The 121,896-nt window shown below is 53.9% G+C and overlaps 7 protein-coding genes across 15 annotated transcripts; 4 read left to right on the forward strand and 3 right to left on the reverse strand.

The window, feature by feature from the left end:
• Positions 1-30,216: 30,216 nt before the first annotated feature.
• On the forward strand, positions 30,217-32,804 carry METTL27 (methyltransferase like 27). The gene is made up of 5 exons (XM_075113086.1): positions 30,217-30,356; positions 30,437-30,565; positions 30,648-30,783; positions 30,855-30,947; positions 31,385-32,804. Exons 1-5 carry the CDS (start codon positions 30,249-30,251, stop codon positions 31,621-31,623), a joined length of 705 nt encoding a protein of 234 aa, XP_074969187.1. The 5' UTR covers positions 30,217-30,248; the 3' UTR covers positions 31,624-32,804.
• Positions 32,805-33,186: 382 nt separating this feature from the next.
• LOC142065997 (claudin-4-like) lies at positions 33,187-40,861 on the reverse strand. The gene is made up of 2 exons (XM_075112903.1): positions 40,590-40,861; positions 33,187-34,033 (listed from the first exon to the last, which is right to left on the reverse strand). Exons 1-2 carry the CDS (start codon positions 40,794-40,796, stop codon positions 33,380-33,382), a joined length of 861 nt encoding a protein of 286 aa, XP_074969004.1. The 5' UTR covers positions 40,797-40,861; the 3' UTR covers positions 33,187-33,379.
• LOC142066005 (claudin-4-like) lies at positions 36,972-37,959 on the reverse strand. The gene has a single exon (XM_075112922.1). It carries the CDS (start codon positions 37,697-37,699, stop codon positions 37,070-37,072), a length of 630 nt encoding a protein of 209 aa, XP_074969023.1. The 5' UTR covers positions 37,700-37,959; the 3' UTR covers positions 36,972-37,069.
• Positions 40,862-44,641: 3,780 nt separating the features above from the next.
• LOC142066067 (claudin-3-like) lies at positions 44,642-45,764 on the forward strand. The gene has a single exon (XM_075113046.1). It carries the CDS (start codon positions 44,736-44,738, stop codon positions 45,378-45,380), a length of 645 nt encoding a protein of 214 aa, XP_074969147.1. The 5' UTR covers positions 44,642-44,735; the 3' UTR covers positions 45,381-45,764.
• Positions 45,765-46,717: 953 nt separating this feature from the next.
• On the forward strand, positions 46,718-49,441 carry ABHD11 (abhydrolase domain containing 11). Of its 2 annotated transcripts, XM_075113044.1 has the most exons (6): positions 46,718-46,851; positions 47,171-47,306; positions 47,390-47,563; positions 47,980-48,150; positions 48,431-48,612; positions 48,915-49,441. In XM_075113044.1, the coding sequence occupies exons 1-6, from the start codon at positions 46,766-46,768 to the stop codon at positions 49,051-49,053; spliced, it is 888 nt and encodes a 295-aa protein (XP_074969145.1). In that variant the 5' UTR covers positions 46,718-46,765; the 3' UTR covers positions 49,054-49,441. The 2 variants fall into 2 exon arrangements, with proteins under 2 accessions (XP_074969145.1, XP_074969146.1); XM_075113045.1 differs by lacking the exon at positions 47,390-47,563 and having other exon boundaries at positions 46,719-46,851.
• A 4,255-nt stretch (positions 49,442-53,696) lies between these two features.
• Positions 53,697-57,967, reverse strand: LOC142066221 (caspase-1-like). 3 transcript variants are annotated; one of them, XR_012663644.1, is made up of 9 exons: positions 57,829-57,967; positions 57,037-57,309; positions 56,580-56,716; positions 56,150-56,326; positions 55,712-55,946; positions 55,431-55,583; positions 54,679-54,788; positions 54,212-54,317; positions 53,697-53,930 (listed from the first exon to the last, which is right to left on the reverse strand). XR_012663644.1 is itself a non-coding variant. In XM_075113424.1 (7 exons), exons 1-7 carry the CDS (start codon positions 57,833-57,835, stop codon positions 54,721-54,723), a joined length of 1,050 nt encoding a protein of 349 aa, XP_074969525.1. In that variant the 5' UTR covers positions 57,836-57,967; the 3' UTR covers positions 54,675-54,720. The 3 variants fall into 3 exon arrangements, 1 of the variants encoding a protein (XP_074969525.1); XR_012663645.1 differs by lacking the exon at positions 55,431-55,583; XM_075113424.1 differs by lacking the exons at positions 53,697-53,930; positions 54,212-54,317 and having other exon boundaries at positions 54,675-54,788.
• A 1,288-nt stretch (positions 57,968-59,255) lies between these two features.
• MTMR4 (myotubularin related protein 4) lies at positions 59,256-121,327 on the forward strand. 6 transcript variants are annotated; one of them, XM_075113421.1, is made up of 20 exons: positions 59,256-59,320; positions 80,140-80,214; positions 82,127-82,176; positions 94,839-94,928; positions 97,416-97,532; positions 98,212-98,294; positions 98,526-98,692; positions 100,101-100,197; positions 106,697-106,810; positions 112,722-112,918; positions 113,155-113,283; positions 113,595-113,706; positions 114,138-114,333; positions 114,809-114,994; positions 115,741-115,911; positions 116,033-116,187; positions 116,550-117,795; positions 118,179-118,289; positions 118,565-118,653; positions 119,063-121,327. In XM_075113421.1, exons 3-20 carry the CDS (start codon positions 82,174-82,176, stop codon positions 119,238-119,240), a joined length of 3,441 nt encoding a protein of 1,146 aa, XP_074969522.1. In that variant the 5' UTR covers positions 59,256-59,320; positions 80,140-80,214; positions 82,127-82,173; the 3' UTR covers positions 119,241-121,327. The 6 variants fall into 6 exon arrangements, with proteins under 6 accessions (XP_074969522.1, XP_074969518.1, XP_074969521.1 ...); XM_075113422.1 differs by lacking the exon at positions 59,256-59,320 and adding an exon at positions 60,040-60,128; XM_075113417.1 differs by lacking the exon at positions 82,127-82,176.
• Positions 121,328-121,896: the final 569 nt, after the last annotated feature.

A 121,896-nucleotide genomic window follows, 5' to 3' on the forward strand; every position in this document is an offset into this window, starting at 1 on the left:
GGACACTTTGTACTTATGGTCATGTCTTATGGCCTCTGTGGGAGGATGAATGATTGATATGGTTGGATGGGATGACCAAGAAATAAGCCATCATGGCCTGAGGGAAGGCCCTTGCAGCACATTTGCACCTGAGCAGCAAATAAAGCACAGAAAAGCACTGAATGCTTCATGTTTAGGGAATCTCAGAGAAGGCACAAGGCTGATCTCAGAGATATCAGAGATAGCAGAAAAGGAGAGGAAACTGAAGGACTTGGAGGTAAAGGCTATCCATCCGCACTCACTCAGCTCCTGGGAGCAGAGAGCCACTCATACCCTGCACAGCCCCCTCTGTGGGTTGCTGTGGATGCTGCTTGAGCCCCCTGTCCCCTGAAAGCTGCTGCTCCAGCAGCTCATGCTCTCCTGGCTCCTGCTCACCATCATTTCAGGTGACCAGAGGAAAGCACGTGCGGTGCAGCCCCAGGGCAGGCTCTTTTCCTTGCTGAGTCACACTCATAATTGTGGGTTTGGTCTGTGGTTTCAACTTCCTTTCTCATCCTGGGCCCTCGTATCTGCAGACAGGCGCTTCCAGCAGCTCTGCGCAGTGAAGAGGGTCCAGCCCCTAGGAGACCCTGACCCAGCTCTTGTTGCCCATGGATCCCCAGAGGAGTGACTGCAGGTTTCTGGAGAAAACCACCATTGAGGTTTGGTCCCTGTGTTGTGGCCTGCACTGAAAGACTCAAACACAGAGGTGAAGACTGCAGTTAGCAAATATTGTGGCTTTTCCTGCGGTGGCTGCAGCTTGGCATTGAGGGAAGAGCTCATCCAACTGGGGACACAGTCTCTCAGCACTAGGACCACGTCTACAGACTCACTGCTCTCCCACTTCCAGCCCATCTCCCAGGGGCCTGGCTCTGATCATGCCCTCTCTAACAGGAATGTAAAGCCCACAGGAACCTTTTCCCATGTTAAAAATACCCGCTTTATGCCTGGGGAGGCAAAGAGAGCACAGAAGATCTGAGATGGCCACCAGTCTGTTTGCTTGACTGCCTGGAGGCAACCAGGCAGCTGATGAGCATCGTTGAGCAGGAGCCAGCAGCACTGTTACCATGCTTGCGGTCTTTCAGATGGACCAAACTTATGGCCATGAGGCCACAAATATGACTTGAACATCAGAAGCCTGACAATGTTGCCCTGTGACCATCGAGACCAGGTACTATCTTTGGGCTTAAGATCCTCTGTCGGAAAGGCAGCCAGTCTGTATGTGACTATATTGAGGAGAATTCAACCTCTGCTCTTCACATCTAGTTCCAGTCATGGTCAGTGTTGAAATATGTGCTAGCCCACATTTGAGCAGGTCTAGCTTTAATTCCCAAGCCTTTGGGTCTTCGTATATTAATTTCTCTGCTAAATAAAAGAGCTCCTGAGTACGTACTTCGTGTTTTGATTTTGCAAGGAAGCAAGCCTTATGCAATCATGTATTGTACCTCATACCTTCCTAATGTGTTAAACAAATTCACGCGAATTTGACAGACAGCTAGTGGTCTTAGGAGGTACCTTTTAAGGATTTTTTAATATCAGGCAAACATGCGGGGAGAAGCTCTGCTGGTTTCTCTCCATCCTCATAAAATTCCTCCAGGGAAGAATGTGGAAAAAGTTTTTGCTGGTGTCCACATCTTTCTAAAGTAGATGACCTGGGAGGGGTTCTGTTACTCAGACCCCCATTATCTCAGTTAAAATATTGACCCACCAGGAGGCAGCCCCTTGGAAAGGCTGTGCATGGAACAGGACATCCACGAGCTCCGTATCACCAGCAACAAGCTATCCTGCAGCCTCCCATCCAGCCCAGCAGCCTGAGCTCCAGCTGCTGGCTCCTGCTCCTCAGTGCACGGTCCCTTGAGCCCTGCTGTCACAGGAGGCACTCGAACCCCAGGGTATCAGTGCCTGGGGATGAGCAGAGACCTCGGAGACAGGCTTTCTGCCTGCACAGCGCTCAGATGCTCCCCCTGCTCTCCAGATCTGTGAATGTATTGCTGGATATTGCAAAGGGGATTTTCCAGGATAAACAGCTGAGATGAACTCATAGAAATCTGTGGCTTGTTAACCCTCGTTAACAGCCACTGGCAGGAGCCCGGGGACTTGGAGTCCCCACGGGGGCAGCCTGGGTGAGGTTTTTAGGGAGAGCTGCTGGGCACGAGGGGCTGCGCAGGTGACTGCAGCAGTGGGGCTGGCAGGGCTGGACGTCCTGTTCTCCAGTCTCTCAGCCCAACTAACATCACCTCAGAGAATGAGGTCATCCTAGCGGCCAGACAGTCTGGGAAAACACTTTCACAGCTCTAGGAGGATTTCCTTTTTCCTCTTTTCAATTGTTCCTCTGTGCTGCCTCCCTCCGCCCCCCCACCCCTCACCCCATCCATGTCCTCAGGCCTCCTTTGCACTTGGGCAGCGGCAGGGTCCTGGATGCTGTGCTCACACTATTTTTCAGGGAGGCAGGAAAGGCAGCCAAAGCCTGCAGAAGGGCTTCATGGGTGCTGGGAGAGACCCCAATTGCTGCAGTGGATTCTGCTCTACCCGTGCTGTTGCATGGCTGTGGGAAGGAGGCAGTTGCAGAGCTGCTCCTGGCTGCCTCTGGTCAGGCCCAACAAGCATGTCCCATCCCTGGGAGTGATGGGGAGTGACAAGGCCATAGCTCTGTCCTTATCGTCCTCTTGGCCACCTATTTAGGACAGTGATGTCTGCTCAGTGTGACAGGCAGGAGGAACTTTATATTTTGTCACCAGTAATATGGAAGTCCTTGAAGATGGAAGCTTTCAGAGCAAATATTTATCCAAAACTTGTCTTGCACCAGCATTTGCCAGGATTGCAATGAGGCTCACTTCACTTCCTCACTGCAGCTCTCAGACCTAGAGATGCAAAAGTCTGGAGATGTCCCCCAAGAGGCCCCTCTGAAGCCGTTCCTGTGGGGCAGAAACCCTGTCACGACAGCTGCTGTTGCCGTCCAGGACCATGCTCAGCCACCAGGCTCTCCACACTTGCTGAGGCTCCCCCTCCTCTGACATCCCTTCCAGCGCACGGCTGCACATCTTCAGGTCTTCCCTAGTTCACCAGAGACTCCTTAGCAGGACCTAAGAGTTACTCTCATGTTTAACAGTGACCACTGGGTGCTGGATTTGCCTGTCACCCACAGTTTTCCTAAAACGTTTGTGCACATCACTGTCTCACCCCTTTAATCACAACCCAGCAGGACCTGAGGATTTAGCAGCTGTCTGCACATTCCTCCAGTTTCCTTGCCTCCAAATACATCCAACCTGTACAGCCATAAGCTTTCTTGGGAAGCAGACAGCATTTTGGGGGCACTCACAGCAGTTTGGCAAGTTTGGCTCGGATACAGCAAGGTTTAACCACGCCAGAGCAGGGATCACTGGTTCACCATCCACAGCAACATCCTCCAAGTGCTCTCCAGTATTCCCATCACTCCTGCCAGCTGCCCAGCTCATCACGCTGCTGACATGCATCCACTCCACTGCTCCTCAGCATCCTCAGGCCTCGCACTGAAGGGGTGTAGGAGCGTGCGGGCAGCAGCTGTCACTGAATCGTGTGGCATTTATTTAGTGGCATCACTCTCCCAACTGCTGATGGTTTGTTTTGTGCACCTTGTTCTGAACTCCTCGGCTTCGCAGCCCCACGACCCTGGTCCCTGAGCTGCTCAGGTGCTGCACGGTCACTGCAGGACCTGAGCACCCAAGCAAATGAAGAAGCGGGGCATGACACAAGGCCCATGCCACACGGAGTGGCTGGTTTGGGGCACAGGAAGGTCAGCGTTTGGAGAGCTTGTGTGCCCATGGCTTTCTGAGGGATCAGACTCTCACTTTGGGGCACCTTTTCATTCAGGTGTTAAGAGGCACATCCAACATGGCCAAGACACCAAGTAAGAGGGACCCTCAGGACCTGGTGTCCTGGCACTCACCTGTGGGCAGAGAAGGTCCTGATGCTCCTTGGCCAGGCTGGCCTTGGAGGGCAGATGTGCCTGCAGAAAAGACCATGTCCCACAGCCATCATCTGATGCTCCACAAAGCATCCAGGGAAAGGAGATCTGCAAATTCACTTTTCCAAAGGAGCTGCCAGACTTGTCTATGGCTCCACCATGGCCCCAGGCTTTTGTACTCACAAGCCACTGCTGTCTTATCCTTTCTGCACCACAATGTTTATTTCCATCAGTGCCCAACACCTCTCCTCACCTCAGAAAGTGCTCCCAAATGCAACATCACTCCCCTCAAGCTCACCGCCTGCCCTCAGCTCAGACCAAGCGTTCCAGCCAGAGTTTGCCAGGCTGCTGTTAGACATGACCTCAGGCCAGTGTGCAGCATGCTCCAGAGGTGCCTGTTTTCCTCTGAGTGGAATCCACAGAACAGCTCAGATACAGGGATACACAAACCCATCTGATATGTTCAAAGAATTACTGAGCATCTGCAAGGAGAGGGAAAGAAAAACAAACACACGGATGAAAGGATTCCTGGAACATGACAAAAAGGAAAGAAGAGAGACAGGGATGAATAAGGCCACCCAGACAGGTCCCAGACTTTCCTGGGAGCCCACCATCCCCTTGAGTAGAGGTACCTCAGCACCTTTTCGGTGGCCAGGCTGTCACCACCTGTCTGTCCCCTCTGTTCATCCTCCCTGAAACATGCAGTCAGACAAGCCATTTGGTGCAACTTCATCAGTGAAGAGCTCCTTTCTGCAGAGACATTGCTCCTTAGGTCCCTGACCTCTGCCCTGACCACTTGGAGCAGCTAATGGTTCTGCAGCTAAAAAATGAGCCTCGTATCTCATCCTGTCCCTTTAGCATCCTCCCCAAGGAACCCTGCTTTGCTTTCTTTGCATGAAACATGCAGCCCAGGGCAGACTTTTCTTACTGTCCTTGGCACCAGTCATGTCAGACACATCCATCTGTCCACCCATTTTCCAGTCTTCCAGAGCTCGCTCCATTGACATTCGGAAGTCCCCCAGATATTGTTCCACAGCTCCTTTTTCCTGCTGCAATATCAAGTGCATGGATTCATCCATTAAAAAAAAAAAAAAAGCAGGCAATCTGTGGTCTTCCCGAATAACCAGAGGAACCGCAGCTCTAGCTGTACTGGAGGAGACCATTGGAGGAGGATGTTGAGAGTAGTTCACATCCCTTAGGAGATGTTAAAGACTGCTCTACAAATTCCACACTGCAGAGCTGAGTTCCCAGGCAGCGATGATCCTCCAGTTCCTGTGCTGTGGAAACCCCCGTGGTCCCCAGCAAGGAGAAGGGATGGGGCTGCAGATCTCAAGGAAAGCGACCTTTGGCAGCCTGAAGTCCTGCCTGCCCTGATGGATCGCCCATCTGCAGCTCTGCCTTTCCACAGAGGCCAAATGCTGCTGAGGCAGGGATGGGTCTACTTGGTGTCACCTACTCTCAGGTGTCCTTAGCCCTGGGATTTGAAGTCACTGCACTGTTTTGAAGCTCAGAGCTGCTGTTCACTGATGTGAGGGTCAGCCCCACAGTGAGAGATGTCTGGCTCACAAAAAAGATGGATGAGGGAGGATTACTCCCTTGGTCCGCATGTGCAGGCAGCACCACTGCAGCAAGGCACTGACCATGGGGACAGAAACAAGTCCACACTGTCCATAGCTAATGGGGAGGAGAGAAGCAGTGCACAGGCACAGCTCACTCACCTGCAATGCACAGACCTCTGCCACATTAAGGATGCTATTTTAGAGCACTGTCAGTGTCTTAATGACACCAAAAATGGGAACTGGAGAAGGGAGGTGAACCAGCAGGCAGCTGTTTGCTATCAGGACTGGTTTTCACCCCGTGCTGTCTCGGTGTGTGATGGACAAGGATGTGCAGGTGGGAAGGATGGGAAACAGATCTCCAGGCAAGGGAGGGAGGGAGACCCTTTCAGTGGCTTTAGCCTTTGGACAGACTTTGCTGGCTCATAAAACAAATCATAACGGGCTTAAGAGAGCTGTCAGTTTGGGACCAGTTCTACCTGAGAGATCCCATGGGAGACTGGCTCATAGGCTCACAGCATCAGCTCTGTGAGGGAAGAGAGACATCGCCAGGTCCCAAGGAGCTGGAGGCTCTGGGGCACATGGAAAGCTCAGAAGTACGTAGGCAGCTCTCCACTGCCCTGTGTGCAACCCCAGGGCTAACACCAGGTCTGGGTCCATGCCCAGGTCCAGCTACAGCTCAGTGCATGGCTGGATAGCAGGTGCCACTCAAAAGAGAGCACAGGGCAGAGCGTGCACTCGGGGGCTGGCTAACATGTGGGCAAGAGCAGGATCCTGGCAAGGAACCTGTCCCCACCACTTCCTGCCCACACGTCCTCTCTACAGGGACCTCTCGGGTGCTCCTGTCCTTATCTGCTCACCCTCTACAGGATCCAGTCCCTGCCGTTTGGCTTTCTCCCACCATGACCGTTTCCCCTCCGATGGGTCCAGCTGGTCTCCGAGGGATGCTGTGTGGTTGCAAAGCCTTTATGCAGCCTTTTTGTTGGGTGCTATTTGAATTCATGAAGCTGAGGCCTCTCCTGGGAGGGACGGGGTGGGGAAGAATCATGCCTCAATGTGATGTGCAATGGCAATATCAGCCAGTGCCAGCACAAGGCACCCTGAGCACACCAGCTTATGGGGTCAGCACTGGGAGAGAGCAGGGCGCAGCTGGCACAAGACACAGACCGAAGCTCAGCGGCTCTTTCTGGGCTGCACAAACATTATTGCGCCTAGGTCCCTGGCTGAGCTCTCGAGTCAGTGAGTGCCAGGACCATTAATAGTGCAGCGACAGTGTTTAAATTGGAGCTGCCACCGCCACAGACACAATAACTCCTCGTGCCCGAGGAACTGATTAGCAATGGCCCCATGCTGCCTTTTCCATCACTCTCTGCTGAGCAAGTGAGGGATGTGGCTGGAGGGGAAAGGGTGCAAAGCGGACCTCTGGGGCTATGGTGCACCCTGCCATCACCAGGTCCTTCCCTGTAGCTGTGCCCTGTACCCTCTCCCTCGTGTCCAGCCACTGGAGCCCCTTCTGCAGAGCTTCAGGACTTGCACTGCGACTTATTGTCGAGTGTTTACTGTCATTGCCGGGGAGACATTAGTTCAAATTATGTCAAAACAAAGTTATTCCAAGCTCAATCCTAGAGAAAAATATTATTGTAAGCAGTGATTGGCGAGGGGCGGTGTGTCCACCGCCAGCAATCCCAAAGCCCAGGGGGTGGGGGGAGATAGGATCTTTGTTTTCAAGCCAGGCTCCCAGCCAAGAGCAGCCAAAGCCGAGGTAGAAGGGAGACTTTGTGAGGCAGCCAGAAATTCAGGTCAAATCTTCATTTTCTGAAAAAAAAAAAAATCCTTTAAACTGTAAAGAGAAAGTTGTGTTCCAGCCCCGGCTTTGGCCAGAGAGCATATGTGCCATATTGTCCAGGAATTGAATGTAAGGAATCCAGATATGCCATGTTATCCAAGAATCACATGTAGGAAATCCAGGAGTGACTTGTTATCTAGGAATCACATGCTGGGAGGCCAGACACAGCCTGTTAGACAGGGATTGTATGCAAGGAATCCAGATGTGGCACATCAGATGGGGGCTGAATGCAAGGAATCCAGATGTGCTGCATTACCCTGGAGCTGCAGGAAGGGATGAGAACAGACAAATGCATGCAGGCTGCACCTAGCCTGGAAGTGCAGGTACCCAGCTGGCTCCAGCCTTAGCTCAGAAACAAATGAAAAGCAAAAAGTAGCCTCAAAACCAGGGGCTGCGAGCAGGGCCAGGCCAGGCACGAGCTAGGCAGGTGGAGGACACAGAGGCTAGCTTGCAGCAGGGCAGGGAGGAAATGGCTGGGGGCAGAGGCAGCTCTGTGGTTTCAGAGACCGACCCTGGAGATGGGGGTCCACAGGGAGAGGTGATGGTCCTTGTCACCAGTGGTGGGCAGTGGCCCCAGGGCCACCAAAAGAGGTTCAGGAGCAAAAGGGGCCTTTAGGGCAGCTGGCAGAGAGAAGGAGATGCACCAAAGAGGAGAGGAGACGATGCAACTGTATAAATGAGCCTAAAGAGGTGCAAATAAGGACAGCAAAATGCAGGCAAAGTCTCAGGAGAAATTCCCAGACAGTGAGATAGAGCAGGCAGTGGACACTTCTCCCCAGGGCTAGAAGGGGATGGATGGGAGTTGTGGAGCTGGCTCCCTGGGGAGGACAAGGGGATGGATCCGAGAGCAGCCTGGCTGGGCAGGGTGCCTGGTGGCAGGAGTCACCTGGCCTGAGCTCCAGGGAGCTGCCTCAGCAGGGTGGTCACTGAGACCACCCCAGGTCCCATCCCAGGCTGAGTGGCATGTCAGGGACAGCACAGCCCCATCAGCCAGGGACATGGGCACGGTGGGAGGCTGCATCTGCGCAGGCAAGCCAGTACAGATGCTACCACCACCCCAGCACCCCGGGAGCCCTTTCACAACCCTGGGAAGCGCTAGGGGAAAGGAGACCTTCCCCAACACATGTACCCTGGGACCACCACCTAGTTCGGCTGGAGCGAGACACCTCTGCAGAGACACAGTCCCACTCCCAGCCCTTCCCGTGCTGCCAGGATTTCTTCCCAGGAGCTGGGCAGAGCTTCAAAGCAGCTGCTACCACCCTCTGGCAGTCAAGACTCATCTGGTCCCATCCCCCAGGGAGACTGGGAATGGGTCCCATTGTCCCAGTGCTTGGGGGATTCAGTGCCAGCTAGCAATCCAGTGCTGTGAGCTTCCCATAACAGTGCCCTACAGGGCTCAGGTGCACTGCTCTGACCACATCCCCTCCCCTTCAGGATGTGGTTTCTCATCTGCTTCTCTCAGCATCTAGTTTTGTTGCTCCCTCCCGCCCATTGAATGAGTGCCACCGAAATAAAGCACTGGGCAGCTCTGGGGACTGGCCAAAGTACAAGCTGTGCAAATGGCACCAGGCAAAATGCCTGCTATTATTCTAGCACTGAAACCGGCTCTTGAGAGACTGGCCAGAGCCCTCCCCTTCCCCAGAGCTCCTGGAGGAAGGGGTACCCGCAAGGTGGAGGTAAATTGTGACCCAGCCACAGCAATGCAGAGAAGCAGGAAATCCTCCCTCGCTCTTTGAGGTCGGGCTGTAGGATGGAGCAGAGGAGGAGGAAGTGAGCAGGGGTGGGACAGCAAGGACGCCCTCAAGCAGATGGGCAAACAGCAGCAAGCCTCCGAGCATGTCAGTGGATGTTCTGGGAAAAGAGCTGCACCCAGAGCCCGATCCTGCCCACGGCATCTTCTGGGCATGGCACTTCTGCTGGGTGATGACAGGCAGATGGGAAACCATTTCTCAGACTAAGCAAGTCCCTTTTGCAGACACAGGGGTGGATGTCAGCACCACAGCTGTACCCTTGTCTTCAGCATTGTCTGCTGCTTGTCTGTATTATCATATTTGGTGGCTTATATCTCTACCCTATAGCATCCTCCATTCCTCTGCACTGTCTTGTCCATCTCCTGTATCGTTTCCAATGTCCACCACCATCCTGGTTTCATGGTCCTCTGTGGGTGTCCTGTGGCCTGAGCAGCTCTTTGCTGCTGGACCTGGACCCACTCTCCTGTGAGCACTCTGACCCTTGCTTAGCTGGATACCCCCTACCAAAGGGTAAAGCCCTTTTCCTCCCATTAAAACTGCTCTGTTCCCTTTCTGTTCCTTCCTCCCCTGTCCTCACCAGGAAGGAAGGGGACACGATCAGGCACTTGTTCCTGCTCTGGGAATCTCCTCCATGCATGGTCTTGCTTGTCCCGTTGGACAGCCTGGAGTGGCTCTGGGTGATGTGACGGTGCTGTGACTTGTGAGCAGACACCATGCCTCCCTCTCCTCTGCAGCTTGTGGCCTTGCACTACCTGGCCAACTCACTCCCATGATCTTCCAGTTCCCTACTCGGGTACCAGAGCTGTCACCCTTTAGCTTATGTGCCTGCACTGCCTTGCATGTGAACCACGACAGCAGAGAGACAACAACCTGTGTCCCATCCTCTCATGGACCTGGGTCACTGCAGGTATCCTACCAGCCTTGGGACCTGCAACATGGTCCCTGAACCTCCAGTTCAGCCACAACATTGTCTCCATATCTTCCACCTGGTGCTGCCTGGACCTCGAGGTTGATCAGAAACCTTCCTTTAACACGAAGCTGTGCACACCATGAGCACACCTGCCGATTCTCCACAAGGGTTGTGAAGGAACAGGGTGAACACCATGATTTGATCCTCCTCAGCAAAGTTTACCTGGAGAATTTCTCCTATAAGCTGGCCCAAAGCCTGTCTTGCAGGAGGACATCGTGCTGCATCACCAAAGCTCCAGGCAGCAGAGAATCCTCCCAGCAACAAAAATCTCCTCCAGTGCCTGATGACCCTCAAGGAGTGGGAAACTGCAGCTTGTTTCAAGTCTGAATTTGTCTAAATTAGCTTTCCAGCCAGTGGACCGTAGCATGCATTTGACAATGCTCCTGAAAGCCTCCTGCACCGGGAAGCATCTTGATATGTAAGTACCTACAAAAATTATCACATCACCTCCCAGGCTCCCCTGAGTGAGCAGGATAAACCAAGACTCACATCCTGCAGTTCATTTCCCAGCCCATGGGAACCGTGGGTCCATGATGAGTGGACACCATGTCTGGCTGTACATTCCCCTTGCTGGGCCATCAAGCCCTGGCTCCTGGCTGGTCTCCAAGCCCTCGGTATTGTCCTGACTTTCCAAGACTTGTTCAGTGTCAGTGTCAGCATTTCAGGGACTCTTCCAGCAGCTCATTCCCAGCTCGAGGGTGTAAGTTAACCGGGTCTGTTGGTCTGCGGTTGCAGTCTCCTCCATTACAGATGTGAATTTCTTAAAACCCCCAGGACTGAGTATGTCTCTATTCTTTGACCCAAGTACGGGCTGGAGTCATCTATTGAATACTTATGGTTTTGCTTGTTACCATTTGACTCCATTTGTTTTGTGAAGGGCTGGGATTGGGGGTTGGCTTGGTTTGGTCATCCTAAATGTATATTTTCAAAGACTTCTCACTGCTATTAGCCAGCGACAGCACATTGATTTCTTTGGCTTCCCCTTCTACCACCTGCACACTTTAACCAGCAGTTCTTTACGTCGCTGCAGCCCTCCCTTTTCCACACCCTCCCTGGAGCACTCCAGCTTCTCCAGCCCATGGGTTGGAGCTTGGTTTTCGACACATCCTAGGCTTTTGGAGGGAAGCCTTCTCCATGCAGGAGGAGATGTCTCCTGCCTGCTCTGCACAAGAGGTGGCAGGACAGATGGGAGCATCCCACAGACCAGACAGCCTCTGCTTGAAATGTTAACCCTGGGTATTTAATTGCTTCACCTACAACCGTCTCCTGGGCTCTGACAGAGCCATGTCCAATTTTCAGGGATCTAGAGAAACTGAATTGCACCATTTTGGTGCTCAGTAAAAAGCAGTGGCAGTGACAGTCCCTTTGCCTCTCCACAGCCATCCTGCCAGAGCCCTTCCCAAGGTGAACAAGAACTTGAGCCACAGACCTCCTTGCCCGATCACACTTTTTCTGGTGGGATGGAGCAGCCCAGCCAGGAGTCTGGTTGCTCTGCTGGGTCTAAGGGCAAACCCTTTCTGAGGTCTTCACCAGCTGCCATCATCCTGCAGTTCCAGAGGTACCACCAAGATCTCTTTTCTCATCTGATGGCCACTCTGCTCCACACCACCAGCCTTCCCATCATCTGACTTTGGCTGCTTAGCATGAGTCACGCCTCCAAAATGCATGGTCAAAGCAGAAGAAAGCAGATAAGGAAGAGGGAAAGGCACACTGCCCTCTCTGAAGCAGCAAAACAGAGTAAACACTTTGGCCTTTGTTCAGCTTTCTTCCTTCTACCCCAGGCACCAGCCAGGCTCCTGCCTGGTCCCCACCTGCTGCATCACACAAGGCAGAGCGGTCCTCCCCCTTCGGCTGTGGGCCACCACACTTACGCATCCAAACCGCCTCTGACAGCTTCTTCCCTGAGAGAATTATTTTGGTCTGTGAAATCGTGGCTTTTGGGGCACTGTTGGGATGTCCTTGAATGAGTCCCAGTTTTTGCTAACACCTCCTGCTCCAAATTTACAGTCCCAGCCAGTCACGCCAGCAATTGTTTCGCATTTTAGCAAACTGACCTTTCAGATGTCCAAATAAACACTCTCTTCAGTGACGTCCAAGGCAAAAGCAGCCACGCTGCGCTCCGGTGCCTACAGATCCCCCGCACCCGAGCCCAGCAATTAGCCTGTCATTAGCAGAGCAGAGCCCACTTGCTCGTTACTCTGACAGTGTCCAGAGCTTTCCGTAATGACCGTCTCTTATCTGTGATTTTTAGAAACTCTCAAGAAGTTACGTTGCTGGCTGCACAAGACATCCGTTAAGCCTCTACCAGGCATCTCCAGGGAAAGAGCTCTTTCCCGCCTCAAGCCTTTCCTGTAAGCTGCAGTCACGTTTCCCCTAAACGACCCCGTCTCTAACGCTCGGCTGCCTGTGGGGCTGCATGCGGATGCTAAAGCTATCAGGGACAGTGTCTGTTCCTCTCCCTCCTGCCCCTGGGTTGAGTCAGTGCATCCCGCCGCTGCCGCTGTGTGCCCAGGGTCATGGTGCTCATCAAGCCTTTTTATCAGCTGTTCCAGTGCATGAACAACCTCTCTTGGCAACAGCACTTCATTCATTCCTCATCCCATTTTTCCCTCCCTGTGAGGCAGTAAAATACTTTACCTTTGGGGGGGTTCATTATTCGCCATGGACAGCTCTGCAAACACCCTGAGATCAGACTAGTCCTTTGCCACGTTTTTGGCAGCCCCGGGAGCAGAGTCCCTCCCAGCTGCCTTCGCTCCTAGGAGCCGGTTTGTCTGCCGTAACTCACACTATTTCTGGCAATAGTTTCACTAGACCGACTGCTGCCACTATATTTGTATTGTGTGTTGGGCAACAGCATGAGGAGACTTCATGTTTCTAAAACCAGCTATTTTTGGGACATGTGTGTAGTAATGCTTCAGCTAAGGTCAGCCATCCAGCCACGTGCACATGCTGACCTCCTGGAGACTCCTCTACCCCGTTCCACCTGGCAGGACATGCTCTGACACCCAGATGCCCCAGACTTGAGCCAAAGGGCTCAGCTTATCAGCACAGGTCACTCACGGTGGGGACTATCCAGTAGCAGCTGATCTAGGGTCCTGCATCCACCAGGCTCCACCACTCACACATACAGTCCACACCAAGCTCCCGGGGCCTCCTTGATTTCCCAGGTGGTGGGGTCACTTGCAGGAGGAAAGTTGGCAAGGTTTGGATGCCAAGTTTATGAGGTGTCCACATGTGGTTGTGTAAGAGAACAACCTCCCTCTTGGAAAGAAGCGGTACTGTCTATGTTTACTTAGCTGCTCCAGAAGGTGCCCATCCAGCACTGGTATTGGGCACAATTTGCTAGGCATTGGAGATGATGTGGGTAGTCCCTGCTTGTTGGTCACACCGAGAACTGCTGCTCCAGAAGGTGCCCATCCAGCGCTGCCTGCTGCCTCTCACCCCCACGTTACCCAACAGCACATGTGACTGATCCAGCAGCAGTGGAGTGAACCTGCCTCCAACCATGTTGCATGGACCATTCCCTCTCAGTGCACTTCCTATGGCATCCAGATGCCTCCGTAGGGATCAGCCAGAGCAGGAGCATAGTCACCTCCTCCCCCACGGAGCTACTTCTCCAGCATGAAGTTCTACATCAGGCCAATCTTTCAGTACCATGTGGGAGAGGACAAGATCCCACCATACCAAAATGGGCACTCAGCAGATGTTCCCACAGGTAGAAGGACAAAGTCCATAGCATCTCTTGGACCTCCTTCCCACACAGCCAGAGGGGATGGAAAAGGCCATTGGCTCCAATGCTGGTCTCCTCCAGGAGACCCCTTGTCCCATGGAACAGACCATTTACCTTGAACATCTGCAGTGTGTCCTGCTGTTAGGCCCCAGAAGGAAGACCCAGGTCCAGAGGACAAGGTGGCAAGGGTGGGTCCCCAGGCAGCAGCCTGGCAGCTGACAGAGATGTCCGGGGGGCTCACCGATCCCAACAGATGCCAGTGCCCACCTGAGCTCCCCAAGGGCATGGAGCAGCTCTTCTGGGTGCCCATGGCACATCTGACACAGAGCAGCCCCTGGGCCACCACGCGGGGTTTCGGAGGCGCCGGCAGCAGCAGCGCAGGCGTCAGTGACTCATGGAGTGAGAACAGGCAGTTCTGCAGGACTGGGGAGACAACAACAGTCTGAGATTTATTCCACAAAGCAGCCTGAAAACAAACCCCAGGAATGTTTATTATTTTTCCTATGTGGCAGGGAAATAAAGCACGATTGTCTCTCGCCTGGAAATGCTGGCATCCCCACACACAGCTCCTCCGCTGAGATAGCGTCCGCAGCTGGACACTCCCAGCCTTGAGTCAGGGCTGCCTCTCCTTGGTCCGCACTGCAGAGGAAGGGAGATTAATGGAGTGACTGAATCCCTGGGACAGAGCCCACTGGGAAAGGTCATCCTGAGCCACAGGAGCACCTGCCATGGGCGCGGCCGCTTGGGTTTTCTTTCCCTCTGGCACAGCCCCCAGGCGGGGAGTGATGGATGAGCATCAGCAAGGGATGCCATTGCCCCTTCCCCCAGAGCTGTTTCCCACCCTCACTGGGGGCAAGCATTGGTGGCACGAGAGAGCTGGGACCTGCTGTGGAGCTGCTACACCAGGATGCTTGTGTCAAGTCCACACCTTGCACACCAGCTGCACCTTCCCTCGGCATCCACCCAGCCCACAGCCCCACTCCTTCCCCTCGCCGCCCCCAACACACCCCTCCTGGCTCCAGCAAAGGCCAAGCAAGGTAACACCTGGGACATCATTGGTCAAACAGCACCCACCCCAGCCCAGATCCTCTGCAACAAGCAGCCAGCAGTGCTGGAACCACTGCGCAAAACCCCAGAGACAGCACAAGAATAGGGCATATCCAGCACTAACACACAGACAGCCCACAGACCACAGAGATTCACCCCAAACCCAGCTGGGCTCACCCTACACCACATCCCATCCGGATGCTCTCTTTTCCTCTGCTAACACACTGCTTCCAAGAGATGCAAGCCTTCCTGGGGTGCCATTCCCCAAAGCTGCACCCTCCCTTTCCTGGGGTCAGGAATAGCAGCACTGAGACTGGTAGGAACAGGGTGTGGGTGAGGATGGGGTGCAAACACCGCGGCCCTGGGAAGGAAAGGTGTTGGTAGCACTTGGATTAGCAGCTAATCAAGTTGTTAACACACCTTAGTGCAGCCTCACCAGGCACCCAGGCTGGGAAAACAAAGGACAGACTGCTCCAAAAGGCAGATTGAAGCCACTAAAAGTCAATGTCAGGAAGACGAGGAACAGACTGGACTTGTAAAACTCCCAGGTGAGGACACAGACAACCATCAGCAGCACTTCCACCTTACGATTTCCAGAGGTGGGCGAGGATGGAGAGAGGAAAGACTGTGGGCACTGCTAGCCCGTGCACAGCGACTGCAGCCTCCCCCAGCTTGTGTTTTCCCCATGCCGCCATCCCCTTGACAGGCCAGCCTGCAAGCCAGGCTCCCGCTGGCTGGGGGCCTTCTCTGCGATGTGGTCCTGCAAGTTTTTCCAGCTTTGACCTCAGTCCTGTTGCAGTACACGCAGCCTCAGCAGGCTTGGGAGGGCTGGAGCCAGTCCCTCTCCCTGCCCTGTCTCGCAGGGCCCAGCCCTTTACAATCAAGAATGTTTATTTAAAATAATTTTAAAAAAAAACTCATGTAGAGCTAGGGAAGCCCTGAGACAACAAACGAACATGAGTGTGATAATAAGCTTCAAAAGGGCAGGCAGAACCAGTCTGTGCCTCATAAAATAATGAGTGAGTATTAGGAAAAGATCCTTAAATACCACAGATAAAAAAAGAAAAAGCATCTGGCACAGACCATTTGCAAAGAACATCTCTTGCCTGAGAAACTTAATTGTTTTGTCCGGAAGAATTACGGGACTAGGCCAATTAGAGCTTGATTTTGGTTCCGTGCCTGGTCTGATGGCCCCAAAGATTGGCACCCGCACACATCTCAGTGTCCCAAGCAGTGTCACACCCGCTCTGGCCCAGCGTATGGAGCAATGCCTGGGAGCTACTGGGAGCACAGAGATGTGTCCTGGTTTACATGGTCACCAGCTGCCCTAGGAGGGAGTGCAGGGTTCGTTCCTGAACCCCGGGGACACCAGGACCAGAGGGGCTGGACTGCTGTTGCACAGAGTGATGCGAGAGCAGCAAAGCCAAGCCCTTGAACCCCAGGACCCTACAGCTGGTCCATGGGGGACATCCTCTGAAGGGTCTGGGAAACCGAACTGTGGAGAATGGCCCTGAGAGCTGGAGAGGGCAGTGAGGAAAGATGAGTTTGCACCATGATGGAGCAGGAGGACTGTCCCCAGGGTGCAGGCTTATGCTCAGAGACACTGTGTCCAGGAGCAGCCCATCACAACAGGCTCTGATACCTGGGAGGGGATGTGCAGCTCCATCAACACAGCAGTGTTGGTGGGTCAGGACCATCCTAGTGTCCAGTGGGGTGCTGGAGCCAGGAGGAGGGTCACGCCCCAGACAAGTACGCTGGAAAATCAGCTTTAACCAGAGGCTGAATGAACAGCCATGGGGTCAGTAACGAGGTCAGGGTCCCCAGACACACTCCAGGACCAACCTCGATCTTGCATCTTCTCCACTCCTTTTCTGTAAACCTCCTTTGTGGTTTGCCCCTTCTCTGTCAGCCCCTGGCGGTGCCGTCTCTCAGTGCCTTCAGCCCCTCAGGAATGACTGTCACTTCACCGGGGAAGTGTCCCTGTCTACTGTTAAAAAATAAATGAGTAACCGAGGTTGGGAGGATCCTGTGGCAGCACCCAGTCAAGCCTTGCTCCCCCCAGCACAGCAGGTCCAACATGATGATGTTGGCTGGGGCCATTCCAGGCAAGTTCTGAACATCTCCAAAAGCAGATGTCCCACCACCTCTCTGGGCTCTCGTTCCCATGTTTGACCACCCTCACAGGGGAAAAAAATTTCCACCAGGAAAAATTTTAACAATGATTCCCCATATTGCAACCGGTACCCATCACCTCTGGTTCTTCTGCAACACCCCAGCAAGCCAAGGGTTCCAGACCTTGCGGGGCAGGGAACAGTGCAGCCCCCAGTGCCCCTTCCCTGCTGCTCCCCTCATCCTCCTCACCCCCATGGTGCTGCTACATCACCCTGGCCAGTCTCCTGGCCAAAATAGACCCATGCCCTGGTGAGCGGATGGGTGGTTGGTGGGATGACTCACCCTCATGGTAGGTCCAGGTCTGCAGGTGCCACGCTTCCTGGGAGACTTTGCCCTGCCTACACTGTATGGGCTTCGGGCTCAGGGCCAAGGGGACTGTGGAAGTCTGCGAGGGCAGCACGGGAAGTGGAAAAGGGCAGAGACAGGGAAAGCTTTGGAACCGCCCTTGTTAAGGGACACATCCATTCACGACAGACAGCGACCCAAAGCATGAGTGAAACCAGACCCTGGCGGAGAGATAACAGAATAATTACAGTGAAACTGGAATTCAAACCAAAGCTTGCTTGCTCTCGGCCGGTAAAAGAGCAGACAAAACAACAAAAGACCTACCACATGCACACAGCCCAGGGCACCAGCCCCTGCCTGTTGGGCACTGCCCCAGAGAGCTAGCCCTTGGCAGGAGCCAAGGCAGGGGGCTGTGGCCACAGTTGGATGGGGCTGGTGGCTCCCAGGGATGCTTTCGTGGTGCTTCTTATGGTATCCAACCTCTGCAGAGCACTGTCAGCCTTGGGGCTGGGTGAGCATCCCACCCCACCCTGGGGGCTATACCCACTGGCCCCCACAGGGTGCGGAAAAGAGGGGTCTGAGATCCCACACACTTTCCCAGCGTTGCCGCTCATGGCAGGGCTGCCCAGGACCTCACTTATTTAATTAACGGTTGGGATTTTTTTTTTGCAAAACTGGCTGTAGTCATGGAATCTGAGCCCTGGTAAGACACATCTCTGGTGTTTCAGAGCTCGGGCCCTGGGGGGTGACCCAAGGCCATTCCCTCTTCTAGGCTGCACCCCGTAATTGTAAAAATTGCAGCTCCTCCTTCTGCACAAGGCAGAGGGTCAGGCAGGGAGAGCCAGGGCACAGAGCCCCATCCACAAGGAGCAAGCAGTCGCAAGGGAGCGACCAGCTGGAGGCTGGCGGCGTGGGAGCTGGAGGCACAGGTAGGAAAGACCCTGTCCTCCACCCTGACCTCAGGGAGGGACACAGCCCTGAGCTCAAGCCTGTCTTGGCCTTCCTGTTGCCTCAGACTGGGATGGATGCCTGACAGGGCCCTGGGGAAACAGGCTGCTCCCACCCAAAGCCCTTCAGAGAGCTCAGAATAGCAGCAAGCCTGGTGGTCTTGGTCCCCACTGCAGTCCCACTGCCATGTCCCCTCACTAACCCATTCCGCCACCAATATCAGTCACCTTTGCAGAGGGCAATCAGGGACACGCCCAGGAGAGCGAATCCACTCACTGACTTTTCTTCAAGAGGAACAGAGCATCTGCTGTGGATGCATTGCCCTGAGCTGTACGTTACCAGTGTTTTTAGGCTCTGATGACGCCATTCAGGACCAAGCATCCTTGCCCACCAGCATCGCGCCCCAGCACAGCACCCCCATAGCAAAGGTACTGCAGCAAAGTGCACCCTTGGCCTGTCGCTGCCATCCCAGCAGTGAGAGACCCCCACAGAAAGCTGCACTTCACTGGTGGTTTTCCGGACCTGGGCAGGTTTCTGAGCTGGGAAGCACCTCCCACACCAGCCTGGGAACAGGGCAGCAAGGCCACTGAAAATTTGGGACTATGGGGTATAATCCTGGGACATCGGACCCCTGGCACTCTCATCATGGGACAGAAAACATAAACTATTCCCTGGGAAAATACATTGAGGAGGGTGCGTGTCTCATCACCACTGACCCCCCACAGGCTCCCAGGGTTGGTAAGGGGCTGCCTCTCTCTTCTTGTGAGCCCCTGCAAGGGGCTAAGGTAGCTCCACGAGGCACTATCAGCCCCAAAAGGCCATGAGCCCCCCTCTCTTCACTCAGAGCAGAAGCACACCGTCCCAGGATGTGCTTGTCAGGAGGAGGAAAGCAGACCATAAATCACTGCAGCTGTAATGGGAGCTGGGTCCGGGCCATGACTGTGGCAGCCCCTTCTGCTCCCCTTGCCAAAGGGAACAAGCAGGGCACAGGGGTGCTGGCTGTGCTGCCGCGAGACGCAATCCGTCTGCAATGCTGCTTGTCCAGCCAGGGGGCTGGGCAGCTGCAGTGTGTATTTATATCAAACGGGGGAAGGGTTTTATTCTCTAATTATTATTTTTTTTCAGTACAGCAGGAAATAGCTGGGATAGTTACATACCTGGCGAGATGGCTGAGGAACCAGGGGCCAAGAAACATAGAAGATCTGGCATCACCCTGAGTATCTGTGCTGCACACAGCTTGCAAGCATCCAGGGCTGTGCGTGTATCTGCACGCCTGACAGGGGGGAATGGGTCACAGCAAGGACCCCCACATATGGCCAACACTTTGGGAACCAGTGGTGAGCATCCAGCATGCACAGGGTGGCTTGAGGTGAAGCACTGAGCTCCATCCACCCAGCAGTGAAGCATGGCTCTCCAGTGAGCTGCAAGCAAGCACTCAGAGCCCAGACACCTTCCCACCTTGGGCCAGGTTCAGACACTGCCTCATATCCCCAACACCTCGTTCATCTGCTGACCCACAGCCCAGGAAGGGACCAGGCTTTTCCGCAGCCCATGGGCACCACAAGAGAGAGGTCCAAAGCAGGAGCTGCTGAGCCCTTGTGCTTCCTCCCATCCCAGCCAGGAGCTGGGACATGGCTGCAGAGCGGTTCACTGCTCCTGTGTTGGTGTGGTGCCCACAGCCCACCAAGCCCCAGCACAGGACTGAGCTGGTCTCTGGTGTTGGTAGTAGTAGAGATTGGACTTGGGACCTCCTGAGGTCTCTTCTACCCAGCTCTGCTGGCATTTGTCTCAGAGCCAAGGCACATTAAGCTCTGCCATTCAACCCAGACATGCTGTGGTGAATCCCAGACCAGGCACCCTCCCTCCAAGGTCTTTTGTGCCAGTCAGAGACTCACTGCTTGCAGACCAGACCTGGTGAAGCTCACCTGGTTGTGGCACCAAGGGGTGACCTCCCTGCTGCAGCCTCATGGCAGGACAGCTCCAGTGGAGAGCAGACATGAGCAAAGCTCAGTCTGGAAGAGGAAGTCGGTCCTCCACTTGACCGAGGACATGATGTCAAGTGGGCTGCAAGACATCAACCCTCAAAGGCAGGGATGGGATGAAGCTGGAGAGACTCTCCTAGGGCTTCGGGCACAGGAGTCTCCTCCAGCATTGGTACTTCACTGCTGCCATCTCAACCCCCGCATCTTAGTCCTACCTGCAGAGCAATTGTCCTTCCCTTGCTGAGGCTGAACAGACCAGGTCCCCCCTGACCCTGGTCTCCACCCCCCACAGTGCTCCTCCAGCCCTGCTCCTTTCCAGCCTGGTCAGCTTGGATGCATCTTCTTGCCCAAGAGTTTCCTTTTATAGCATGTCCCTTAAGGAGGTGGGCTGTGGGGTGTTTTTTCAATAAGGTAATTTCTGCAACATGTCAGGGTGATTTTGAACCCTGAATTGGTCCTTTGAGGCTTCTTACAGGGCTATAGAGCCTGCAGATGAGACTAGCATGGTCTTCATTCAAAGGTGTTGCGGATTGCTTTTTGGGAATCACATTTGCACACAGGTTATAACAGTCCCAGGTGATTCATGCTCCCTGCTGACCAGTGTGAAACAGCATCAAAAGCCTTTCTGCAGTCAAGGATAGGACATGTCCCTTTTCCGCCTGCCTTTTCACTTGCTGCAGAAGGAGGTCCATTGTATTCCCCCTGCGCTGAAAGGTGGGTGCAGTGCCCCGAGGCACCACACATCCCCGTGCATTGCCATCAACAGAGGGAACAGCAGAAACACAGGACCCTCACAGAGTGACACATCCTCAAATACTTTCCCAGCTTACAGCAGTTTGCAGCTCATGGACCTCCCAAGCCAGAGCCGAGCCTTTTTACGTGATAATCCCTGATGGATTTTTCTTCCATGAACTTCAGCTGAACCCACCCTTTGAACCCACGTGAGCTCCTTTTTCTCAAAGATAATTCACAGACGAGATTTCTTCAGCCAGTGTTTGAAGTGCCATAAAACAAAAGCCCATCAGGCTTTTGAAAATGTAGGGTTTATCCAAACACCCTTCACCCAGACCTCCAACCCACCCTAGGCTGAGTTCTCAGCCCTGCCAGGAGGACATCAGCCACGCTCCCTGCCCAACACCAAAGCAGAAAAGGAAAGTAAGCAACCAGCCATCCCAGAGCCAGCCGTGGTCACACCTCCCCAGGACGACTGGGACCACCAGGGACAACCTTCACCTTCCCTGTAGACCCTTGAAAGTATATCAGTCATCTCCACCAGGTCATGCTGCGTCTGCTCGTGCACTCATGTTACCCTGTCTCTAATGATTTAATGCCGTTTCCACTGTCTGGGCCCCTCCTCCTTGTTCTTGAGATAATTGCAGAGATTTCCATTTTGCCAAATTCCTAGACTCTCTCTGGACTTAATCCTTTAAAGCTGTTCCTGAAGGACCAGGCAGCTGCCCTACAGTATCCTCCCTCACACATGCTTCCCGGGAGTTATTACATAGCAGTTCTGAGTCCGTAGTCCTCATTTTGCCTCTCTCCTTCCTTTTCCAAGACATTAATTGCACATCCTCTTCCAGCTACAACTGTGAGTTAGGATAGACCTACCAGTAGACTGCCTAACCAGGTCATTTGGATCAACATGGGCTGGAGAGCATTCAGACAAGCAGCTCAAGCCAGGAAATCCAAAGATGCAATCCTCCGGCAAAATCCTCCAAAGCCGAAATCCTCCGGCAAAGGGAGGGCAAGACGCAACAGCCAGGAGTGCTTGGTTGACATTGTTTCAACCACAAGAGAACACGTCACTGAGCTCTAGGATGGATGAACTCTCATCCATGGACATCACCACCCAAACCGTCATCAGCTTCTCAGCCCACTGCTCTCTGCTGGTCAACCCAGATGCAAAGCCACTTCTTCATCTGCTGTGTGTGCTTTCCCTGAATGTGTTACACGGTACCTGTCTGGTGATTTGGTTCCAGCTGGAACTGGCAAAACTCAGCTCCAGTTCAGCTCAATTAAAGAAAAAAAGAATGGTTTGACCTATTTGGCTCCACTCACTGGGGGAGTCCCACAGTCGTCATTTGGGCCAGATGGGCAGCGGGTGAAGCAGCCGAGGGATCCTCCACCCCTCCTACCAAAGGTGAGCTGCTGGGCTCACAGCAGAGCTGGGATTCACAGATCACAGATGCCCCTGTGAAGGGAAGGCCTGGGCTCCAGGAGGTAATGCAAGAGCCTGAGGATAAAATACGTAGGGGCAACTGGGTGCAGAAGCCCATCATCCTTCCTGAGTATCTGTAGAGCTGGGTGCTGGTGAAGGAAATTACAAATTGCTTTTTAAGATTCAGATATACAAATGCCACCTAAGTCCCAGTGTAGACAGAGATGAGATGGCTTGACCTCACCAAAGGTCCAGAAGTGCTTTAGGGTCATCAAGATGGACCTCAAGAGATAAGGGCTCACCACACTGCCTGCTTGGGCTACACCCAGCCTCACCGAAAGCACTGAGTCATCTCTTACAAGCCACAAGAAATCCTTTGTTTATTTATGGCCACTAATCCACTCATTAATTCCTGCTCCAGTGAAAGTTTGCACCCTGAGCTGAACTTTATTGACTCCAGCTTCCACCCCCTGGATCTCATCCAGCCTGTCCCTGATGCTTCCCAGGAGGTGGCAGTCACTTCCCAGGATACACAAGCAAACCGAAGGGGATTTGACCCGGGGGAGTCACGGCGATGAGGTCTTGGAGTTGGCCTGAGTCTCATGGGTGCAATCTGGGCAGTCAGGCTGATGGCAGGGGAGGTGGCCGGGGGATTTGCACCCAGCTACGGGAATACGGTCTGCAGCCCTACCCGGAGTCTGAGGGACACGCTCCGGCATTTACACAGGGATGTGATCAGAGAGCCTCGCTGCATCTCGGGGCAGGGACCGGGAGCTCCGGGGGTGTGCCTGGGGAGGGAAGCTGAGTCACGAGGATGCTGTCCCACTAGGGACGCTGGGTCACGGGGCTGAGGTCTGCCGAGGTGTTCACCATGTGATGGCACTGCCCGTGGGCATGGAAGCCGGGAGGCAGAGGTGTGGGGTGCTGGGCTGCCGGAAGAGCTGAGAGGGAGGGGAAATCGGTCTGGGATGTGACGGGGCCGTGACAGAGCAGGCAGGGGTTTTATGGCCGTGGGTGGGAGCTGAGCGGAGGGAGCAGGCTCTCAAGGTGTCTTGGGTGTGGCCAGGGTGGGAAATGGAAGTCTCTGGTCAGGGGAAGGGAGCAGATGGCAATGGGGAGCAAGAGGGGAGGGGAAAAGTGCAGTTGAGTCAGGCAAGGGAGTGAGGTCCGTGGCCTGGGGGTGTGGGCATGGTCTGTGTGGGGCTGCTCAGTGGTGAGGAGGTTGAGCCGGGCAGCAGGTGCTCAGATGAGAGCTGCAGAAGGGGGGGTGCACGTTGTGAGTGGAGCTGCTGTTGTTTTGGGATGGGAATGGTGAGAAATGGGAGTGTCACCAGTGTGGGAACACTGTGCCCCCATGATGTACTGAGGTGGGATTGCTGTGCCTAGGGAGTACAGGAGGGATGGGAGCTCCATGCACCGGCAGGGCAGGGGGAATAGAGCCTCACGCATTGTGGGTGCAAGAGGGACGGAGCACCATACACTGGGGATGCAGGAGGAGTGGGAGCACTGCACACTGGGGGTGCAGAAGGGGTGGGATCACCAGGCCTTGTGGGTTCAGGTAGGATGGGATGCAGGTGATACAAGTATGGAGGCTGGAGCTGATGTGGGAGCACCACGGCCTGGGGGTGTGCTCGGCATGGCGGGGAAGCCCTGCTGACCATGGGCCCAGGGGAGCAGCTGTGGTCAGAGCCCTGCAGGGTGGCAGGCCACAGCCAGGGACTATATCAGGTCCCCGGGGGCTCCTCATGGAGTGGGCAGCATGGTTCACTGGTGAGAGGACAACCCTTCCCAGCCATGCGAGCAGTCACGATTCAGCAATGTGAGCTGCTCCCCCAGTCTGCCTGCTCCGCCAGTCTGATCTCCAGCCAGCTCTGCACTGCGCTGTGCTGATTTATATCTCAGCCTCTTCTTGCTACCTGGTCATGAGCCATGCAGGCCTTAGGGGCCAATGCAGGTGGTTTAGTGACAGCAGCCCTGGCCGCCATAAATCACAGCAATGCTTAGATTAACGAACTGAGAAGTGGGGCAGGAGGCCAGCAATCCAGGACTGGGGTGGCTCGTGGTGCCGAGTGGTGTGTGTTAGGGGGCAAAATCCACTTATACCTGAATACCAAAAGGCTGGGTTTTAGGGAAGGACTGGACAGTTCAGGGGCTGATGGGCTCTGGCCACATTTGGCTGCTGAGAAAGGAAAACACTGTGTCCTCCATGCATGCAAGTGTGGAGCCATCCCAGCCCATGGCAGCACTGATGTGTAACACCCCACCAGCCACCCCATCTGTCCTGCTGTCTGCTGCCTCCTCAGTCGCAGGGGGATGCACCCTCCTCCCCACAGGGGCTCTCCAGGTCCCACCTGGCTGGCACCCCATGGGGTTTTCCTGCCCTACCCTACTCATGGCCCAACTCTGCACCATGGGGTGAGCCACAGAACACGCCACTTCAGCAGGGCAAGTCCTGCATCATGTGGGGCTCAAGTGCCCCACGGGATGTACAGCAGAGAGCTCAGAGCATCAGGGGTCCCTTCCCAGACCTGCCTTGTGCCTTGTGCCTGCCTTGGGGTGCCCTGAGGACATTTCCTGGATCTGGCATCCTCCCCACACCACCAAGGAGGCAGAGAAGGGAGGGGTATGGAGATGAAACATGCAGCCCTTGACCCTTTGGTGGCAGTCACCACAACCATGGTGACTGTCACTGAAGTCCCCTGTGCCAGTAGCTGCCAAGTCCCCAGCTGGCACCACCAAGCATCTGTCCCCCTGCCCAACCCCAGGGAACATGTCCACCCCCCGGCTGGACCTAGGGGCTGGAAAACACCCCAAGTGCCAGGCTCTGAGCACCCCTGAGCACAAATATTTGGGACCAGAGAAGCAGGTGCAAAGCCCTGCACCACACGGAGCCACCCACGCAACCCATGCAGCCCACACAGCCCGTGCAGCATGCCCCAGTCCCTGCCAAACATCCTGCCTGCCTGCTGGTCATGTCTGAAGGCTACACAGAGAAGCTGGACTCTCAGCTGCTGCTGAAGGCAGCATTGTGCTGCTCTGGGGGAGTCTTTTGGCCATCATGGTACCCAGGACCTGCAGGGCCCTTGTCCCACAGGGCTGTGCAGCACAGACCACCTCTGGGTCACGGCGATGCACCAGGCTGTGATGCTGGGGTGGAGGAAGCAGAGGGAAGCACCTGGGAAGGCTGGCAAAGTACGAGCTGAAGGGGTTTGATTGCTTCATAAACTGGTGACGGATGAGGGTGTCAAGGCAGCCCTGGCAGGGGAGCAGCTGGGCTCAGGCTGGCATGCCTGCAGCCCCTGCAAGTTCCCAGCAGCCAATGTCAGCCGGAGCCACATAGAGCAGGGCTCTAACAGGGATGGTCACTACAGCCTCCAGCCCGCGTCCCATCCCTCATCCCACAAGCACAGCCATTGTGGCTGCTGGTGGTCCGGGATGCAGGGGCGTGTGTGTGACTGCACTCCCTCTGCTGTAGCAGTCCTTCGCCATCCCTGGGCCCAAACCACCATGCAGGTCCCACCAGCCTCAAGCTCTCAGCTGAGCTCTGACGGATTTAATCTCAAACCACCTGGACCTGTCACGGTACCCACAAAAGCACAAGCCTCACACACACGCTTTCCTCTGTGCTCTTGCCAGGGACTGTCTGTCCGTCACTAATTGATGGCACTGGGTTCGTGCACGGCCGTGTGGGCAACCCTGCGATCCTCTGGGGTATGTGCAGAGATGGCACCAGGCATCCCACAGCTCCACCCCAATGGAGAGGCTTAGAGACATCCCTCCAGCATCAGTTTGTCCAGGGAACAGCACTAGTCCCACGGTGAGGGCCAAGGCCGTGCCAGGGACACCCTGTACTGGTCTTTGGAAATTCAAGCCCGCTTGCCTGGTGCATCAACCCACATTACCCAAGGGTCCAGGACCAACTCAGATGTGGGACCTGCAGGCAGGTTAGGAGCAGATTACATTGCTAGAACTGGAAGAGCACAGCCTGGAGATGCCTGGCCCCACAGAGGATCCAAATCCAGCTCAGACCTGGTCTCTCCCGCCACCTGTCTCAGCTCAGTGGCAGGTTCAAGGGCAAGGGACCTGTCTAAGCTGCCCTTCCACTCCTGCACCTCCCTCTTGGTGAGGGAGGGCAGGCAAGGTCATGCCAGAGTTCTGTGGGCTCAGGGTGGCCAGCCAAGCCCCTGCTGATGGCACACACATGCTCTAGGTGCCCCGTCAAGGGGTGATGGGGACACCCCACCGCAGCACTTGCACTGAGCTGGCCCAGCCCAGCCCAGCCCTGTGTGGGTCCCAGCAGGACAGAGCATGCATCCCATGCAGCCCACAGCCAAGGCACAGCCAGACCCCCTGTCCCCAGGCAGGGGACAAGGACAGCACCGCAAGGAACTGCACCGTGGCAGCAGGACAGCACATGCCCAAGTGAGAGCCCTCCCAGCGCCAGGCCACATGCAGGGACAAAGTCCAGCCTCAGCACTGGCACCAGGCACAAGGAAGCTCCAACCTGCTGCCACCCCTTGCGGGGGTCCCCACGCTCCTGCTGTGCCTCCCTGGGGGACAGCCTGGGTCCTCCCGACATTGGCACTGGGTCCGGTCCAAACGCTGGCTGGCTGGCGCTGGGTCCAAGCCAGCCCAAAGCCGCCGTGACGCGGGGCGCAGAGCAAAGCTGTTTGCACAGCTGTGTGCGGCACAGCGGAGTGAGCCAACCCCAGGAGGATGATGCTTGGAAAAGCACGACTAATATGGGACTGGATCCATGCGAGCCAAGGCTCAGGGAAGGTGCGACCCAGCTGCAGCCCAGAGGGGCTCAGCGAGGGCAGCGGAGCTGGAGGGGGATGCTGGCAGAGTACCCTGCCCCTGGTTTATCTTGTAAATGAAGGTCAGGCTCTAATTAGTGGTGGAAACCATGTTGGGAGTATAACAGCCATTATTAGAGGCCAGGCCGCAAAGCTGAACGGTGGTCACAGCAGTGCCAGGGAAGGAGGTGCAGAGCTCGGGGGCAGGACTGGACCCGTGCCGGCAGCTGCAGAGGGGACGAAGCGCCGGTGCGCGGTGGCAGGAGCTGTCGCCGGGCTGCAGCCCCCGCGGACCCCGTCCAGGAGCCGTCCATGTGTCCCTGCCGTGGGTGGGGACGATCCCCGCTCTCGTGGGTCTGACACCCAGCCCGAGACGTCCCCTCTGCCACCCCACGCTCCCGCCCCGAGGGATGCTCCGAGGTTGTCACCGGTGGTGCCAGCGGGCTGCTGCTCGCCGGGAGCCGGCGCGGCGGCGGGGCCGGCCCCGCGGGGTGCCGGGGGTCCCGGGGCAGTGCCCGGCCGGCGGGGCCGAGCGCGGGCGGAGGGCTCCCTCTCGAGGCCCCCGGCCAGCACTGCCCGGCCGCGGGGCAGAGCGCGGCCCGGCACCGTGGGCAGGTCCCCACGGGGCTCCCGGCCTGGAGCGGCTGCAGGAGGACGCGGGAACAGCGGGGAAGCGTCAGCAAGCTGCCCACGCTGCCCAAGCTGCCGAGCAGGAGGTGACGAGAGCCACCAGTGCGGCCTCGGGGCAGCCACTGGCTCCTTCACAGCACCCTCATTTTCTTTCCATCATTAATTAATTAATGGCATTTGAGCACTTCACTCCTGGAGGAAGTCAGAAGCCAAGCGATCTTGTCAATATCTATAAATACCTGACGGGTGGGTGTCAGGAGGATGGGGCCGGACTCTTTTCAGAGGTGCCCAACGACAGGCCAAGGGGCCACGGGCACAAGTTGGAACACGGGAAGTTCCACGTAAACATGAGAAAAAACTTCTTTACTGTGCGGGTGCCAGAGCAGTGGCACAGGCTGCCCAGAGAGGCTGTGGAGTCTGCTTCTCTGGAAATATTCAAAACCTACCTGGACACTGTCCTGAGCCCCCTGCTCTAGGTGTGCCTGCTCAAGCAGGGGGGGTTGATGAGATGATCTCCAGAGGTCCCTGCCAACCCCTGCCATTCTGTGATGGGTCACAACACTTGAGGGTGGTCCCACAAGCTAGAGCTTGTCCCACCTCCTCCACTACGAACATCAAAGATTGATCTATAGGAAGGCAAAAGACACTCCCAAAGCAGTGCAGATTTACTGAGCAAGGAGCATGTGACATCCCATGGAAAGCATCTCCAGTTGAGGTGCTTTCTACCCAAGAGCTAACGAAAATCACTAGTTAATCTACTGGATATGGTACATTACAAATCCTGGGCACCTGCATCAAGGGAGAAGGCATCTTAACACCTCCCTGTGTATCCTGTCGGCACTCAGTGATGCTTCTTGTCCAGCTTTCCATGAGCAAAACCCAAACTTGATATAGCCAAGATGTTCTGCCTCCTTCACAGCCACGCCCCTGTCCTCTGTCCCCAAGCGCTGCCACGCACAGCTCATCCAGGGGCAGGGGCAGTGCAGAATGGCCACCCCGTGAGGGTAGCTGGGCAGCTGAAGAGGGTCAGGACATAGAATCACTGAATCACAGAATGCTTTGGGTTGGAAGGGACCAAAGTCATCCAGTCCAACCCCCCTGCAGTGAGCAGGGACATCTGCAACTAGATCAGGCTGCTCAGAGCCCCGTCCAGCCTGGCCTTGGGTGTCTCTAGGGACGGGGCCTCCACAGCCTCTCTGGGCAACCTGGGCCAGGGTTTCACCACCCTCACTGTAAAAAATTTTTTCCTTATATCTGATCTAAATCTCCCCTCCTTTAGTTTAAAACCATCACCCCTTGTCCTGTCACAACAGGCCTTGCTAAAGAGGTTGTCCCCATCTTTCCTACAGCCCCCCTTTAAGTACTGAAAGGCCACAATAAGGTCTCCCCGCAGCCTCCCCTTCCCCAGGCTGAACAACCCCAGCTCTCCCAGCCCGGCCTCGCAGCAGAGGGGCTCCAGCCCTCGGAGCATTTCTGTGCCCCCTCTGGCCCCGCTCCAACAGCTCCATGTCCCTCCTGTGTTGGGGGCTCCGGAGCAGGACGCGGCACTGGGGGTGGGGTCTCACCAGAGCGGGGCAGAGGGGCAGGACCCCCTCCCTCGCCCTGCTGCCCGCGCTGCTGGGGATGCGTGAAGGCCCTGCCCTGGCGGTGGGTGCCACGTCCGCCGGGGCTGGGTGTCACCCGTACGGGTGGTGGGACAGGGCGGGTTCAGGAGGCGGCATTGGGGCGCGGTCCCCACCCGCTCGCTCACACAGGCGGTGGGCCCGAGCGCTGCAATAAGATGCAGGTGCAGCTGTGGAGGTGACAACGCAGCGTCAGGGAGAAGGGGCTGGCCGGGAGGTGACCGTCCAGGGAGCAGAGCCACCGTGCCTGGGACATCAGGGACCCCTGCGAGGGCCGGGGCGGCAGCGGCGCGGAGTGGGACAGGGCCCGGGGACACCGCAGGGAGGCAGCGGTGGCCCTGCGGTTCTTGGTGCCAGCTCTCCCCAGACACTTGGTGTCACCCCACCGCGGGGCACCTGAGGTCACCATCCCCGGACGCTTGGTCACCCCCCCGGGGCACTTGGTCCTTCCCCCCCCTCCCGCGGCGCACCTGGTGGCGCCCGGCTCGCCGTTCCCACTGACGGAGCGGGACGGAGGCGGTGGCGGCTCAGGTCCGGCGGCCAATGGTGCGCGGGGGGCGTAGCCAGGGAGGGTGCACGGATCCAATGGTGCGCGGGGGGCGTAGCCAGGGAGGGTGAACGGATCCAATGGTGCGCGGGGGGCGTAGCCAGGGAGGGTGCACTGATCCAATGGAACGCGGGGGGGCGTACCGGGGAGGGTACGCGGAACCAATGGGATGTGGGGGGCCGTGCCGGGGGCGGGTGCGCGGAGCCAATGGGACGCGGAGGCCGTGGCCGGCGCGGCGCGGCGGGGGATGCGGGTGCCGGCGGGGGTGCGGGAGCGCGTGGCGTCGGTGCACGGCGCCGCGGCGCTGCCCGAGCGCTTGCGGCTGTACGATGGCTGGGCCGCTCGCTACGAACAGGTACCGGGGCCGGGAGAGGCGGGAGGAGCGGGGCAGCTCCGCTCCGCTCGCTGGCGCCGCTGAGCGCTGTGTCCCCGCAGGATGTGGCGGCGCTGGAGTACCGGGCACCGCACCTGGCCGCCGCTTCGCTCGCCTTCGCCTTCCCCGCGCCGCCCGCCGGGGCGCGGCTGCTTGACGTGGCCTGCGGCACCGGGCTCGTAGCGCGGGAGGTACCGAGCGGGGCTGGGCGGGGGTCGGCGGGACGGGGGTGCTAACGGTGCCGTGTGTCCGTCGGTCCGTCTGTCTCCGCAGCTCCACCAACGCGGCTTCCGCTGCCTGCACGGCGTGGACGGCAGCGACGGGATGCTGGAGCAGGCGCGGAGCACCGGCCTCTACCGGCAGCTGCGGCGGTGCGTCCTGGGCCGGGAGCCCCTGCCCTCGCCCGCAGGTAACGGGCGGCAGCGGGGAGCGGGCGCTGTCCCGCAGAGACCCCCGGTGGTGCCACGCGTGTCCCCGCAGAGCACTACGACGCCGTGACGCTGGTGGGGGCCCTGGGCGAGGGGCAGGTGCCGAGCGCGGCCCTGCCGGAGCTGCTCCGCGTCACCAGGCCGGGTGAGGGGCGTCCCCGCCGTCCCCTCCCCACCGCGACCCCCGGGGTGGCAGGACGGGGACACCGGGCCCCGGCGGGGCGCTGGCCCTGTGACACAGCAGGACTTGGCCTTGGCCCCGCTGCCAGCGGGGACGGGCAGGGACACCCCGGTCCCTGCCCCTGCGCACCAGCAGGGCTCAGGCAGGGGGACACGGCAGGAGGTGGCGGCACTCCTGATGTGTAACAGCATCCGCTCAGGTGTGACGCCCTGCCCGCCCTGCCCGCTCGCTGGCCTGCCCGCCCCCTGCTCGACCTCTGCCCGTCCTCTGCCCGCCAGCCTGCTGGACGACACCCAGCAGGGTCCCGCTGCCTCCCCTTGCCCCCCTCAGCCTTTCTGAGGGGCTGCCACCCCCAGCGTCATTGATCTGGCCTCAAAGTCACCCGTCCCCTCTCCCAGCAGGAGGCTTCCTCTGCCTGACGACAAGGAGCAACCCCTCGAACCTGCGGTACAAGGCGGAGCTCGAGGCAGCGCTGGAGAGGCTGGAGAGGCAGGGAGCCTGGCGGAAGGTGCTGGCCCAGGAGGTGGAGCGCTGGGAGAGGGCCACCTCCGAGGAGGAGAGCCCCCAGGGCACCGACTACATCTCCGGCGTGGTCTACATCTACCAGAAGTGCCCTGTGCCCCCCCTCGAGGAGGGCTGAGAGCCGACGCAGCTCTGGGGAGGCGGGCAGTGAGCACTTGGCCACTTGTAAAACCCAGCCCAGTGACCCCCTCCCAGAGCAGGGCGGCTACTGGGGGGTGATGACGTCTTTGGGGAGCATCCCCATTCCCTTCCCCAGCTCCTTCCCCCTAAGGTCTGGGCCCTAGGGACCTTCCCTGCTCCTCAGCATGGGGAGGGTCTCCCAGTTTCACCAGGGTCTCCTGGGCAGCACTGTTAGCTCTGACATTCAGGTGCTGTCCCCAACAAGGCCCTCACCGTGACTTCTCACAGACCCACCTGGCTGTTCAGAGCCACCTCCTGTCCGGGATGTCTTCTCCCTACCGTGCGCACCTCTCAGCCCTCATGGTCAAAATCTGGATCCTTCTTCATCTTCCCCACCTCAGACCTCCATGGTCTTTACCTGGGGACTGTTGGAGGTGGGTCCCCATTGCCACGTCCTGAGGCCCCCCCGACCTTGTTCTTACCGGGAGTTAACCCAGTACACCCTGAGGTGCAGGAAACCTCCGCATCCAAACCCAGAGCAGCTGTGCCAACAGGACACCCAGCCAGAGAAGCTTTCCAAGCACCACCTCAGTCTTTCATCCCGCAACACCTGCTTAAGTCTCATTTTCCTACAGCTTTGTAGTTAATGGTCTGGGTGGGAAATGAGGCTGGAAGGGACTTTGGGAGCCAGTGGCTTCTCCTCACCCAGGAGCTGCCTGGCATTGCCTGCCCAGCCAGTTCCCCAAGCCCCTTGCCATGCTGCCTCCACCCCTCCTCCTCCACTGGTCCCTTGGGAAGCTTTTTTACCCAAATCTCTTGCTGGGATATTTCCTTTTTTCCTTTTCTCTTTCCCCAGACCTGTTCCTGCTTGTCCCATTCCCATGACCCTGGGGAACAGGTTACTTCCCTCCCCTCGGGAGCTGTTCCCCAGCAGGAGGTGGTGGCTGTGTCTGTCCCCATCCCCCACTCAGGACATCCCACATCTCCCACATTGACCCTCCCTGTGATTCTTGTCACTCCTCCACATTGCCCTCTCAGGTCTTGGGGTCTCTGCCCCGATCATGAGTAACTGCCCTGCTCCCCTCCTGCTGTTTGTCCCCAGCACTGTCCCCTGAGCAGTTGGGGGTCATGGCTGTCTCCATCCCTGCACTTGGCTGCTGAATAAACCACCTGCCTCCACTGCCTGCCTGCTGTGTGGTGTTCCCAGAGCAGCGGGGCTGCAGACCCTCTGGGGTGGGCAAAGGAGGGTGGTCAGGAACTGGGGAGGGGTGATTTGGCCTTTTGCTGGGGTCACCTCCCAGTCCCTGGGCTCTCAAAGGACCGAGCTCTGGGAGCCTGGTGTCCCCCTGTGCTCCTCCTGGCTCTCAGCACCCTCTCTCTGCTGAGGGATGCGCAGGGAGCATCCCGGCTGGCTACTGCTGCATCCTCACGGGGGCGTGCCAGGTGCTGGGGCAGCAGCCCCAAAGCTGGCAGCAGCCTGGCAGGGCACGACACCCGTGAGACACGTCACCATACTCCCCAAACTGCCGCTTTGCAATGAGCCCAGGCAGCTCTGGTGGCACCAAGATGTTTATAGTCCATCGCGAGCGCAGCCCCAGCATGCCGGGGAAGGGCACATGTGGGAGGACTGTGCTGGGGGTGCAGCCAGTGTGAGGAGAGGCAGGAGGAGGCAGGGTGAGGGCAGGGGGGTGGCACGTGGAGGCAGGATGGGGATGGTGATGCTCTCCCTTGGGCTGGCACCTGGGTGTGGTGGCTCACACATAGTCTTTCATGGGGTAGCTCATCGGGCTGCAGGTTTTCACCGCTTTGTAATTCTTGACATAGGGATCCTGCTGGGATGGGGGTCCCGAGCAGCACAGGATGCCCCCACCAAAAAGCTGGAGGGCACTGGAGGCCCAGCCGATGTAGAGGGCAGCCCCCAGCTCTCTCTTGAGGGCCTCAGGCACCATGGGGTTGTAGAAGTTGCTGACGATGCTGTTAGCAGACCAGGAGACAGGGACAAGCAGCATGATGCTGGCCAGGATGAAGATGACACCTGCCACGATGGAGATCCTGGTCTTGGTGCTCTTGTCATCCACGCAGCGGGTACAATCTGCACCCGAGATAGCAGTGAGGAAGGCAAAGAAGGCCACGAAGATGGAGGTGACCACCAAGGCGCGAGCCGCTTGCAGGTCGGAGGTGAGCTCCAGCAGGGAGTCGTAGACCTTGCACTGCATCTGCCCTGTGCTTTCATACACGCAGTTCATCCACAGCCCTTCCCAGAAGACCTGGGCCACCACGATGTTGGAGCCAATGAAGGCTGTCACCTTCCACATGGGCAGCGCGCAGGTGAGAATGGAGCCCAGCCAGCCCAGCACAGCCAGCATCAGTCCACCCAGCTGCATCGTCATCGTTGCCATCGACAGCACCTGCAGGGACACAGCACAGCCATCACGTACATGGCCACAAGCCAGGGGGCTTTCTGAAGAGCAGGGACTTCATGCTGGGTTTGTCCTGTTCCCCATCTGGGTGGGAAAGGCTGCAGACCAGCACAGGAACGCGTGTGGCATGGGGCATTGCTGCAGGTCAACATGGGGACACCTGTGGCACGGAACACTGATGCAGGGCAGCATGGGGATGTGTGACATGGGGTGTTGCTACCAGTCAATAAGGGGACACGTGTGGCACAGAGCACCCAGGTCCTGAGGAGGCCAACGTGCAGAAGCCCCTGTGTGTCATGTTAGCCCCTACAATGTCCCCACAGCACAGGGCAGTCCTCTGCCACTGCCCCATGCCAGCGGGGCCATGCCCATGGCAAGTGTTAGGGAGGGAATGGCTTTTGGGGAGCAGGATAAGGGGCTTGTTGTGCCCATCCTGGCACACGCCAAACTGCAGACCCCCTCCACCCCACACTCATCCCACATCCTGCCATGGCAGCCACCCCACAGCGCCCACCCCATGCCCTGCTCCATTGCTGGTGCCTCAGCCTCCCTGCCCTCCCCAGCCACAAGCATCACGCCGCAGGGCATGGGCAGGCAAGGCAGTCCCCTGCCCTCACCACACTACTGGCTGCTCCCCAGTCAAGGGCAGGTTTTCTTTGTCCTTGGCAGCCATTCTGCAATGCCCTTTGGACCCGAGATTTCCTCTCTGAGACGCTGGTAATGGGTCAGAGCTCAGGTCTGCCTCCCAACCTGGCTGTGGTGCTCAGCACTTTCGGTGATACCCGCTTTTCCTTCACACCGGGAGCAGCACCGAGAGGGCAAACCTCCGGCAAGGGGCTACGGAGCCCAGGGTCACTGCAGACATCACCCCTGTAAAGAAGGGTGGCCAGTACAGGGGGGCCATGCTCGACACGCCAACGGCTCCGCCGTGGTCATACACGGCTGCCGTGGCCTCAGCCTGAATCACTGCTCAGCCCCAGGCAGAGCACAGCCCCAGTATCACCACAGGGCAGAGTGCACCCATGGCTGCTTGCAGCCACGCTTGGCAGCTGGGACCAGCTGAGTTTTTATGAGACCCAAGCAGCAGCAGGGTATCGGCTGTACAGGAGGTTTCATTGTGGTTTCTCTGGTCCTGGTTTCGATTTCTCTGGCCTCTCTTTCCCCATTGCATCTCCACGCCTTCCCCAGCACGTTTCATCCCTTGGCATCCCGACAGAAAGCCGGTGTTGAGACTTTGCCTTCCCCAGTCCATGAAAACCCCTTTGGGCCAAAAATAAAGTCCTTCTCTCCCAAAGAGAGGCAGACCAGCCTCCCGGGAGATCAGGGGGACGGGACGATGGGAAGCCATCCCGGGCACCCTTCCCCAGCCAGTGGGACCTAGAGTACAGGAGATACCCAAAATGGGTTGCAAGACCACCTGCAGCGGGTCAAGTGATGGCCCCGCTGATCCCGGCAAGGGTGCTCACCGGAGCACTGTGCTCACATTTCCACCCAGCCATGGGCATTATGGGGCTGTGGGAGCATTTTCCAACATTCCCACTCCCAGTGAAGGGATGGGGGAGCTGGAAGCCCTGCACACCCTGAGGCGCAAGGGAAGGGTGTTCCCAAGCTGGTGTAGCGCTGACTGTGCCCCGGCACAGCTTGCCATGCTGGAAGCAAGATAGGCAAAACACCCGCATTTCCCACACCAGCCCCAGGGTGCTCCCAGCCGGGGCTGTCGGGTGACCCCAGGGCCAGCACGCCCCGACACGCCCTTGCCAGTGCCTGTCACCTTCTCCCTGCTCCAGTGGGAAGATCGTGCCGAGAGAGGAGTGGGACAGGCACGACACCTTGTCCAGCACCACCAAGGCATCGTGCCATGGAGGCCACCCATTGCCACCCACTCCAGGGAGTAGGACCCCGGGGTGGCCCGGGGAGGGGACCACTGGGTGATGCCAGGGCTGGAGCAGGGGTCAGGGGGTGCCTGGGATCACAGAAGGCTCTGGAGAGCAGATGTGGGGGATCTCAGGGGGACAGGGGACCACAGCACAGGAGCACCGGGCTGTCCCGCCACTGAGGTGGGTGTTGGAGAGGGTAAAGAAAACAAAGCACAGCGGGGTCTGAGCAGCTGCTATTTAATGTGGGAAGGCTGTGACATGGGAATGGACAGCAGCACAGCTGGGGGAGGCACTGCAAGCCATCCCCTCCTGCCCCTGGCCCAGGCACCCCACTCAGGGGATGCCAAGAGGGGCCGTGGAGCTGGGTGCACCCCACGGGATGGGATCGGGTCCAGGAGTCACCCCGCTCTGTGCAGATGCACAGCCCCATTCCGCGCCCGCTTCCCCGACCGGTTCTCCCAGCCCAGCCGCTGTCTCCCCACTCCCAGGATAATGATGCCCCCGCCCCGGGGAGCTGCTGCGAGAAATCATGCGTCTGTACAGCCACTCTGAGCTCCAAAACTAGGTCAAAGTCAAATTCAGGGTAGGGGCAGGAGAGAGCCCCCGCTGCCCCCCGAGACCCTGCTGGGGTTTGCAGAGCCACCGCAACCCCATGACCCTGTGGGACAGGTTTGCTGTCCCCACCAGCACTGCTGCCCACCCCGAAGGGCACGTCCAGGGGGGTTTTACCAGGTGAGAGCCCTGTGCCACCTGCAGGATGGGCCCCCAGGAGCGCAGGGAGCTGTGTCACCGCATGGCACACCCCAATACCGGGAGCCAGGAGATGCTCCCAGGAGGGGAACAGGTGGTGTCCCAGAGAATTTGCCACGGCTGGGTGCTCTGGGGTGAGCAGGACCCCCGCCAGGGGGGCAGCTAGGACAGGATCTCCCTGTTCCATGTCTCAACTGAGATTAAAGAACCAGCTTCAATTCCCAGGCAAACAAAGGCAGCTCTGTCTGCCCTCCCTCGCACCGCCCCAGCACCTGGCCCTCCCCACCCCGGTGCCTGGCCAGCACCCAGCCCGGCTGGGGGGTCTGCAGGCCAGGGGTCCCCCAGGAGGTCCCGGCTCCCCGGTGAGGCTGGGGGTTGCAGGTGGGTGCAGCAGCTCCTAGACGTAGTTGCTGGCTGGCAGCGAGCGAGCAGCTGTGAACTTGGCAGAGTAGGGCTTCTCGCCCCGGGGGGGGCAGGTGCAGCAGAGGATCCCCCCCCCCAGCAGCAGGAGCGTGGAGGCCGCCCAGCCCACGTAGAGAGACGATCCCAGGTCCCGCTTCTGGGAGTTGGTGACCAGTGGGTTGTAGAAGTCCCGGATGATGGTGTTGGCTGACCAAGAGACAGGGATGAGGGTGAGGATGCCGGAGAGTATGAAGATGACACCGGAGAGGATCATGACCTTGGCTTTTGCAGTGTCGTCCTCCACGCAGTTGGTGCACTTGCCACCTGTGACAGCAAGCAGGGTACCCAGGATGGCCAAGACGATGGCCACCACCACCAAGGCGCGGGCGGCTTGAAGGTCCTGCGGCAGGGCCAGCAGGGAGTCGTAGACCTTGCACTGCATCTGCCCCGTGCTCTGCACCACGCAGTTCATCCACAGCCCTTCCCAGATGATCTGGGCCACCACGATGTTGTTGCCGACGAAGGCCGTCTCCCTCCACATGGGCAGCGCGCAGCAGAGGATGGAGGCCAACCAGCCGATGACAGAGAGGGCAATGCCCAACACCTGCAGCCCCATGGAGGCCATCGCTCACCACCTGCAGCCCTGCCTGCCTACTGCAGCACAGTGCTGGCTGCCGGGACCATGGCAGGCGTTATATGCCTTTGCCGAGGGAGGAGCACCGGTTGCTGCCTCCAGCCTGCCGCCAGCACCGGACAGAGGGGTAAAACCAGTTTCCCAGGATTCCTCCACTTGCATTTCTCCCTGCAGCGATGACACTTAATATCCCAGCTGCTCCCACGGAGGAGGATGCAGGGGACCAGAATCAGGCCACCCAGGAGTGGAATGTGTCCCTCCGCTTCCCGTGGGCAGGCAGGAGATGCCAAGAGCAGCCACTGGGGCTCAGCCTCAGATGCTGAAGGGAAAGAGCTGGTGTCCGGGCATTGTGATATCTCTGCCATCACTGCCAGCGCCTCCTGCTCCATCACCTGAATGGGGTCCCTCCATGTTTTCAAACCTGAGTTTTCCCCCAGCTCGTGGGGCAGCTGTTCTGGTCCAGCCCCATGCCAGGGGAGCAGCACATTGTCCCTGCCCCGCTGCTGGGCTCCATGCCCGGCAGGACACAAGTGGCTCTTGTTTGTTCCTTGGCGTCCGTACCAGCTCTTCCCAGCCCTCCATCAGGCCTCGGGCAGGAGGTGTCACCGCCCAGACCCACAAACCGGTTGGGGCAGCTGCTGGTTCCCCATGGAGGAGAGATGGCGCTGCCTGGGGCAAGCAGGGGCAGACCCCAAAACCCACCCCACCCTCTGCTCCACCGCCAAGCCGGCGTTCATATGGCAGCCCTTGGTCTCAGCTCTGCTGGCCTCCCACTGCCTGTGCTGCCGGCACTGCTGGCCAGGCTCGATGGGACAGGGCTGTAAGGGGCCGAGGTGGCCTTGAGGTGACCCAGTGGGGACCGGGGTGCCAGGCGCAGGCAGGGCAGCGGGGCCAGCAGGGCCACGTGGTGCTGGCAGCATTTTGTCACAAACACCCATACCCACTGGCCATGTGTGCCGATACCAAAGATAATGCCGACGCCAATACTGATGCCAGTCCTTTGGGTGCTGCCTGACGTCACCTTCTTTAATCCATGAGCACCCACACACACATATCCCCTCTCTGCTCCCTCCAAAGTCCCTCCAGCATCCGCACAGGCACAGCAGGACGTCACACACACTGCAAGGATGGACACGTGGTCATTGTATCATTCCCCCACCTCAGCTTAATCTCAGGCTTCTGGAAAAGATAACAGGGCCTGAGGTAATCTCAGTTTTTCCAAACACTGGGGTTACTGTTACGATCCAATCTCTTGTGCTGTTTGGTGCGACAGGCTCTAGAGCTGTCACTGCCCACACCAGGACGTCCCCGGGCATTGCGCCCGAATGCGGTGGGACAAGCTGGGTGGTCCATGCACCATGGTGCTGTGAGGATGCCAGTGGGGCCTGGGTGCCTGAGGGTGCTGATGCCTGGCGTGGCAGGAGTGGGCAGGGCACTCGGGGACTCGGGTCTCACTGCAGACCCTGACCCATGGGGACAAGCCAGGGTCCTTCCTGCCCAACCTGTGCTAGAGAGCCTCCCAGTCCCCCACCCGTCCATCTGTCCTGCTGGAGTGCCCACATTGCTCACATACCAGCATGCCCAGCCCAGGGCTGGAGCCTTGTGGTCAAGGGCTCCCTTTAATCTGCAGGGCTCCAGATCATCGCCGCCGGGGCCAGACTCTGCCTGAGGCTGAGCATGGCTTTCACCTCCCAGCCAGCCGCTGTAACCACCAAGTTATTTGGGGTTGGAGACAGGCATGCACCCACATGTGTGTACCTTGTATGTGCCGTGTCCCCGCAGGGGTTGTGCCCTACTTAAGGCATGCCTCTGGGCTAGGGACAAATGGCAAGGTGGGGACAAATGGCAAGGTGGGGACAGGGACACTCTCCCACGCGTGCAGCATCAAACGCCTGAGCTTCTCACACTCCCCCTTGGAGCTAGAGCAGGCGCCAGCACGGCCCTCTGACAGCCAATTACTGTAATTAAAGTCGGAACGTGACATATATTCAAACTGGTGGCTGCCACCCAGCCCCCATGCCCTTTCCCACATCCCCCAGCACTACCAACCAGAACAACCAGCCCTGCGTCCCCAGCACTGCCAGCCAGCGGGACAGACGGACATGGGCTCAGTAGGGAGCGGAGGAGCAACCACTGACTCTCGAGGCAGCACCCTGTCACCAACACGCACTGAGCCAGAGAATGCTCGTGCAGCACAGGTGGGATCGCGGCACTGCCGAGCGCCTCAGCACATGCCATTCGGGGCCATCCCCACAGGGACACCAACCTCACAGCCCTATCCACGCCCAGATGCATCCCGCAGGACCTCAGCCCTGGCTTTATCCCAGTGCCACCTGCAAGGGGACACGGCACAGGAACATGTCGTGATGGGACCACAGCCCACCCACTCAGCAGGGAGCTCCCCCACCCCAGAACGGAGTGCTCATCCCATCCCAAGCTGTCACCACCTGGCACCTGCCCCAGCACCCAGACAGGTGTGGGAGCCCTGCACCAAATCCAGTGGGATTTGCAGGACGGGGCGACCCATCCCCAATCACCCCCACTTCACTGGGATGAGGATGTGCTGCAGCCCCACAGCTGGGCAGCGAGGCCGTCCCCAGGCAGGGAGGCAGCATTAAACCCAGTGTCACCACGATGCCGGTCACTGCCGGGTACACGGAGGAGGCTGCGCCACCCTGACCTTGCACAGGGCAGAGGACACCCTGCAGGGAGAGGGCTCACAGCACAAACCCTCTGCCAAAGGGCTTGGGGACATCCCCACCCGGGACACAGGTGACATTCCCACCTCACAAACACACCCAGCACGAGCTCAGCCCTGTGCCGCTGAGCCGAGAGCCCCTCATCCCCCAGCACCCACACATGAACTTGCCAACCCAGCTACCTCCAGGTCCCAAAAAGGCGGGTGAGACTTGCCGGCAAGCGGTGATCCCCCAGGATCTCCAACTTCACATCCACCGAGCAAGGCACAGCCACCAGCCCTCCTGCTCAGCCAGCACAGAGCTGGGCAGCCTCTCCCTGCTGGTGGCCGGGGATTAGTTACTGGCAGGCCAGAGACAGAATGTTCCCAAAAAAAGTCCTTGCCCAACATAAAACCCCCCCAACCGGCTCAAATATGCAGAGTCAGGTTGTTTCCTGCAATGGGAAAGCAAAGTCCTATCGGCTCGGCAGGAGAGGAGCCGTGTGACGGCAGCTGCAGCATCCCCAGGGGGATGCAGCTGCTGTGCAGCAAGAGCTGCTGCAAGAAACGGGACCTTTGGCCTGAAGTCGCTCCAAAAATAAAAGCCCTGCCCAATTTGCTGAGCAACAAGCAGCTCTGAATAGGGAAAATATGCCCAAGTGCTGCCGAGGTGGTTGTCACAGGGACAGGGGAGATGATGGCCACGGCACAGGAAGGGGGATGTGAGCGGTACAATGGGGGGGATCCCCCCACGGGCGACGCTCAGAGGAAGCGGGATGCTGCGGCAAAGACCCAGGGAGACATTCTGAAGGCACCAGGGTGGGGACGCCCCAGGCGTGCTGAGATTTTGGGTGACCCACCATCCCCCTGCCAGGTATGATCAGACTGTGTCCCCCGCTGCCCCCCCAGCGCCCCGCAGGCCGACCAGGCGCCGTCACTGCCGGCAGCTCCATCCCCACCCCACCAGCAGACAGAGCTACCATTGATGCTCAGAGCCACCTTACCTGCTCACCGCCGCCGCCGAAGGGGCTTCAACAATGGGCTGCCTGTGTGCCCTGGCCGGGGCAGAGCCAGCAGCCCCGCGCCTGAAATATAAGCAGCCGAGGCAGCATTTACCGCCCCGGCCCAGCTCCCCCGGGGGGGGAAACACGCCGTCACTCCCAAAACCGCAGGGGAGGGGGAACACCCCAAACTCTGCACCAGCTGCCGGGCGCACGTGAGCGGGACGTGGCCCCACGGCACCCGGGGCAGTTTCTGCTGTCACCTCCTGCTCACCACTGGGGTGCTGGGTGCAGGGGACACAGGGGGATGCCGGTGGTAGGTGCCCCCCCCACCAGTACAGGTGTCCTTCCTGCAGCGCAGGCCACCAAATTAGCAATGGTCCCATGACCTTTGGGTCTGACCTTTGTCCAGGGTCACCATATCACAGGGAGGAAAACCTGTCCCCATGTCACCAGTGGCTCCATGTGGTCACCCTGTCGTGTCCCCATCCTGGGGGACCTGCTGCAGGTGATGCTCCCTATCCCTTCCCAGCTGTGGGGGGAGAGCAGAAGGGGACACAGCAGCGGTAGGGATGGGGATGCTCCCAGGGCATGATCCGCAGGGATGCTGGCCCCACTCAGCTGTTTTCAGTAAACACCAGCAAGCCAGTTTGCTTACCACAAGAATGCATCCTGAAGCGTGTGGCAGTGGCCGGCACACCGAAACCCTGGTGATTTGCCCCTTCCTCTGCCGTGAGTCAGGCGGCAGCAGCGCAGCACCGCAAGTAGCCTGTACTTTGGGCAATTTGGGATGACGAAGTGGGGACGCGGCGTGTGGGGTTCTGATTGCAGGGTCGGGGGCTCTGGTGCTTCTCCTGCCCCATCTCACCCCACCCCTGCCCCAGTAGCCCCTACCCCAAGGGTATCCCCACTGCCCCATACACCTGCCTGGCGGATCCCCCTCTTCCCCTGCCCCACACCCCTACCTGGGGTATCCCCATTGCCCCACAGCCTTACCTGGGGTGTCCCCCTGCCCTACACCCCTGTATGAGTTATCCCCCCTGCCCCAAATCCCTACCCAGGGCTACCCCCACCACCCTACACCCCTTCCTGGGGTATCCCCATTGACCCACACACCTGCATGGGGTACCCCCCTGCCCCAAAGTCCTACCTGGCATGTCCCCCCTGCCCCAAACCCCTGTATGGTATATCCCCCCCTTGCCCCACACCTCTATCTGGGGTACCCCCTACCCCACAGCCCCTGCAACCATGTATGCACTGTGGGGTGCGTGCGTGTGCACCCATGCCGCTGTCGTGTGCCTGTTCGCCTCTTGGCTGCGTGTGTCTCTCTGACTGCGTGAGCAGCTGCGTGTCCGGGTGTCCCTGCCAGCAGAGGGGGTGTGAGTTTGTGTGTGTGTGTATCTGTGCGCCTGTGCGCACCTGCACCCAAGGGCCGCCGGCACGGCCCTGCCTGAGCTGTGCGCTGCTGGCACCCCTGCCTGCAGAACTGGGGGGCCCTCAGCCAGCCCAGACCCTGCTCTGCTTGGGGGCGGCAGTGCCGGCGGCACCCTGGCAGGACTGGCCCTGTACCCACCATCACCTGCCGGCAGCACTGGCATCAAAGGCACCCCAAGGTACCCCCGAGGGCCAGGACACCCCAGCAACAAGGGAACAAGGCCCTGGAGTGCTGATTGCATGGGCATATATGAGCAGCATATATGGGGTCACCCCTGGGTACGCCCACAGCCACCAACCCTGGCTGACTGTGGGGGGCTTGGGGTGTCTTTGGCAGGGTGATCAGGGTACAATGGGGTGGCAGAAGCCCACCTGGCCAGATACAGGGTACTTTTGGGATGCCATGGACGGGCAGAGGCTAACCTGGCTGATACAGGGTATTGGGGTGTGACAGGGTGGTGGAGGTGAGAATCAGGGTGCTGCAAGGGGCCAGAGGCCAACCTGGATGGATATGGGGTGCTGGGGTGACATGGGGTAACAACAGCTGACTCAGCCTGATATGGGGTATTGGGGTGCTGTGGGGTGCCAGGGGCTGACCCCACTGGCTATTACGGTTCAGGGTGCTGCAGGACAGCAGAAGCTGACCCAGCCAGATGTAGGGTTTTCGGGGTGCTGTGGGGCATCTGAAGCTGATCCCCCCAGCTATGGGCTTTCAGGGTGCTACAGGGCACAGCCAGGTGGATGCAGGGCTCCCCCCATCGCAGACCTTGGGTGCCTGAGCAGGGAGGGCTCCCTCTGCGGCACCGGCTGCCAGCATCCCGCCGTGCTCTTGAGTAGTTAATAAGTTGTAGGGGAGATTTCAGCGCCAGCAGGGAACAGGCAGCAGCAAGCCCGTGTCCAGCGGGGGCTGGCGACCACATTCCTGGGGGACGAGGCGGGGGCTGGAAACGCCAGCATAGCCACTGGCTTGCAAGGTTGGGGGGATGGCTGATGGGGGACACACATGCACCCCACAGCCATGGGGCTTCTGCTGCCAGGTCTGAGGGTGACTGCCGGCAGCCTGCCTGCACCTGCCTTGGTTTATTTTTTTCCCTTTGCTGGCTGCCTGCTCAGGTTGACCGAGTGACGCTGCCGGGGCGTTTACGTGCGTTATCTGCTTCCTTCAAGGCCAAAATATTTGAGCAGGATGAATAAAGATATTTATCATCCGGCCAGGGGATCCCCGCCGGCACTCCCTGCCCGGCAGGGTGGGAGCACGAGGGGAGCAGGAGGGGGCCGGGGCAGGGGGGAACGGTTCCCCCGGCCCCCTCCTGCACCCACCTTGCTGGGCAGGGACGACCCATGGGTCCCCTGAGACAGTGGTGTCAGAGCAACAAACATCAAGGCATGGTGAAGGGGTTGCACTTTGCACGGCGATGCAAAGGTGCCCGGTGCTTGCCAAACCCAGGTTAAACGTGAGCACTGATAAGATGTTCCAGAAATAAACCAAACTGGACCCGCCAGCACCTCTGGGGGGGGAACGGTAAAGTCAAGGGGGTTCAGTGGGTCCAAATGAGCATGGTGGCCATACTTCCTGGTGTCCATCACCCTGAAACTGAGGGGATGGCGTAGCAGGTGGTGTCTCTCCCCGTCCCGCCCTTCTCCGGTAACCCGGCGCCATCTCTGCAAACAAAGGGGAGGGTGTGGGACGCGGGTGATGGTGACGGAGGAGCGGAGGAGCGGAGAGGAGCGTCCAGTAGCGAAACCCCACCCCGGGCGGGCGCTTGAGCTGGCCCCGCCAGCCCTTATAAGCACAGGTGCACCCAGGTGTAAGCTGATCCCCCAAGGGCTGCAAGCGGTGACGGGTGACGGCAACGGTTTCGGTCCGTAAGTTCTTCTCCGCCATCGTCTGAAGCACGGCAGCAAACCGGCCACCATGTCGATGGGGCTGGAGATCGGCGGGGTGGCATTGTCGGTGCTGGGTTGGTTGTGCAGCATCATCTGTTGCGCGTTGCCCATGTGGAGGGTGACGGCCTTCATCGGCAACAACATCGTGACAGCCCAGATCATCTGGGAAGGGCTGTGGATGAACTGCGTGGTGCAGAGCACGGGGCAGATGCAGTGCAAGGTCTACGACTCCATGCTGGCCCTGCCGCAGGACCTTCAAGCCGCCCGTGCTCTCCTGGTGGTGGCCATTGTCTTGGCCATCCTGGGTTTACTGGTGGCCATCGTGGGCGCCCAGTGTACGCGCTGTGTGGAGGATGAGGGCACCAAAGCCAAGATCACCATCGTCTCCGGCGTTGTCTTCATCCTCTCCGGCATCATGAATCTCATCCCCGTCTCCTGGTCGGCCAACACCATCATCCGGGATTTCTACAACCCACTGGTGCTCGACGCGCAGAAGCGGGAGCTGGGCACCTCACTCTACGTGGGCTGGGCGGCCTCTGCACTCCTGCTGCTGGGGGGGGCCCTGCTCTGCTGCTCCTGCCCCCCCAAAGACGACAGGTATCCCACCGGCAAGGTGGCCTACTCCGCCCCGCGCTCCGCCGTCACCAGCTACGACAAGAGGAACTATGTCTGAGCCCCCCGGGACACCCCTGCACCCCCCGACATCCCACCCCCCCACCCCCCACCCCAGGACCCTCATCACCCTCCACGGGGACCGGGGACGGAGGCACCGGGGCGGGGGGGGGCGCGAAGGAGGGGACGGGACGGCCGCGGGGTCAGGGCCGGGCTGTGTAAATAGAGACAGTTTCGGTTAAACAAGAGGCGGTTTCGGGTCGGCGGGAGAAGCGGCGGCCGGCGTGCCCCTGCCCGGGCCGACGGGACAGGATGGGGACGGAGATGGGGACGGTGCCCCCCACCTCCAGTGCCCCCCCCATCGCTGCCGGCCGGACACCGTCTGTCCCTGTTACGCGTGGTCTGTACCGGTTACATTTGTCAATAAACGTGTCCTGTTTTGGTAGCCTGAGTATCCTTGGCGCGGGGAGGGGGGGGCGGGGGGCAGGATCCCACCCGGTACAGGGAGGGGGGCCGGGGCTACAGCCCCCCCCAGGGAGCCACCCCACTCCCTGCGTGATGGCAGCGCCCCGGCGGCACTGGATTTGGGGGCGGGGGTCTCACGCGCAGCCCCTCTCCCCCCTGAGCCCGGGGGTCTCTGCTCGGACAGGGCCCCTCGCCCCCTCCCCGTTCGGGGGCAGCTTTCCGGCAGCTGGTGGGGCGGGAGGCAGCGGAGCAGCCGCTGAAATCCTGCAGCGGCACTCCCTGCCCGCCCGGTTCAAAGTCTGGCTCCGCAGCGGGGAACACGGGGCGCTCCCCCCGCGCCCCAGAGCGGGGGCTGGGGCGAGGCCGCCTTGCACAACCGCCTCCCCCCCCCCCGGCCTCGGCAGGGCCCGCCGGCCCGGCCCGGCCCGGCTCGGCACCCGCCTTCCCCGCCACGCTCCAGCGGGCAAGGACAAAAGGGGAAGGAGCTGCGGCAGGTGCACGGCCAGACCCAGCGCTGGCCGGGGCCGAGCTGGCGAGCAGGTAGCGGGGCCGAGCAGGCTCCCCAGCTGCCCGCTGCCCGCCCCGCTGCCTGCCCCGCTTTCGGTAAAACGCTGCCCACGGGCAGGCAGCAGCGGGAGGTGCTGATGCCCTCGGCCCTGGATGCACCTGCAGGCAGGAGCAGGCAGCTGAAGCCCACCGGCCCCCCGCGCTCCGTCCCTGCCCGCAGGCACGAGATCGGTCCGATTCGGGTTTCCCCGGCCCGCCCCGGGGCCCCGGCCGGACCGAGGCGGGGGCGGCAGGGCCCCGGGGCGGGCGGGCCGCAGGCCGCCGGTCACCTTGCGGCCGAGGAGCGGGCAGAGCCCGACGTCCTGCGGGAGGAGGCCCCTCCGCCCGCCGCCAGGGGGCGCCTGCCGCCAGTAGCGGGGCGGGGCAGCCCGCCCGCACTGCGTCACGCCCACACGCGCCGCCGCCGCCGCCATCATGCTCCGCCGGCTGCCTCGCGCCCCCGCCCTGCCAGGGCGGCCGCGGCCCCCCCCGCCGCCCACCGCTTCCCGCTCCGTGGTGACGTAAGGGTTCGGCCGCGCGCGGGGCGGGGGCGGTGGGGGGGGAGGGGGTCCCGAGAGGAGGGGCGGGGCCGCTAGCGGGGTCGGACCCCGCCCCCGTCGGTAATCCCGCCCCCCCCACAGGAGGGGCCGGGCTCGCGGGGGGCCGAGAGGCGGGGCCGAGAGGCCGTGGCCCCGCCCCCCGGCACCCCACCCTCCTTGCCAGCAGGGCAGCCCTGGTCACGCCCCCCCCCGCCCCGGCCACGCCCCCACTGTCCCTCACCGCGCCCCCAGCGTCCATGGCCACGTGCCCGGACACGCCCCCACGCCCCTCTCCCCGCAGTGCCGTGCCGCTGGCCCACGCGGAGCTGGGGTCCCGCGGGGACCGGCTGCCCCTGGTGCTGCTCCACGGGCTCTTCGGCAGCCGCGGCAACTTCCAGACGGTGGCCAAGGCGCTGGTGCGCCACGGGAGCGGCAAGGTGAGGCCCGGGGCGGGGGCGGCCGCAGCGCCCCGAGGAGCGGGGCCCGGGCGCGGGGTGACGCGGTGCCCCCGCCCAGGCAGGTGCTGATGCTGGACGCCCGGAACCACGGCGGCAGCCCCCACAGCCCGCTGATGACCTATGAAGCGATGAGCCTGGACGTGCAGCACCTCCTGACCCACCTGGGCATCACCAAATGCATCCTCCTGGGACACAGCATGGGGGGCAAGACGGCCATGACACTGGCCTTGCAGCGGGTCGGCAGGCGCGGGGCTCCGGGGGAGGCGGGCTCCGGGGGCTCCTGCAGCGGGAGGCTGCAGGAAGGGGGGTGGCACCTGTGGGGGCTGTTCACAGGCACCGCCCTTGGCCGCAGCCCCACACGAGGTGGCTTTTCTCCCTCGCGGTTGGGGGTGCTGTCCCACTCAGAGTTGTAAGCCAGGCTGCGGGAGCAGGAGCAAGTCTCTTGTCCACCAGGCCATGCTCTGCCCTGTCCCTCCAGCACGATTGCAGGGGAGCTTGGAGAGCTGTGCCAAGACGCAGGGACTCAGGAGCTCTCTGCTGAGGCAGGAGGGAGCTAAAAGCCTCCAGGGGGTCTGAGCGGGAGTAGAGCCCTGTGCCTGATCTCGCTGGGGAGATCTTGGCTGGCATCCATCTGCCCTGCTTGTGTCCCCAGCCAGACCTGGTGGAGCGCCTCATCTCCGTAGACATTAGTCCCGTCTCAACCGCACCTGTCTCTGAATTCTCTGCCTACATCTCCGCCATGAAGTCGGTGAAGATCCCGGATGGTCTGCCCCGCTCTGCAGCTCGCCAGCTGGCTGACGATCAGCTGTGTCCTGTGGTCCAGGTAGGAAATGCCACTGCTTGCGTGGGGTTTCTGCTCCCACCCTGTCCCTGGGACAGGAGCGCAGGCCTTTAGGGCCACGGTCCCAGCGGGACTCTTTCCACCCCTGCTCACTCACCGCCACCATGGGCAGCTGGAGGACATCTCAGCAGGGCTGCAGGGGCAGTGGGGAGTGTGACGGCACGGGAGACGGGCAGAAGGTGGAGGAGAGGATGGAGGGTGCCAGGACATCTTGAGGGCTTGTCACTCTTACTGAAGAGTGTACGATCCCCTTTTGTTGCAGCTCCCGCAGCTGAGACAGTTCCTCCTTACCAACCTGGTGGAGGTGGAGGGCCGCTACATCTGGCGGGTGAACCTGGAGGCTATTTCCCAGCACTTGGCAGATATCATGAACTTCCCAGTTTTCCACAAGCCATTTCCTGGCCCTGCACTCTTCTTGGGAGGATCCAACTCGCCTTATATCAGGTGGGACTGGAGAGAAGCGGTTCGAAGTCTGTGGTTTGACCCCTTGTGCTCTCCTGTGGCTGTCCAGGGTGGGAGGAAGACCCCAAGATGGGGAATGTCCTGGAGCGAGCTCTGAGCTTCCGGCAGCCAGTGACACCCATGCACTAGAGAGCGAGGGGGAACCTGGGGGCAGCCCTGGGCATTCCCAGCAGGGAAGGGGACGTGGTCAGACCTGGCATCCCCCTTTACCTGGGTAGGGTGAGGGAAGGCACCTGGATGGACCTCTGACCATGCTTCCCATGGTGTATTCTCTTGTCCTGCAGCTCCAAACACTTCCCGGAGATCCAGCGCCTTTTCCCCAAGGCGCATGTCCAGTACATCGAAGGTGCAGGGCACATAGTCCATCAGGATAAATTTGAAGAATTCATCACTGCTGTCCTCAATTTCCTGCCACCACCGTAGCGCTGGGGACCAGGGTTTCTGCAAGCACCATGTGGGACCTGAGGAGCTCTGGGCAGTAACGCAGGGCGCTGGGCTCTGTAAGGAGGGGCCCAGCCTGGACCGGCTGCCCACATTGCAGCCTGATCCTGCTTGCAGGGCCTTCTCCTACCCCGGGTCACTTGGGGATGGGGTGGAGAGGCACCTCCATCTCTCCCAGGGACGCAGGGTGACCCCGGCCCAGGACACTGCCCTTCCTGTGCAGCCTGTCCTGCCTGCACTGGAGTGTCTCGGGTGCAAGGAGGGGGCAGGAGAGCCCTCTTGTTTTCCTGCTGCCAGACCACCTGGTTGTGGATCTGGCTGTGATTTCACAGAACATGCAATAAAGCTGAATCCATGCCAAGGCAGAAAATGGTTTGGATGTGGCTGTGGAAGACTGGAAGGGTGGTGGTGGGCACAGGAAGGGGCTCTTGCTTACTAGCAGGGATGCTGGTGAGAGGTGACAACTGGGCTGGGCCCGTGACGCGTCCAGCTGTGAGAACAGTGTGCATAAGACAGGTCTGAGGATCTTTTTCAGCTCCCAGGGGGGATCACATCCTTCCCCCTCAGGGGCAGCAGGAGGATTGGGGAATGGGGGAAGCTGCCTCCTGAGCAAGTTGATGCTGCGAGCGAGCGTGCGAGGGGGAGGCATGGAAATTCCTCTGGAACGCATCTGCTCAGTCTTCCCTGAAGGTGGGCATCCCCTCGTCCCTGAGCTCCAGTCAATTTCTTGCTTCCCACCTAGTCAGTGTCCCCTGAGAAGGCAACCTAACAGCAGCTACTGCTGGCCGTAAAGACCATCTGCCCACTGCAGGCTAAAGGCAGTGGAGCGGTGCTGTCTGCCGTGAAGGTCCCTTTGTTAGACAATGGTAGAGCCAGAGACAGGTGGAAGCAGCTCTGGGGGTGATGGATCATCTGTGTTGCAACTGTTGAGAGACACTAACCAGCTCTGCATTTGGTGGAACCACGCTCTGACCTGGAAACATGAACAGGGACAGCTACCAGAAAGAGCCTGTGACCAGAGAGATCCAGTATCATCCCCCCACCAGGATGTAGGCAGGGTCTTCCAGGGAAGCAACAAGTGGAAACAAATCCACAATTGGGGCAGCAAAAACACCCCTCCCTTGCCCACCACGTCCCCCCAGGTGCGTCTGCACAATAGGTATGAGGCTATAGATGTGGAGGACCAGTCAGTGGATGATGTAGATGTCGATCCATCTACACCAGAGGAGTCACCAAGATCAGAAAGACCTACGTCCCATATTACAGCCGCCTCCACAAAGAAGAAAAAATGGGTCATAGTTGTAGGAGACTCCCTTCTGAGGGGACCAGAGGGTCCAATATGCCGGGCTGACCCTCCTCATAGGGAAGTCTGCTGCCTCCCAGGAGCCCGGGCTACAGATACCGCTAGGAAACATTCTAGCCTGGTACCACCCTCCGACTGCTACACGTTACTGCTCTTCCACATGGGTGATGGTGAAGTTGCCCAAGGGTGATTAAAAGAGGCTTCAGGGCTTTGGGACAGTTGGTGAGGGAATCTGGGGCACAGGTTATCTTTTCTTCCCTCCTTCCAGTTGTGGGCTGTGACATTGGAAGGCACAGACAGACCCACTCTATCAATGCATGGCTCCGTGGCTGTGGTCACTGTCACAGCTTTGGGGTTTTGGCAATGGGATGGCCTACACGGCACCAGGATTGCTGGTGTCAAATGGGAGCCACCCTTCCCAAAGGGGAAAGAGGGTCTTTGCTCAGGAGCTTGTGGGGCTCATTGGCAGGGCTTTAAACTAGCGGCAAAGGGGAGGGAGAACATACCAGGCTTGCCTGTGACAAGCGGTGGGATGATACCCAGTGGTTAGAGGGACGGGCTGCCGGTATGAGCCCTCAGCCTGTTGCCCAGAGGCGTGCTGGGGACACTGCAGCACAGTCGAAGACATCGATACAGTGTGAAGAGCTGTCCCTGAAGAATAGCCACGGGTGGGTCGGAAGCGTATGGGTAAGAACCAGAGACAGCGGCACAAAGGGAACCTTGTGGCTGGTGTTGACCACAGGCCACCTGATCAAGGGGAGCCTACTGACGAAGCCTTCTTCCTCCAGCTCCAGGAGGCTTCGTGCTTGCAGGCTCTCGTCCTACTGGGGGACTCCAACCACCCCAGTGCGCGCTGGGGAAGTATCATGGCGAGCTGTAGCAATCCAGGAGATTCCTAGAATGCATTAAGGATAACTTCTTAAGCCAGGTAATAGACAGCCCTACCCGAGGGGATGCAATACTGGACCTGATGGTCACCAATGCAAGTGAGCTCATCGGTGCCATCAAGATGAGGCAGCCTGGGCTGCACTGGTCACGCATTGGTGGAGATCACGCTCCTGAGGGATACGGGAAAAGCAAGGAGTACAGTCAGGACCCTACGTTTTAGGAAAGGGGAATTCCATCTCTTCAAGGAGTTAGTCAGAAGGACCCCCTGGAAAATGGTCCTCAGGGGCAAGGGAACAGAAGAGAGCTGGCAGGTCTTTAAGGACACATTCCATACAGTGCAAGAGCTCTCAGTTCCCAGGTGTAAGAAAACAGGCAAGGAAGGGAAGAGGCCAAGGGGAGAGACCAGCATGGCTGAGTCGAGACATGCTGGTCAAACTGAAGAGTAAGAGGGAACTGCACGGGCAGTGGAAGCAGGGACAGGTGTCCTGGGGAGTGTACAGGGACACTGCCCGGCTGCAAAGGGATGGGGTCAGGAGGGCAAAGGCACGGCTGGGGCTGAATTTGGCAAGGGATGCAAAGAATAAAAAGAAAGGCTTCTACAGGTACGTCAGCCAGAAAAGGAAAGTTAAAGAATGTACCGCCTGTGGCGAACAAGAATGGTGACCTAATATCAACAGACGAGGAGAAGGCTGAGGTACTCAACAGCTTTTTTGCCTCAATCTTCATGGGTAACCTCTCTCCTCACCCCTCCCGAGTTGATGGGCCGCAAGATGGGGACCAGGGGGATAAAGCCCCTCCCACTGTAAGAGAAGATCAGGTTTGTGACCACCTGAGGAACCTGGATATACACAAGTCTACAGGACCTGATGAGATGCATCCCTGAGTCCCGAGGGAATTGGCTGATGTAGTTGCCAGGCCACTCGCCATGATATTTGAAAAGTCATGGCAGTCGGGTGAAGTCCCTGGGGTCTGGAGGAAGGGAAACGTTGTGCCCATCTTTAAAAAGGGTGGAAGTGAGGACCCGGGGAGCTACTGTCCTGTCAGCCTCCCTCTGTGCCTGGGAAGGTCATGGAACAGATCCTCCCAGAAACTATACTAAGGCACAGGGAGGACAGGGAGGTGTTCCAAGGCAGCCAGCACGGCTTCACCAAGGGCAAGTCCTGCCTGGCCAACATAGTGGCCTTCTGTGATGGAGTGACTGCAAGGGAAGAGCTATGGATGTCATCTCTCTGGAATTCTGTAGGGCCTTTGACACACCCTTCTCTCTAAACTGGGGAGACACAGATTTGATGAGTGGACTGTTCGGTGGATGAGGAATTGGTTGGATGGTCACATCCAGAGGGTAGTGGTCAACGGCTCGATGTCCAGATGGAGACCGGTGACGAGTTGTGTCCCTCAGGGGTCCGTACTGGGATCAGTGCTGTTCAATATTTTCATCAATGACATAGTGGGATCGAGTGCACCCTCAGCAAGTTTGCAGGTGACACCAAACTGAATGGTGCAGTTGACACACCAAAAGGACGCGATGTCATCCAGGGAGACCTGGACAAGCTGGAGAGGTGGGCCTGTGAGAACCTCATGAGGTTCAATAAGGCCAAGTGCAACATCCTGCACCTGGGTCGGGGCAACCTCCCGGTATCAGCACAGGCTGGGGGACAAAGCGATTGAGAGCAGCCCTGCGGAGAAGGGCTTGGGGGTGCTGGTGGGTGAAAGGCTGGACCTGAGCCAACAACGTGTGCTCACAGCCCAAGAAGGCCAGACGTATCCTGGGCTGCATCCCCAGCAGCGCGGGCAGCAGGGCGAGGGAGGGGGTCCTGCCCCTCTGCCCCGCTCTGGTGAGACCCCACCCCCAGTGCCGCGTCCTGCTCCGGAGCCCCCAACACAGGAGGGACATGGAGCTGTTGGAGCGGGGCCAGAGGGGGCACAGAAATGCTCCGAGGGCTGGAGCCCCTCTGCTACGAGGCCGGGCTGGGAGAGCTGGGGTTGTTCAGCCTGGGGAAGGGGAGGCTGCGGGGAGACCTTATTGTGGCCTTTCAGTACTTAAAGGGGGGCTGTAGGAAAGATGGGGACAACCTCTTTAGCAAGGCCTGTTGTGACAGGACAAGGGGTGATGGTTTTAAACTAAAGGAGGGGAGGTTTAGATCAGATATAAGGAAAAAATGTTTACAGTGAGGGTGGTGAAATGCTGGCCCAGGTTGCCCAGAGAGGCTGTGGAGGCCCCATCCCTAGAGACACCCAAGGCCAGGCTGGACGGGGCTCTGAGCAGCCTGATCTAGTTGCAGATGTCCCTGCTCACTGCAGGGGGGTTGGACTGGATGACTTTGGTCCCTTCCAACCCAAAGCATTCTGTGATTCCATGGTGCTCCAGAGTCAGGTATCTCTGCTGCTCCCTGGAAAGAGTTTGCTGAGTTTGGAGGCCACAAAAGGAAGGGAGGACAGGAGACAAAGGACTATTTTATTGCAGGTCTGTTTGTAAGTGCGTAGCAGAGAGGCCATAAGTAGCAGGTTTAGAGAGTGACTGTGTTTCTGCAGGGCTATTCTTGGCTGTTCCTCTTCTCTGAAGAAGCGCATCTTTCTGGAGCAGGGCTGCATTTGCCTTCAGCTTGAGTTTCCTGCTGTATTACCCTCAAATTCAAACATTTTTGTGGTCCTTGTATTGTTTTTTCACCTGTGAAGAACATTAGACCGAGAAGCTCCTGAGACACAGGCTACTGAAATGAGTTCCTCGATTGCCTGTCTCTCCCATGACCAGCTGGGAGATGGGGATGGAGTCAGGCTGCTGCCTGGCCCCAGCTACCAGTACACACGCCCTTTGGATATCCAGTCTGAACTGCGAGGTCTGGAGCCCAGGAGCAGGGAATTTCTCCCTGTTCCTCCTCGCTGGCCAGGTACCAGGTTTGGGGCACAGGCAAAAAGCCTGCTGCAAAGGTGTGAGGTGAAGAGACTCACTGAGGGCAGGAGATCAGTGGCCGGGGAAGAGGTAGAACTTCCTGAGCATTGTAGTCCGTTCTTGTGACGGCAACTGCCGAGGGAAATTTCCAAAGGAATTTTGTATCTGGGGTGAGAGACACAGTGGGGAGAAATGAGGGCAGCCCTGTTTCTAGCATGGGAAAGTACAGGGAGTCAAGAGGCATTCCCAGGGACATCCCCAGGCACGTGTCTGGCGGCCCAAGGGATGCCATGGGCTGTGTCAACATGCTGGGCACTTGTGTGCCCACCATGTGGCAGGGTGCCGATGCCTCCAGAGATCCAGCTGACTTTCCAGGCCAAACCAGACCCCTTTTTGACAGAGCCTGCTCCCAAGGAGCCTGCTGAGAAATGGCTTGCCCTGGCCCGAGCTCTGCTCTGAGCAGTATTTCTGACTGTTGGTATGGCTGCATTTGCCAGCGCACCCCCAGTTAACTACAAAGCCTCACCTTTCGGAAGATCTCCTGTAAGTCACTGTCACAGGCGTGGTTTCAAAACTGCTGTATCAGGTTCTGGATGAAAATGGAGCCTTTTTCTGGGTCTCTCCAGGAGAGGGTATCTGGAGAGACAGAAGACCCTAAGTGTGATTTCACTGGTGTCCCTCACTGCAACAGTGATTAACATTGGGTGCTGAAGCAGGAGACGGGGGCACCATCTCCAAGATCATTATATTTGGCCCACACAACGCACAGCATGGAAAAGGACAGGGCATCCCAGGGAATGCAAAAGTGATGTGAATATTTTCTTCAAGCTTCTCTGCTCTCCAGTGCTCCCAGCCATGCCAGTTGCCAGGCTGGCATGGCCTGGAGCCATCTGTGACCCAGCAGGAGAAGATAATTTCCGCTGGCCAGCCACTCTGGTGAGATAAATTGCCTGGGGAAGGAGTGCAGGCAGGGCTGGCGGGGAGAGCTGGAGCGGGGGTATGGGAAGGCAGCCAGGCAGGGGCACAAAGCTCTGGCCCCGGTGCCACTAAGAGGGATCTGTGGGTGTCCTGGAGCAGCCTTGCACCCTGGGATCGGGGGACACTGCCTCCTCCAGAGGCTGTTGGAGCAATGCACAAGCCGTCACCAGATGGAGAGGTCCCCCAGCAAACCACCCCCAGGGAGGAAGAGGTGTGGAGGAGACCCATGGCATCAGGAATGGGAGTCCTCTCTCCCTCACCTGTCCTCAGGCAGGGCAACTATCTCCAGGAACTACTTACCAGGCGTGGAAGAATGTAAAGTGGCAAAATCACTCTCCAGGTGGACTTGAAAGATGGCATCATCTTCCAGCCCTTCAGGGATCATGTGAACTGAGCTAGGAGTTGGCATGGCAGGGTCTGTGGAGTCGCTCACCATCACGGACCCTATGTTGCCTAGGAAGGTGGGCCCAGCCATCAGTGATGGTTGGGTGTCCCATCCTCACCTCATGCTTGGGGCTCACGTGCCCTGGAGAGCCTGGCCGGCTCACTCACCTCACTGGCACCTTGTAGTGGGGACTCACCTCCACGGCAGGCCTGGATAATGACCACTTTGGGTTTGCCCAGCAGCGCCTGGCAGTGCTTGTTGTTGAACTTCTTATAGATGGTGTCAAGGGAAAGGATGTCTGTGGTCTCGTTTCTGCTCTTGGTCCCACAGAGCCCAGCCCTGACCCCGTGGGACATGAAGACCAGGAAGGTGCTGTCAGAGGTCCGGTGCTCTCTTAGATCCACAAAATCCTTCATGACCTTAACCATCTCCTACAAACCAGCACAAGGAGGGAACATCAGCCACCCATGACCAGTTGTGTGGAGATGCACCCACCAGCTGTGGGAAGGAGCCACTGCCACTGGGGAAAGAGGTCTCCCTGTTGGTGCCTGAGCTCCCCCATCACCAACACATGCAAGGAGGGTCTCTGTGCCACTTCCAGGGCCAGTGGCAGCTACTTTGTACAATCCTTTACCTGGGAAGTTAGGTTGCAATGGATGTCGACCACGTAGCCCAGCCCTTCGAGCAGCTTTGTCATCCCCTCCACGTCCACTTCAGCCCCATCCCGCCGTTTCAAGTGCTCAAACTTAATGTTGCAGATGAGTAGCGCCCTACGGGTTCGTGTCTCCCGTGGTAGATGGATGGGATAGATCTGTGAGGACGGAAGGAGGCAGTGCTCAGCGGTGGGTTGGGTGCAGTGGGCTTTTCTTGGGAGGCAGCTAAGAGTAGTGAAGGCCCGTGGGTGCAGCAACCACATCTCGCTGTCCCTGGGGCACCTCCCCACATATCCTGCCCTGCTCCTGCGTTAGCAAAGACCCTGGCTCCCCCCAGCAAGCCCCTGCCCACTCTGGCAGGGCAGCCAGCCCACGCTTAAACCCTCCTCTCATCTCCTTTGCTTGCAACACCTGGTTTCCCTCTGTGTCCATGATGTGCTGGTACTCGCTCACAGAGCACTGCCGGATCCACTGCTCGCCCTGGATATCAACAAGAGGCCCAGGGGAGGTCTCAGTGTTGGGGGAGACCAGTTGCATGCCAGCGGACCCTGTGAGCAGAAAGCCTCACAGTTACACTGGGAAGTGCCTGCAGCAAGAGGGGACTCTTGCAGGGCATGGACAGACCAGCTTTGCCCCTTGAGGACCCCTGTTCAGCTCCACAGGGGATGGCCACCCCTGAGATCCCTGTCATCACTGCATGGCAAGGGGGACTCAGTGCCACAGAGCACTGAGTGGCACCAAGGACACCCAACTGCCTTTTGCCTCAGGCTTCCGATACTCGCCAGGGCCAGGCCCCCCTCCAGCACCCCACCGGAGGTGCCAGGAGCCCCAGGATGGCCGGGGCAGACCACGGCCCCACATAGCTCACCCAACTCAGCAGCCAGACCCAGCTGCTCCGCCAAGATGCCATCACGGTTCCTGAGGCTGTCGATGAAGATCTGGCTGGCCCTGCAGCCCTTCAGGCGCACACCATCGATGAGGCAGCGGGCCTTGTCAGTGCGCACTGTGTGTCTGTCGTTCACCTCGTCCACCTCCTCGAGGCTCAGCACCCCTTGGGCCAGCAGCTCGTCCAGCAGCCCAGAGATCACTGCCTTGCTCACACGCTCCACAAATTCCTTCCGCACATTCAGGAGCAGCTTGTCTGCAGAGCAGCCCCATCAGCACCTGGAGCCTCCACACCACAGCTGTTGCTGCCCCACTGCCTGCTCCACATGCTCCCCTTTCCCCATTGCTTCCCCTGGGTGCTGACCCCTTCCCCATCACACCTCTAGCTGCTCCCCCTTCCCCATTGCCTCCCCTGGGTGTTGCCCCCTTTTCTATTGCCCCCCCAGCTACTGATCCCTCCCCCACCAGCCATCCTGGATGCTCCCCCTCCCCCATTGCCCACCCAAGGTGCTGCTCCCTCCTCCACTGCCCACCCCGGGGGCTTCCCCTGCCATTGCGCACCTCCCCCTTTTCCCACAGACCCTCAGAAAGTGCCCCAGGGGACCCATTTGCAAAGAGCAGGGCGCCAGCTACTCGGAGATGCAGGCCCGAGGCCCCAGGCTGCATGCTGCATTGTCTTCCTGTGCATTGGGCCAGCCAGGGCGAGCAGGTCCCAGGCAGAACCTGAGCAGGATCCGTCCCACCACCGACCCCCAGCACCGCTGGTCATACTCACCTGCCATCGCCCCTCAGACCCCAGCCTGCTGAAGAAGCCACGGAGTGTGTAGAAGTGAAACTAAAAGTTCACAAAAACCAACCAATCTCAGCTTCAGCTTCAACTTCCTGCCTCCCTGCTCCCCTGCTCCTGGGCTGTCCCGCGCAAATCCCCATGGCTGCCCAGCGCAACCCTGCAAGCCCTCGGGGCGTGGGACCTTTGTAGCCATGCCTGGATTTCCTGCTGGGGACATTGTGGATCATGTAACTGGCCTCAGCGCCGCAATACCCCATGGGGCAGCTCCACTCGCAGCTCGCAGCCCCGGGGCCAGGCAAAGGTGGCAGTCAAGGACTGACATCCCCTTCATCCCCACACCCCCAAACCTTCCAAACCTCTCTACGGCTGAGCTCGGCACATCCCTTTCTCGAGCTGCCCTGTCCAGGTGCTGGCAGGGAGTCACTGCCTCAGGCAGCAGCATCCTCATCCACCCAAGGGTTCACCAGCCCTGTCTCCATCCCGCAGGCACTGGTGGGAAGGGGAGCCTGCCTGAAATGTAACATCTGGACAGTAAGAAAGCCAGAGGTTGCCCCATAACTACGTCAGCAGGGCTGTTTCGCAGGGCAGGTTGAGTATAGGGTGAGACCTGGGTGGGAATGGCAGAAGTAATGCCAACGACAGAGAAACCCAGGGATGAGCCATGGGGATGAGGAACTTCCAGCCCTTTGGGAGGCAGAGGCAAGCAGCAGCTGGCTGTGGGGCGCGGCAGGGCGATAAAACAGGGAGAACTTAAGGTCTTTTCACTATCCCAAAGGCTCCTGCCGGCTGGTCGGGGAGGCCTGCCCAGCCACACCGCCTCTCCGAGGTGCCCCAGCCCCGCCCTGCCCGGGGAACCGCTGGCGGGAGGCAGCGCTGCCCGTGCGGGGCCCGGGCTCCCCAGGCGCCCGCCCACACCGCGGCCCTCGGCGGGCGGCTGCGGCCTGCGAAGCGGGACGGTGTGGGGCAGCGACCCGGGGCTGTCCGGGGTTGCCTCTGTCCCGGCCGCCTCCCTCCATCGGGCCCCACCGCGGGCTGCGGAGGCTGCGGGCAGGCGGGGTGCGGGGAAGGGGCCCAGCTACCGGGCGGTGACGTAAGGGGGCGCCCCCTCCCCGGTATCGCTCCCCCCGTTGTTTTCCCCCCCCGCTGCGCCCCAGTCACCGAGCGCCATTTTCTGAGGGGAAGGGTTATCTGGTCTCCGATTGGCTGCAATGGGACGCGCTGTGATTTCTCATTGGGCTCCGGGCGCCAGGTCCTGCCCAGCGTCGCGCGCCGCGCCGGGTCACGGGATAGGCTTGCGGGTGAGGAGGAGGGCGTGCTCTGGCGGCCGGTGGCGCTGGGCGGGGACGCGTTCGCTCCGTTCATTGGCCGGCGGTGCCGGCGGCGCCGGGCGTTGATTGGCTGCACCGCGCGGGTCGGTGGGGGGCGCAGGGTGGGGAGCTGCACGCGGCAGAGGCGGGAGTGGCGCGCACGGAGCCAGGTGAGGGCCCGCCGGTTTTCCCCTCCCCTCCCGCTGCCCGCCTCGGCCGCCAGCGCTCCCCAGGCTTATCCCCGCCACCCGGCTGGGCCCCGCTCCTTCTCCTTCTTCCTGGGGCCTGACTGTGAGGGGCGGCCGGCGGCGGTAGCGGGCCCGCGGCCCGGGCCCGGCCCCCGTGAGGCGGGCGGTGGGGGTGGGCCTGGGCCGGCCCGGTCTGCCGTCCGCTGCGGCGCGAGGCGGCCGGTGGCGGCGGGGGGCGGCCCTGGGAGGTAGGGGCTGGTTCACGTTAAGGAGAAGGAAGGAGGCGCGGGGCCTGCGGAGGGTCCGCCCCGGCTCAGGGCGGGGGCAGCCTGCCCGCTGCCGGCCCTGCCGCTCGGCCTGGCGGCTCCGCGGGGCCTCCGTCCCGCCGTGCCGGGAGCGGCTGCCCTTCCCCAGCACCGCCTCGGCGGGAGACCTAGGTTCCGGAGCAGAGGCTGCGGGTCCCGGGAGGGTAGCGCCCTCTTGCCGGGGGCCGTCCCAGCCTCCCACCCGGGCCGGGGCAGCGGTGGTCACACCGGGGAGAACATTGCAGTTGGGAGATCCTTGTGCCGCACCGGCCGTGGTAGCGGCGCAGAGTCGGTTATTCTGCTGGAGACCCCTCCGCCTGCACCCCACCTGCCGGGGTTTGCCGGCGCCCCCGCCTGAGGTCCCACGGTGCTGCTTTGTGGAGAAGGTGCCTCCCCTCCTCGTTGGAGAGAAGCTGTCGAAGCTTTTTGTGCTGGTTTGAAACTGCTGGTGGCTGAAGTTTGGTGCGGAGACACTCTTGTTGCAGGTTTGAGGCTAACTTAAAAAAACCTCAAACACATGTATCTTGTGAACATAGTTTTCCCTAAAGCATTTGATACGATGGAAATGCCCTATATGCTTGATACCCCATGCGCCTTTGGGTTTTCCTGCTGAATTAACTGAAGGGGGATGAGCTTAAAATAACCCATGTTAAATTGGTGGCTCCCAGAACATTATTGGGGACATTATGCTAACTGTCTCATAAGGATCCTACTGCTGATTTTGTCAATGACCTGAAGAAAGTCTGCAGCTAAAAGCTGATGGAGCACACGGGCAACTTGGAGTGCTGAGTGGAAAATAAGAGATTAGGATCCCATACAGTGGTCTAGTTAGTTTGGCACAGTACTTCTGGTGAGGCCACATGTCTATTACCAGAGGAAACAAATGGCTTGGAAATAGTCTGTTACCCCAACAGAGAAGCGAGGGAGGAAGGGCTGCGGCCTGTCCTAGGGAGTGGTAGTTTTGCATGAGTTCATGACCATGTTAAACACAGAGCGGGACTGGAGCCAGGCTGACAGAGGTCTTTGATACCCCAATGCGGCTGTGGAGGAGAAGGAGAGGGTGCATTAGCTCAGCGCTCACTGGTGCAGATGCTTCTGCGCCCAGGTTTGGTGTCCACGTGTGGTGCAAAGGCTGGTGCAAAGCTGGGCAGGGTTCAGAGGTGATGTGTGAGGGTGGGATTAAAGGTGAAAAATGCTGCCATGTGGTGATGAGAACTCCATCTACTTCATTCGATCAGAAAGTTTGGTCAGTCAGTGTCTACTTATGGAGGACGGAAGGATGGAAGTTGGACTGGGAATTCAGTATGTTTGGTGGTGGTATATGAGTGTGCGCATAGAAACCAAAGCATACATTTTTAAGTGGTAGAGAATCAAGCATGAGGACAAACTTCCCATAGTCACTGATGACTTTGTATTTGCTGGAAGCTTTTACATCAAGCCTCAATACTTTTTTTTTTTTTAAATAAAACTAATGGCAAGTATTGCAGCTCGGCTAAAGCCCAGGAAGTTCTGTGGTCTGCTCTGCTCAGGAACTTGTAAGGTGGCCATGATGTCTTTTGGGGTGTTCACTGGAAGATTAATATCTCAGTAAACTAACTGAGATGAAGACTGGGAAATAAATTTAAAAGTTTAACCTACAGCTATTAATTTTTAGGAACATTTGGTTTTGCCTTTCCTTGGCTGTGTCTGCAGAAATCTGCTTACACTGGCAGTGATGGTTACTTGAGTTTTCTGAGAGCCTGAACAGGGAAATTTCCTCATGTGTATCATTGCTGTTGGTTTTGTGGCAATGTCCTTCCTGCCCTTCTGTCTTGCTGCCAGTGTCACTTAGCTGTCAGATTAATCTGTAGCAAGCTAAAAGGAAAAAAAACCCAAATCAAGGAAAGCTTTAGGGCTAGATCTTACCATGTCACGGAGGCTTTGGAGAATACCACTGTGCCAGCTTTTATTATCTCGAACTGCCAAAAAATGCACTGGCTTGCTTTTGTGTTTTGTTCACGTGGGGCTTATCAAAGTCGCCCTTGTCCCAGCTCTGGAGGGAGCGAAGGGGATGATGTGGTCTGCGTCTTGCTGAGCTTTGTTCACCTCAAGGCAGGCACCAGACTTGGATGGCTCTTGTCTGCCCTATTTGTGAGGATTGCTCTGGGAGCCAGGCCTCCTCCTCCAAGAGATGCTGCTTTAATCCACACTTTCTGAGATGAAGCTATTTCCACTCCTATTCTGTATCGTCAGCTTGTCTTCAGAGGCTGCTGTCATCTGAAGGAGAGAGTAGTTCTCAGTAATAAGTTGGTAAGTGAAAAAAACAGGCTAGAGAGAAAATGAGATTGTTTCTCGGGGGGGGGGGGGGGGTGTGTGTGTGTGCGGTTGCATTGAAAGAGTGTGTGCAGTTGCGTTGGAAATGACTGAGCATTGTTTCACAAGAAAATCAAGCAGTATAATCTAAGGCAGATTATTTTTATCAGGGGGTGAACAGGAGAAAAAAAAAAATCAGTGCTGTATACTTGCACATCACACTCAACTTTCCAGGACAGGAATGTTTGCCCAGAAATGAATAACTAGCAAGAAATTACAAAAGTTCATACCTTTCCTCTCCATCCTTGCTTGCCCGCCCTCCCAGGTAGCTCCAGCCAGCCATAGTTTTCGGCTCCTTGGAGTTTTTGGATTTTGATTTGGTCTCTTACTGTGAGGCTCCTCTATCGCTACTTGCAGGAAAAAGTCAACATTTGCAGAACTAGATCAGAGCCCTTTTTAGATAATGGTGAATGGAGAAGAGCTATTTAAAAAATTACTTTGCTCTTAGCAAATTAGCGTAACAGATTAATTCCTGCTCGTAATCCCTGGCTTGCTCTCCAGGAGAACGCCTGCACTGTTACAGAGCGGGGAGGAATTTTGTCCGGGCACTTTAAGTGTGCTCCTTGCTGATATAATTTCTTCCCTTCTGTTCCTCCTCAGCAGTCCTGCGGAGACTGTGCAGTTACGCGCACTCTCAACAGCCCAAAAGGATAGGATTTCCCTTAGGAGGCATCAGATGATTAGCTTATAAATAGTAAATGCCTGTTCAGGCCTCCTTTTAGCATGTGTTGTTTCGTTGCTGTCTTGTTCTCTGCCTTTGTGACAAGTACAATTGCATCTGTACCTTGCAGCCCGGAACCAAATCCAAGGAAATCAGGCATGCTTTCCATTGGAGATGATGGATTTCTGCAAGAAAGGAAACTGCCCTGGTGTGAGGTGGTTCAGCTTTGCAGCCAGAGCTTTAGATGTGGTGGATCTGAAAGGCTCCAGCAGCAGTAATGCGCTGTGCTGCTGTGTACACTGGGGTGGTGCCTGATTCCTTGCCTGTGCAGGAAAATCAGCCTTCTTAACTGGGAACATGAGCTGAAAAAAACCTGAAACTTATTCAGTGGTTGAATCCCATTTGAAATGAGTGTGTTTTCCTGCCGGAGAGCGTGTGCTGGTACTAGGGAGCACTTCTCTCTCAGCCTGAGCTCTTGGAGTCCTTTTTGGGCCACATGCACATGTCCCTTCTACCTGCCATCTATTTCCCTCCAGCTTTGCTTCATTTATCTCTGGTTTGGTCAGTCTTAGGGCTGCTGACAGGGTTTGACGCATGTGGAGGTTTAGGGTCTGTCAAGACTCCTTCCGACACAGCTCCCAACAGCTCTCCCACTATGTCTATGCTCAGCCTTCCTTGCGCTGAGGTTTTGGTGTGGAGCCTCCGTTCACTCTGATGCGTCTGTGTTTGCATCTGAGCTGGACGAGCTCCTTCCCCTTCTCCAGGGTGTTGCAGTTTGCTGTGGATGGGGATCGAATAGGGGGAATAGTGTTGCATGGGATTTGTTTTGCAGCATCTTTCTGCAGACCTGCGTGATCTGTGTACAGTAGATTTGAAAGCAGTGTCTTGCCTTTCCCAGGGGAGATAACATTATGAGACAGAGCAACGCCAAACCTAATAGGATGGTTCCTGCTCTTAGCAGTGGTAATGAGTTATTCGTTATTTTGACTTTGTTGTTCTTTCTCAGTTGAGGGATGCCCTCAAATTTCTTCCTCAAGAGGGACAAGCCTGCCCAGGGCCTATCCTAAAGAGGAGAGTTATGTATCTGTATATTCTGTTTCAACACATATCAAGTTACTGGCCTCAAAGGCTTCCTTTTATGTTGTGTGCATTTGTAGGTGCCTTATTCCTTTTAGTCTCTGATTTAGAGCAATACCAGTCTTCCTCCATGAATCGTATTGCTTATCTCCACCTAGAAGGTGGAGTGTTTGCTCAACAGCATGTCTGATACAGCTGATCTCATGCACTATAAACCCCATGAAGGTCAGCTGCCCTGGGCATGCACAATAGAATTTTGCTTTTGCCAATATTTATTTTCCTGGGGAAAAGAAATATCACACTGTCTCTTGCAAGGGTGCAGATCTGATTGCGCTGTGGAGGACAGGCATGGTATTCACGGGAGGGATGGTGATGAGGACTGAGGTTTACCTAAGCCTTGGGAATGAAGTGGATGGGACTGTTCTGATAGTGAAGTGCAGCTGTATGATGGGCATCTCTGCCTGAGACCGAGCAAGAAGCCAAATCTGGTGACTTTTGCTGGGGCTGCTAACCACAGTCAGCTGCACCTCTCTTTGGAGGAGTCTGTCCTGGCAGCAGAGACATAGGTAGACACGGCTCACGACCTAACTGCTCAGGGGCAAAGTCTTCCACCTGAACTTAAGCCCACATTCATGGCAGGGTATTCGCTAGAGCTCAGCTTTCTTCCATTTCATGGCTCAGGCAGCACTGACTGGAAAGCGGAGTCGTCGTTTCTTTTCCAACCTGACCAGTTAGTTCTCCATTGCAAAATGAAATTGTGGAATTGTTCACTCTGGCAGAACATGCTTGGACATGGTACTGCTTGCAAGTGACAGCTTTATGGTAAGGACCCTCAGAGCATTTCTACTTTACAGTCAGTTCAATTGCTTAGACTCTGCCAGTCTTTCTCTGATGGTCTCTGTTGAAACAGAGGACTGATCCAAGCGAGGGGTGCAGTTTGCATTGTTCCTTCTGAAAGCTTCAGAGGGTTTTGTTGTTTTGGTTTCCTCTAGAAACTTGTTGAAGTAGCCAGCTTTCTCTGAGTGGATGAGTGCCTTGTGGCAATCCAGCATAAATCTATTCAGTTGCCTCTGTTATCTCAACTGTACTGCCTGGATTCATAAGAATTTTTTTAAAATCTTTCAAAGTAGTCGGCGGAAGCACACTTCATTGCTGGAGCATGACTGGCACATAGCACTTGGTATCACCAGCACACGGCATGACAAAGCCAGGTGGAACTCTGTCTCACTATTTTACTGTGAACGAGAGAAGCCGTTGTCCTGTTTAGTATCTTGTTTATGAGGCACCTACACCCAGTTTTGAGAACATTTCATCGAGAGTACTCGGGGAGAGCGTGGCTGGCTGCCAGCCCACAGCTTGGGTTGGTGCCTGTTCTTCCTGCAGCATGTCTTGCCTGCTGGTACCACCTGATGGCATCGTCACCTGATGGGCTGCTTGTGACCTGGGGTGTTCATGTGTAGGTTTAGGAGGATGTAAGGAGCCCCAAAGTCATTGCTTCTCACCCCAGTCAGCATCATTTGGGCTTGTACTTGCTTCTCCTTTCTGGCCAGACTGCACAGCCCCCCTTCCTGCCTCCCACTAGGTCAGGGCTTCAGCTGCCCCTGTGCCAAAGGGACTTCTGCCTTCCTTCCCTAACAGTAGACTGAATTTCCCAAGGGCTAAAATGGTCTAATCTTGGTGAAATCTTTGGAGCAAGCCTGTGGTATCTTGGTGCAAACTAAAAAGCCAGTGCTGCCCTGAAGGTCAGACTTGGGTAGGTGGAAGTCAGTCTCTTCAGGCACAAGGCTCAGGAAGCTAGAAGTCAGACGTGAAGCAGAGTAGCTTGTGTGTGCTGGGGCAGAATGCTGTGTTTGACCGGGGAAGGTACAGCTGTAGTGTCTTTGGGGGGTTGGTGGGAAGATGCACAGTGAAACGGGATGTGGTGAGCTCCCCTGGAAGCATCAGAGAGTTGTTTTAAGATGCTTTATGTACCACTGAAGATGCCATGTCCACTCTGTTACCAGTGACCAGATGAGTGTTACATTTTCTCTCTAGCTGTACTGAAGTACAGTTCTTGTTTTGGAGTCCTGTTGTCAACTTTCCTGTGCCCTTGGGTAGGTCTGGGTCCTTGTCAGGCCCTCATTCCCTCTCCAATGCTTCTCCAGTGTGACAAGTGGTGTGACTCCAGGGTTTGTCACGGCCTGATACTTTTACATCCTCTGTATGTGGGAGTTATATTTTCTTTGATGCTATAGTTCAATGCTGCTTTTTTTTTTTTTAAGCCGAGATCCTCGTGACTCGGGGAACTGCTGCTGAGTTCTGGTGTCATGAGTATCTGCCTGCCTCTGTGTCTGCTGTGCTGCTGGGCAGCCATTTCCCTACGGTCCCAGAGGGTTAGATGGCATAATGGCTGGGATCCCTGCAGGGCGCGGTTAACTTTGTCTCCTCTTTCTGGGGTATCGGCTTTTCTTTCTGTGTATTTGAATCCTTTGTGTTGCTAGACAATGTGCCTGGTTCTTCTCAGTCCTCTGCAAACATCTCTCTCACCTGCACAAGGCTGTTCATCACCTGCCTGGTATGGAGGGGAGACCTGCTTCTAGAGGGTGCCGGCGCCCACTGCTTCTCAGCCAGGGAGCTACTGGCTTGTTTTTTTTTCATATCCACACCCTTTACAAGCAGCTGAAAAGAGGCGACTACTGTAGGAAAGGAAGGCTCAGTGTCCCTGTTTCTGCACACTTTCTCTGGTGACCTGATAATATCCAGAGGCCGTGGGTACCATGCAAACCCAGCAAGTAGCTGTGGATATAAAGAGAGGGGGTCCAGGCAAAGAGAAATCTCATCTTGCTTGCAGCAAGGCAACTCCTCTGTCCATGGACCTGGCTTCCACAAGGTGCCAGGGGCTCTGCATGCTACCTCTTTCCCTTTCACAGGAAGAGGGGATAATACCATGTCCAGGGAGAGGGACAGAGCTGAGGTCAGCAGTGGCTCTTTGCAAAGAAGTTGTAGCCTACCTGAGCTGCTAGTCTGTTAACGAAGTGATTGTCAATTTTGGTACTGATGCCCACTCTGACACTGCTAAGCTTGGATTGGTACAGAAGCTTGTGTGGTACAGTGCCTTTATAAAGTAATTTTATTACTAGATTTAGGGAGTTTTATCATCCCTGGGATAACCCAGGGCTGTGTATCCTTTCCGTTCCTGCTCCAGCTCCTACACTTCTGCCCTGTGCAGGGCCTTGTTGCCTCTGACTCAGGCAGGTGAAAAGTATATTGGGTGCTGAATGTCTGTTGTTGATGTGCGCTGGGCTTTCATGTTTGGGTTTAGCTGATTGTGGGAAGAGAAAGTACCTTGATTTCAAAGGAGAAGTGCTTGTTTAAGCTGTGAAGTCCCTATTTTCCAGGGGGTTTTGAACCTGTGGTGTGTCATCCTAGTGGCAGTAGTAACTAAAGGGCACATAACAAAAACCTTGTCTAGTCTTGCTGTTAGCAGTGCTGCGGTAAGGGAAGGGGCCATGGCGGGAGACTCCCAGGTTTTCGAGGTATGTGCAGAAATCCCCGAGGAGACCTAAGAGCACATCCCAGGCTTTCCCTGTAGCTTTGTCAGATCGTGCTGTCTTACAGGGCCATGTTGAGCGCTCCTCTGCCTGGAGTGGAAACAGTACCTTAAGCAAAGTTGTTGCTGGAGCAGGTTTGCTCTGATCCTCTGCTGATGTTGGCCTGATGTCTCTGACAGCTTTATTTCTGTTTCTCAGCCTGGCAGTTGTGACCCTTCGAGTGGGCATCTGCAGTGCTTGGTAAGAATACTGAGTGGGAGCTTTCGGGAGGCGGCATCTTTGGGAGGTGACCTGGGCAAAATTAATCTTTGCCTTAAATATTAAGCAATGATGATGATGACACTGTGTTCCTGTATAATGTGATACTGTGAGTTATCAGGGTGCCAGCCCTAGAAGAGCAGATGCTTTGGTTTTGTAGCACAGCAGGTTGGTAGCATGAAGAACCACACTGGAGAGGAGCTTTTCTGCTGGCAGGTGAGGGATGAGACTTGGTGCAGGAAGTGATAACTAATGGAGTTGCCTCAGGCTGAGATTTGATGGACTTAGAGAAGAGCAGGGCCTGAGGGGAAGCCCCTGCAGTTTTTTAAGACAAATAAATGATCAGAGGAAATGAACGAATGGGAGTGCTTTTGTCTGAAGAATTGGTAAAGTCCTTGCTTCTGCCTGTGGCTGACTCACACCACTGACCGTTCCTGTTAGGAGAGCCGGTAGCTTCTAGCATCCAAGGTGCTGTGCTCATTATAGGGCAGCCTGGAGACATACTGCAGGCAGCTGCCGGAGGGAATGCCACGTTACCGGCAGGCAGCCAGCACGAACTGGCTGCAGATCCACAGAGGGAGTGGATGCCAGCAAGCAAGCGACTCGTACCCCTCCCTCCTGTCCTCTGCACTTCCTTGGACTGGCACAAGATCACTTCTTACCTATCATTTGGTACCTACCTACCATAATTTCTTACCCTTTCTTTGCTCTTTCCCCTTTCTGTGATTCTAAAAGTTAATATATTCAGTCTGCTAACGCTGCTCTTTGGGGAGTGTCTGCCCTCCTGGCATGCCAGTGGGTGGGTGGATACCCTTCTAGTGCCTGCTCTGCATGTTTCTATCGGGAAGAGGGTAGCCAAGCACCTTTGGATGCTGGATAAGGTGATCCTAGACAGAGCCTGTTTTGTTCAGCAAGGAGAGTAAATCGAGATTTTTTTTTTTTTAACCTAAAACTGTTGAATGCAGAGGTTCTGTGCAGATCTTCTAACTGCCTCATTAGCAAACAGTGTGCAGAGCTTTCATTGCTGTTGCTAAATGAGGCAAAACAGGAAGCAAAAGTGGTTTTGTCCTGTAAAGAGGACTAACAGTTTTATTTTACAATAAAACACAGCTTTGTTGAAAAGTGAAACCCCATCCCTCCCTTTCTCTCTCGTCTACTGCATCTTTCCTCCTTCAATAGGTGTTTCTACTAGAGGAATTTCCAGAAGTATGAAAGAAACTGTTCTGCCTGTGGGCTTGCCTTCGTTTATTGAAATACAAGAGGAAGTTACTTGGACTTCTCAGAAAAGGTTCAATAGGTCTTGCAGCAGCAGAAGGAAAACATTTTCAGCATGTTTTACTAGTGACGAAGCAGTCAGAGTTGAAGCTCAAATGAGCAGCCTGTTCATCTGTTGGAGTTCCCTGGGGAGCAGGGAGCCCAGTGGGCAGGATCCCACTGCACTTGTACCGCTGCTCCTGCTTCCTTCTACACCCCCCCCCCCGCCCCGCCCCCACAAAATTGCAGAGCAAAGGGTTGTTACTGGAGTGGCAGAAGACGGGAAGTGGGACGCCCTCTGAAGTGCTGCGACTCTAACTTCTTTCAAAGACACTCTTCCTGTTCTTCATTCCTGCTGGCACCCAGAGCTGTTGTGCTGCAGCCCTGGGTGCTGGCTTGCGTTGCAGAGCGTGCACTGAAATGAGTGCGCAGTGCTGGGGAAAAATCTGGCTTCAGCTGAAACTGCTGATAGATCTGCTGCTGGTTTCAGCAGCCATGGGATTTCATCTGTGTGTGTCAGTGATGCACTGATGGGAGGGAGGTGACTGTCTCATTTGACCAAAGATGATAAAAATCCCCTTGCCTCCTGAGATTTGTCTTCATGTTTAGATAGACTAAGTCTAATGCACTTCGCTTTTGTCCTAAACTTTTTAGCGGCAGGGATTTGATCCTTAATGAGTTTTAATACAGTCAATTTTTAAAGGTAAGTAATCCCAGGCTCTGTTCCTGTCCTGGCACTAAAAAAAACAATGTGTGAATTGCAGCAGGTGAGTATAAATTCTCAGGCTCCTTTCAGTACTGAGCTTGTCATGCAGCCGTCTTCATACCCTGTCCTGGTGGAAGCTGGCAGTGGGGAAGGGACAGCGCGTGTGAATTTGTGCAGCTCTTACAGCTAGATAAGCAGGGGACTTGCTATATATATCAAATTGCCTTCTCTTTCCTTTTATTGATTGGCTGGGGATTTCCCTTTCTAAGAGTGCCTTTTGAGAGGATGTCATGGACAGGACTGTTTTTAGAAACAGTTAAGCTCATGGTAGAGGACAGAGATGGTAGCAATTAAGCTCACCTGAACTTGCTGTCCTGCCCATGTCGTCTGAGGTGAGTTTATTAATGAAAGCAGGTCAGTGTGCAAGGCAGTCCCTTTATGTGATTTTCCACTGCTGAAGTGCAAAACATCTTTTAAGGTTCCAGATACCTAGAAATTAAAGACCAGAGGCCATGGGTAAACATTCTTAAACCAGAGATTTTGGGGGCTTGGGGTGGGCAAGGGAAATTGTTAAAGGCCACGTTAGGTATTGCTTGGAATTGGGAGGGAGCAGGGTGAGACCAGCCCCAGAGAAAGCCTCCCAAGGTGCAGGTTTCTGAGTTTATTGCTGTACATTTCTGGCTGGCAAGAGCAGCGATGACAACACGAAGCCCTGAGGGGTCTCCTCTCTGCAGTGGCACAGGGAATGAGGATGTCCAGGCTGCTGTCACAACGTACCAGCCGGAGAAGCTGCCTGCCGACCCGGTGCTTCCGCAGAAGTTGGCAGGTTTGACTGTTGGATGACCATGCTCAGCAAAAAGCGAGAGATTTGAAGCTGAACATGTAATCAAAAGTGAGCTCTTAACTTATTAATAACAACTCTCGAGGGTTTTCCTCTCATCTTGTGGTCATCTGTCTTCCTGTAGAAACCCCGAGCAGATGTTCGTCACTCTGGTTTAGAGTATTCTTCCTGTGGAAGGTGGAGTTCTGTACTGAATTTGATAATGGTGCAATTACTGCAAGTTTTAGAGAGGAACAGGAGCAGGGAGGAGTGTTCGGCAGAGATGTGTGTTCCCAGCCACATTTCAAGCGATTGGACGTTGCTGTCAGTGCTGCAGACCCCTGGCATAGGATCCTCCTCTTGTCAGTGCTGCTGGTTGTGGGGAGGCTGCCAGGGAAACTGGGCTTGGTTTGGGTGAGTCAAGAGAAGAAATTTCAGTGCTCTGCTGTCCTGTTGGACCTGCCCTAGTTTCGGTTGTAGCTTTCTCATGTACATGATTATGTGGGTACCTAAAAAATGGCTCGTTTTTCTTCCTGTGGAGGAAAACTACCCTTGGAGAAAACGGGCTCTCCTAGATGTTTTGTAGGCACGTGATAGTGCACAGGATAGTTCTGGCCTGGGCGCTGCCTCTGGTCAGCAGCACATGCATACCAAGCCCAGGGGTTTCAGTGCTGAGGAGACACAGCTGGAGCTGGAAGTGTGGCCATCTCAGGGCTGTCAAACCCAGTGGTGCTGCAGGACCATTGTAGGGTATATGATCACCTGGAATAACAGCAATGTTATTTTCTTTCAGACGTTGTTTCTATTGAATCCCAGGGGGGATTCAGATATTTGTAATAGCAACTGGGCTGAAGTTGTGTTGCTGCTGTTTAGTTGAAATTATTTTAAAGTACCCAGATGGTGACTACAAGCGTATTGCAGCTGGGTGCTCCAACGAGTCGTGAGCTTGGCTGGGGAGAGTTGGGGTGGGGTGGAGAGGGGTAGCAATGGGCTTCAGGACTTTCTCTTTTGATTTCTGAGCCTTCTGATGCATCTGGGTCACATATTTCAGGCTCTTTTCTTCAGTGACAAAGACAGCCTTTCAAAGAAAGCCACGGCTGTCAGACACTCTACCAGTTGACAGGAATTAAAAGGCAAATTCTCCTGATGCATAAGAAGAAATGAGTGTTTGCAGAGAGGCCGATTTAGGCAGTGCTTCTCCAGCCTGGAGACTTGGGATGTGACCTCAGTAGTGCAGGCACCGTTTCCTTGAAGCTGTTGCTGCTTCCTTCCTGAGATTGAGTTGAAATCTGTGCACGGTGTGGTGTGGAGAGAGGTAGTGGGGCTGCCAGCAGCAGGGTGAGAGGGAGCCCAGTGCCCACGCATCTCTCTGGGGAGAGGATGCAAAGGACTGGGAGCAGACGGGAGCTTGGCTTGCAGCTGGGATGGGTCCATCTGCACTGCTTTGGGTAGGGACCAGGCAATTGTTTGTACTTGAATAAAAGCTTAATTGTGACTCGAAATGTCCCAACTGCTTTTTTTAAAGAAAAGCAAACAAAACTGGAGAACAACAGGCTGGAGTTACAGGGGACTTTGGAAATGCTAGCCAAAGCTGTGCTTCCTGTCTCTGTTAGGCCAGTGGTTATGAAGTTCAGCTTGGAGCCTTTTCTTCGAGTCAATTCTCTGCTAGCTCAGGATGAAGGTCCTGGAGGGTGGGGATGGCACAGGGGTGGTGGAGGCTCTTTAAGTCCATGGTTCTTCCATGTGCCATGGAAATGAATGAGGGGGGCAGTTTCACTCTCTGCTGGTGTCTCAGCTTCTTGCTGGCTGTGATGGGAAATGGATCATTGTGGCAACGGCAGCGCATGTGACATTGCGCAGAGCCTTTGCCAGTCCCTGTTCTCTGCCATTTCATTAGGAAGATGGAGGAGGCAGAGGCTGACCTGGCAGGGGAGCATCCCTGGTGTGTTGCTGCCACCTGGTGCCACCTGATGCCCCCAGCCCCTTGGCTGCTTTGCCTGCAGAGCGAGGTATTTCGCTGCCACAGCCTTGTAGGAGAAAAGAGATGGTCTTGATTAATGAATGCTAATGGTCCTTGCCCTGCAGTATGTGGGACTTCCTTCACAGTTACTGTTTTCCCCTTGAAACTCTGATTTCACTGCCATTAATGTAAAGAGTGGAGTCAGCTGGCAGGCAGGCTGCTAAAATTAATTATGCTTAAAATCTTTGCAGTGATGAATAGCAGTGCTTGTTAGGGGTCTGGCAAAGCGCTGGGCTCTGTTCTTTTCCTCGTAATCCTGCCCACCTTGATGACATCTGGGTGGCACTGCTGGACCCTTCTTGCTGGAGGTGTTCTCTGAGCTGGAATCTATCGGAGTCTGCCTGCCCCTCCACTGCCATCTTGCACATGGTGTAAATGGTTTTCTGGCTCCTTTGTGTATCCTTCTCTCTTGACTCCTGGATGAGTGAGATGTGGCAGAGGAAACGATGGGACAGACAAAATGGCCTGGAGAAGTGGTCCTGCAGCTTGTATGCACCATAAGGATCTCCCCCTCCCTTTTTTTTTTTCTTCACTTTTCTGCAAAGCTGTTTGTCATTAGACCACGTTGATAGTGTCCCCAGGCTAAGCTATTCTCTGGGCCTGAAGTGCAGAGATGGGTGGCAGGTCCCCACTACATGCACACCTCTGGCCCAGCCTATCGATAGGCATTTTTCAAATTCTGATGGTATTTTCCTCCGCTGAGCTCTAGTCTTGTTTGCCTATTTCTCCCTCCAGCTGTCTCCAAACCCTCTTCTACATTCCCTCATCCTTCTTTCTGTGGCTGTCACTTTCACTGTTTCCTCCATCCTCAGCAGTCCTCACTTCTACACCATTCGCCAGCACGAACCCCAAGACTGCCTGTGTCCCAGTGCTGCTCCCACCTTGTGGTCTGCTTGCTTTTCCCAAGCTCTGCGATCTCCAGCCCATCTCTCCTCTTATGTAATTACTTTTCCAAAACTTCTTGCATTCATTCTCACTTTTGGCAGCAGCACATCCATTGAAGCACTCCAGAACCAGGCCTGCCTGCAGCGTTGCGGGCTCAAGGCTTGTGTCAGATCTGCTCTGGTCTTAAACAAGAGCTAAACAAGAGCTTTGCTTTTTTCAGGCATTAAGCCTGTGGCTGCTCTGGACACGCCTCTGACTTCTCTAGTCTTCTTTCCCCTTCTTTTTTACTGCAGAGGACCTTGTTTCTTAGAGGGAAAAAGACAAAATACTGTGTCAACGTCCACTCCTGCCTCTCTGCATTTCTTATGGCACTCTTCTTTCCCTGCATCAGGCACAAGTTCTGCTCTGGCTTGTCCTCTTATCTCTGACCCCATGCTGTCTAGTCCTCCCTGTTGCACCATTCCCCTTCCCCCTTATTCTCAATTTCTCACCTGCTTCTGAATCCTTCCCTGTGCTGTGTAGTTTTTCCCTTGTTAAAGGCAAAGCATGACTCTGCTCCTACTCACCTCCTGTGGTTGAGTTTTGTTTTTTCCTCCTCCCTCCCCCCCCTTCATATTAAGTCCCTTGTTCGTAGCCCATCCAGACTGAAGTCCCTTACCTCCTCAACCTGCCTTACCTGCTGCGCTAGAACTCCTGGTGCAAAAGAACCTTGAGCTTGGCAAAATCTCTGCATTATTCTGCCCCCCCACCCCTTCACCGTTTGGGAGGTTTGACTCCATGACAGTTGTACTCCTGAAATCCCATCCCTGAACTCACTCTGCCCGTTTTCTCCCTTGCTCTGCAGCTCCTTCAGCGCTTCCTTAGGGATTTGCTCTCCTAACGTGGCTCAGGTTTCCACCCTCCTGTTGCTCTGCGCTTTCTGTAATTTTATCTATGTGTGCATGTTCAGCTACCCTCCTTTGCAGCTGGCGCATGGATATCCTGTTTCTCTCCTCCTTGATGCCTAGCTATCAGTCAAGCAGTGTTGGATAATCTGTCCCGATGTTACCCGTGTGACTCTGTGACCGATAACGGCACTGGCTCAGAGGATGGCCTCTGACATCTTTGCTGTACAGCTGTATAAACTTGGCCTGAGAATGTGCACAAAGACTAGCAAAGCATTAGCCAAATCTGGGTGTGTTTTTGAGGGCCAAAAGGTGAATTTCTCTTTTTTTTTGATGGTGCAGTGTAGTCAGGAGCGTTTCTGGCTACAGCAGCTTTCCCAGGTCCCTCTGCAGTCCTGCAAAGAGCTGCTCTGAGTGTCCTGGTCTGATCTCTGTTGCAATTCCATGTTTGAAACCTAGATGTTCCTCCTTCCAATGCAAGAGGAGCCTAATCAGTGTTTGTTGGTAATTTTTAAATATGAAGAAAACACTTTCAGGGCTTCTTAATTATAAACTGACTCTTAGATTGGATGGCCAGGAAGGGTTTGCAAGCTGTTACCATCTCCTGGCCACTGCAGCAGCTGTGGGTAAGCCAGGGTGGTTCAGCTCTCAGGCAGTATGTGGTTCTGTGCGGCTGACTGAGATGTCTGTGTCCTGCTCCTTGTTGGTCTGAGGCTGTCCCCTAGTACCTGGGGTGGGTAATGCATGTGCAGTGCTGCAGTGCCATGGCAGGTATCACCCTCCCCTGGGAGAACACCTCCTACCCACATCTTGCAGGTAGGTTGACTTAGAACATGAGTTTGGGTCTATAATCCCAAGTCACCGATGTCCTGCGAAGAGCAGCTGCAGGTGGGGTGTGCCAAGGGCATTGTGGGCAGCTCTGCTTACTCAGAGGCCTGTGGGGACTCACTTTTTTTTTTGTCCAGATCTGAATATGTATCTGATGCATTTTAAGTACTCTAAGCAGTAAAAAGGACAGCTTTTTTCATCAGCTTGATGGAATTTATCCAATTGTGAAACTTCATCTACCAGTAATTGGATTGAGTTATATTCTTGTCAGCAGAGCTGCCCAGAGCTGACTATACTTTGCATAAATACTTAAACATATTGAACAAGTCTTCTCTTCTATTTTTATTTTATTTTTAAGCTGCACATGCAAGCTTGTTTTGCTTTGGATCACTAGATGGGTTTTGTCTTTATGCTTCAAACTTTCTGCCTGAGCTCTGGCCACCTGGAGGCAGTTCTAGCCATGGCCCCAGCACCACTTGGGACAGAAATGCTGTCAATTTGCTGCCTCTGCTGTTCACAACTTTCATACATTATTGTGGTAGACTTTTTGCCTGTTCCTTGCCTGGCAGCTCATGTGGAGGTGGCTGTGGGGTCCTCTGAGGTATGTGACCAGCTGTTTTCAACAGCCCTTCATCTTGTGGGTAATTCTGGATCTCTGAGTTCATACCTTGTCTCTGGTTATACCCATCTGCAGTTAAGCTATGATTACTTAGTGTTGCAGAGCAATCTCAATACTCTGGTAACTTATCATCATCATCTGGTATTACCACGACATTCCTAAGCTCTGGTAGCCCAATCTTTTCTTTTTAGTAGTTATTCATCAGTAGAAGTTTTTTGTTGTTGAAGACCAGCTGGTAGCGGCCTTCATTAGAAGCAGCACTCAGACCTGTAATTTTGCTTAAAATAACAAAGGCTGTCCCACACAATCTTCTTTGCATGTAACTGTGGTCTGACAATTATATATCCAGCCTTTAATTGGTTGAGAGGCTTGAGATGGCTGTTCTGTTTCATTTGGTATCAAAATAAGGCTAATAGGGTTCCTGGTTGTTTCTTCTAACATCCCGTTTAATACTGGGACTTGTTTTTTCCCCATTAAATGCATCGGGACTAACCATACCATTTTAGCTGAACTTAAAACAAAAATCTCTGCCTGGGGCAGGCACTGAGCATGGAGCGCTTTGCTCCAACTGCAAACAATTGGCAAAGTTTTATAAGCAATTAAAAACGAGTCTCATAGCGGGAAGCGTAGAGCTGCCAGAGGGGCCACCCGCCTTGCCTGGGGTGTGCACCGAAAACTGCATCGCAGCAGCACTAGGGAGGCTGGAAGCTGTACTCAGCACTTGCTGCATTTCCCACCTTCCCAAAGCTCCATGCATGCATCTGAAATACCCCCGTGCGTCCCGATGGACATCCTTTCTCCCTCCCAAAGGACTTCTGCTCCCCGCAGCGTGCCAACAGCAGGTGATGGCACTGGGCAGCTGTGCTGTTCCTTATTATTCAGTGCTTCCTAAGCCTGGCTTGCTGTTTTTAAGTTGTGCTGAAGGCAGGGCTGTTCAGCTTCTCACAAGCTTTTCTGTGAGGGTCCTGTAAAAACACACTGATGAAGCAACAATATGCTTTCATGGTGCCTCCGTGAAACTTGGAGAGGCAGAGGGAAAGTAAATATTTCTTCTGATTTTTTGACAGTCTGGTTGCTTGGAAGAGTTGGGTTTTCGAGTGCAGGTATGGTTTGTATCGCAGCTTGAGTTGGCTTGCAGCTGCATGGCAGCCTAGGTGTTTGAGCCCAGAGCTGCAGTCCAGAAAATGGAGACTAGTCACTGATCGTCTGTGAAAAGTCTGGGTTGGGTGGTGGCTGAGCATCCTGGAGAACAACTGGTCCAGCTCTGCAGGCAGAGCTTGGTCCTTCTTTCCAGGCTCTTTTCTTGCAGCCCCCACATCTCTTCTGGCATCTGAAGCAAACGGCCAGAGGTTTCAAGACAGCTCCTGCTTCAGTCCCTGCTGCTCTGTTTCACACTGGGAGAGGCAAAGATCCCTGGAGGAAATAGTGCAGTTGTGTAACGAAGCGTACAATAGCATGCGTGAGTCACATGGGCAAGAGGGCTATGGGGAGAGCAAATTAAGATTTTTATGAGCGTTCTCAACTCTGACACTTCCTTATGATCTGAGGGTTTGGCTCAGAGATTAATAGTTTCAGGATAGGATACAGGCTATAAAAATGTGCAAGTGAAGTGAGTTATTTTCTCTACTTCTCCCAGCCCAGGTGTGTCAGGCAGCATCACCCCACCGGTCTCATCAGCAGGACCAGCACTGCTAGCACTGTCTTGCACCTCCCTCCAGCTGAGCAGCGGGCTGCTGGCTCTGCCAGCCCCCCCGCTGTGGGCCATGAGCCCTGTGCTCTGCCTGTGATTGCACAGCAGCAGAGCAGTGTGAGGCTCTGGGGCTTTTGTTTCTATTTGTGCATGAAAGGGCATCGTGCTCTTCTATGTTCTCTCCAGCTTCATCCCATGTCTTTCTCCCTTGTTTCTGGTCCCTTCGTCATTTAATTCAGCAGTGTCAGTCTCCGCCTTGGCTGGGCATCGCAGGCAGCTGGGTCCAGCCTGCCTGCTGTGACTGAGATTTTAGGAGCTTCTGACTTGGATTTTTTGGGGATTCAACCTCCTGCATGGGAAACAGCTGCTTGTGTGGCTGCAAAACCACATGTGTGACTTCCAAAGGAAAGGTGGTAGGTGCCAGCCCAGAAAGATGCGGAGCAAGTTGGACAGCTGCTGTCCTCTCTCCTGAGGGCTGGAGGCTGCTTGGCGGGAAGCCACAGCGGCAGAGCCAGGAGCCAGTCGAGCACGGCAGCCTTTGAAAAGAGGAGGACCACAGACAGCCCTGAAACGGGGGGATGTGTTTGGGATGCCAGCAGAGGAGCACATGGAGCTGCACAAGTCCACCAGCAAAGTTGCCTGCAGATGGGTGGGCTGGGCCAAGTGTAATTTGGGTAGTGCTGGAGGCCCAAGGCTTTCCTTGGCAAGCAGCACTTGGGTTTTTGTGGCATCTCCTGGTTTCCATCGCCCCATAAATCCTCAAGAGCCCCTTCAGCTTCATCCCTGCTCTGGCCAGGGTGAGGAAGCCCTTGGGGGCAGAGGAGTGGCAGCATTCCTGCAGGCTGAGCTAATGCAGCTGTGGAGTCCCGACTGCAGTGAACTGCATTCCTCTTGGGCAACTGGCTTTCGAGAACAGCTTGGGGGATGGGAGCAAGGAGGAACATCCTCAAACATGATGTAGCCAAAGAGAATCGAAGTTTCTAGCAATTACGGACCTCTCCTACAAGGAAGGAAGCGAGAAACTGAGGTAGGCATTAGCAATAACTATTAAACCATTTGGTACAAATTGTACTGCAGGGAAGGTACTCGTGTGTCATTCAGTGTTATCAATAATTCAGGTATCTTCAGATGAGTGAACAAAGCCTATTTAACATGTTACTTTCCCTGCAAATTGTGCTTTTAATCTAATTTATAAGTCACCATTTGGCAGTGACTCTTCCTGGTGGCATGGTAAGCTACTGCTAGATTTTTTTTTTTCTCCATATGAAGTCTGATATGTGTGGTCACTTTGCTAAATAGTGAGAATCAGATTTATGTATTTTTTTAATAGTTGAAAAGAGACAGGCTGGATCTGCGTTTGAATGGGGATATTTCAGTATTTGGCTTTTCTGTCTTCCTGGAAAAAAAAAAACTTGATTCCCATTGTGGGTTTCTTCATATTTTCCTGAAACTTGCTGATCTGCTTTTAAGTGTAAAGTAATACAATACACAAGTGTTGAATCCTTTCTGAACTCCCATTCCTTCATCCTGTCCTTTTTCCTGACAGCACTGCTGGAGCAGGGCGGGAGCTCCCTCCCGCCTCACACAGCAGTACTGAAGGACTTGTATGCTGCTTCCTCGTGAGGAAGGTTACATTTCAAAAATGACTCCTTAGTGCCGGCATTCAGCTTGGCCTTCTGACGTGCAGGTGTCAAACCTCACTTAATTCTGGCCTGGGAAAGAAATCACTGGGTGGAAGGAAAGCCATGAGTAGGTATTCAGAAACTCTTCTGGAGCCGACCCGATTCCTCGATGGCAGAAGGAGGAGTAATTCTCAGCTTGGGTGTTATCTGCGAGATCTTAGACACTCTCCAATTCCACATTTGTTGTCCTTAGTGTTTCATCTAAGGAGGAGAACCTTACACCAAATGGCAGCAAAACTTACCAAAGACATTGAGGATTCCTGGAGCTTTGGTGTCCTATAGGGTGCCGGTAACTAGCAGAAATTGGGTTTGGTTGATGAGCTCTAAACTGTCTTCAGGCTAGGCTTAAATACTGAATGTCGCCACTTAAAACACTATTTTAAAAAAAGCTGAGATGCGTGTGTGCAGATTTCCATGCTACTTGTGTGCAGTGAAGGGGCTGCGCAGCTGGGTGAGCGGCACAGGGCTCTCAGTAATGTGTGTAATTCAGTCCCCTGAGTGGGGCTGAAAGAGCAGAATGGAGGGCAGGATTTGGACAGATGAGAGAGATGTTGGTGATCAAATGATCCCATATCAGAGGTCTTTTCCTCTGTGGGAATCCCAGGATCACCTGTGGGACCATCTGGTGCCATTGGGAAGGATCTTCTCAGAGCAGGACCTTGTTCAAGTTTTGCTTCTTGGCTTTAGCCCACCCCCTACAAAATGCCTCCTGTGACCAGTCCTGCTGCTCATGGGGAAGCTGGCAGAAGGGCCACTAGTTTCTGTGTGGCACTTCTTGTGTGGCATCCTGCCCTACCTCCTAGCCAGCCAAGATTTTATTTTGGAGGCAATTTTCCCCCAAGACAACAGCGATCTCCAAGCACCCAAGTTTTGTATAAAGAAGGATCCTGCCCAGGTCCTTAAACCATAATGACCAAGCCTTTCTTCCTTCAGCTCCCTCCTGTGCTACCCTGAGGTGTGTGCTTTGTACTTCTGGGGTTCTGGACAGCTTGTGCTGATGTGTAACAAGTCCTGCATGCTGTGTGTAGTGGCTGACTGAAAGGATTTGGTGTCCCTCTGTGATGCTGAACCTGATTTCCAGCAGCTCCTGCAAAGGGCACTACATAGAGGTTGGCAATGATAGGTACAGGGTGCTGGGATTTTGGGCTTTAATTTTTTTCCCCTCTGTGCTCATACTGAAGTATCATTACCATTGATCTAAACTTCTGCTCTGGGTTGTCTTTGCTGCAGGTGAGACTAGTGGAAAAACAAGAAGAGGCTGAGCTGTAATTTGAACCAGGAGATACTGGACGGTGCCTGAGGATGGTGAGTATATGTTCTAGCCTGCCCCTCTGCTGTGTGTGCGTGGTTTTGTTTGGTTTTATGTGTCCAAGTCTTATCCTGCTGCTAAATGGATGACAATAAATGCACAAATGGGAAAGAACAACGCTGTAGTATTGAGTGTTATGTATAGTAATATAATATAGAGAGCTTTGAAGTGTTACTGTGGCCAAGATGCTGTTGGTAGGTTAAGTTTACCCCTAAACTTATTATTGGAATACACTGGAAATCGAAGTAAGAAAGGCTGGAATCCTGTTCTGCCTCCTTGAACTACTGACATAGTCATCCAGTTTTTGTAGCTTACTGATTTATTTTTACTTCAAAATTTAATGCTGGGGTTTCTCATTCTGTTCCTCTCACTTCTCCATGAAGATTTAACTCCATGTTAATAATATGCTCTGGTGCCACCAAAGTAGCAGAAATTTCACAAGAATTAGTCACAGAAAAACATGGTGTAAAAGAATCTGGAGAGACTGAAACACAGCCAAACCATCCATATTGCTGATAAACTCGGAGAACGTGCCTCTAATGCCTCCAGCAAGAAACAACCCAAGATACGTTCAGTCTGATGAGAGGAAGAAGGCTCGAGACCAGGGATGTTGAAAGATGCTGGAAGTGTCGCTAGGGTGGTAGTTTGGATAGGGGTTTGAAAGCGACACGGTGATCTGCGTGTTGGGCTGTGGGTGGGCAGGGAGCCTGAGCGTTGCTGCAGTAACACAGTGTTACCAGCTTCATGCTCACCATGCCAGAAGTGTATTATTATGTTGGAATGAGTGCAGAGAAGAATGGCAGAAAGAGTCAAAGGGCTGGAAATTTAGGTTAAACATGTAAAAGAAATTCTGGCGGGTGGCTTAAGGGAAGTGACATCTTCTATGGAATTGTCCCCCATGTGATCTATTAACAACTGGAATAGAAAAGGAGATGTGCTCTCTGGATTGATTGAACTGTCACCTCTAGTAGTCATGCACACAGCATTTTTGGTGTAGTCCCTGTCGTCATGCTCCCTGGTTTAGCTTCAAGATCTCTTCTGCTTTCTGTTGGAAGAGCTGCTTGCCGTGCTTCAGGTTGAGGAGCTTGCTCTGGGGTGGAGAGATGAAGGTATGCCCTTGTTGTAACCTGATAGTGTCTTATACTCCAATCTGACGCCAGGTTAACTCCAGCTTGAAAGTGTAAAAGATGTAACAGCTCCTCTGTATGGGATTGAGAAGAGAATGGTGCAGATATATCCAGATATGAATGAAAAAAAGAATTGAATAAACACATGGAAAATACATCAAAAATCTCTCCAGGTACCATGGAGAAGGCCAGGTTGGGTCCATCGAAGGCCTAGCTAGTCAGATACCGGTGGCCCTTCTCGGTGGGATGAGTGCTGCAGGGAGAGCCTGGGGGAGCATCTCTCTGGGGTATGCCCTCACCTGTCAGGATCTGCAGCTCAGTAACCTGGTAATCCTGAACAATTTATCAATGTTCTCAGAGCCCTTGGTAGATTCTTCTGTGAATTCTTCTAGCTGCTTTTCAAAATCAAGTAAAAATTTGCAGTTGTGGCAAAGAGCTGTGCTGCAGATTTGTGCGGAGTAGCCCCTCTTGCTCTTTTTAACCTGCCCCATGCTGATTCAGTTGAGGGTCCGCAGTTCTTGTACTGGGAGGAACGGTGAAGTGTGGTGCTGGCTGTGAACAACTCGGTGCCCTTTGGAGTTCTGTGGATCTCTGTCATGTTCCCTGCAGACATCTGGAGAGCTCTAGTCTTTTAAATTCTTCTCTGTAGAGAAGCTGTCTTTAACCCTTTTCATCCCTCTCTGGACCTGTATTTCTTCTTGGGGCGTGCAGACTGGAATTTTGGACTAATTAAAACATGGAAGCTTTTGCTTTTCACTGCTCCTTTTCTGTGTCTTGACAGATGCTTATCCTGACCTGGCCCTGGCCTGCCCTTAGTTGTAACCGCAGATGGTGTGGTTTCCCCTACACAAGAGGGTCTTGTGCTTCATATGAATACCTGAAGATGACTTTACAATTTCAGAGGACATTTGGAAAAGGATCTATGGGTTTTTAATATTTTATTAAAATGTTCCTTTGATTTTTTTAAAAAAAAAAATATTTTCCTTTTGGGGAAAAAAAACCCACCAACTAACACAAGTCCCCACCCCTCTCACCCGCCATTTTGGGAAGAGTATGGGCTTTCTGTCTCACATGGCAAGGGAGAGAAAGCAACTTAAAATTGTGAGTTGTAGAAATAAGTGCTCGCTTCCACCTACTTACCTGAGCTTCTGTCAGCAGTTGAGGTGGAGGGCTCATGTAAACTCTTGACAACCTCCTCTGAGTCCTTTTGTGACCTCTCTGGAGGATTGTGACTTCTGGGTGACACGCAGGTCTGCCGGGAGGGGTGGAGGTCTTGGTTAATGGATGCTCTGCAGGGTTGTCTGCTAACCTGTGGGTGCTTCAGGGCTGGATGTCTTCAGCCAGCTGCTGGGAGGGTGGGCTGGAAACCCTGTTCCCTGCAGGCATGCCGAGTGCTTAGTTAATTACCCGTGATCTCTGCAGTCAGAGGGCACATGCCCTCTGGTTAGTGAGGGCATGCCCAAAAGCTTCTACGTTACTCCGCAGCACCCCAAATGTGGATCACCAGCTGCTCTCCCCTTTCTGTTGCTACAAATGCTTGGTCTAGTGTCAGTTAAGAGCTGTAAGACTCTCCTCGTTTCTCCCCTAAAGACTAGCTGCTGATGAAAATGACCTTGAAGACAGCACTAGTGGTGGTTTAATTCTTAACTCTGGCTAATGGAAGTCCTAACGAGCACCCAGTACCTTAATACATTACTTAAAACTAACCTGGCAGGTAAGTTAGAGCAAGCTGCTGTGCTGCTCTGCCGGTAGCTCAGGGCTCAGCAATCACAAGCTGGAAGGGACCTCAGGGATCATATAGTCCAACCTTTCTAGGAAGAGCAGAGTCTAAACAAGATGGCCCAGCACCCTGTCAAGACAACTCTTGAAGGTGTCCAACATGGCCGAGTCAACCACACGCCATGCAACTCCCATGGCAGCATTCCCGCTTCTTACTGCAGGGAATACTGGGACTGTAGCCATCTGGATTTCCATGATGGTTCATACTCTTTGGAGGGGACCATAACTAGTCTAGGTGGGGTTTTGCAGGTTGGCCGTCCCTCTTCCTTCTTGCTGGTGTACAGAGTTGGTGGCCCTTGGCTTCTGTCCTTTTGTCCTTTGTCTCAAAGGCTTACTTCGTATTTCTGTTACGTGCTCATCTCTGGGCTGCTTTCTGAACAAATACTAAATGCAGTATTACAGATCTATAACCTCTTCTGTCATCCTGTAAAGATGAAAAGATGGCATTCAGCATCCCAGCTCTGATTTATGGGGTATAAAATAGTAACTTCATATAAGTTTAAGGGTTTATTATTAGTAGGCCACCTCAGTGCCTCAGCACCTTTTAGTTTACCTGAGGACCTCCTTAGGCTTTGAGGAAATGAACTATTTTTGTAGAGGGACCCGAAACAAAGATATGCCCTTCATGCAACAAAAGTAGAGAAGGCAGAAGCAGCTCCTTTGGCCAGAGCTAGTCAGCTCTGCAGTTCATCTTGCCCTGATGTAGGTATTTGCTAAGTAGAAGGAGGATAAATTTTAACGTTCAGGATGAGATAAATGATACAAGTCTCTCCCTTCTCCCCCTTAGCTGTAAAAAGATCTAGCTACCCAGTTTCTACCTTAATCTTCATTGAAAATATTAAGACCTGGGCAGATATAAACTAGAGTACCCTGATAACACCTGTGCTGCTGGGAGCATCTTGCTCACAGCAGCTGGTGAAGGCTCAGTGACTGCTGGAGCCCACGCTGTCAGGCAGAGCCACCCTGGCTCCTGTTGTTTCGCTTCTGATGTCCTGGGAGTACCTGCCCAGGACAGTCACCACCTCCTGCCTGTGTCCTGTGGTTTTTCTCCAGCTGGAGGTGGATTAAAGCAGCCTGTGCAATGGATGCGCCTCCAGGGACAGGGCTGAGAATTTGGGCCTCTGCCCTCCGTGCCTGTAGCCCCTTGCTTTCCCTCCTCTCTGTCTGCAGGGTGATGCACCATGCTGGGGTGATGAAAAGCCCACCCTTAATATGTAGAAGGGACAGAAGTGGTACCTTCTGCCTAATGAAAGAGTATTTACAGTAATTTTATTTGTGGTGCTGAAAAGAAATGGAGAATAAAGATAGGTCAGGGTTGGGAAGGTTGTACCTGTACTGTAGCTAGGAGTCTGAGTCCAGTGTGCTGGCGGTGGCACATCCCTGCAGCGGATGGGACCAGTTTTCCTCTTCTCATGCTTTGGCTGCTTGCTTCCACCTTTTGGAGAGTGATAGGCTCTGCTGGCACCTGTATTTCTTCAGGGGATTGGGCTTCTCCAGTACATCTATGTGTCATCCAAGCTCTTTGAGGCACTGTCATGGTTTTAGCTGGGATAGAGTTAGTTTTCTTCCCTGCAGCTGGTGCAGTGCTGTGCTTTGGACTTAGCATGAAAACAGTGCTGATAACACACCGATGGTTTGGTTGTTGCTGGGCAGCGCTTGTACTAGTCAAGGGCTTCTCCAGCTCCCCAGGCTCTGCCGGGGGCACGAGCAGCCGGGAGGGGAGGGGGCACAGCCAAGAGAGGGGATTCACACTGGCCAAAGGGACATTCCATATCATGTAACGTCATGCCCAGTAGGTTACTGGGAGGGGCTGGCGGGGGAGGGAGGCAGCAATTGTGGCTCAGGGATGGGCAGCATCGGTCGGCAGGTGGTGAGCAGTTGTATCGCTTGTGTTTGTTTTTCACCCTTTTCCTATTTATTATATTATCATTGTTGTTATTATTACGATAACCATTATTGTTATTATTATTATTTTAATTATTAAACTGTTCTTATTTCAAGCCCCGTTTTTTATTATTTTTGCTTTTGCTCTTCCGATTCCCTCCCCCGTCCCACGAGGTGGGGGGCAGTGAGCGAGCGGCTGCAGGGTGTTTAGTTGCTGACTGGGGCTGAACCATGACAGTCCTTTTACCACCCTCACAGGGCATTTGCCACCATCCAGGAGTCAGTAGAGAGATAGAGCACTGGCCACTTTTCCCGTTCAGCGATGTCTAAGGCCAGCTGAAAGGCCTTTACCTCTGCAAACTGGCTCGATTCACCTTCTCCTTCAGCAGTTTCTGCGACTTGTCGTGTAGGACTCCATACAGCAGCCTTCCATGTCCGGTGCTTTCCCACAAGATGACAGAACCCCTCACTGAACAGGACGTTTTGCTTCTCATTTTCTGGCAGTTTGTTATAGAGTGGGACCTCTTCAGCACGTGGCACCCCCTCCTCTGGTGCTATTCCAAAGCCTTTGCCTTCTGGCCAGCCCATGGTCACTTCCAAGATTCCTGGGCGACTGGGGTTTCCTACTCGAGCCTGCTGGGTGATCAGTGCAACCCATTTACTCCACGTAGCATCAGTTGCATGGTGTGTAGAGGGGATGTTCCCTTTGCACATCCAGCCCAGCACTGGCAGTCGGGGTGCCAGGAGCAACTGTGCCTCAGTACCAACCACTTCTGAAGCAGCTCGGACCCCTTCATCTGCTGCCAATATCTCTTTTTCAGTTGGAGTATAGCGGGCTTTGGACCCTCTGTATCACCGACTCCAAAACCCTAGGGGTCGACCCCGGGTCTCCCCTGGCGCTTTCTGCCAGAGGCTCCAGGTAGGGCCATTCTCCCTGGCTGCGGTGTAGAGCACATTCTTTACATGTTGTCCTGCCCGGACTGGCCCAAGAGCTACGGCATGAACTATCTCCTGTTTCATTTGTTCAAAGGCTTGTCATTGCTCAGGGCCCCATTTGAAATCATTCTTCTTCCAGGTCACTTGACAGAGAGGGCTTAGAGTCAGACTATAATCTGGAATATGCATTCTCCAAAAACCCACAACACCCAGAAAAAGCTTGTGTTTCCTTTTTGCTAGTTGGTGGAGACATGGCTGCTATTTTGTTGATCGCATCCATGGGGATCTGACGACATCCATCTTGCCATTTGATTCCGAAGAACTGGATCTCTTGTGCGGGTCCCTTAACTTTACTTTGTTTTATGGCAAAACCAGCTTTCAGAAGGATTTGGACTATTTTCTTTCCTTTCTCAAAAACAACTTCTGCTGTGTTGCCCCACACGATGAGGTTGTCAATGTATTGAAGGTGATTGGAAGCTCCACCTTGTTCCAATGCATTATGAATCAGTCCATGGCAAATGGGAGGACTGTGTTTCCACCCCTGGGGCAGTCGATTCCAGATGTACTGAACACCCCTCCAAGTGAAAGCAAACTGTGGCCTGCACTCTGCTGCCAGAGGGATTGAGAAGAATGCATTAGCGATATCAATTGTGGCATACCACTTGGCCGCCTTTGACTCCAGTTCATATTGAAGTTCTAGCATGTCTGGCACAGCAGCACTCGGTGGCGGCGTGACTTTGTTCAGGCCACGATAGTCTACTGTTAGCCTCCACTCTCTGTTAGGCTTCCGCACTGGCCATATGGGACTGTTAAAGGGTGGGTGGGTCTTCCTGATGACTCCTTGGCTCTTCAGTCGACGATTGAGCCCATGGATGGGGATCAGGGAGTCTCTGCTGGTGCGATATTGCCGCCGGTGCACTGTTGTGGTGGCGATTGGCACCTGTTTTTCTCTGACCCTCAGCAACCCCACAACAGAAGGGTCCTTTGAGAGGCCAGGCAAGATAGACAGCTGTTTAATTTCCTCTGTCTCCAAGGCAGCTACACCAAAAGCCCACCTGTACCCTTTTGGGTCCTTGAAATACCCTCTCCTGAGATAGTCTATGCCAAGGATGCACGGAGCCTCCAGTCCAGTGACAATGGGGTGCTTTTGACACTCATTCCCAGTTAGGATCACTTCGGCCTCCAATACAGTTAGCTCTTGGGATCCCCCTGTCACTCCAGCAGTGCTGATGGGTTCTGCCCCTATATAGTTTGATGGCATTAAGGTGCACTGTGCGCCGGTGTCCACTAAAGCTTTATACTCCTGTGGGTTGGACGTGCCAGGCCATCGGATCCACACAGTCCAGTAAGCCCGGTTATCCCTTTCCTCCACCTGGCTGGAAGCAGGGTCCCTCTAGTCCTGGTCATAGTATTTGTCACTCATTACTTGTAAATTTGAATCACAAGTATCTCTGTTAAGATCAGAAATGAAGTCAGCGCTTCTGCTCCTCTGTCTGGGGAATTGTTTACTGGAAACTGGAGCAGCAGCCTTCCTGGAGGAACACCCCTGTGTGATTCTTCTTCCTTGCAGCTCACGTACCTGTGCCTCTAGGGTCGAGGTAGGTTTTCCATCCCACTTCTTCATGTCCTCTGATTCAGCTGCAACGCTTGTCACCAGGGTTTGAATGGCTGCAGTGCTTGTCACTTTCCTTGTCCTCGTCCTTTGAGATCCAGAGGCCTTCTCTTCCCCTTGGGGGTACTGAATAGTGTTAAACGGGGCTCGATAGGCATGGGCCAGGCCCCAGCACACTGCAGTGATTTGTACCTCCCTGGAATTGCCTGGGTGACAACATACCTCCTCCAAATATTCTACTAATTTTTCAGGATTCTGCACTGGTTCAGGGGTGAAGTCCCACGACACTGGGGGTGCCCACTGTCTTAGGCATTTGCCCACACTATCCCACATACCCTGCCACGCATAGCTATCGAGCCTTGGGGCAGATCTCTGAATGATATTCTTAAATTGCTTATTTACCTTAGACAGAACTGAAACAGTCTGGCAAAGCAATATCAACAGATGTACCTTAACTAACCAAGGATGTTCAAGATACTGAAAAGTTGTTATAATGAAGGAGAAGACGCTATATAAGATGGTAGCTAAGGTCCTGTTCTGTATTTCCTCCATAAAAAACCTCTTAGAGGAGGAAGTACAATTGCTAATTGTCTCCATGAGGTGGTAGCCGAAGCACAGTAACGGCTTCCATGCAAGACCCAAATAACGGATAATGCTCAAGGCCTGTGTTCTAATAACAAATCTCCCAGGCAAAACATCTCTAATCACTGCAGAGCACAGGAAACTACAAAAGCCAACAGCAAGTTTTAACGTGTACTTTACAATCAGCATGGTCTAGACTGGACAAACTAATATTGAGAACAGATGAATCAATGCTGTGACAAGCAACTGTTATTATCTCAAACCCTTCAAGCCCCATGTTGGGTGCCAAAAAGGACTGTCATGGTTCAGCCCCAGTCAGCAACTAAACACCCTGCAGCCGCTCGCTCACTGCCCCCCACCTCTGTGGGATGGGGGAGAGAATCGGAAGAGCAAGAGCAAAAATAATAAAAATTGGAGCTTGAGATAAGAACAGTTTAATAATTAAAATAATAATAACAATAATGGTTATCGTAATAATAACAACAATGATAATATAATAAATAGGAAAAGGGTGAAAAACAAACACAAGCGATACAACTGCTCACCACCTGCCAACTGACGCTGCCTGTCCCCGAGCCACAATTGCTGCCTCCCTCCCCCGCCAGCCCCTCCCAGTAACCTACTGGGCATGACGTTACATGATATGGAATGTCCCTTTGGCCAGTGTGAATCCCCTCTCTTGGCTGTGCCCCCTCCCCTCCCGGCTGCTCGTGCCCCCGGCAGAGCCTGGGGAGCTGGAGAAGCCCTTGACTAGTACAAGCGCTGCCCAGCAACAACCAAACCATCGGTGTGTTATCAGCACTGTTTTCATGCTAAGTCCAAAGCACAGCACTGCACCAGCTGCAGGGAAGAAAATTAACTCTATCCCAGCTAAACCCATGACAGGCACTTGCAGATCTTTGCTTGGGTAGAGTGTCATTTCTGAAGGGGAGAGATTGAGCTGCAGACCCACGAAGAGGAATCGGAGGTGATCTGGCAGGCAGGTGTTAGCTGCCCTTTGAACCACCCTTTCCCTGTCTTGTAGGAAGCTGAGCTAGCTGTTGACAAAAAGATGCAGTTCAGGGTGTTGACTTGCTCCAGGCACAAGAGAGACTTCAGCATCTTGGTAGCTGTCCCGTGCTCCCAGCGGGACCAGACGGCAGCTCACCCCTCTGAAACGTGTGCTGCAGTCTGGGCTCCTGGTGCATGCAGGCATGTCTCCGTAGGGAATATCATTTCCCTTGGAGGCTGCAGGATGGCCCCTTAAGCACCAGTCCTGTCTTTGCCAAGCACTGTGCTGTCTCAGAGCCTCCAGATCCCTTTTGGGACCTTAAAGATAGATAGATTGCAAGCTGTTTATCTGCAGCATGCAATAGAGACCTACAGAGGGGTGGGAGGAGCAGCACAGGAGAGAGCCACTCAGTGTGAAGAGCATGCATTACTAGTGGGAGGAAAAAGGGTTAATTAAGAACATGCTGCCTATGTTCTGTTCAGCTCCTCTCTTCCTCAGAGTACATGAAACCTTTAGGATTGTTGTGGTTGGGAGAAAATGAGGGAGGTTTCTCCCTCCCCCTGCATGAATGTGCACATGCATGACACTTGGAGGAGTCCAGTTACATGAAAATAACCTTGTCTTCTGTGTTCAGCCGGGGAGGCACCTGAGGTGGCACTTAGGAAATCCCTCTAGCTAAGCCAGCTAAAGGAGGCGGCGAGCGCTCGGTGTTCCTGTGCCTGGCCACCTGGCACGGGGCAGTCTCACTGCAGCCACTCCTGTCCTCATCTGGTTGATTGCATGGAAATGAGAGAAGGTATTTTGTGAACTGTTGGAGGAAGAGGTGAAAGCAGTGGAGTTTGAATCCAATTCAAACTCTGTGAGCCTCTGAGACTTCAGGGCAAGGTCGTCTTCTGGTCTGCACCAGGCTCAGCTCTTGGGCAGGAGTTTCTAAGCCATGTGTGGGTCTTTTTCTAATGCTAAAAGCGCAAAAATATTTCACTGAAAGCGGGAGATCTATTTGTGGGTATTCGGGTCAGCTTAGGTTGGAAATTCAAAGTAATGATCTGATGAGCAACCTTTTAACTGCACAGCTGCAGCTTAGGGTTACAAAGGTCCTTCTGCAACTCGAGCTGGAAACAGTCCCGGTGCCAGGCCCTGAACTGAGCGCTGGTCCTAAAAATCTCGCCATGGGTTGGAGCAGACCCCTTACCTGCCCTGTCCGTGGTTTGTATGTTATAAGCACTGGTCATATGTTGTATTGCACTTAATATGTTAAATAGCGATGTATGCTCTGACTCTACCTAACAGAATTCTGTGCTTCAGCTGGTATCAACAGATGTGCTTTGCTGCTTTTCTCCTGATATAAGTCAGGAAAAAAAAAAATTGGTATTTACAGCTTTTATAGCTACACTTTCTTTCCAGTCTAAAAGGTTCCTTCCACCTTTTGCTGTTTCGTTTTCTCAGCAGACCTCTGGCATCCACCCCAGAGGAGAACCTGTGAGGAGTGGGGCACCTCTCCTGACGTTCAGATTTGGCCAAGACAAGTCCGCAACCTCGTCTATAACCCTCTGTTCTCGTTGTGTGCTGACTTCGTGTGTAACGCATTTGCACTTTGGTTTGTGGGTGCCAGCTGGAGTCAGGTGCCCCCAAGGCTGGGCAGCGCCTGATGTTCGCCCACCACGTAAGCGGTGGAGTGGGACGGAGCTGAGGAGGTGATGGGATTTTATGGCATATCTCCAGCTGTGGTTGCATTTTCTTCTAGGGCTTTTATCCTGAATAGCGAAGCCCATGTGACCGTAGTCTCTCTGTTTCGTTTCTCGGCGAGGGAGTTCATTGAATGGCTTCTTGCCTGGGCACTGCTGCCCTGCAGTGACAAAGGGCAACAGGTCTGGGCCTCCCTTGGTTGAAGCAGCTCAGAATAACCTAACCCTTAACCATTCTGCAGAGAAATGCTCAAATCTTTTATCTGACTTGAAAAAAACCTTTTGAGATGCTGTTGGTATTGCTAGGTAGAGCTGTCTGTGGTGGCTTCGGGGCAACCACATCTACAAGGAGCTTAATGGCTACAGGCTGCGCTCTGTTTTGATGGTCCAGGAACAAAAAAAGCTGGTATAATCTGAGTAAAGTAGTTGGGGCTCAGCCGTGGAGGATTAATAAGGGCTGGATTTTAATTTTGCATTTTAAGAAAAAGGTTCTTACTCTGGCTCAGTGGTGGGAGGTGGAGGGGCTGAGTGGCAGCTGGTGATAGAAAAGGAGATGGCATTGCCCAGGGGACCACTGGGATGGGCTGTGACCTGGGTGGCTTGCTGTTTGCTCGTGGTCTTGACGAACAACAGGTAGTAAAAGTCAGCTCCTGTGGGGCTGGGACAGGGAGCTGGGTGTTCAACCCACAGCGTTTCCTGCACCTCAGGCATTTCCCCAATGTCTGCAATCACTGCTAAACCGGAGTTGGTGAAACTTCCCGTGGGAGCTAACTGTCCAGGAGGGCAGCGAGGGGAGCTGTGGCCCTGGGGAGCCTTGTTGGCACCAGGGACCGAGCTCTGGCACATGGGGGCTGATGGAAGCCAGAGACGTCCAGCTACTCCCTGCACACACGGGAGCTCCTGGGAAGGAGGGCTTAAAGGCTCAGGAGTACTCAGCAGTAAGGAAGTATCAGGGCTGCCCCTTTGTCCTCCCCTCTCTGACCAGGCAGAAGGGACGGCGGGCAGCTGCCGGGCTGGTGAGATGATTGCAGGTGAAGGTTTGAAGCATGAGGCTCCTGGCTAAGCATCCCAAAGCATCAGCTGGGGCGGAGGGCTCTGTGCCAGGTCGCAAAGCCTCCTCGCCGCTATTGTTCCCGGTGTGCAGCACGAGGCAGGTGCCGGCAGGGAGGAGTGATGCAGGCCAGGACTGCATCTCCCGGCAAGCCGCTCCGCTCAGCCGGCAGCTCAGCGAGGAAGGGGATGCATCGCTGGTATCCGCCCGTTGGCAGGGTGCTGGCTCTGCATATGGGGATGGGAGGGGGAGAGGACGGGTGATCCCTCCAGTCTCTCCATTTTCTGTCTCGCCTGTCAGGGAGACACTTAGATGGCAGAGCTGTGCTTGGCGGCCTTTGGAGGTAGGTGGAGTCTGGCCGTCCTCCGCCCTCCCTCCCTCCATTGTCAGCGGCAGCGAGCAGCAGCGGTGGTGGCGGGCACCTGCTCCGGCTGCCGGCGGCAGGGATGCTCCTGCCCTTCGCGGCGGAGCAGGGAGGCTGCGGCAATCCCGGCGTGACAGTTTCCAAGCCACTGCCGGCAGCAGCAGAGGGCCGGAGGAAGGAGATGCTGCTTGCATGTGCCCAGCCCAGCTGCCGCCTTGGGAAATGAACATGAGTCTGCCAGGCCGCGTCTCCTGCTCCATGCTCAACTGCTTTGTAAGTGCTGCTTTTTTCCGCCCCCCTCCTCCCCTCCATGCAAGCAGGGCTGTAAGCCAGCTTCTCGCTCCAGCTCCCATGCTGAGTCGGCTGCCCCAGATCAGGCCTGTCCTTGAGGCTGGGCTGCGTGTGGATCCTCCTGCCCTCCACCTGCCCGGCGTGGCGTGCAGGCCCCCTGCAAAGGGGGATCCCCTTCTCCTCCCTCCCATGTGCTGCCGGAGGACGCCGTGGCCCCCATTGCTGCTGTGCTGCTGCCTGGTCCAGGCCCAAGGGCACAGCAGTGCCCGGCACCATGGGTTGAGCTGGCTGGAAGGCCCCGGCAAGCTTGCTGTGCCTCGCACACTCCGGCCAGTCCTTGCCTGGAGCTGGAAAATTACTGTGTGAGAGCAGCCGACCCCGGGGGAGCTCTGTCTCCTGCCATGGCTGCAGGGGTGCAAGACCCACTCTCATGCTGATGCCCCTGGAGGGCATTGCAGTGGGAGGGGGTCCTGGGCTCTGCATCTTTTATACCTTCGGGGAAGGCAGTTTTCTTCCTGAGAGATCTGATACCCCTTCCTGCAGAAAGCCCCCCCCCCGCACCAGAAGGACTTGTGGCCATATGGGCTTTGAGGGATTTAGGAGATGGTTGGCTTGTGAAGAGAGCAGGACCATGAGCCCACCACCCTGCTGATGCCCTAGGACGTCATCCTGTGGCGGGAGGAGATGCTCAGCCTCCTGCCTGTCCCGTGCTGCAGGCGAGGAGGGACTCAAGGACACCCAGGCTGGTGGAGAGCTCTGGCTGCCCTGTTCCAGTTCCTGCTGCTCACTGGGATTTCTTTGTGAGCTGCGAAGTAGTGATGAGAGAGAAGGATATCTCTGCTCCCTGGCTGCCACACTGGCACGCAGGCATGCAGCTTTCCGTCATGCCCACCTGGGCTAGCACCTCAGTGTCGGAGCGAGCCACTGGCAGGAGAGCCCCCCCGGGCTGCTGGAGCCAGTGCTGTGCCCTGTGTGTCCCTGGCAGCCTCCCGCAGGGACCTAGTGAGGGGGTGAGGAGGGGCAGTGCCTTTGCCCGCAGTTGGGGTTGATGCTGAGTTTTATGCTGGCTACAGGCACCATGTGCATGGGTAGCTCTGGAGCTGGGAAGGTGGGCTGTGCAGGGTCTGCCTGCCCTGGATGTTAGTCCAGGGAGCGCTACAGGGCAGGCTGTGCCTGTGGGTGCTGAGGCTTGAGCGTCTGTCAGCAACATAAGAGGATTCAGCATCATTTTAAATATAACCAAGCCAAAAGGGTCAAGTTCTCATTTTTTCAGATCAAAATTTGGCATTCTGGCTCAGATCACTTAACCAGAAAAATATTTAGCTTTAAATTATTTAATAATTACAGAACAGAGTATTTCCTAATAAATGCTGGAGCCTGGAGGAGCCATAGTTAGAGAGCAAGAGGCATTCTGAAGAAAACATTCCCACACCAAATACCTGTGGGATTAACACCGTCCTGGGCTCCCAGCAGGCGAGTATCCTCAGCCGAGTGTCCAGATGCTGCTTGTTCATACAGCAAGCTGGTGCTCTGAGGGTTGGTGAAAACAAGGACTGAGATTTCGTGAGTGACTGAAGGGTCGCGTGTCCCGAACCGAGACACTCTCTCCACTTTTCCACGGATGGTGTGTCCAGGCTCCGTGTGACCTCTGGATTTTCCAGGGTGTCCATGTGAGCAGGTTAGACATGTTCAGCTGCCCTGAGGACAAACGGCCTGTGTGGGTGCTGTCACCAGTCAGTAATGCATGTTGTGAATTGGATGCGCTTAGATGCAGTTGTTACAGGGTTATGTTTCACGCTTGCGTGTTCTCCTCAAAAAGCTTCAGGCTCTTCCCGGATTTCTTTGGGCTAAGAGTGAAAATGGAAACTCCCTAAAGAAAGCCGTCCTTATGAACATAAGAGGAGGAAGCTGTAGGTGGAAACCCTCTGCGTTACAGTGTTTCTGCTGTGGTGCCATAGTGAAGGTAACAGGGTAACCTTTGACGTGACAGATTACTGTCACATCAGTCCAAGATCCTGCGCGTGGTTGAGGTGTTTCTGCTTGGCTTTTGAAATACCACACAGTTGGAAGAGACAAGCCTTGGAGACCTGTTTCAGTCTTTCACTGGGCTGTGGGTATTCTGCAACAGCCGGAGGAACTGCTGGGGTCCTGCAATGCAGAGAGTATGGTTCGGAGGCAGAACAGGCCTTTCCATGCACAGGTCCAGGGGATCCCCAATGTATTGGGGTGCCACGAGTGTCCAGTGGCCTCAATTTTTGCCTTTTTACAACACGTGCTGGCTGGGGCCTGTCTCAATACGTGTTTTGTTTGTAATGCAGGGTGAGGAAGGCCCTCCCAGTTTGGAGTATATCCAGGCCAAGGACTTGTTCCCCCCAAAAGAGCTTGTAAAGGAGGAAGAGTCATTGCAGGTAAGGAAGTAAGAAAACTGAAACCATGCTCTTCAGGATGCAGCAGGCTTGACGCTGGTAGTGTGAAACCTGAGAGCAGTTCTCCAGCCCAGGATGTGTTCTGGAGGCCCTGGGCTCGCCAGTGCTGTAGGTCACATTCGGACTGGCAGGTCCTTCCGCATGCCTGGAAGCTGCTGACAGCAGTTCTGTGTGCCCTGGCCCTGCCTTACCAGCCCTGCCAATATGCTCTGATTTGTACAGCATCGCATCTGCCACTTGGAAATACGGCTGGAGCGTGATGCAATACAGAGCTGTCCTGGGTATTCCCTGTCTTTTGCCTGTGCTAACAGCGAGAAATTGTGATGCTGCCTGCGGAGCTCTCTGCAGCAGGTAGATGCTCTCTGGGACAGGTCACATCTCAGGGTCAGGCTGTGCTCTGTGTAGCCATAGCATGCAATTGCAGTGGCTGATCTGGTCCTAATACACGTTGCTCCTGGCATTTTCCTGCTGCAGAGCTGTTGGAAACAGAAACCTCCATATGGTGCCAGCCTCCTGCTGCAAAAGGCCCTTGAGAGAGACCCGGGTACCGTTGCTGCTGTGTAGCAAGGGTGGTATTCTGAATGGTGGGAGCCAAAGCCTCCTGGTATTTGTTGCTTCCTTTAACATAGCCCACTGCCACCTTGCCCCAGTGCTCGTCACCCTCCTCCTATGGCTGGAGCCAGGCTCAAGTTGTATATTCTCACTGCTGCTGCAGTATTTGAGTTTGCTCTGAGATTGGCATCGTCTTGGTAAACGGTGCTGATAAAAGCAAGGACTGAAATATGGCAACGGGAGGACTGACTTGAAGGAGCAAACGTGGGCCAAGGAGTTGCACGGGGTCAAGGCTGCAGGTCTGCAGCCTTCAGGAGGTGAAGCTGCTGAGATGACGCTGAGCTGAGACTGCCTGCAGAAGGGCAGAATCTGCTTTAGTCTTCTGCATAGAGGACCTTAAAGTTCACCCCTCCCAAAGGGTAATTTGCCTTCAGTAAATTGTTATTCTCTTAATACATAGTGAAGTCTAAAAGGATGCCATCAGCTTGATAACAGGCTGTATTCAGGCACCTGTCGGTTTATTGCAGGGTTTCCCTTGCAATTTTACCATCCCATTTCTAATCTGTCTCCCTTCTGTTGCCGTGTGAAAGAGCCACGTAAGCAGAAGAAACACATGCCAACTAAAAACAGCTCTGGCAAGCGTGCATAAATAAACTGCAGAAATAGAGAGAGTATATTCTCTCAATGTCAAATAATAAACATTTTTAAAGAGTTTTCAGACAGGTGCCAGCCTAAGATTGTTATTTTTGTACAAGTAACTTGAGAAGGGAGAAGTTGTTAGTACAATTGTTACTCGTATGTGAGGTCTGAAATCCTGGAAACTCAGTTTTTAGGCAGCATATACCCAAGCCGTAGAAACAACTTAAAATAAAGACAAAGTGGTCTGACTTGTACTAGTGACAGTGTAATGAATTGTTTCATCAGGGTCCCCTATCTGGCAAGTAAAGGGCTCTGGCTGAAATGATAAATTGTCATGACATTTTTGCATAGTTGGTTACCAGCATCACGTGGTGTAGGTGGCATTCAGGGTTCCTTACTTAGCTAAGGAGAAAGGAGCCTGATGAATTTTAGGCTGGTCCACACTTTTGCATTTAATCACCACAAAAAAAAAAAGTCAGACTTGGCCATCTGCCAGGATCTCCTGTTTTGAAAATAGCTGTGGCATGTCCAGGCTGATGGGCAAACCCAGAAAGACTCTTCATTTTCTAGATTAAAAAAGAAATAAATCCTCATACGAGTAACTTCATCACATTTTCCTCGGTAGTACAAATAATTCTACACAGAGATTCCCTCACAGCCTTGTCAGCAGAAATTGGGCAGAACATTGATTAATTTACTTACCTAGATTGGTACCAGTGAGTCTCGTGGTGGTGCTAAGAGCCCCTTCATTTAAATGACGCAGCAGGATCATGTATGTGGCACTCTGCCTTGGGGCAGAGGACTCCGATCATATCAGGCTCTGCCTGGAGCTGTGCAGAGCTCTCCCTGGCTCACGTCTGATCTGTGCCTGAGGTTTTGTCCTTTATCGTGCCGCTTGTGCCAGGGCTGTGTTTACCCCTTCCAAAAAGCAGGGACCATAAAGCCCTCTGTCCCCATGCAACACCTCCGCTGCTGGATGCCCACGGTTGGTGCACATCACGTTTGTGGTCATGCCTCTTCTCTGCAAGTGATTATCCATCAGGAGGTGTTCAGCGGCTCCTGAGGCATCCTTGGAAGAAGATCCATCACGTGGGGCTGGGCAGTGCATCCCAGTGCTGCTTCGTGCTGTTGCTTGCTTGCAGTGCATGAAGAGCATGTTGCTGTGAGTGGTTTCCCGCAGGAGATGCATTGCGGAGACAGTAGGAAAAGTGGCTCTTGGCATTTATGGTGCGCAAAGTACTCTGCATGTGTCTTGAATTAGCGATGTCTCCTTTCCAGGTCCCATTCACTGTGTTGCAGGGTGAGGGAGTGGAGTATCTTGGCCATGCAAACGATGCTGTGATCGCCATCTCCAACTACCGGCTTCATATCAAATTCAAGGATTCTGTGATCAATGTAAGTCTGGATCTGCCTGTTCCTGCTGCCTGAATCATAATCTCTCGCAGTATTTCAGGGGGGCATAGGTCATTTCTGTGGTCTGTGGCGTGGGAGCTGTGCCTCTTGAAGGATGCCAAGCCTGATGCTGTCTCTTGTTAATGCTGGTCGCACAGTTGCTCTTTTGCTGTTGCATTTTGGCATGTAGATGGCATTCTCCATTTGGTAGGAAAGAGGTCTTTCCCTCGCTGCTCTTCTTAAATTCAAGCATTAAACGTGGCTGTTTTAAGACTGTTAAGGTCTCTTGCAGGCCAGTCTTAATGAGGCTTCTCATACCTGGAGACCAGCAACCAAGAGCCAGACAGTGGGAGCCTGAGGCTTTTTCGCATTGTTTTGACTTGCCATCTTTTACTGCAGCCCTTGTTTGACTCAATTACCTGTGCTTGCCTGGATGCGATTCAGTCAGTAACTGGCCCCAGGTGGAAGACTGCCCAGGGAGAGAATAGAAATTAGAATAGTAATTGTAGAAGGAGGCTCTACGCTGGGTCATGAAGCTTCACAAACCTTGGAGTAGGTTTGAACTACAAGTTCATGACTGTGGATAGAGCCATGACTCTGTGTGACGGGCCTACAGGCAAGGCTGCTATGTCTGCTATGTTATGTGGTATGTCTTGTCATGCCCTACATCTGTCCCTCGCAGGTGCCTTTGAGGATGATGGAAAGTGTGGAGTGTCGGGATATGTTCCAGCTTCACATAGTCTGCAAGGACTCCAAAGTGATCAGGTATCAGGTTTATTGCTGTATTGTAGGTGGCACTGCAGGCCAGTTGCCATGCTCAGTTCTGGTGACTTCCCTTGCACTACCGTTGGAATTGAGCTGTTTACGGCCAAGGTTACTTGTTTTTTCTAAGACTTTGGTGCTTTGTTCCTTCTCCTGGTTAAGTGGAGCAGAGTTCCCTGTCTTGTGTGTCTCAGCTGGATGAACGTACCCACTGAGGATGATTTGCATTTGCAGGTGCCATTTTTCCACCTTTAAGCAGTGCCAGGAGTGGCTCAAGAGGCTAACTCGAGCCATTGCCCGCCCTGCCAAGCCTGAGGACCTCTTTGCGTTTGCCTACCATGCGTGGTGCTTAGGAGTCTGTGTTGATGAAGAGGACCAACATGCACATCTCTGCCGTCCAGGTAAGCTCCTGGCCTGTCCTCTTCCTGCTCTTCTGTCCAGAAGCATAGCAATGCAGTTTAAACTGTGGTTCATAAACTGATGTCTGGCTGTGTCTTACATTCTGCTGTAGCCATAGCCCAAGTTCATCTTGCTGAGGGGCATCCCATACCTGGGCTGTAGACCCAGCTGATGTCCAGGTGCAGCTGGATAACAGGCACAGTAAAAGGAATAGTAATAGCGCAAGAAGGAGCATTCTGAGCCAGCAATGCATAAGTTGCCCCTCCCTTTCTCCTTGTGAGTGAAGAAAACATACGAAACCTTAGTACTCTCATCGTGATGATAGAGAGCTCAAGTAGTCTTGTCCCTGGATGGTAAACATAATCAGCTTTGAGGCAGCATAATTAATACTAGTCCATTTACATCTCTGCCAACACCTAAAAATGCCGCGACATTCTGGTGATCAGGTCTGTGGAGATGTCTGGCTCGTTCTTACACAGGCACAAATAAAATCTTTGAACCCCTGACGAGAAAAGCAGAGCTGTGATGGTGCCCTCGTGTGGATCGGGAGTTTCCCTTCTCTGGGAACACGAAGTTCACTTGCAGTTGCTTTGTCTTTAAATAGCTTCAGCATGAATAAAAGGGGATTAAAATGAGAGACAAACCTGGCTTTAGACTTAAAAATGTGCCGGTACTAGAGGAGAGAAACAGTAGCCTGAATGAAGTGTCCATAGACAGGTTGGGATGGAGGGATGGGGTTGAGCAGTATAGCTGAAAGAGATACCAAAAAGAAGCTGGTAGAGAAAATGTAAACCATGTGTTCTTACCCTGCCCCAGACACCAGCCGTTAGGAGATATTTGCTGTCTCTCCTTTAGAGAAAGTATTATTCTCCAGTATGAATAAACTTACCTCTGGAAATTGTTGCTGCAGGATATGAACGAAGTGAAGAGCTTTGCAGTATTTATTAACAACAATTGACACTCAAACAACAAAGACATCCAGGATTTGTAAGGCAAGGCTGAAACGTAAGAGAGCAGGCCCTAAGTCAGTCTCTGAGAGCAGTCTGGAAGAAGGAACTGCCTGGGGTGGGTGCTCAGTGCTCCTCTGTCGTGGGGTTCCTGACATCCACTTTGGAAGTCAGAAGGGCAAAAGTGGCTTAAATTATGCCCCCACACTCCGCAGTGATGTTGGAAGGCTACTTCCAAGCCGCTCTGTGCCCTCAGCCTGAGGAGATCTGACTTGACAAGATAAGCAGAGGAACCCCCGTGAGGGCCAAATCTTTTTGGCTTATGAAGCAAGATCCCTGTCCTCCAGCTGTCCTGTAGTTTCTCTCCAGCCTATGATAGTTGCTACGGAGCTGCCACTAACATGTTTAGATTTCATCAGTTCTGCTTAGCTGTCAGTAAATACCCTGTGCTCTGCTCTTCCAGGAGACCATGTGAGATACCGATTTGAGATGGAGCTGGTGAGGATGGGCTTTGACTTGCAGAACGTCTGGCGTGTCTCTGACATTAACAACAATTACAAGTGAGTGTTTCACCGCCAGGCTCTCCCCACTCTCCCCTTTCCTTACCTTCTTCCCTTTGTGGTCCCTGTGCAGGGCAGTGGATGAGTCAGATTCCAGCTAATCCTCCTTCCTGGCCTTGATAACCCTCAGGCAGATCAGCATATGAGCCAGATCCCTTTTCTTTTCCATCTTTCACATTGTGGAATTGAAGAAGGAATACAGCCCAAACATCAGAGCTAACAGGAATTGTAAATACTGACTTGGGTAGTTTATAATGTGGTGGCCATAATTCATCCTTGAAGACATTCTCGAGTCTTGGAGGAGCCAGCCATCATAGGGTTGCCTTTCTGGTCAGTTGTTCTCTCTAAAACACTCATGCTGTTTGAAATTAAAGATACAAAGTTTTCATAAAGTCAGGCAGCTGTTCAGCTCTGAGAAACTGGGAGCAAGCCCGTGGACGGCTGTCAGGATGCTCGAAGTCTGGGGAATGAGCGAGGCTTGGTTGTTCTGGTGCAGAAGAGGCCAAAGGGTGATCTGCTGGCAGCCTACAGCTGCTGGAAGGGCAGGGTGATGTGGTGCAACTCTTCTGACAGTGGCAGATAACTGAACAAGAGGCAGTGGCCGCAAGGTGCAGCCTGGGAGGTTTGGACTGGAAATGGGAGGAGGAAATGATCATTCCCCAGGAGCATGGTGCTGTGCTGGGGGAGATCCCCAGAGAGGTGGGGGTTGTCCATCATTAGAGCATTTCAAGCCTCAGATGATCTAGAGTTGGAGGTGGTCCCCTTTGAGCGGGTGGTTGGAGCGGAGATCTCTGCGAAGTCTTTCCCACCTGCACGTCAGTCATTCCAGCCTGGTCGTCTTGCACAGGAGCTCTTGGAGAAGCGCTTCTGCATTCTTTGCAGCAGGTGGCATTAAGCCAACAGGATTTTAAGCTTTGACAGACATATTCATTTCTGCGTTCCCTATAACCCTTTTCTTGAAACAACTGGTATCCGTCAGTCTTTTCTGTGTCTCAGCCAGTAAAGGCATCCCCATCACCTATATATCAGAGAGTTCCAGGTCACCGGTTTCTTTTGGAGACCATGAGAAGCCTCAGGCATGCTGGCCTGGGGAAATCCTGGTGGAGTTTTGCAGTTTGCCAGTTCTCTCTTCCTCAGGAATCCAGGCAGCCAGCACTAGTTTTGGGGTTTGATTTACAGCTTCTACGTGGCCTTACTGACCACATTGTCACTTCTAGACTGTTAACATGACTTTGATGGCATTTACGCAATTTCTTCAAGGATGTCAAATAAAAAAATCATTTTCCTGTACTGCTCACTTTTGGAGTGCACAGTCTGTAGGTCCCTGCCCTAGGTAGAGTCTCTGTGTGTGTCTGAGAGCAGTCGGGCTTTCTCCTGCTGCTAGGTTTTGGGATGTGGTTCCTTCTGACTATTTCAGAAAGTTCAATTTAGATTGACCATCTGTGGTTTGTTTCCTGGCCAGTAATACATAGCAATTACCCAACTTCTCTACAGAGAGATGTTTTATTTTCAACCAAACCAGGGGAGAAAGAACTTGAAACAAACCTCAGCAAGCTGGATGCAGGCCTGGTTTTGCTTTCCTCCACCTGCCGAGTTCCTACCTGGGGATCCTGGCAGGTCACAGCTTCCTGCAGACATCCCGAGATCTCAAAGGTGGTGTAATTTGCTTGTGCAACTCAGAAACCAGTTCTCTCTTGCTGCTTCTGGGAGTGTGTCTTTAAATCCTGCCTTGGCTTTTGATCATTATCACCTGCCTCTATTCACAGGAATCAGGTTACTTTTTAACTGTTCATAGTCCTTTTATCTTTTATTTCCCATATAGTGTTGTAAGAGACAGGATACTCCAAGGTAATGGCTTTGTTCATTGTCTTTCAAGTCTGTTCTGAGATGTCCTTATCTGGAAACTATTATCTTCTTCCTGGCAAGAGCCATCATAAAATTAGAGCAATACAAGCATATAATAACCGCTCTTTTGGTCCTGATAAAAGTATACCATTTCAGCATACAATGATAATAAAATTATTACATGATCTCTGCGTGGCTCTCACATCTTCAGTGATCTGTATACCCAGGGAAATGGGTGCATTCCAGCGTTCCCCATCTGGTGCACCCATGCTGTCTGAGACAGGAGTTGTTTCCTGTTGGCCTTCATGCTGCTGGGTGCGGTGCACAGTTCCTTAAAAAAGGGAAAATCATTCACCTTTCCTTCGGTGGTGATGCTCGTTTCCAGCTTTGATCTTTTTACAGTTGGAGTTTTATTTATTTTTGACTTCATGAGGAAAAAGCTGTCTGGAGTTTTCTGTGTTACTGGTTTAGACAGCTGATGTTTCCTACTCGTTTCTGTGAGTGCTCTTAGTTCATGTTTTGTCTTATTTTGTTATAATTCTTTACAAATTTTAATACTGTCCTTCACTTTTATCGGAAAAGTGATAATTGGTGTTCTTTCTTGTATTTGCTATATGAATGTGTAGACAATAAGTCTGCAAGGACCGTTAGTGATAAAATGTGTGGCTTTGCATTCTGCAAAGGAAGATATCTCTCGCTGGACTGGCTGTGACCGTTGTGGTAAGAAGACGCTTCATCGGTGCTTGTCCATAGGCGTGGCTTTGTGCCAACTTACGTGTTTGCGGTGTTACAGCCACCTTCTTCTGGGATCAAACCTCATGGTTTCAAAAATGTCTCATCCTGTGATCTGGCTTAGGTGGTCCCAGGGGTGCTTCAGGCCACTCCTCCATGACCCATGTTGCTTCACTGCTGGTCTCTCTTCCATGTGACGTGAGCATATTGCACAACGCAGGGACAAGCATGGTTCCCCTTTGGACTCCCTTTGTTGTGAAAAATGACCATTGAAGTTCTATACTATTTCTTATCTTTTCAATAGTTACTGTTTCATTAAGAGGAGCTTCCTTCAAGGCTTTGGTGAGCCACCTGGTTAAAAAAATCCCACGGACACAAACAAAAAAAAAACCAAACCCCAACCAAAAACCCAGTTCTGAAAATCCAAATCGACTGTTGGCCGCCTGAGCTGTATCTGCATGTTCAGGGATGTTCCCAGCAAACTCCACGTACGTGAGGTATGACCTCCCTCCACAAAAGCCGTGTTGACTCTTCCCAAGTGCACGGTATTTACCCATGCACCAACTGTGACAGTCAGTTGCTTTGTATAGGAGGCAGACTGCGGTGGTTTCCCACGTTCGCTCCAGAGACCTTTTTACAAAACTGATATTGTGTTTGCCACCTTTCATTCCTCCGGCACCCAAGCCAATGTAAGCAATAGCTTACACATCTTGGTTAATCGTTCACCCGGCATGCATCGTCTGGGTTGCTGTAGAAATGTTGAGCATTATCTAGTCCTGGTGATTAGTTACTCCTCATTCCTAGCAGATTGTTCTAAAACTTCCCCTGCAGAAGTTTCCACATTAATCTCTTCTTGTGTCTTGTCCCTTGTAAAACAGGGTTAGGTCCGGCAACTTCTCTGAGGGATCTTCTGCTGAACACTAATGCAAATAGGTTTGATTTTCTGCTGTGACCTTGCTGATCTATCAGACCTTCAGCAGCCTAATACCTCCAAGATGTTTGGAAAAGGCCTTCAGAGTTTTAGTCTTAACAGGTCATTTCTCAAAAACAGCACTACATGTCTCATTTTTTCTGTTTTTTAATTCAGGTGCACATTTGGCTCCTCTCATGCCCTTTGGAAACATTTCCCCTCTTGAAGGATGTCCTTTCATTTCTAAAATCCTTCTTTTGTTCACTGTTTAGCTGTGCCAGCTCTTCCTGAACTTTTTGATGCATTTTATATTACCATTGAATAGCATGTTTAAATAACCATCACATCGTCTGCAAGCTTCCCCTCCCCCCCCCCCTTTTTTTTTTTTTTTTTTGAAACTGATTGTTGCTGTCCTGGGAGGCTTGTCCCCTCTGATGATATTGTTGAATTCTACTGTGTGATGAATACTGTGACAAAGTGATTTTTCAGTTATTCTATTTCAGAGCAGCTTAGGACCAAACAAGAGTTATGTACTTCTGTATTATTTGGCTGGGAGCACCAAGAAGTAGCTGATCGAATCTAAAAACGTCGCCTTTGTTTCATGCATTATCGTGATGCTTATGCATTTTTTGTGTGAGTAACACAAGTCTCCCATGGCAATTTCTGCCCTTGCAGCCGTTCTGAATCTCTTCCAGCCTCTTGCGGATGTAGTTACTGTCGCTCCAGTGGTTGGTAGTGTAGCCTCAACGCTATCCTGTTTCTCCTTAGGCTTGGCATTTGAGTCCATGCACATTCTGCATTGCTTGTTGATGCCGGTAACTCTTAGCCTCACACTTTTACTTTCACATTTTCCTGGAACATACGACACTTTGTTCACTAGCTCTAGTCTTCCTACAAAGCTTGTACTCTGAAATTTGGGGTACCACTAATAATCTTCCTTGAATCAAGTTCGTAAGATGCTGTTAAGCCAACACGCTCATTTATCCTGGCTTTTCAATCCCTTTACTTTGTTTTTTCAAATTCTAGCCTAGAAGCAGAGGTCTGTTTGTCTTGACCTCATTGACTGTTTTTATGCACCCTGCTTAAATTTGGCTTAACTTCTTGAGGCTGTCCTGTTTCCTACCTTAATTTTATTGAATTCTGTCTTACTGTTTTCCTCCAGTTACGGAGTTTTAGTGACTTAACTCTTAGAAGGTATGCTCCTGAACCTCTCCTGTATTGACTCTCCCCGATTTTTAGTGGAGACATCTGTAGTGTTGCATCTGAAGTGCCAGGGAACTGATTCTGTCTTCATTTTGATGAAGCCCATTCTTATATAGACTCAGCTATTCCAAAAGTTCCTCCGGATCTTAATAGGTGCTAACCTTCTTCCACATACCTTTATTCTCAGTCACACTTCAATGCTTCTCTGACTTCCTAACCAACTTTATTCATGGAATCTGAGGCATTTTGGAGATGTCCAAGCCAAGACATCCTACCACAGACATCCTGGTCTTCAGCTTCTTAGCTGACAGCTTTAATTTTGCTTCCTGCATTCCTCTTCCTCACCCTGTTGTTTTTTATTCCATAGACCAACCTTGCTTTCTGCCTGGGGCTTTCTGAGAAGCTGTCTAGACACTGTGTGAAGTGCCATCTTCTAACGTGGCAGGAAGTTCCTCACTAGCATCACAAACTAAAGAATACTAAGCGCTGTATTGTGCCTATTGCCATCAGCTGGGATAGCACGGACTCGGGAACACCAGGCTGCCCTCTGGAGCTTACCAGCTGGCTAGTTGCACACCCCCCACCCCATAGTTTGCTTCCCATCTGCCCTGAAACATTCTTTCTAAATGATGTGGGTTATAGGCTAGAGCTAGAGCTGCTCTTTGATGTTCCTTGCCATGTACAGCTTTGTCTGTCTGGGCTGCTGGAGCTCAGCTCGTCCAGCACCCAGGCAGTGCTTTGACTCTGAAGCCCGCGCCTGCCCTGCCTGCCGTGTGCTGCGAGTGGCGGGGCAGGACAGTAGCTGCAGTAGCCAGGGAGCCCCTGTGCCCCTGGATTTTAACATGTGCTTCATTCTCATTGTATTGCTCTCTGCCCTTCTCCCCAGCACTCTTTGGCTCCCCTCTTGCCCTGCTGATAGTGTACTTGCAGTTGGGTTTTTAGCATTTTTCTTCATAATTAAGAATTTGCAATCCGGTTGCTGCTTCTCATCTCCCCCACCCTCCCCAGCTGAGTTTCCATTTCATGCAAGCTGCTGTACACTTGAGGTTCATTCAGATGTGGGGCTCCTCCGGTACCACAGCTCTGCTCATTGAAAGGTTAGGTGCCCCTGCTGTTAGCTGTGCACGCTGTGAGTTTCTTCCCCAGGGGACTGGATTGGTAGGGACTCGCCCATCACATTCCTCTCGCTGCTGGCATGTGTTCAGATGTGTATTAGGAATCTGATTTCTGGCACCCCACCAAACAAGATGTTCTTTTAGGTCTGCCTCATGTCACTTTATCATAGCATACACAAAATCACCTTTGCCATCTTTCTGAGCAGAGTTGTGTCTTCCTTGCAGAGAAACCTATAAAGCTTATCCATGGTGACTCGTTTTCTGCAAGGCAAAAAGTGGCAGATCATAATTTACCAGAATCTGTGTGTGTTTCTGGATTTGCAAGTGCTGCAAGGAAGCCAAAACCCCACATAAATTAATGACTGTTCCCCTGAGCCCCCCATATGAATTCTTAAATCCATAGGATGTTCCAAAGGCATCCTTGGGAAGTACTGGGGTACTTAGTATGGGCTGGGAGGTGAGGCCTGAGGTGAAAGGAGGTTGGCTTCTCTCAGCTCGTTCCTGACAGCATTTTTTGGGTCACTTTTTCCCACGTTGAGACTGTACTGAGACAGATATGAAGAGAAAGAGCCAAAGTCCTATGAGTTTGGGGAAACATGAGCTGCTCCTGCCCTCTCTGTGCACAGCTTCTCTGGTGCAGATTTTTGATTGCTGAGTCCTGAGTCGTCTTGCCTTCATGCTTTCTTTTTTTCAGGCTTTGTTCCAGTTATCCCCAGAAGCTGCTGGTCCCTGTCTGGATCACCGATAAGGAGCTAGAGAATGTGGCTTCCTTTAGGTCGTGGAAAAGGATCCCTGTGGTGGTATACAGGTAAACACAAAACCAAAGCAGTGCTCTCCCCCAACCCATGACAGCTGCCCTCTTGCTTGTAGTCTTGTGCAGGGGACTGCGGAGCCAGGTTAGCAGAGCATGCGTATGGGCTGTGGAGCAAGGCGTGACAGCGATAGCTGCATCTGGCCTTCATGCTGCGTATTCCTCCTGCCTTCTACCTGAAAACATGCTGCTCTCGGGACTCCTCCCAGCACACATATCAGCCTCTCTAGGTGCACAGTCTGTGACAGTAGTGCAGGGTGTTCTCCAGGAGGGAGAGGAAACGTTCCAGTAACTGTTGCTTCTTTCCTGCTTTTGCTTAGATCTGAATATGTGGGTGACTTTCCTCCTATGGGAGACGCAGCAAGAACACTGTGTCAAATTAAGCTTCTCTTGCTTTGAGTTTCAAAACTTTTTCACAGATTGGTACACACCTAGCTGCTGCTTTGAAAAGAAATCTTGGCCAGAATAGGCTTGCTGTATGGACGTGCTCTCAACTAGGTGTTCAGGCCTGGACATACATTTTAATACCCAAGTACAAATCACTTCTGTTTTGACCGAGTTCGGAGAGTTTGACAACATTGAAGTGACAGAATTAAATGTTTGCCTGTGGCTGAACTTTGTTGATTCAACAGCTGGTAAATATAGAGAGTACCTATTCCCTGGTCAGCCTTCCAAAAATAATCTATACCTGGGGATGCAGGAGGCCAGGCAGCAAATAAAGCAGGGCTTTTCAGGGTAGAGGGGTGGCTCATCAAAAATGTCTGCTCGGAGACCGACGTGTCTGAAACTAACAGGAGACCGGTTGAATAGGTGCACCCAGTCAGGGTGCATGTTTTAATGTACATTATGGTTTCAAGCCTTAGATGCTGCGTTAGCAGTTACTAAATCCAAACACAAAAAGTTTTGAAATTACCAGGGCTGCACAACAAAGGACAACCCCAGGAAGTACAAAAGCCAGGGAACATAACCAGTGAATTTACACGTACCTTAACTCTGCACCTTCGTGTTACGTGGTTTGCTCTTAGATGCTGGCAAAACACAGTGCATTACTTCTAGAAGAACTGAATTCTACAGCAGACTAATAACGACTGCTGCTTATGGTTTGGAGCCTTTCCCTCTTTGTAGCCAACTCAGCTAAGTAGTTAATTGTATTTGTGATTACTTTTGCTAAAAATGGCCTGGCGCAGGAGACGGTCCCGGTGTGCCTCCCCACCCAAGGGCAAAGCTGTGTCTTTCTGCTACTCTAACAATTATTTTGTTCCTCACTTTACTGTAATGGTACCCAGTAATTTACAAGCTGAGCTGCAACCCTTTGCAGCCTGGGATCAGATTAGAAGGTGCTGACGAGTTATGTTACAAGATGGGACAGGCACTTGCCCATATGTGTATCTCATTTTCATGTGCTCTTTAGCCTTTGCCCTCAAGATTGAAGTATCTTGGCCAGGAGGGTCTGTGAAGGCCATGGCTGTTTCTGGAGTGCCTCGTGCTGGATGGAAAGGGAAGGGAAGAAATGAAGAGCCTCATGCTTGGCTCCTCATCACTCATAGCTCAGGACAGAGTGGACAAGTGGGCTCAGGTACTTGCAGGTACAGACATCCCAAGGGACTTGGTAATGACAGGACTGCTTGGCAGACTTCAGAGCTTTTGAAGAGCAAGGCTGAATTCATTAGTCAGATCTGTAAAACATGATGCCAAAGGTACCACACTATCAGTTTTCTTACAAAAAGTATAATTTAGCTGTTAAGCAAAGCAGTTCTGGTCTCCGTCTGAGACCTCAGTGGAGATGCACAGTAGAGATGCAGGAGCCTCCAGGCACAATTCATGTTTAAAACAATGCAAAGGATGTAATTAATTATTTAGCTGACTACAGAGGCAGATGGGCATTGTGTGCCAGCCGCTCCTCGTTATTGCTGTCTGTCTGCACAGCCACCTTCAGAAGACCTTGGGACTATGTTAGTGAGAGAGCTCCTTGCAGATGCTCAGCGTCACCTTTGCCTCTGTTTGTGCTGCAGTGGCTGTCAGGGAAGCAGCAGGCAAAGCCTGGATGTTGCTCCAGCCCATGGCTGAGCGCTCGGTCTCAGGCTTTCAGATCATGCCAGAGTGAGCCAGGAGCTTAGCCCAGAGACTCGGGAAGTGAAAGCACTTGCTTACGTGCATCTCAGTTGGGAACCTTTAGGTGACGGCTCTGTAAACGCTCACTCAGTTCTTATGTGTTAAGCTAAGCTGCTTGACTTTGCATTGTGGATGAGCACTCTTATGGCCAGAAAATAACAGAGAAGGGACTTAAGAGATGCTTCTTTCTGGATGATTGTTATGGGTTAAATGGCATGTACTAACATCGGACATGCTCGAGGCTTGTGCTCTGAATGAATCTAGGAGTAAAAGCTCAACTGATAAGCCAAAAGCACCTCCTGCTCCAGCTTTGGATTCTGGAAGGGTCTCAAGTCATTAAGACTAAACTGAGGATCCCTAAGAAATAATTTTGCCCACATAAGTTAGAACACTGTGGTACCTTCTGCCATTCCAGTTTCAAGAAAGGAGCTTTTTTTGTTTGAGGAAAACCTCCACAAAAGTCCCCAGTAAGAAAAGACCTGAAATGCTTCATGTGCATGTGCTGGGGAGATGAGCAAGGGAATGCAGAGTCAAGCTGTGGCTGCTCCCCTGACGTGGGAAGCTCACTGCAGCCTCCATTGCGGTTTTGGTTCGTCCGCTGGCACCTGCTACACTTTCTGCTTGCTGACGACTTCATGCTCATTGACGCCGGCTGTATTTCCTTGTGTTTACTGGCATGTCATTACATCTTTTGAAAGTGGCTACCTCAAGGCCATCCCCTGCCCAGCGCTTGCTGCAGTGCTGAGAAGTTTGTGCTACCAAGAAGTTTTCTGAATTTAATATGACGCTTTGGCAATGTTTTTAGTATTGCATTAAGCAGACTACCACTGATTTCTAGTGGCCTACACAGCTGGACGCTTTTTCTGCCCTCTGCACCCCAAAGCAGTGCCATGACATCCACTGTTGGGAGCAATCCCTGGCACAGCACCTGCGTTTCCCAAAAACGTGCTCAGGCACTGTCTGGGAAAGTGCTGATTGGCACAGGCCGAAAACTGTGGGTGTGCTAACAAACAAGCTTGGGTGATCACAGGCCGGCGCTGAAGTCCACACCTTGGCTCTGTTTCATTTACTAGTATAAACAAAGCCTTTCCTGCTGTCTGTGTTAACCATCCTTGAGTGATAATGAAGACAGGAATAGATCTCCTGGGAGTGACTGCTCTGTAAGTCACCTTGCAAAACAAAACAGCAGGAGGAGGGCACGGAAAGAAAAAGGGCCTCACAGTATCTGGACTTAGATGAACATGTAGAAGTCTTCAGTTTAAAGTCTTCATCAGTATTATCTAATGAGATGTCATTAATGATAATATGTTTTACGCATTTATTGGTAAGTTGCCTCAGGACAATAAGGGGACCTTGTCTTTGAGAAGTAGAATCATTCCTGCAAACTGCAGTAGCTCCTGGTGAGATACTGTGCACCGCTGTGAGAAGGAGTTCAAAGCCTCGACGAGTTTCCTTGGTGTGCTGCCTTAGAGCAAACACCACCAAGAGGCACTGGCACCCTCTGTGGAAGAGCAGAGCCCTCGTAGCGGGGCAGCATGAGAAGGAGGGATGCCAGTGAAGAGAAGCACCTTCAAGAGTGCTTCTAATAGCCCTCGCTGGCAGCTAGACAGCCTTTGGGTGATGGGTTGAGGCTTGTGCTGGGGCGCTTCAGGATCTAGAGTGTTACATCCGCTACTTCGCCACCGATGTAACTTTTTCAGAGGTGTTGACGTTGACCTACAAGTGAAAAAATGATACTTGGATGTGGTTTGTCAGGTGCTTTGTCTACATCTTTGTTCTTACTCCAGCTCATCTTCAGAGAGGTGCTGCATGAGGGGCAGTGGGAAAGGGAGGGGCAAGCACTGCTGTTGCGAAGAACTGAGGTGTGGGGCTGTCTGGTTTATTATCTTGTCTCCAAAAAGGGCCAGGCACCAGGAGTAGCATCTCGGGGAAGTGTAACAAATGGGACAGGTTTGCAGGTGGTCTTTCCTCATGCGCCTTTGGAGCAGCCAGTATCATAGATTTCCTACAACAGATATTCAGGAGGATGTGGGATTGTGTTTCGTGGTCGCTTGGTGGACCGACCTTCCATGACTTTAATGTATTTTGGAACCAATTTATACTTCCACATTGCACTGTGGCAGTGCATCTGCTGTCTGGTTTGTTGGCCAAAAACTGCTTCTCGTTTTTCTTAAACGTATGGCGTGACCATTCCAGTGCTTGTTTGTGTTTCTATCAAGGAAAAATAAGACTAATCTTCCAAACTCACTTTTTATATCTTTCATGACCTTTTATCTCTCATGTGGCAGGGAGTTGTTTCCGACTTCAAGTTGTCCCTATAGCGAAGCTCTTCTATACCTCTGTCTGTCCTTGCCACCCTTCTCTGGAGTTTTGAGTAATACATGATCCTCTTTGAGATGGATTAGTGAGAAAATTATGTCATTTTGAAGATGTGTAAGATGTGATGCCATAATATTTTCTGTCTTCTTCTTTTCAAAATAGCTGCTAGCACATTCTTAACCTTTTTGCTTCTCTCGAGCATTGAGCTGAGGCTTTGAGAGCTCCACAGTGACTTTGAAATCTTTGAGATTTAGCAGCCAATTTGTACAGAACTGCTCCATGTCAATAGCTGGACTCATGTTTTGATCATCTGTAAATACATTTCATTTATTAATACTAAATTTCATACTCTATTTTTATCACCCAGTATCACGAGATCCCTTGCGACTTTTTCCAGACAGCCACAGACTCTCCTGGATAATTCTGTATCACCAGCAACTTTTGTCACCTCATGGTCCATCACCTTTCCAGGCCATTTGTGAATGACTTGACTAGTGTGTTCATGTGAAAAATGAACGCTTCTTCCTACTTCAGGCCTTCTGCCAGGCATCAATAAGCAACAGTCAGGGTAGGGTTCACATTTTAGGGGTTGTTAATAAACACCGGCTCAGGCCTCCACCCAGAAACTAACCGGTCTGATGCTGAGTGAGCTAATCTTTCTAACTTACAAGTGATACATGAAATGGCTTAACAACTGGTACGTACTTCAAGGGAGAGAGAAAAGAAAAAGGAGAAAAAATGGGAGAACAGAACAATATTAAAATAAATAACTATGACTTTCCCAAAGTACGACTGTAATTATTTGAAGTTCTCCTCTCTGGTTTTATATATATATATATATATATATATATATATATATATATATATATATATATTTACGTATCTTTATAGAATAATATCTATTTTATATAGTATATATTTATAGATTATAATATGTATTTTAATATTATTGTAAATAAAAATATAAAAATAGTTTGGTAGAGTAACGGCTAGAACAACCAGCAGCTTCCCCCTTGCTGCAGAAGCTCCCCACTTGTTTTGGTGGCAGTGGAGTCCCAGGGCACAGCCCTCTGTCCTCGAGGTGAGGCTGGGCATGCTGCAGCTGACCCTGGAGCTGCCACCACCCCCTGGCACTGGCGGGTCCCGACAGCCACTCCTGCAAGTGCTGCAGTGACCTGTTCCTCTGCAGTCTCATTCTGCCAGCAGTTCCCACTCCATTAGCCGCTCCTCTGCTACTCACAGCCATCTCCTGTTCTTCACCCTGTGATGCAAGTGACAGCCTCCATGTCACTGCTTTTGTTATGAATATGGTTATTTGAAATGCCCTGCCCTGTTTCATTGCTTGAATGCAAGAGTAAATGCAGGAGGTAAAGCAGTGAGGAGGGTTGCACAGGTGCTGACTGTACGTAGGTGAAGCTTGCTGGGGTTGTTCCTCACCCCTCCAGGAGGCTTCAGTAGGCTCTCGCTTCCTTTGCAGACATGTGCGCAATGGGGCGGTGATTGCACGCTGCAGCCAGCCCGAAATCAGCTGGTGGGGCTGGCGAAATGCCGACGACGAGTATCTTGTGACATCTATTGCCAAAGCCTGTGCCTTGAACCCTGGAGTAAAGGTACCTGGTGGAGTGCCACACAACGGGAGCAGCGATGGCAGTGAGGCCTGCGATGCTGACTTCGGTGAGACAGCTTACTTCCCTCCCCTCTCTCCTAAATGTGTGAATTGTTCAGTGCGTCCTACACCTAAATGCTGCTGTTGCTGCTAACAGAGCTGTTACAATGCAAAGTTTAAACCCGCTGTCCAGATGCGGTGTGTGGGACGGGTCTCTGGGCTCATACGTGGCCAGTGTTGGGTGGCACTGAAGGCCGGTTGTAGGAGGGAGGTGCTGGGAGCTCAGTCTGTGCTGTCTCTGCAGACTCATCCCTGACAGCGTGTTCAGGCGTGGAGAACGCAGGAACTCCTCAGAAGCTGCTGATTCTTGATGCCAGGTCCTACACTGCGGCTGTGGCCAACAGAGCGAAGGGAGGCGGCTGTGAATGTGAAGGTACAGAGAGCTAAGCACATCCCAGAACATCTTCCTCTTGGAGCTGCTGTCTTGACTACGTCCCTGAGCGCAGCTGGGGGTCGGGCTAGCGGTTTGGTACTCAGTCTCTGCGAGCACGTTCCCCTTCTCGCTTCTGCAAAGTCCATTATTCCAGATAGATCACTGCTGGCCCACAAGGCTTTTGTAGAAAAACTGCCTCCCTGGAGACCAGAATCAGTGCTGTGAGGGGTTGGCTAACGTAAGCGTATGGAGGCAGTGGCTGCAGTGGCAGCAGCTCTCTCTCTGAATGTTTCTCTCTCTATTGTGTTCAGAGTATTACCCAAACTGTGAAGTTGTGTTCATGGGCATGGCCAACATCCACTCCATCCGCAACAGTTTCCAGTATTTGCGTGCTGTCTGCAGTCAGGTGCCAGACCCCAGCAAGTAAGTGACTATACTCTAGCTGAGTTTGATGCCATATCTGTCAGTGTCCTGGTGGGTTTTCCCTCCCATTTCCTTTTTCCTGTCCCAGGTTTCTACCTTAGAGAATGGAGGGATAGGAAAGTGCTCACAGTACTTTAATACTGCTTATTTTGATCCCTGGTAATCCAGAAGGGATTGCAGCACTGCTTCAGTTCACTTGATTGTGTGTGTCCTCTGAGTGTTTCTAAAATCTAGCTGTATCTGGGAAAAATTGAAATTAGGGGTTGGATTCTTTGCACTTATTCCCAGGGTGGCTAGCTCCTCTTGAACATGTTTTAGGAAAGACTGATTTTCATTGAGGACTCCAAAAAAACCTAGCTTAAAATATATCTTCCGCTCCCCCCCATGGGAGAGCTAAGCAACCATTTTCTTGCTTTTTGCACACCTTCTAGCTGGCTTTCAGCCCTGGAGAGTACCAAGTGGCTGCAGCACCTTTCCGTCATGCTGAAGGCAGCAGTGCTGGTCTCCAGTGCGGTTGACAGAGAAGGGCGTCCAGTGCTGGTTCATTGCTCTGATGGCTGGGACAGGACTCCGCAGATTGTAGCACTGGCAAAGATTCTTCTGGACCCTTACTACAGGACCATGGAGGTAGGAGTTGTGCTATGCTGCTATTTCATGTCTCTTAAAAGGTAGCTTCTGTCTTGGAGTCTCCGGAGGAAGGATCAGGATCGCATTTGGCAGTAAGTTTAGCTGTGGGTGTTGGCTTTTTCCATGTTCTCTTTCTGCCTGTTTTCGGTGAACTGCACCTCACTCCTCTGCCCAGCTGGGTGAAGTACTGTGGTAAGTAACATCGTGTTCAAGGTTCAGCTGTTTCCCTACTCTTAATTGTGCATATTCACCAAGCTGTTTATTATATAGAAATAACAGCTGTCAGTTCCTGTTTGGAAACCTCTGACATTTAGGTAGTTTTGCTCCTAAACCAAGCACCGGTGCAGCCTCCTTTCCAGCCCTTCAGAAGTCCTGAGTTTGCCTGGCACGGCTGGCAGATGGGCCTTGCCTTGTCCCGCTCCGTGCCCCCAGCAAAGTGTCTGCGGTTAAGTTTTTTCTTTTCTTTTATTCCCAGGGCTTCCAGGTGCTTGTTGAATCAGATTGGCTGGATTTTGGCCACAAGTTTGGTGATCGCTGTGGTCATCAGGAGAAGGTGGAAGATCAGAACGAGCAGTGCCCAGTTTTTCTCCAGTGGCTGGATGCTGTTCATCAACTTCTGAAGCAATTTCCTTGCCTCTTTGAATTTAATGAAGCTTTTTTGGTAAGAAATGTACATGCAAACATCTTTTTCTCTTGCCAGGTATAAGCAGGGGCAGAGGGAAGGCCATGGTTATTTTACAGTGTTGTAGTTGAAAGAAAACAAAAATTGAATTCTTTAAAAATGGGAAAGTGTCTTGAGTAGCGTTTGGGCTCTCTGTGGGCATTCCTGACATACTGTCACTATGTGGGTCCAGCCCTGCCCTTCAGTTGTGGTATTTTGACCTGGTTCTGCGTGTGTGATGCTTCTGCCCACCTCTGTTCCGCTGCTAGCAATTTCCTCCCCCTCCTCCCAGTGGGCACTGCAGGCTCAGAGTGCCTAGCAGATTGCACAGCAGTGAAGGTCTTACATTCTCTGGTTTCTCTGAATCACTTCTTCTCCAGATCCCTTTCTAGCCCAGTGAATTCAGACACCATCAGCAGCATGGTTTTGATTGAAAGTATGATTTGCATCATATCTTGGACCAATATGAGTCTGAAACATTTAAAAAACAATTAGGGAAACAATAGCTATTAATCTCTGTCTCTCAAATAATCCAGGTTAGGGTTACAGAGGGATGATTGTGGAATCAGTTGACTGTTGCATTCTCTTTAATCTCAGTGATTCCTGTTGCTCTTCCCTCTGTTGTGCCCTGCGGGGCAGAGAGGACAACAGCAGGGTCACCTCCCAGAGGAGTGCAAGGTGTTTCCCCTGCAGACAGGAGACACCGTTTCCCAGCAGCCCTGACAGTTGTTCTTCTGATGCTGCAGGTGAAGCTGGTGCAGCACACGTATTCCTGCCTCTATGGGACCTTCCTTGGGAACAGCCCCTGCGAGCGAGAGATGCACAACATCTACAAGCGTACCTGCTCCGTGTGGTCCCTCCTGCGGGCTGGCAATAAGAACTTCCACAATCTTCTCTATATGCCAGGGTCTGAGCAGGTCAGTAGAGCTGCTGGCCCAGCTTGCCAGGCTCAGCCCTGCCAGGCACCATGGGCTGCATGGGGAAGGACTGGAGGGGTTCCCTTTTGTGTTCATCTCTGACTGTAAGTGGTTATTGCAGGTGCTGCATCCAGTGTGCCACGTGCGAGCGCTGCACCTCTGGACAGCAGTGTATCTCCCAGCTTCCTCGCCGCATCCTCTGGGTCAGGATGAGATGGACATTTACCTGCCCCCTGGATCTCAGAGCCAGGAATTCAGTGGCAGATGTTTAGACAGGTAAGAGCCTAGACCCCCAGGCCCAGGGTGCCTCCTACCCACAGGCCTTCTTCCCCTCCTTGCTCATTGTAGTTCCTCTGTTTTTCCTGTTCTTGTCTTTCCTGCGGAGAGCAAGAGCTCTGTAGCGCTGTCCTAACCACATGGAGAAGAATGTGTACGGCTCCCTGCTGCACCTGAAAAGGCAGGCTGCGGAGACCATGCTGTACTGTCGTGCATTTCAGCTCCTGCTGCTGCACTGCCCCTCCCCACCCGCCCCACGATCTGTAATTAGGAACATTTCCCTTCCCTCATCTCAGTTTTGACCAAAATGAGGGAACTTTCAGGAGTTTTGTTGCGAGATTTGCTTTGCTTTTGGGTTCCAGATTACCAAAGACAAGATCTATGGATGACCTGCTCTCAGCCTGTGATTCCAGCAGCCCACTGACCCGGACGTCTAGTGATCCAAACCTGAATAACCACTGTCAGGAAGTCCGGGTGGGCCTGGAAGCCCGGCATGCCACCACCGAGGGAGCCGAGCTGCACTTGGGCGAAGGTAGTGCCGTGGCTGCAGCAGAGATGCGGCAGGTGGAAGAGCAAGAGGAAGATGCCCCCTTGCAAGCCAACAGCGCTGGTAGCAGCCGTGCTGAGCACGAAGGACGTAGCAAGCAACTGAGCAGCTGGGCTTCTGTGCCAGCAAGCAGTGTCTCTCTGGAGGCAGGAAAGGGGAATGGAACATACATGGAGGAACTGGATGGCACGTGTCCAGCCCCAAATCCTTCCGGACAGGAAAATGTTGACGGGGTTTCTACCAGTTCTGGAAAGCAGTTAGAAACCTGTCCCCAGGAACCTTTGAAGGCTACTGGCGTGGTGTCTGATGGAGGAGGCTGCCCCAGGAGAAACACCACCTGCCAAGACATTCCTAGCCAGGAGTCCCTGGCACCAAGTGCCCCTTGTCAGGACATTCCAGGCCCTGCCCCGGGCTTCCCCTGCCCGGATGAAGACAAAGGCAAAGATGATGCTGGAAGGAGCGTGCCCTGCGAGGAGCCTGGCCAGCTGGGGCAAGTCCCTCTAGAGCAATGGCGCAAGCCCATCTCCCAGAGCCAAAGCAGTGAGTTCTCCTTCCTGGGGTCCAACTGGGACAGTTTTCAAGGAATGGTGACATCGCTCCCCAATGGGGAGCCTGCACCCAGACACCTCCTCTCCTACGGCTGCTGTAGCAAGAGGTTGAGCAGCAAACCTCTGCGGGCACCAGGCCTGTGCCTCAGTGGCCCATGGTCTGCCAGAGAAGGTGCAAAACCCGCACTCTGCTCTGGCCACGTCAGCACGCATTTTGCTGGCCCCGGAGGGAAGCCCAGCCGTTCGTGGCTACCCTGCCACCTGAAGCAAGCGTCCGGTCCCAAGTATGTGCCGCCAAAATGCCCTTCTCCTGTGCCTCCTCTCTACCTGGACGATGACGGGCTCCCCTTCCCCACGGATGTGATTCAGCACAGGCTGCGACAGATCGAGGCCAGCTACAAGCAGGAGGTGGAGCAGCTGCGCAGGCAGGTGCGAGAGCTGCAGCTGCGCCTGGACATCCGCCACTTCTGCACCCCTCCAGCCGAGCCCCCGATGGACTACGAGGATGACTTTGTAAGTAACCGCCTCTAACACCCCAGCTCCAGCAGTACAGCTCTGGGCCAGTGGTGGTCCCTGCACCCCCGTCACGCTGCCCTTTCCAACCCACAGTTCTCACTCTCTGACTTTTGGAGTGAATGGTTAAGATTGTTCCTGTTTCCTCAGCCCTGTTCCCCTCCTGTCCACGTGCTGTGTCCTCATGCCACCCAGAGGTGTCTCTGCTTCTTGAGGGCCAAGCAATGGCTCCTGCACGGTTGTGAATGCTTTACCTCCTCATATGGGGAGCTGTGGAGCCACTCACATGCCCCTCACAAGCACCGAGTGTGGCCAGAGCAGGGAATGCCCTTGACTCTGCGACAGGCAGCTCAGGGGATTTGTGACTTCATCTCTTTTTGCAGACATGTCTGAAGGAATCGGACGGCAGCGACACCGAGGATTTCTGTTCTGATCATAGTGAAGACTGTTTGTCAGAAGCGAGCTGGGAACCTGTTGATAAGAAGGAGACTGAGGTATGTGTCCAGTTACAGCAGCAGTTGAGAATGTTTCTTTCCTGGCAGCTAACCGGTGTTACAGCAGCAGAAAGTGGGCTGGAAGCAGGGCAGAGAGCAGCCACCCCTGTCCTTTAACACCTCCTCTGCTGCTGCAGTGTCTGAGAGAAGGGGCCCTGTGGGATGGGCTCGCTCTGGGCTAGCCTGGGGTGGCCCAAAGCCTGCGCTGGGGTCCTGAGACCTGGTCCCTGTGGTGGTACAGACTGAACGCTGATGAGGACCGGTGTTTGCCCTAGGTCACGCGGTGGGTTCCGGACCACATGGCCTCGCATTGTTTTAACTGCGATTGTGAATTCTGGCTGGCCAAACGGAGGCATCACTGCAGGTAAACAATATTATCACCGTAGTTCCACTCTTCTCCTTCTAAGCCTGTTTCTTGCAAACCTCACAAAATGCTTGTCTGCGATGGTCATTCCCTCCAGCTCCCAGGAGAAAGTTGTAGGTCTTTATTTGCCAGGCCTCATAAATTCCCTGCAGATTTTCATCCTGTATTGGTCTTGTTTCTGTTTTTCCAAGGCCTTTGATCCTTCTCCTGGGTAGTAAGGCCCACTGGTCTCTTCTTAGTGCTAGCCAGTTAGCTTGCCCTGGAGACCACAGTATATACTTTAGGAAACACATTAACAAGTCATAAGTACAGCTAGTACTTCACCCCTGAACTGGATCCTTTGGGCTTGCTGAAGTTCGGCTGTGGTGTTCCCAGCTCTCTTTTCACTGGTTTTCTTGCTCCTTGACAGGAACTGTGGGAACGTGTTTTGTGCCGGTTGCTGCCATCTGAAGTTGCCCATCCCTGATCAGCAGTTGTACGACCCCGTCCTCGTTTGTAACTCCTGTTATGACCACATCCAAGTGTCTCGTGCCAGGGAGCTCATGAGCCAACATCTGAAGAAACCCATCGCCACGGCTTCCAGCTGAATGCCAGACAAGGGACCTGTCTAAGCCCAGCCTTTTCTCTCATGGGTTTGAAGGGTGACTCTGCCTCCACTGTAATTGTGAAGGCCGTTGGTGCAACACTTGAACACCAAGCTTGAATGCACTGTCTTCAGCAGTCTTACTATCAGTCGAGAGCAGAGGAGCTCAGATTAGAGTATGGTGCGTGTCCCCACTCTGGTACCAGTGGGCCCGTACATTGTAGTCTGATGACCTAGGGCTAAAGAGGGGATTGCAGCCTCTTTCTTTTGTGGGCTGGAAAGCAATGTTTTCACAGATATTGCCTGTGCAAAGTACCCCCAAAGCAATAGAAAGGCATGTTTAGAACCAACCCCCCTACAGAGGCAGGCCACTGTACGAGAAGGAAGCGGGCAGACTCCAGGTGGTACCTTGAGCTTTGGAAAGGCCTCAGCCTGGAGCAGTTCTGTAGATTCTCTTTCCATGAGTGTGATTTGCGATCAGCTTGGTGAACAAGACTCATTAGCCATCACTAACTGATTTTTCTCTTGTGCATTGAAGAGAAATTCGTTCTGGCTGAAAATGGGCCGAGCAGATTTTGCCCGTTCTCACGCTCCACTAGGACTGGTGAATGCACTTGACTTTGCCCCTGCCCCCCAACGCTGCGGGGAGATGGGAGATTGGCTTTTTCACTTCTGCTCTGCCCATCTGCTTTGTCTGCGGTCGTGTCACAGCCTGGTGCTAACACAGGAATGGCACCCTGATCCTCTCCTGGCATGGAAACAGAACTCGTGTTCCCGTGTGGCTCCTCTTCCCCTTTTCTGCCCTCGGCTCTCCACTTCCTACTGCTCTTTATCCTGAAAACTTGATACCTTGAGGGTATAGGCCATAATGTGTTGTTTTACCTCCTGGAATGTGCTGTCTGGTGTACGTGAGGGTTTCAGTCCAAATGCTGCTATATATTTCTGTGCACTTAATGTAACCCGAAGAAGGGAGAACGAAGCATCGATACCAAAACGGGGGTGGGGAAGGACACTGGCTGACATAGACACTACGGTCTGTGCTTTTCTCTTTAGGATGTACAGCCAAGCTACAGTGGCAAACATGATGTGTGGCATCTGTTCAGTGGTGGAAACGATCTCCCTGACTTGCCCCAGCGCTACCTAAAATGCCTCTTGAATTTGACTTCTTTTCTCTCTCCTGTACAGTGGTCAAAGTTCAGAGTTGCCAACTTCTAATTACCTCTCTACTTCTTCTTTAAACTAGAGAGCAGGAATCCCAACTCATTCTATGGAGAAGGAACTGGGTTTAGAAAGAAACGTTTAGAAAGTAAGTGGGCTTCAGGTGGGCTCTTAATCCCTAGATCCCTTAGGGAGTATCCATTCTGCCTCCTTTCTAAGAAATCTGTGGATATTCATGAGGAAGAAGAGTTCGAAAGTGGGGCATTTCTTTGCAGAAATGCAGGTTTTCTTGCCAGCTACATGACAACTTCCTATATAGTTTGTGCACCTCATGAGCTGAGACGTCATATGTGGGAGGGAGGACCTGTGAGGACATCTGGTCTGCTAAGAAGGCAAAGTACTTCACACTGTTCTGATCTCTCAAATGTTTTGCTAACAGTTTGTCATCTCCGTTGGAGGGAATGGAACCCTTTCCTGCACTTTGATATGTCAGTCTCTGGTTTTGTAAATCTCAATAGCGCAAGCAAAGCTAGCATCATCAGAAGACCCTGTACTTACTTGGACTCTGCTTCTTTTCCCTACTGGGAACAACCGATATGGCTTTGGGAAGAGAAGGCACCTTGCTTCAGATTCTCCCCTGCCTTGTACCTTGCAGTCATTGCCAGACATGGAGGAGTGACCGCTGGGCTGGCAGAAGAAACTGGATTTGCTCCTGTTTTGCACATGTTGGAATGACTGCAAGCAATGAGGAAGCCAGAAACTAGGTACTCCTGGCCCTTCCGTTCAGGCCGTTAGTCCAAACTGCTTTTAGCTTGTGAGTTTCAGCGTCACAATGTGTTGGCCAAAAACTCTAAAATCAGTTCGATAGCATTGTGACAAACAAAATGTGCTGTACAACTCAATACAGTTGAAATAAAATCTCTATATTAGTGCTGCTGTGTTTGGACCCATTCTTCAGCTTGTGGTGAATTCCCCTTGCACAGTGTCTCCCAGGCTGCTGTTACTCGCTCCCTTGTCCCTTGATTTAAGGACACTGTGCTGTGGTCTTGTACTCCAGGGCCCTCCAGTCTCTTCCAAACAAATGTGCAGCTGCCCAGGATACCAGGCCCCTTCCAGCCTCTCCCATTATGACTCGGTGAGGAATTTTTCTTTTCCAAGGAAGAGCTGCCAGGCAGGATTCACTGGCTCTTCCCCAACACATACTCTGTTTTGCCTGGTAGGCCGTGCGGATGTGCTCCTCTGGGCAGGGTGACGGATGGGGACTGTGGCACTCCGCCAGCCCAATACGCCAAGGGCAATGCAGGTAAGTTATAGTTTGTGCTGGAGCTGGAGAGAATCTTTCAGAAAGCCTGTCCTTGATTTAAAGCATCCAGGCATCTTAAAATTGAGCAGATGCCTGGTAAAAGTCTTCCCGTAGTTCAGCTCAGCGCTCATGTCAGACTCGTAGTACCTAAACGATTTGTTGTATTAGAAACGTTAGGAGCAAGAGAGCTTGTCACATT

The sequence above is a fragment of the Phalacrocorax aristotelis genome, chromosome 18, assembly GCF_949628215.1.
Source record: "Phalacrocorax aristotelis chromosome 18, bGulAri2.1, whole genome shotgun sequence".
Classification (NCBI taxonomy): Eukaryota; Metazoa; Chordata; class Aves; order Suliformes; family Phalacrocoracidae; genus Phalacrocorax; species Phalacrocorax aristotelis.

Excerpts from the sequence above, each read along its gene's own strand:
- METTL27 (XM_075113086.1), top strand. The coding sequence starts at position 30,249 with ATGCGGGTGCCGGCGGGGGTGCGGGAGCGCGTGGCGTCGGTGCACGGC. Across the intron at positions 30,784-30,854 it reads GCCCCTGCCCTCGCCCGCAG|AGCACTACGACGCCGTGACG; the intron begins GTAACGGGCGGC and ends GTGTCCCCGCAG. Across the intron at positions 30,948-31,384 it reads GCTCCGCGTCACCAGGCCGG|GAGGCTTCCTCTGCCTGACG; the intron begins GTGAGGGGCGTC and ends CTCTCCCAGCAG.
- LOC142066005 (XM_075112922.1), bottom strand. The coding sequence starts at position 37,699 with ATGGCCTCCATGGGGCTGCAGGTGTTGGGCATTGCCCTCTCTGTCATC.
- LOC142065997 (XM_075112903.1), bottom strand. The coding sequence starts at position 40,796 with ATGTTGGGCAAGGACTTTTTTTGGGAACATTCTGTCTCTGGCCTGCCA. Across the intron at positions 34,034-40,589 it reads CGCCTTTTTGGGACCTGGAG|GTGCTGTCGATGGCAACGAT; the intron begins GTAGCTGGGTTG and ends GTGTCCCTGCAG.
- LOC142066067 (XM_075113046.1), top strand. The coding sequence starts at position 44,736 with ATGTCGATGGGGCTGGAGATCGGCGGGGTGGCATTGTCGGTGCTGGGT.
- ABHD11 (XM_075113044.1), top strand. The coding sequence starts at position 46,766 with ATGCTCCGCCGGCTGCCTCGCGCCCCCGCCCTGCCAGGGCGGCCGCGG. Across the intron at positions 47,307-47,389 it reads TGCGCCACGGGAGCGGCAAG|GTGCTGATGCTGGACGCCCG; the intron begins GTGAGGCCCGGG and ends CCGCCCAGGCAG. Across the intron at positions 48,151-48,430 it reads AGCTGTGTCCTGTGGTCCAG|CTCCCGCAGCTGAGACAGTT; the intron begins GTAGGAAATGCC and ends CTTTTGTTGCAG.
- LOC142066221 (XM_075113424.1), bottom strand. Across the intron at positions 56,717-57,036 it reads GGGTCTGGCTGCTGAGTTGG|GGTCCGCTGGCATGCAACTG; the intron begins GTGAGCTATGTG and ends TTCTGCTCACAG. Across the intron at positions 56,327-56,579 it reads TGGACACAGAGGGAAACCAG|ATCTATCCCATCCATCTACC; the intron begins GTGTTGCAAGCA and ends CCGTCCTCACAG.
- MTMR4 (XM_075113421.1), top strand. Across the intron at positions 112,919-113,154 it reads GGCCTGCGATGCTGACTTCG|ACTCATCCCTGACAGCGTGT; the intron begins GTGAGACAGCTT and ends CTGTCTCTGCAG. Across the intron at positions 115,912-116,032 it reads ATATGCCAGGGTCTGAGCAG|GTGCTGCATCCAGTGTGCCA; the intron begins GTCAGTAGAGCT and ends TGGTTATTGCAG.